This window comes from Actinia tenebrosa, unplaced genomic scaffold (genome assembly GCF_029948245.1).
Source record: "Actinia tenebrosa isolate PJP-AT-01 unplaced genomic scaffold, QUT_ActTen_1.0 PGA_scaffold3__52_contigs__length_22856419, whole genome shotgun sequence".
In the NCBI taxonomy this organism is placed as follows: Eukaryota; Metazoa; Cnidaria; class Anthozoa; order Actiniaria; family Actiniidae; genus Actinia; species Actinia tenebrosa.
The window spans coordinates 19,580,095-19,681,633 of record NW_028292580.1 but is presented as its reverse complement, the minus strand read 5'-3'; the positions used below and the strand labels follow the sequence as shown (position 1 = coordinate 19,681,633).

The 101,539-nt window shown below is 39.2% G+C and overlaps 3 protein-coding genes and 2 long non-coding RNA genes across 5 annotated transcripts; 3 read left to right on the top strand and 2 right to left on the bottom strand.

Moving 5' to 3' along the window:
• Positions 1-6,424: 6,424 nt before the first annotated feature.
• Positions 6,425-21,635, bottom strand: LOC148908832 (uncharacterized). The gene is made up of 3 exons (XR_016120657.1): positions 21,435-21,635; positions 6,995-7,960; positions 6,425-6,759 (listed from the first exon to the last, which is right to left on the bottom strand). It is a non-coding gene; the product is annotated as an uncharacterized LOC148908832 (long non-coding RNA).
• Positions 16,132-17,839, top strand: LOC148908833 (uncharacterized). The gene is made up of 2 exons (XR_016120789.1): positions 16,132-16,175; positions 16,267-17,839. It is a non-coding gene; the product is annotated as an uncharacterized LOC148908833 (long non-coding RNA).
• A 6,512-nt stretch (positions 21,636-28,147) lies between the features above and the next one.
• Positions 28,148-74,964, top strand: LOC116301439 (uncharacterized). The gene is made up of 58 exons (XM_031710498.2): positions 28,148-28,411; positions 28,641-28,708; positions 34,724-34,783; positions 35,336-35,457; positions 36,128-36,194; positions 36,578-36,678; positions 37,064-37,105; positions 37,611-37,664; positions 38,248-38,322; positions 39,051-39,147; positions 39,388-39,441; positions 40,107-40,144; positions 42,446-42,597; positions 42,763-42,848; positions 43,295-43,346; positions 44,217-44,386; positions 45,140-45,256; positions 45,387-45,499; positions 46,192-46,243; positions 46,543-46,715; positions 47,473-47,551; positions 48,753-48,872; positions 49,542-49,779; positions 50,392-50,441; positions 51,439-51,543; positions 52,218-52,324; positions 52,917-53,001; positions 53,286-53,411; positions 53,768-53,920; positions 54,178-54,327; positions 54,484-54,580; positions 54,940-56,503; positions 56,963-57,011; positions 57,121-57,200; positions 57,651-57,813; positions 58,242-58,380; positions 59,317-59,635; positions 59,833-60,052; positions 60,154-60,655; positions 61,174-62,172; positions 62,910-63,148; positions 63,525-63,871; positions 64,128-64,203; positions 64,438-64,554; positions 64,766-64,845; positions 65,270-65,457; positions 65,684-65,739; positions 66,062-66,240; positions 66,309-66,393; positions 67,000-67,095; positions 67,352-67,525; positions 67,695-68,081; positions 68,593-68,671; positions 69,289-69,425; positions 70,127-70,467; positions 71,060-71,123; positions 71,833-72,079; positions 72,664-74,964. Exons 1-58 carry the CDS (start codon positions 28,333-28,335, stop codon positions 73,437-73,439), a joined length of 10,785 nt encoding a protein of 3,594 aa, XP_031566358.2. The 5' UTR covers positions 28,148-28,332; the 3' UTR covers positions 73,440-74,964.
• Positions 31,148-33,392, bottom strand: LOC116306068 (uncharacterized). Its single transcript, XM_089035245.1, has 6 exons — positions 33,263-33,392; positions 33,095-33,172; positions 32,584-32,993; positions 32,110-32,505; positions 31,869-32,027; positions 31,148-31,799 (listed from the first exon to the last, which is right to left on the bottom strand). Exons 1-6 carry the CDS (start codon positions 33,390-33,392, stop codon positions 31,272-31,274), a joined length of 1,701 nt encoding a protein of 566 aa, XP_088891371.1. The 3' UTR covers positions 31,148-31,271.
• A 25,416-nt stretch (positions 74,965-100,380) lies between the features above and the next one.
• Positions 100,381-101,310, top strand: LOC148908831 (uncharacterized). The gene is made up of 2 exons (XM_089034748.1): positions 100,381-100,481; positions 100,675-101,310. The coding sequence occupies exon 2, from the start codon at positions 100,711-100,713 to the stop codon at positions 101,011-101,013; it is 303 nt and encodes a 100-aa protein (XP_088890874.1). The 5' UTR covers positions 100,381-100,481; positions 100,675-100,710; the 3' UTR covers positions 101,014-101,310.
• Positions 101,311-101,539: the final 229 nt, after the last annotated feature.

Below are 101,539 nucleotides of genomic sequence, written 5' to 3'. Positions count from 1 at the left end.
AGGGCTTGATGGTTGTGTCCCAATATGCATCGCAAGCTTTTATTAGGCATGTGGGTTGTTGGGAGAGGCGGAAGGATAGAGGAATAGATTGAAACCGGAATTGATTGGTTGGAAGGGGCCGGATCGACGGACGGGCGGATCGATGTTAAAGCCCCTCGCCGTACTCCATAAGAACATCGTTAGAAAACTATTGATCCAGCAGATTTTTTCGACATGGAATAAAAGACAGGCAAGACCTTTCCCACTCACTAAGCTGTTATATAAATTCTCATGGGTTGTGCTCTCGTTATCACATGAGGCCTATAATAGGCGAGATTGTGACACGGAGCAATTTTCTCTTGCAAGTCGTTGCAAGAGTGTACAACGGTGCAACGGAGATGCAATTGTTTCCAAAAGTAGACACGAATTCTACTTATGGAAACAATTGCTGCAACTTATCTTGCAACATTTTTTTCGAACTGCGCTGTAAGTTACATGCTGCCGCAATGCTCCATGCAACTTCTGCCGCAAAACAATTTGCAGAGAAAATTGCTCCGCGTAATCGCGCCTTATATGCGTCCTGCCTTGAACCTCTCGTTTTACTACTGACCTTTTCGATTCGTGTAGGTAATCTTTAGACTAATTTATAGCTTTTAAATCTCCGTTGTTCTCCTCACCGAATCGATGTCTAATCTCAACTGAACGTAAGAGAGAGGGCCATCACCGATGCTGAAGATAAGCAATATGAGGCCAAAAAAGGATTCCTATCGAAAATATGTTTTAAAACTGCCTTAAAACTGAAAAAGGGAAATATCAGTACGACAAGTATATTTGCAGTGGCGTGATTGGTGAATTTTAAATGAAGGCGCAGACACTTTGCAACTGAACACAGCGCGCAATTTTGCAAACAATGTTGCTGGATTTGGATGTTTTTCTATCTGTTCCACGAACGAACACTTCTCATTATGGTGGCCGCTCTTTTTCTGCGGCTGTTTTATGGAACTCTTTACCGGACAATGTTACAAATAATGACACTTTCTTAAAAATGAGTTAAAAGAGTTAAAACTAAAATGAGAAAAATTAAAATTAAAATTAAAATGATTTTTAAATCTGCTCTTAAAAACTTTTCTTTTTCCATCCGTTTATTTAAAGTAGTTTTTTTAATTATCATATAATATTTTATGTATTTTTATTTTATTTTATATATTTAATATATATATATTTTTTTTGAGTAGTAATAAATTATGCGTTTGGTGTGTTTAACGAAAAATAGAGAGAATAAGAGAAAAATATCAAATGCCCTTGGCGGGAAACAAACCCACGTCTTCGGTATTCCAGTCCGATTCCTCTTATTTTCTCTATCTATTTTTTGCATATACTCATATAAATATCGTTTTGTTTCTTGTAAAGCGCATTTATACTAATAAAACTTATTATTGATTATTACGCATGTACTGAATGACAAAATGTTTATCCGTTCGAATATTTTACTTATTTTTTAAATACGTACTGTAAGAAAAGGTTATGTCCTCACACTGTGCGATAGATTTCCAGACTTTTTAAGTAATTATAACTTAATAGTTGCAATTAAGTGTACTTTTTAGGAAGTACTAAGTACATACTTTATTTGAATTGGGTTGCCACATTGTTTAGAAACAATCGCTTAAATCCTTCCAAGTTTTGATCGTTTGCATTTATTTGCAAATACACACAATAGGGAGACAGATTTAATTATTCTTCTTTCGGCTTAAATAAATATTTATTTTTCTCCCTTTTAGAGGAGTCGTTTTGGAGTTTTGTCCTGTAGTCTACGTAGCGATAGTATTATTTTTTGTAAATAAATATTCATGCTTTTTTATCACTTTTTTTTTATCGCGTGACGGAAAAAACATTATGGAGTAATCGAGTCACTCGTCGACCACTAGGACCTGTCATTTCTTCATAACATTCAACTTGAATGCCAATTTTGAATTTCGATGATCAAAACATTGATCAAAAATGGCGACAAAGGACCTTCACTTAGCTCTTGTTTTTCCGTGCAGTGAGACTTGCCGTAACGACGAGTATCGAGTAACGTAGTCGCCACCTGGTATATTGTATACAATATGTCTCTTTTTACCGATCCACATTGAATAAAATCTCCAGCTTTTTCTTGCACAAAACGTCAAACCGACGACTCGGATCGATTTATCGAAGTAGGGATAGAATAAGTGGAGTGATATGAGGTCGAGGGTTTAAGTCTCCCATTTCTTCCCATTATTGCGTTACTATTTCCATTTACTCTTGGTAATGTCGAGGGTCCATCTTGCCAAGAATCATTCCCCCGCATTGTCTTGCTACCACCGGCTGAAGTTCTTGCTTTATAATCCCGTAATTCTAATTTCAATCTTTCGATAGTCAAGTCTTGATTGTTTTGGTAACTGTTTCTTCTTCGTGGACGTGGTAATGACGAATTCACTTGTTCTGAAAAGACGTGAGAATTATTAAATCTAGCGACGCCATTTTGTTTATTAGACGCTTGGTGTTGTCGAAGATCTGGCGACGACACTGTTCTTCTTGGCGTTTGTTTAGTTTTGTTGCCCATGATCGATACCCATTGTTGAGGCAAGCCAAGATATTTTCCAGTTTTAGAATCTATAATAACATGTGTTCTGTGCTGAAAATTTGAAGGTAATGAAATACTGCCATGTCTTCGCGAACTTCCTGTTTCTCTGTTGCTAATTCTCCGGCGAAAAAAACTCGAAAAACTCGAACTCATTTTTCCAGCTATCTATTAGTCACACGCTAAGCTGTTTTCCCACCAAGTCATTACCAAACCCACAGCTCTTCAGCGAATTAAATCTACGTTTTTTCAACAGCGGTAAGAATTTGAAGATCGATCAAAATGATATGCTTTAGCATCGATACTTTGGGGAGCATGTTGGAGGCAACCAATTAGATTTCTTGTCATACTGTAAGGCGAGATGGATCGAGCTCCGTCAAAAAACACAAGGTTTTATACTAACTCAATGCGATTTGCATAAAGTGTAGTCGATAAAAACAAAGCACTGAAATAGCATGGCAACCGCCATTCCTTATAAGGAGGCCGTTGCTACGTCCATGTTGCTACACTAGCTATGTTTTATTAAGGGTTTATTGCGTGCGGAACTTTCAAACGGAACCCAGACCAAATTTTTTCTAAGCTGAAAAGTAAATCAAGTTTAATCCAGTGCTTAATATAGTCGATTTTTATCGATCTTATGTTTGTTAGCACGAAAGTCGGAAATATTATGAATACGGTTTTACAAATACAAATTGAAATGAGATAAATCTGTAGGTTGTTATTCTATATCAGGCGCTATATTTTTGAAATATAAATGTAAAAAAACAATAGGAATTTTTTTTAAATCCGACGATCTGATAAAATGTTTGTTCGATGTTTTTAATTCTTTCCATTTATAATTCTAGTGATTTTTAGAATTTTCTTTTCGATTTTTAGATGAACAAGTACAAGAAAAATAATATGATTAAGATAAAGACAAGAAACGACTAAAATAAATAACGAACAAGAATAATGAAAAAATAATATGCCTTTGCTTGTTATTAAAATTATAAATAACAACAATAATTACTGATGATAACAAAATATATATGGTAATATTTATAATATGAAGAAAAATTTTTAAAAAATGAAAAATTGAATTAAAATTATAAATAACAACAATAATTACTGATGATAACAAAATATATATGATAATATTTATAATATGAAGAAAAAATATTAATAATATATTAATATAAAAATAATATAACTATTAAATATAACTATCAGTATACTAAACGTTTAATACTTATTGTTTTCGACTAATAGTTATATCAAACCTATAGTCAATGAAACCTTATATTAAATTTAAGTGAATTTATCAAAAAAAATCAACAAATAACAATTTATCCTACAATGAATGATTATTTTCTTTCGCTTGAACAACAATACGTACAACTTGACATACAATAGCGCAGCGCACTGATTCTAAAAATAGCTTAAAGATTCGGACAAACTTTGCATTCTGTTTAACGGCTACGAGGATTATACGAACCGATTTTATTATTTTTACTTAAAGTTACAATAATCACCCATGTAAACTAAGATCAACTGCGATCGGCTGTGAGAATTATCTGCTGAAAGTAAACTTGTAAGTTTGTTTGTCCGAATTTCGCCTTTGTCTTCGTTTTTATGACGTCACGACTGCGCTGCGCTATTTATTATTATTGTTACTAAATATAGGCAACGTAAATTTATTCCTTACTTAATTGTTTCCAGTTATTCTCTACGTACGTTTCTCGCCGTTTGCAATAGTTTCAATTGTTCATCTTTTTATTCAAAACTAATGTTTCGTTAGCAGATAACGTCATTTCCGCCATATTGGTCGAGTTTAGACAAAAGAATTATCAATGGCCACCGTGTATTTTGTTTTTATCACACGCTTGGGAATGATTGTCAACCAGCAATTTCACCTGATGTTGATCAAGGTCACGTGGTCATCTGTCCACAAGAGTCTTCCCAGGGTTAACAGAAGTTGACACAAAAATATGTGTACTGATCATTGACAATCATGCTGCTTCGCCATTTATTTGCTACCACTACCAGAATCCCTAAGACAATTTCTTTTATTCAGTTATTCAGTCCCCTACTTCTCTCCGTTCCCTACAGTTTCCTCCCTTTATCTCCAATCCTAATTTACCTCCTTTCCGCATCCCTAAGTCCCCTCCTCTCCGCACCCCTCATTCGCTAATCCTCATTTACCTCCTTTTTTCCGCACCCCTAAGTCCCCTCCTTTTTTCCGCACCCTTCAGTCCCCTCCTTTCCGCACTCCTAAGTCCCCTCCTTATCTTCGCACCCTTCGGTCCCCTCCTTTTCTTCGTCCCCTTCATTCCCAACTCCTCATTTACCTCCTTTTTCTGCATCCCTAAGTCCCCTCCTTTTCTCTACATTTCTTACTTCCCATTCTCGTCCTTCTCTCTTCACTTCTCATTCACTTCCTCTCCACACCTCTCAGTCCTCCCTTCTCTCTGCACCCCACACCCCTCATTTCCTTCCGTTTCTCCTCATCCGCGTCTTTACGCACCCCCAACCGCTCTTTCCTCTCAAAGAAAATTTATTCAACTAGGCCAGGGTCAAGTCGTTAATTTATATTAACAGTTCTTTTGCATTTTTGGCTCAATTCGTTTTGCTCGCTCTTTGATGTGTTTCGGCTTTCTATAATCCAATTTGATATCGTTACATCAGTTAATAAATAAGGTCTTGCGGTGGCAAATGCACCGACGGGGCGCTCAACCAACTAATCCATGCTACCCGCTAAGTCAAACGGAAAAGAATCAAAGATATCGGGAGCTCTCGTAAGTAAATGTATTTTTAGATGAGTTGTAGAGACCCAAAAACCATTTAAATGGTTAGTCACAATTTAGGGTGTTTGGCTAAGAAACTGAAGATATCTTTTACAAATGGACGGAGCGGCTCAAGGTGAAGGTTGGAAAGATTGCAGCCCTTTCCCATCAGAAGAACCGGCAAAAAATAAAATCTAGAAACAAAATACTAGAACGGCTTAGGCTTCCAATCTCATAACCACTTTATGCTTCGTCCAGCCTGCTTTGCATCCGCATCGTTTTGCTTTCGAGAGATTTGCCCCCATGCCATGCAACCTCTGTCAGCTATCCTTCAAGGGGAACTGCAAAATGTTGTATTTTCAAAATTTCGATCTATGAAGTCAATCCATAGTTTTTGGGTCGGTCATGATATTTATAAATCGATTACTATATAAGATCAACCGTTTATAACCTGCTTATAGAGTGAGTGGGTGGTCAACGCTTAAACAAATCGTCTGTCTCAAGAGGGTGTCAATATATCTTGGTAATCTTGGCCCTAAACCAAACAAGTGGTTGGTTTTCTATCTGCTTCACTCGATCGCTTTATATATTATTCCTCAAAGCTATATATATATATATATATATATATATATATACTAATCTCTAGGAAGTGTAGAAATAATCGATAATTGAGGTCAAGGCAAGAATTCATTTTGCAAAGCTAGCGCGCTCCCGTGCCTCCTGGGCTTCAGGAAGAGTTACTTTATGTTTTCATTTTGGTCCAATTTCTTAATAGGATCGCTTAAGTAGGTCCAATAGATTTAGTCATAATGTGATGAAATAATCATTTTACTGTCCTTTGTGGAGCTACCGCTCGGGTGGATTTTGTTCCTTTTCGAAATTCTGTGGGGAAATCACCTCCTACTGAGAAGAGTACCATGGCACTTCGTTAGACTCCATTTACTTTTCTCCCTTGATTTTTTTTCTTTTTAGTTATTTGTGTTATCACTTAAGCTTGTTATTTGATCGCTCAGTTGTGCTGAATTATCAATATGAGAAACGCTAGTGGTCCTTTTTCGAATAATAATTGCTTAAATCATGCTTTCTTGTTTTGTTTATATTTTTATTAATTGCTTGTAAAACAAATACGCTATTTACTCCACTTTATTGTCGAAGTAAAACCTCACACGGATTGCTATCTAAACGTTTTCCAAAAACTTCATTATCGGCCGAGAAAAATGTTCTACTTCCCCCAAAACAAATTACCCCAAAAAATGCTAACCACTAGCAAAGATCAAAAGCATTCAACAAAAATATTCGCTTCTCACACAGAAGTTTCTTTGAAGCTAGAGTTCACAAGCCTCCGGGTCTAGTAACATAAAACAAGAGGTGCCAATATACCCCCAGCTGCGAGTCCATTCCGAATGCCTCTCAAATCTGGAACAGAGGAAAAATTATTGAGCGACTTACATGAACCATGAAAGCTCGTTAGGTCACATTTGATATTATTTTAAATAATGTCTGTGTTAGTGATTTGCATGCACACCTTGTCTGGTTTCTCCATTCGAATGTGGCGCATTATTTTTGTGCCGTGCACCTGGTGACAATTTATATTAAGTTGGAAATTTGAAAACTATCCCCTGCCGCGATCCAGTAATAGAATAGTGATTACCTCCTGGAGTAAACAATTGCTTTCCTCAGGAATCTGTCTCTGCAGGAGGATTCCTTACGTCACAGGCGCATTTTGCATGCATATCGATTTCAACAGCAAATGCGAAAATTCAAGTTGCAAACTCATCATTGAGCTTCGTTGGACAAGATCCAGAACAAGCGATGTTTAAATGCTGTCTTTAGTTCACGTCTGAAAATAGAACAGATCAACCCAAATCCCTGTTTTGGAGATGACATATAAGCTTTTCTTTATTATTCCTCTTAGGTACCGGAACTATAAACATAACCTTTCCTCCCGCAGCGTTTTCCCGCTAAAAGTCGACCGCAGAAATTCCACGCGCGCGTGCGCGTTTTTCCCGCGCAAAACGTATCATGTGAGCTAAGTCCATTTACGCGCGTGGACTTCCGTTCAGAATATTATAATTAGACAAAATAATACCCCAAACGTCTTTAACTGTCAAAACAGATAAACTTTTTTTTGATTCAAAATTTAAAATTCAAGGTTCTTCCGCCAAATTTACCCAAATCAGATCTTGAAGGTTTATACTGCAATTATTTAAATGAGAGGTTAAAGTCTTCAACTGATCTCGAACGATGATTTCCAATCGTTTCGAACTTTATTCTCTTTTTTTGTTTGTTTGTTTTGTTTTTGTTACGCAAAATTGTTAGATTTGCTCAAAGTCCTCAAAGATCTCACTCTAAGTCCTCTTGTTAGTTATCCAAAATTGTGGACATCTTCGATGAGGCCGGCAATGCATGAAGAGTAGAGTCTCAATAGTTGATCCACTACATTTGTTCTAAGGTAGGAATTTAGTCTTTTACTTTATTTCTGATCCTTTCTTGCAAACCTTGGTGTTGAATAATGGTAAGGTTCAGAAGTACTTTATTACGAAATGTCTCTTCATCACTGAAGGCTTTCATGAGTTTTCTAGACCAGGTCCACCCACGCTCTTTCACGCTGCAGCTCCTGAAAAAACATTCATAAAAATATTCATTCAGCTTTAAAAATCATGTAAATAATTATAAAAGCACTATCTGTATATATAACATCATTCTAGGACAATTATCTTTGACAATCTAGGTGTTTTTTTCAACCTTTCGACACCGGCTCATTAATATCATGACATACGGTATTTTATTGGTCAAATTCGTATTTTCTTAATGAAAATTACCGTCAGAAGAGAGAGTTTCTATCGTTTCTGTTTATTCATTTTTGATATTCTCCTAATAAGGTTATCTAATCAGCAAGAGATAAATTGCATGTCACTAATGATTGCGGTACTCTAAAACTCAAGGAATTCGAAAAGATTATCTTGTGAAAGTAAAGAAAAAGGAAGGACAGAATCCTCACTGATTTATTCGAACGACGCATGGTAAGGGATTATTGTTACTAGAGGTTTGTTTTTTTTTTTTCAAGGTCGTAAATTAAATCGATACTATTTCTAAATAGAAAATCTTAAATCCCCCCAAAAAACTAATTGCAAACCCTTTTCCAATTGGCTATTGATCTCCTGGAATATTAATTCCTTAAGCATTCCCCATCCAGTCATTTCCCTTTCGTAAGGTCGTTTTTTACTTAAATCATTTCCATTTCGGAATGAAAAAATCTATTTAAAAATTTAAAAAATTCCTAATTGCTATTTTCCTATTGGCTATTTATCTCCTTAAACATGTATATAAGCTATCCCTCTTCAATCTTCATTAAGGTTTGCTCCAACGAAGCTCGATCAAACATCTGAAAGATCAGTTAAGTATACCTCTTTCTATTACACGGTGTTCAATTTACTTATTTTATTTCATTTAATCCGGAATGGAGTTTAATTGTCCTATGCCAAATACAATTTTTTCCTATTAATGTGCTGCAACTGAAATACATGAGTCAGCAGAAATGCATGAGTCATAGAAAAAATAATTGAATTGCATTTTTTTCCAAAAAAGGGAATTCTGGTGTATCCTAAGTCGTATGACTCATTTATTGTTTCCTTTGGGGGGAGGGGAGGGGTCAGTGCTATCGTGATGAGAAAAAATCTGTTTTGTTTAAGAAAAACTTAAGTTTTCTCACCCAAAAAGCACCAGAATTTTGCCTCAAGATATTTCTTCTTCATGGTGCGGACAGTAAAGAAGACGCATACAGAAGATTTATCTTGCCTCGCCTAATAATTGAAAACCTAACGAAATTCTATCAATTGGAGACAAAACATATTGATTAATCTTGCAGTTCTGCTTAGTTGCAGAACTTGATTAATGATTGAACGGGCGTTTGGGGATATGGACAAGGGAAAAAAATAAAGAAATAGGTCGCTTAACTTTCATGTTAATAGTCAAGCCTTGCCGATTACGTAATTAAATATAAGCCCCTGATGAAGGCTGGGCTTGAAATTTCTTTACACGGTAGGCTAGAAAACTGCCTTCATAAATAGCATATTCTGTGAGATATGAACTCACTAGTCTAGTCTTGTCTACATCTTGTTCTTTCGCTCATCATCTCCCAACCCTACCCCCCCCCCCCCCCCCCCCCCCGTCATGCTTTTGTCTTTTAACTTTTTTGCTTTTTTTGAAAATGCTTGCACCCCATCAATTCCTGGACAGGAAATTCCAGGAAAATTGTGGGTTAAAGTTCAGGTTAAAACCAAGAACCTAATCAACTAGTTTCCCAATATTCCATCTTAATTCCATAATTAAACAAAATCACATAACAAATTTCAATTAATCAATTTTGAAATTAATCAATTTTGAAATTAATCAATTTTGAAATTAATCAATTTTGAAATTTATCAATTTTGAAATTTATCAATGATAATTATTCTTGTTGTCACATCATGATAATCACAGGGGAAAAATATCAGTCTATTTTATCTCTTGATATAGTCTTCAAACATCAAAAACCTTATCCGGATATATAATGGTTTGTTTGTGCGGAACTCCCAAAGACAAGGAAACGTAATAAAAGAATGGGCACCGACTCGGACTGTTGCTAAAAATAGAATATTACTTCATTTCCGTTGCTCAGCCCGTTGCTTAGCAACGACGAGTCAAACAATCAAAAAAGCAGAAAGAAAAGTAGAAATAAATCATTTTTATTCCGGAAAAATATTGCTGACAGAGCGATCGTTAACGACGTGGGCTCAGAAATATCACACTTCAAAGCAATCTTTATCTATAAAGAAATATTTTTAAAATCTGGATAGTGTCCTGAATAGGTAAGAACTTAGGGCGCTACGTTATCATTGTTTCTATTTCTAGTGATGTATCGATCTTCACGAAGTAAATACATGATAGTTGAAATACACAATCATTGTATGAAATTATGATACCAAATGATTTATTCACAGGTTTTTTTATAGTGACTTGATGTCATGTTGAAAGACCATTGCTATCGTGGTTTTTAATTTAAAGAAAAGAACTGAAAACGATACTTTAGTCTTTTGGTCGCTATCAAATTCAATTTAAAAGCTTTTCACGAGTCTAATTGAGTACATATAAAATCCATTTTTACAAGTCGTACTGATCAACTAGACAAATACAGCATGGATAATGAATCATTGATGCAGTCATTCAATATCAAGAGTGGATCTAAGACCCTGGGGTGGAGATGGGGGAGGGGGGATTCAAACAGGACTAGATTTTTTCTTTTTTATAGACTTATCGCTAGATAACTTAAAGTTTTCACTTGAGTTATACAGTTCCACATATATATGCATTTAAAGAACGGGACAAAAATATATTGTTACAAAAAAAGTTACTACAATATTATTTCTTAGTAGTCAATATGAATTAGAAAATTTTACTTGCCAAAACAAAACAAAAATTGTCAAAAAGGCGAGAAGGCTACATCATCCCAGTGTTGCTTAAAACAAAAACAAAATCCAAATCGGTCAGTTGACCTTGACCTATTCTAGCAATTGCCATTTGAATCTTGCTATTAGGTACTAATTATCGGTTAGTTAAGTTACCTAGTCAGTTACTGAATAAAGCGTTTTTAAGGAAGGGGGTGGCTGGGTCTAAATATACCGAACCCTTATAGTCGTTCCCTCAAATATCCAGCCATGTTAGTATCCACATAACTGGACGGTCCTTTTTTGTTATTCTTGTCAATTTCTATTTCAATTATTTTTCAAAACTCTGACACAACCTCTGGGCTGGTCTAAGTTAGTGCGAGGGTGACTCACAGATCGAACCGGTCTGAAACACCCACTGAACTGACCAAAGTCAGGGCATGGCTAACTTAGAAACTTGGCTTCAGCTTTTGCGTAAAAAGGAAAACCAGGGAATCTGGAGAAAAACCCTCAAATCAAGGGAAAGACCTAAGAAACTCTAACTGAACCTAACAAAAGCTCTTGTAATTCCTTTCTAAGTCTCGTATTCTGTCATACTTTTGATTTTTTGGATCAAATTACCTTTTTTTTCGTGCAGTTCCTCTTGGACATAGTATTTAATCCTTTTTATGCAGCGTCAATAATCTACTCTTCCTGTGCTAATATTCTTAGCTTCGTGTAGTCGATTCAATTTATACATTCGATTCATTTACTGAAGTAAATGGTTTCTGCCTTAGCAACAGGGATTAAGAAAACCGGCGACGTTAGTAAATATGTTTTATTAAGTTGCGACAAAACCTGTTCAACTGATGAAAGAAGATGTGTTATTGTGCGCAAACAATCTTAAAACCTAGACTAAACATCGCTTTGAATGACTGCTTGAATGCCCGACCAGCTTCAAATAAATATATAAAAAAACATAAACTACCAATAAATAAAACGAGCGACGTTCGAAGATCAACCAAAACAATTCAAGTTTATGACCACTTACTATATCGAATACGAGAGTTAAAAAGAAATTGAATATGGTATAAATAGCACACTGAATCATAGTTCATATAAAAGTATTGAGGAATTTCGGTGAAACTGGTGCCAAAGACAACTTACAAAGTTGAAATAATCATACTTTGTAAACACGAGTAGCAAGCATGTGAAGATTCGTGCCCAGGTTAGAAAGATATTATCCAATCAGAAACATGGCGATAAATTAATGCGTGTGCAATGAATAATAAATGAAGAGGATTTGCTTGAACCGTGGATGATTCTAGAACCGGAGTCCATTAAACCTGATGTAAATAAAGTTCAAATAAATAACAGCTCTTGAAATTGAAGCCCGTCGCGATGAATTAGAAATAAAAGGTATTCGAAATATAAAGACGAAAACAAAAAATTAAAAAATATCTATAAAAGAAACCATTTGAGAGTAAGACCTCAAATTCACGTTTCGATGCGTGTCAATCAACGTTTTGCGTTGTCATGACGATAAGCTTGTCAAAAGCACGTGCATCTAGTGAGGTTATTTTTCCTAAGAGTTTTGTTGATAGATTTTTCATCTGTCTTTTCTTGAGTTTAATGAGTCGGCCAAGAATTAAAAAAAACATTTTAAATTTTAATAGATTGCTAGCGAGTACTTTAATTTTAACGAAGACTTTCAAGTGTTTACTTTTTTTCCTGTTAGTTACGTCATTTCATGACGTCATGCATGTTTAAGCATGTGACCCGTAAACGTTTTATTTTCGTGTTCCTAGATGTTGTCATAGTAACGGATCTGCTCTGTCATGAATTGGGATAACCAAAGCCGCAATATAGAATAACATGTCTAGGACGTGCACGATTGAGCAAATAATAATGATTGGTTATTAGATGTGTTCCAAGTATTCTATATTATTGCCTGAGGAGGGCAGATGACTTGCTACTAAATAGTAAGATGATAATAATAATAATAATAATAATAATAATAATGATAATAATCATAATAATAATAACAATAACAATAATAATAATAATAACAATAATAATAATAATAATGATAATAAAAAAATAATAATAATGATAATAATAATGATAACAGTCTTTATTACATAGATAAAATACATATCGTATTTACATGAGAAATTATAAAAGGGGAAAATATACGATAAAACTTACAAGAAATAATATAATTATACTGCTAAATTATAATCATAAATAAGTCTATTCATAAAACAGTTCTTAAATCTTTCAGTGTTTGGGAATATGCGTAGATCTAACATCACAATGTAATCTCACCAATGTCCTTTGTGCACGTGCACACAGACATATGTCGTGGTATATGTATGAACAGCAATGTTTGTAACATTGGCTTTGAGAATTCAAATCTTTTGATAGCTTAAGAAACGTGGGCGCTTTACAGAGGTGGTCGATCAATAGAGGTCGAGATTCTCATTCTAATTCTAGATCCAGAATAAATGTACTAAATATCAGGGAATTTTTTCGTTCCGGTTTTTATACATAATATTTAATTTAGCAAATGCTTGGAGTGTTAAACATGATCATTATAACTAGGCGAGTGAAATATATATATTGGCCACGCGCATCGCGTACGGCTTTCAAAATGGCTCTAGACACGCATGACTTACATTAGCTTCAAAAGTTCGAATAGATAGAAATTGGAAAATGCTTTTGAAGGAAACACGTCGGTTGTTGTCACTTGGACGACTCGTCCATGATCATTTTAGTTAATTATGTACTTTGAAGATCATGAAGATCATAGTCCGGCAAAGCAGGAAGCAAAGAAGATCAAAGAATCGACGACTGTTCGAAAAAAAACATCCTTGATAGCAGATATTAAAGTAACAGTTGATTCATGACACGGATTTGCCTTTATTTTAAGTTCAAAACACCAACGTCAATGCGTACGTGATTAGAAGCAATTTCTCTTCGTCCAAGCCGAATCCGTGTGTATGTACGCAATTCGTGTCACGTGATCTTAAGGATTTCGTGAGACCTGTGGGCTCCCTGTGGCGAGCGACTGGGGATTTCTGGGTAATGATATTGGCTATTTATCTCTCAAGGTCAATGTCAGCTCTATCCCAAGGACACGTCCAGAACCCGTCAAACGCAAGGTATACAATGTCAAGAAGGAAACAAAACCCATCCTATAATAATCTGGGAATTAGGAGTTACATGTAGGCCCAAAGGTAAACATTTTGGTGGAAGGTGTTTGTGTTTGCGTTGAAGTAACTGCGTTGATGGCGATAATATCAGGGTCGCTAGTGCTTGTTTAGTGCGATGTAGGGTTCCTATTAGAGTATCTTTTGTTATATCGGATAATGAAGCCCACGGCGAGGCTAGACCTGAGTCCATCACGAAACAGAACGTTGAATAATTGCTCCCCTTCGACTCGGCTACGCGAGGTTGTTCTTAAAAAACGTACTTAAACTACAAGCAATTACAATTGGTCGACACAAGTTAGAAGCTCAGACCACTAGACTTTACACGCGCTTTCAGTGCACTTTGATTCAAAGTAACAATTGACTTTGACGCGTACCAATGTACGGCCCACTTTACAGGACAATAGACACGCGTATTCCAATAAACACGATCCGATCAATATTAAAATGAGCTTCAAAATGTACGTGACCATCGACCTTGATATCAATACTTTGATTAAGGTCGATTTGCGCGGACCTCGTTTTCGCTTTTGACTTCATCACGTCTCGCAAATCTTGGAAAATTCCAAACGAGATCGCGCGAGCTTTTTTTTTTCATTTTAATTTACTCCAAATTAATGTCTTCTTTTTATAAGGTAGGCTTGATTCCGCTCAAACTTCGCCTCTAGACAAGAATGCGGATGCTGTTTGTAATGACGATGATCGAATATCAAAATGTTAAAACAAAGACATAGTTATAAATATTTTTTTCTGTACAGCATGGTGATGACGAAATGGGTTTCTGATTGCAAACCGCGCGCTTTGAACAAACTCGCCGAACCACGCCGAGGCAGCGCGGAATCTCAAACAGACTTAACATTTTTTTCTTTTGTCAAATAAAAGAAATATTGTATGTCTTCAAGGACTGCAGATCACGTACATTTAGACATTGATATTTGCTCAATTGTTTACCGCTGTTTTGGCGGCAAGGACCTCAAAAGGTTTGGGATATATAAAGAAAAATTTAGGCTTACACACCAAAGTGTCAGTAGGGAAATAGCTGAGAAAAACTAGACACTGTATTGGTCTTGCTTGAGCATAAAACATCGGCTCACGTACGAAACTTGAAGAGAATTTTATAATAAAAAAGCTACAGCCCAGAGTGAAAGCTGGTTTCTTTCTAGTGACGTCGAATCACCTGATTTTTGGGGGCCTGACTCTAGCAGATTACCGATCACGATCGATACGCGTTCTCGTGGTATTACACGTGGATATCGCGAAAGCACATGGAATATTCAATAAGTCATTTTTCAAGTCGTGTGTTTCCATCTTGTTTGAAAATCCTATGGCAAGCTTTTGTTGTCCTCAGTAAAGAAATGATTCTCTATGATTTCGTAGCAGGAAAAAAAAAAACGATCCTAAAGGTTCAAAAAGAAAATGTTTCCTCTACCCATGCGCTGAAGCCGAGCACGCATGAATCAAGTACACCTCCCCCTCGACCTCTTTGGGGTTCCTTTGGTGTTAACACCTTCGCGTTTCAAAAGCATCTCTCGAGAAAGTAAAGTTTGCGTTTCTACACCTTCGTTTTGTTGTGTCCACCTCGGTCACGAACCAATAACTAAGCTAGGTAAAAATTACTCTTATTACTATAAAGATTATATCTTCGACGAACTTAAAAAGCGTGATTCACCTAGTCCATCCTCGTCCAAGCAAGAAGTGTCACTTAAAAGTCTTACAAAAGCTTTAACAAAAGACATTTCAACTTGAGTTTTGCACGCTAATATACGTTCCGTGATGAGTCGTGAGGGTTCGTTTTTTTAAGGTGTTTCTACTTAGGTGTAATTTAGATGAAAGGATTCACGATATACATATCGTGGCTTTCCGCTTCTGATGAGGCTTAGTTATCACGTTAGGGGGAACCCCCTTACGTCAACTACTGGGGAAATTTCCTGGGCGTAGGGTTTTTGAGTCTAAAACTTTTGGTTCACAAAATAAATCTACAAAATTACTGCCTCGTAAAAATGTATTACACTTAAGGATTAAGTGTGTGTTTCGTGCGAGCTTCGTGTGTTTTGTTAGCTTTACACCACACAGGATCTCAGGCGCGTTCAACTCTCCAATCAGAACGGGTAGATTAATAATTACGTAAGCGCGCGCAATAAAATACCTAGCATCGTTGAAAACAAAAACAGAGTCGAGTATAGAGTCGAAGTATAAGTACTTTTACGCTTACTAGGTTAGTAAGACACAAAAAATATTAGATTTCGCTTTCTTGAGGTATTTTATGCTGGTTTTTCTTTTCTAAAGTATACGTTTTTCTTTTTTAGGTACAATACGCATCGATTCGTGCAAGAAAGACTTGCAGTGTAATCAGAGAGACATCGAAAGCACGTGGCAAAGGACTGAAAAACGCGTTGTCTTGCCGTGTTGTCCACGGGCCACAAATACAACAATTTTGAAATTTCTACTGAGCTCAGGCATCAGGAATATTTTCAAGTCTTCTAACGATCTTTACAGAGACTTAAAAACCGAAATGTGCAGACCAAAGTCGCCCGACGAGCGGGGAATTTCAGCTTCAAGCTCTCATACTAACGGGGACCACAACAACGACTCGTTCGTCGTTTCACATGTTGCTGCACAACTTGCTCAAATAGGAGATAAACTCGAGTTAGCATACCAAAAGAACAGACAGAAAGAAGAAGTAAGCTTCAATATCAAAGCAGTTTGTGTTATCGCGCTATTCGTAGCATTACGGTTGGCCATTTGAGAAAAGGTTGTCATTTTTACCAAAGAACATTCATCAACCGCTAACGAACATATATACGGCGACACAAGAGCTTAGTTTTATCATGGCCAGTGATGCTAGAAGTGCATATCTGTCGTTCTCCAGCGTACTAACAACCGACTTGCCTACTAATCTAGTGGTATAGTGCAACAAGGATGGCTTGCAGGCAAAATAACAATAATAAACCATCGTGGTTTGGTGGCAACACCATCCAAACCGGTCAACTCCCTTATATACATCACACGCACTTCGTGTACCCTTCTTTGCGTTTGCAACGCAAGAAAGGAGCATTGCTTAAATGCGAGGAATCAAAGGGCAATTTACTTTTGCTTTTATTACATTTTATTTATGACGAAAACATGGACAAAAGGTAAAAATATCATAAAAAAGCGATGAAAAAGAAGAAGAAGAAGAGTCGAAACAGAAAAACGAACATAAGTGATCACCTTACATCACCTTTTATATTTTTATTTCGTATTTTGAAATTTTATTGGTTATTTTAATTGTTTGCTATATTTTTTGCTGTACAAAAAGCTTAAAAAACTCATCGTTATGGGAAAAAAGAAGGATAAAGGAGCATATCTGTGCATTTTACAGGCCCCTGCTTAGCAAAACAAATCGAAAAATATATGACAGGAACAAAAATGACAATAATCGTTTGAGCTCTATTATTGAGCTGGAACCGATTCTTGCTTAGCTCTGATGAAGACATTTCTCCAAAAAAATCGCTTTTTCCTAAACCTTAAATCAAGAAAAATATTTCAAAAAGTCTCTCAACTTTGGGGTTAACCCAGTGAAGTTCCCACAGGCTGGTTGGAGACCCACGATTTAGGGCACAAACAATTCGGCCATCGTTTTTTGGAGTTGAACAACAGGAGCTTTCAAGCTCATGCTTCCTCTTAAGTTTTAGATTTCTACACCAGCCTGCCTTCCCCGGAAGCTCAGGACTAGTAAACGGACATTTCCACCAAAACTTGCTGCGTAGGAGTTTATTTTTAAGACAAACTGTAAATAGTTTCAGTAAAGATGTAATATATAGTAAGAAGTAAGAGAAGAAATATCTATATAGTACTAAGTTGAGAAGAAACGCTAAATAAAAGGTACTTACCATCCAAGCCAAACAAAATTTGTATATCTTGATAACAAAGATTTATCTTTACACACACTGATTTAAAATAACCTAAAATAGTCTATCGATTGAGTGGAAAATGTTTCGTGTATGTAAGGTTACATTCCGGAAAGCTGCCATCTTGATCGCAGGAAGATCCAAATTTTAAAATGCGTTTCATTTGAAATTTTCATCGCTTGTCATTCGTGAAACGCAAAAAATATCCTCTAAAATTCTGAGGAAATTGGGTTCTATATCATTTTAAATTTCGAAAAAATGTCGCTTTGTACGATTTATTGAAAAAGAAAAGACAAAATGAACTTGAAATGATAGCAAAACAAGATGTAGAAAGGAAGCTCGAGCCAACACAAGTGATCAGTGTTGTGTTCACGGATCATGCACGATCACCTCTGTCTTACATGGTTTTCTCTTGATTCGATTTGGATAAACAACAGAGAAGTCAAAATTAAACCATTTTTCCGCCAAAAGAAACACGAAAATATATACTATGAAAAAATCTGGCTACTTCTACAAACGTTTTCTTAAAGCAGTTAGGAATTTCGTAGGATGGTGTTAACTGTGTTAATTCCGACATGTTTCCCTTTGTTCCAGAAGTGAACATTTTTAAGATGATAAAGATGGAATGAAGTTGGGGTCATGAGGTCCAAATACTAAAAATTGTGATGCTAAGCACTATAAGAGACTCGTGTTTATGGATGCAATATGTTTTTTCTGCATTTCTAAACCCAAAGTACAAATATACGACCGAAGTACGTAGTCTTTCCACTCAATGACATCGAGGACCTCATTTGGTCATGAAAAAAGTATTTAGCTTCGACTTCGAGTCGTCGATGTAAGTCGCGCTAGCCGTCTCAGTTCCAAGATTTCACTTCCAGTTAAGTTCGACTGTCTCAAGAAGCAATCATTAACTTAGAGTATAAGATGGTTAAAATCGTATATGTACGGCTGCAACCGCAGAAATCTCCTCTCTGGCCGAGCACCTCAACGCACACAAGTAAACGGCACTTGCAAGTAACAACATGACATGGGTTTTTCACTCAGTTGCAATTGCATCGCTTTGCTGTTCACCCCTTATACTTGTAGAACAATCGTTTATTTGATTATAAAGTTTTACAAGTTCGAGATAACACGAAGGATATATAGTTCCCAACACATCACAGCAGTATAGCAATTTTAGTATACAACGTCTTCGTATAAACTTTTCATTTGAAAAATTCGTGCAGAAATACAAGTTGAAAATAGATGCGTCAATCCGAAGTGCTCGTTTTGATTTGCATCCACTATCGCCAACATCAATGTTTTTTCCTCCATAAAATATAAACGCTTCCGCGAAACCTTCGTCTATTATTCTCTTGAAAAACTGATATAGTTTGTGGAGTTTGTTTTGAGAAGCACACAAAAACATCATTTTTGTCCTATGATTGTCTTGCCGCAACCCGATTCCAAATCCATGTTCATGGCGGCCAAAATTGCAACTCCTTCAGCGAAAGTTACGAGCCAAAAACCTGGATAAAACCTTTCCAAAAGTCTATATTACGTTATTGATTGTTTAGCACTGTGCAGCACTGCAAAAGCACTTGGATCATTCTACCATTTAATATTAGTTTTCTGGTGAGCAAAGGCTTGCGAGACGCTGAGAACTTTTATCCATTATTTGCCTTCCTGAGAAAGACTCGGAAATGTCTTACACATTCGCAAGAAGGGCAAAAAAAAACAGAAATTTCCAGCTGCAATCCCGAAAAAGCTTCGATTTACAAGCACTCCTTATACACTTCGTAACCACAGTGTACAATCAAAAATACTTCACCACTGAGCTGTTCTCTATGAAAATTACTTTTTTGCTGAACAAGGCAGTTTTGCCATGGATCAGTCGACATGCGTACTAAAAATAAAGAAAAATGCTCAAAAAAATAAACAGAAATAAACCTCAAATGCACCCATATACGACCTGTAACGGTAACGGAGTTGTTAATCACCTTTTAATCTTCAATATTCACAATTCTTGTAAGAATACCTTGGCCTTATTATTTTATTATTGGTATAAATTTTCCAAGGTTATGTCGCTGAAGGCATCTTCACTTTAATCTTGATTTCATTCCTTTCCTCCGTGAGTCTTTCTTGCTCAAAAGAGCGTTACGGAAACTATAAATTGTACTCTTTATCCATATTCACCTTTTCAAATAACTTTACGATGTCGTATTTTGAGAAAAAGGGCTTCTAACTCAAGCCAATGAGTGGAAAATACTGAGATGTAAGTTCAAAATTTCAAACACTTTCATGTCATCTTACAATTCTCTATAACGTATCAAAACAGGCGCTTAATTTCTTTATCTTTTACTCTTTTCCGTTCTTTTTCTCTAAATCTTATAGTTTATGCTTCAAAATTTTTCTTGTTAAGTATACAGGTTCTAAGCTTAAGGTACGAGGCGAAATTTTAGGCGTTTGGACTATCTGTGGTCCCAGAAAAAATACCCAGCAGAAAGCAACCTTAAAATGTAAACACCACTTTTTTGCATAATTTTAAAGCTTACCCGAATAAAATGCATTTGTTATTATTGTATTTTCTTCGATATTCTCGAGAAATTTGGCTAAAAGACAGGTCTCTTTCGATGGAGATAGAAATAGCAGTATATGCCCTAAAATATGGAAAAGTCTGGGAAGAGAAAAGGTAGAGGTTGTGAGTATTTTTGTATTTCATTTTTGATCATTTACAGGTGTATTTTTCCTCGGTTGAAGTTACCTACAATACAATATTGTGATAAAAGATTGGATAAATAATTAGAATTGGTTGGCAAATCCTCGTTTTGTCATTGGCTGTTATTCTAAGCCCCGTCAATCGCATCGAATGGAACTGCTACGATATGTCCATGCCAACCTTTACAAAACCTTGGCCCTTAGTGAACAAAAAAACTGTGACAGGCCGTCATTTCTAGAGCCAATCAGCTCTCACAGATAAACCCATGAGATGAATATGTTTTTTCCAATTAATTTATAATGAAAACTATTCCTGGGGACAACATTAGACCCCAGTGAACTAGCCAAGAAAAGATTTTGTGTGCTTTTCCCTGCATTTTGATTTCAAAATTTTCGCGAAAATAACTTCGCTAAGTTTTTCTACGTCTTAACGTCTACAAATGGAGGATGTTCTTCTAAGACTAACAATAGGTGTTTTGCAATATTTACCGAAGCTAAAATTAAATATTAAAAAAAAAAAGAAATTGCCACTAACAATATTATAACACTTCGCCAGTCTCTTTATGGCGGATTCTATTCTCTTTCTGTTACTAGCTTTCGCTCAAGCAATAAAGAATAGCTCCGGATATTTTTCAATGCTACCCTACCATTCAGCTGTACTGTCGGAGTAAATCTGTTATCCAATGAAAGTGTATCAATGGTGCATCACTAGCTTTCTATTTTGGTCAACCGAAACGATATCAATTCCCCTATGATGGAATATTTCTTCCTAGCTAGACAGCTAAAGATAATAATCGGCTTTTTTTTACATACTGGCTATTCCTAACATTCGGGCTATTTGCAGTCACTCAACGAATAACTTTTTTTAGTAGAGTTCAAAGTCCTACCTCAATCAGGTGGTACCCATTTCTCGCCGGTCCAAGGTCCATGGAAAACCAACAACCTTTACAATAACCTCATCAAGATGAATAAAATGTTCGTTAGGGAATCAACTAGCTTACTTTACAGCCTTGAGAAAGAAAATCACCCTTAGACTGAAATAATACACAGACCAGTCGGAGGTGAGGATATACTTTGCGCATGCGTACCCTAAGACGTGACCGAAAATATGCAGATCAGTTTGCGTCACGAGGAAAGAATGAATGATGAAGAAGAAATAATTCTTTTCCTGTCATTTAACTGGTCAATTCCTAATGACATAATAAGGTAATCTTTTGTTGAACAGAGAAAGTGAATTTCAGTTATTTGTAAGTGGTTACGATAGTTATTAAAGCGCTAAACCTTACGACCTTACGACAATGAAAAACACGAAAAATATTCCCAAAAGCAAAAACATTTTAATCAATGAATCCTTTATCTTTCGACAGTGAAAAAAAATGCTTTCTAAAATGTAAGATTCGAAAATGAAAGAAAATGTAAGATTTTATTCCTGAAAGACTCCCTATATTTTGGCTTGAAATTTTATTAGAAACTTATGAAACAGCGGTATTATTTCGAGTCGCTTTAAAAATATCGCTAAGCTGGAAATCATGTCAACAAGATGGTAATTTGGCGAAGCTAGATTGTCACGCATTCATAGTTATTACGTCAGCGTGACAGCTTTCATCAAGACCTTGACATATAAGCGGTGCGTTGGCGGAATACGAAATAAGTCAAAAACCAACTTCGAATTAGGAAACTGAATAACAACACAACTAAGAAAAATGCATGGTTTTTTAAGCTAGTTCAATTTCTTTGTTGCTTAAATTTTTTTTGTTTACATTAAATTTACTAAAAACAACATTTTTGTAAAGGAAATTTTAATAATTTTGTTAAATTAAAAGTTTCGAATATTTCACCTTTTCGAAAATAACAAATTATTTGTATTCTTGTACTTAAATCTTCATTGAAGTTCCTTTCTGCGACAGACAATTAATTATCGAAGGCTTTTTCCGAGGAAAGTCAATTTTGTAAACTTTCGTCGAGTTTTGTTAAAAAACTTCACAACTTTGAGAAAGTTCGCAAACTTTAACAAAAACGAACACCGATTTTGTCTCTGCAAAGGAATGCACGCATGCGCATTGGAATGATATGTATTTGCGCATGCGCCATTGGGTGGACAAAGAAACATGTGGCGGTAAGTCTAAGAGAAAAGCTTCGAGGTACGACAAATCCTTCTCAATCAAACCCAGGCGCTGTTGTTCGTGATTTCTCCTCTTCATCAACGCCGTTAGGAAATTTGAAATCGAAATTGAATAAGTGTGGGCGTGCCGTTGCTTGGGATTTTCCATCGAAAAGCTTTGATTTGCTTTATGGTTTCGATCTGAGCGACTAAATGGATTGGACCCGCGATGCGGCGTCAAAGGACATGCAAAGCGGAGCGCATGGGTTGAATAGAAATCCCAACCCGGTGTCACAGACCGACAAATGAAAAGCTGATCTATTCGCTGGATTGTTGTTTCATGAGGAACGTTTCATTTCAAAACCGAGAGATCCAGGCATGAATGCATGATTTGTGATGCTCTGAGCTTTTGAGTGCTACCAATGTCTGCCTTTTAACATCTCCCTTCTTGTCGCTGCAAAGCTGTCTTTCGTGGCCTTGAAGACGCGGCGCTTTATTCGAAGTGAATGATTCAAGCGGTGTCAAAACGAAAGCACAAGCAAGAGAATTACATTCTACAACTAAAACCACACAAAATGAGCTGGTAAGCCATAAATATAGATACATTTTTTGGATTTACAAAACCAGTGAGTATGACAAAAAGCTGACCAGGGAATGATTTCAGTGGGATTTAGTAACAGTTCGCTTTGTTTGGAACACTGGAACTGCAATCAACGGGAGTTTATTTACTCTTGTTAGTGTACAAAGTGTACATCTATGGTATAACCGTAGAGCAACCAGTAGCAATGATGAGCAAGTTTGGATTACAGACAACACAACCGAGTTTCACTTTCATAATATATACTTCTGAACTTCTGTTTTTCCGGGCACGACGAAGGATAAAGGTTGCCAACAGACATGCGAATCCCACAGAGCTATCCTTTCCTCTACATCTATCTCTAACCATAGACCATCCGCATGGACAATGCGTCTACCACGTGCTGGGGTACTGCGATATGAACTCCTAGATATATCTTTTCTATTTGCCAAAGCTTTGATACACTCCACAGCGTCTCCCAATAAACGACACTCAAATCTGACAGCACAATAATACAGCGACCAGTAGTTCATTATCAACAACAACGAGATATGCAGGTTTTGAGTTGATTTAATGGACTGTTTCGCAGTGTGAACGCAACACTAATTTGCGTGTTCACAGCTTCACGAGTTATACTCTTCATACCCAGGGTCACTAACCAACGCTCTTATCTTATTTTAGTTTAAGAGGCCGCTTTATTTTCCTGTAGTCGTTCTTCGTTTCTGACTGGGTTTCCGTATCAAAGTGACCTCCAATACACACGCAATGCAAACAGAAACAAAAAAGAAAAATCGATAAAAAGAAAGAAATATTCTTCATTCATTTCGATATTTCTTTTCTACCCTCTTACTGTCAAAAAACGAGACCAAATACTATTCTGATGTCCAATTTGACTGTAAGATAACTGTCAACTGAATATTTCTTCAGTGGTAGGGAGTTTTTTTGCCAGTGTTGCAAGGATTTATGTAGTTTTTAAACTTTGCTTTGTTAGCGTTTACAAACCGACGAATATGTACACTTTTGAATATCTGTTTAATTCCATTGTTTTCTTATCTTTTGTTTTGTATTTTTTTTACAGTGTATAATCTAATATAAACACGCGATAAGCCTCACCTTAGATAGATTATTGCCTTCAACCAAAGAACGTCAATTGAAAGGTCTTTTCGTGCTGAAATCTTTTCTTTTCTATCCTTTTTTCCATCTTGTCATAGTCTTCATTCATTTGCTTTTTCTTTGTTTACGCAAGGTGCTTTTTACCCTTTCAATAGCTGCAGACCTTAAACAAATTTTATAGCCAATAATCGACTATTGAGTAGATAAAAATACACATTGTAACCGCCTGTTTCCATAGTCATTCACTGATACAATTATCACTTTATCAATCTCCGCCATCTTCACATCCGAATCAAATGTTCTACGGTTTTTGCCCTCTTACAAACAACTAACGATCTTTGCACATTGACCTCAATATCTACGTCAGTTACAAGTACTAATGCCGTGACGTCACAAGGTTAGGTAACCAGCAACACGTAAAATGCTTAGATTAATTTTCCTACAACTGTATTTACGAGTCCAAAGTGGCTTAATTTTGGAGCGTGTATAACTTTGTTAACTTTGAATAAGTTAAAAAATTTATTGCAAGACATAAAACTTGATCTAAACATGTGCTGATCTGGATCATTGACAATTAACGCCTATAAATCTGATTTCATGATCAAATCAAAATAAATAACCAAAAACTCAATTATGACTCTTAAGAACGATTAAAATCAAGATATATACAAATTTCCACAATCTGTACTTGAATAAAACACAGAGTTTTACAAAGTTTTAATGAGTTGAAAGCTCTAAGTATAATCATTTCTATTGAATCGAGGAAAGAAAATCACTGCGCCGAAAGTTCCCACAACATGGTGAATGATGCTCACACGTGGTATGTATTGTTTGAACAGCCGACAAACAAAGGCACTTTGATAACTTGTAATAGTTTTAATCCCTTCATGAAATAAAACCATAAAATAGACTCTAAGTTTAAGACAATGGATAACCAAGGTACTAATATAGGTTACGGCCCCTCTATAGCTGTGATATTTAACGCCAAAATACATGCAAGGTCTGTTTTGGATATGAGCTATTAAGGCGAACAAAAGAGATGTTTGGGTATTGTCAACTAATGCATGCCGCCCTTTCAGTGATCAGAGAGTTGCACCTTTCCATGACATCCAAATAAGATTTGAAGAACTCCCTACATTTAACTTAAACCTTTTGATGCTAGTATAATATTTAATATTAATAATGATATCTTACACACACGAATCATTCGCATCTTTTATGATTCATAGTCATGAGTCATGCATACCAGGTTTGTTTGTATTTTGATCAACTCGTTTTGAGTACCTCTCGGATTCAATGGTCCATTACTCAATTTTAGTACTGGGATTGACTAAGAAGGAAGTGACGCAATGATTTGTAATTATGCCAATTGCTTACTATCAATCACGTGAGCTTTTGGAGTTGACTGGGGGGCAAACAAGCGATTGACTGAGGGGCAACTAGTGGATGTTAAGTCAAAACATGTCAAAATAAGTATTCAAACTTTTGTATTTGACTATTTCTACGACATGAAACCAAAACAAGAGATCAAAATAACCTCCAAGACTCTACAAGCCATTAAAAACGCAGTTATTACCGGAAGTGACGTCTATTGGTAACAACCTATTGAAATGATGCTTGAAGCTTGATTTGTAAAGAAATTGCAAGATTCAGTTGGTTGTCCTGGAAATAAACCCCTTGCAGCAATTCACAATCGTCCAAAGATAACTGAGCTTTTCAGTCAAATGGAGTCCGCGCCGTATGGGAATCGCTGCGAAGGGTCTGTATAGCTTGAGAGTTATTTTATAGAGGGAAAAGTTTGGATATGCGAAGACTGAGAAAGAAAGAAAGAAAGAAAGAAATGAAAGAAAGAAAGAAAGAAAGAAAGAAAGAAAGAAAGAAAGAAAGAAAGAAAGAAGGAAAGAAAGAAAGAAAGAGAGAGGGAAAGAAAGAAAGAAATAAGTTCATGTGCAGTTCTCCACTTTAAAGAAATAATTCACCTAAGATCACCCACCCATTTACGTATGTGTTGCAGATAACAACATGGGATTAGTAGCCGATATGGTATGAGGGCCGACAATTCTCTCCCCTGATGTCTTCGGGCTCGAAGAAGCTTGCGTATTCTAGATCTAAGCGGAGATGTTAGGCCTTAATGCGGTCGGATCCGAAGTCCGTACGGCGCCTTAGCGTATGCAGGTATCCCAGGGGAAGGGGAGCGGTGAAGGGGAGCGGCCATGGAAGGATTGGTTAAAATCTTTAGCTTATTTTAACTCTCTTTATTCCCTTGTCGTTTGCATTGTACCTAAAAAATTGTTGTCAAGTATCCTTTTGGTCGGCATTGGTTTTTCCCTCTTTGTCATCGTCACTTATCTTTCACGGAACTAGTGCTATCGCGCACTTCACCCCTCCCTTCACTGATGCTCTGAAAGTAAAGGGTATTTAAACTTAGAGCTAGTTGAAAAAGCCAATGTGTGCAACTGATGATATTTAAGGTCACGTTGAAAGCGCCGCATTTACTAGTAGCCATTAGAAAATCTTTGTGATTCGTACATGACAGACTTCAGGCTGGAACTAAGAAGGGTCGTCGCCGGGCCCGTTTTTTACTCCATGATCACTTCATACAACTTTCAATCTTTAACAACACATACCTCTCGGTACATATGTCGATTCTTAGACAGTGATCATGAATAGTCTGCTTTTTGGAAGGAAAATGGCGGGATTATATATTAACAGTTAGCATAATTGTTGAATGAAATTTTATCTTGGGATAACGTGGGTGTTTGCATGATTATCTTTGATCGTTTGGATGAGAATGGGTTAATAAAGGCTGATTATTCAATTCAAAAGCTATCCTTTTAGCACTCGAGTTAATCTCCCGTTTCGTGATGTATCGAAGATTATCTGTCGCATCTTTTTTTCCAGTCTATCCTTCTTTATCCTTATCGATGCTTGTGTATCTGAATTGAACATGACGTCATTTATCGCCCACGCGTGGTAACATGGATGGAACTTGGATCGGGGGAGTGAGTATGGAGATCATGCTCAATAGAGTCCTTGCATTGATTTCTTAGAGGAATTGTTCTGGGGGACAAAATTATAGGCCGTCTTTTTTTATGCAATAAACATCCATTGTTTTGTCTCCGGCAACATTTCCTCTCGAAACTCAGTGAAAGAGGTCTATAGTATAGCTAAAGCTTTCGAGTTGTGACGTTTTTCCGGATCCAGTAGCTCACAAAAACCGCTAAAATAAAGCAAATTTGTTCTCAATGATTTATTCTTCCCTTTAAATTGGTGGACAATAAATCCTGTGACGAAGAAAAAGTAAAAAAAAAAACAAACAAAACAACATCTTTATAGATTTTTTCGCTTTGGACCCAGAAGTCTTTTTTCCTCACGATTACCGTCATCATCTATCATCGTCGTCATCATCCGTACTCATACTAATCAATATGTTTATCGTTTATCATGATCGAAGTCATAATGTTTTAAATAATCATTATAAGTTTATAAGTGTTCGTCGTCATCATAATCAATATCATCAATATTTTTGGTCATCTTCGGTATGATCTTCTATCTACCTTGCTCATCATCACCTCTGAACATCTTATCATTATTATGATCAAAATACAGATCTGGTCCGGTTGTACGAAGGGTGGATAAATTTATTGGATAACAGCATCGATTTATCCATCGGATAGTGTTACTTCACCCTTCGTACAACCTGCCCCTGGGTAGTTAATTTCTCCCCTCCCACCCCTCCCTAACTGTTACTCAGATTGAGTGGATCGAATCCCATGGAGACAGACGTCAAGCGGTCTGTAAGTAAAGATAAAATAAACAATGGCGGGAGGAACATGGCAGTTAATTCTCCTAAAATACTTAACGATATTTCACATTTAGAACCCCGCTCGAAGGCTAACTACCCATGGAGAACATCTTCAAGATATTGGCCTTAAATCAGAGGGTTGAATATCTCCACTTAAAGAAAAAAGAAGGCGATATTTAGCATATAATTATGGGAGTAGCGGTGAGTAGTCGACCGAAGAGTTTAGACAACACCAAGTTGAAAGTCGGCAAGAAACCTTCGAAAAAAGGTACTAAATAACTCGCATGTCTTCTTTGATATTACAGCTAGTGGGTATTTATTAGTTTGTATTAATATCTAGTTGTTAATGATTTGTTTTTATGTGTTTTTGTGTGTTTTTATGGAATGTTTTGGCGCGTGTGATTTGGTTGGATTGTTGTTAACGAGGACGATTAGGGATTAAAATTGCTGTTTTTTCTTTTCTTTTCTTTAACATTTTAAAGTATGTTTTGTTGTAGATCCTGTGAATATCCAAGTGCTTTCTACAGCGTTTATTCCCTCAGACATAACTGTATTTTCTGGACAGGTAGGATAATAAATTTAAAATATTTTCATGTGAGAAAAACTGTCATGACTAATAACTAATAACTTAATTTCTAAACTTAATTTTGAGAAAAACATTTTATAAAAATAGTAGTAATTAAAAAAACAATTCTACAAAAACGATCATGTCGTAAATTTTCCATCCAGTGCAATTATTTTAGGCTTTGCTGGAAGGATGTAGGGTTTTCATTAAAAGATAATTTAGGAAATGAAAAACTGGACTCAACGTATTTATTTATAGCTGTGAAATTTGAGTTCGAAAACAGAAAATCGGAAAATCTTCATCGATTCTATATTTGATGGTAAAACTCGATGAATATTTAGAATTGAAATGCTTTTAAATAGATACTGGAGGTAAAACCTTCTTCAAGAAGCTTATAAGCTTATAAGCTTCGCATATCATAAATGTAGTAAGATATAAAACGTTGAAAATTGGGACCGAATGAACGAAATTGTATTTATAAATTACAAATGTTTAATAATAATTGATGCTGAAAATATCTCATTTTTGATATAAATAAAAATTCACAAGGCTCAGCATTTCAGTAAAAAAATAAATAATAATCAAACAAAATTTTTTTAAAGATATATGATTTTTTTTTCTTTAAAAAATATTGGCAAGAAATATTTTTATAAATTTATTGACTGAACAATTGAAGTGCGCTACTTGGATGAAGTTCAATTTGGCCGAAACTTCACGATTATGATTATGATTTACGTCTTATGCTGCTATGCTCACCTACAGGTGAATATAGCGCTCTCACGCCTGCTGGTTTGTCGACTTGTACCACTTGCAGAGATAAAATAAAAATTTAAAAAACAAAACAAACTAATCATCATTTGCTTCATTGGAATCTTTTCCTCTCCCCTTGAAGACTCGCATCTTGGTAAATATTTCCTGATATTCACTTCGTCTTTGACATATAATTTTTTATAATTTTTTATGGTCAAGATTCTCAATTTTTTTGGATTTCAGCTCCCACTCTTAAAGTAAACTAAATCAAAAAGTTTATTGAAGAGTGGCTGGCACAGAATTGCTGTCTGGTCTTTGAAATCTTTGAACCATCTTCATCCAAAAAGCACTTATTATTACTCATTAAGATATTACTCATTACGTGAATTTTATGAAATGCTTTGGAGCATTTTTATAAATGTGTCAATAGCATGTGTTATTTTCACGCCATTAATCAACAATATGAAGAATGAAAAGCAACAGCTAAGTAGTTGTAGTAATTAATTGCTGCTTAATGTTCAGTGAATAACATCCTCAGACTATTTAACAATTATCACAGAATTGAAGACAAAGTGATTATTGGTGGAATATTTATTGAGCCGCTAGTCTTCAAGCGGCAAGGTAAATATTTATAATAATCACTGAGTCTGAGGGAATATATAGAGGATGAGAGCTAGAGATATAAAAGATATACAGTATATGGAGATGGATGGAACGAAGGAATGAACAAACAAAGGAGCAAACAAATGAAGGAAGCAAGGAAGTATGAATGAATGAATGAATGAATAAATAGCTTATATGAATAGATGAATGATTGAATGAATGAACGAATTGACAAATGGCTGGATGGATTAACGATGGATGAATAGGAAGGAAAGAGAAAGATAAACAAATGTATGGTCAAACCTGCTTTATTAGCACCCTACACCTCACAATAGCAGTTATTATGGATGCATGCAAATGAGATGCAAATGAGACAACAAGCATTGTATCGGCACTTCACGATTATTTCGCCTACGCATCATTTCGCCTACCGAAGTTCGCCTACGCTTTATTCGTTTCGCCTACCAAAGTTTACTTAGCTATAATTACACTGTTTCTTTTCGATTTCCGAATAAATGTTTGTTTGTTCACACTATCTTTAGGAGGGGTTTTAATGAAATATTATGAGAGAAACATAAGAGAACGTCGCGAATGACTACAAGACTTCGTGACAACAAACCCGTGACTAACAACAGTGTACTTCGATCGACAACTCGTGCTCGTCAAACCATTAGATTTTCGAATAAATCTTTGTTCCCTCACCAAAATCTTTATCAAAAACACGAATATCTTATCTTTAGGAAGGTTTTTAATGAAATATCTAGGAGAGAAACATAAGAGAACGTCGCGAATGACTACAAGACTTCGTGACAACAAACCCGTGACTAACAACAGTGTAGTTCAATCGACAACTCGTGCTCGTCAAACCATTAGATTTTCGAATAAATCTTTGTTCCCTCACCAAAATCTTTATCAAAAACACGAATATCTTATCTTTAGGAAGGTTTTTAACGAAATATCTAGGAGAGAAACATAAGAGAACGTCGCGAATGACTACAAGACTTCGTGACAACAAAATAGTTCGATCGACAACTCGTGCTTACATTCCATTCATTATTATACACAGGCAGTCGATAATCAACTCAATTTGTAATAACTAACCAATTTTATTATCGAAGATTCTTTACAAAATTTTGATTATTGACATTTATCAAATGTATTAAGTTTATTTCTAAAATATTCCTTATATAGATATAATATCTATATGGGTTTATTGACTTCTAGAGGGGCCATTCAGGGCAGAGCAGGCTTTCAACAGTTGGACCGCTGATTTTTCATTACTTTCAAATTTCTCCCATAAGTCAAATATTTTCCTTTGTAGATTTCGATACTTTCTCTTTTGAATTCGCTTGAGCTTGCCACTGCTGATCAACTTGACGCTGAGTTCACATACCCTAGCTTCGTTATGGAGTAGCTCAACTAACTCATAAAAGGGAAGGTGACTTCTCCCGGCCCGCCGGTTCAAAGCATGATGCCATCCTTCAAGGTCATTATTGGTCCTAATAGGCTGACCAAAAACACTCCACTCTTTGGGTTCGTGGATGGTCGAAGATATCCACTGATCGTCCACATACTGGCATAGTTCTTGTAGGGTTCTTCCGTTAGCTTGCGTCTGCAGTCTATAAAACTGGCGAGGAATCTCGTTATGGGGCAGGAAAGGAAGGGCCATGATCTTTTTCAAGTACTTGTAGATAAGTTCGTTTTGCTGGTATGCGGGCTGAAGACCAAGTTCTTGTATCTGTAAAAACAAAAGAATAATAAGTAAATCTATCTCAAAAATATCGCATTACTATGATTTCACTTTTACCTTTCTCCATATAGCCTGCGTCCAGTGGAACGCACATCCTTGAAGCCCTACTTCTGGTAAAACAATCTTCAGGGCTGCCCATACTGCTTTTTCAAAATCTAGTGTAACTTTTCGTACAGATGGCTCCTGTGGCAAAAGGCCGATAATTTCTTGTAAAACCTACAATAAAAAAAGAAATATGTTTAGTTCGAGTCAATCATTGACGATATTTGTCATGTTTGTGTTTCACAATCTGATATACCTTTTTGTAATCCTTCTTCTTCTTTCCCGACATAACAACAAAAACCAGGGGAAGCTGTTTTGCGTTGTCGCCGGATTTGACGAAGGCATTTATGGATAGGAGCTGAGTGAATGGCCGACGGACGACTTTAAATGTACCATCGATATACCACGTCCTTGCAGATGATAGGAATCGAAGTTGGGCATCTGAGGCGAACACCAAGTGCCGACGATTCCTTAGTTTGATGTCAGCTCGAAGGAATTCCTGAGGAAGTGCTTGGAGATCCAATTCAAAATCCATCAGGTCTTTGGGATCAGCTGGTCGCAGGCTCTTTCTTAGACGATTCGCTGCTTGAGCAATGTTTTCTGGTGCTGGGAGGGCTTCGCAGGGACTGTCTGTTAACTCATTTAGAAGAACCTAGAAAGAAAGAAAAAGCAAGGGAAATTAATATTGTTTACACTGTAAGAAGAGAATATATGCGTTTAGCAAAGTTACCTCTTCCACAATTACTTTGGCGGATTTAAACTTCTCTTCAACAGCCTTTTCCTTCACTTTTTTTACTATCTTGGTTGCCAGCAAGGTTCCTGATTGAGGCGGGTGATTATGTACACCAAGTCCCTGGGTAAACACACCTTCTCTTTCGATGACAGTGGCCTTGCACTGGTTGCCTTTTGGGCGTACCGTGCACTGCCAATACGTTGCATACGTCCGCTTAGATCGCACGTTGTATGTGAAACCAAGATTGTCTATTAGTCTCCGTCCACTTCTCTTACTACCGGCTTCAACTACTTCGTACGTAGTGCCTACCACTGATTCGTCATAAAGGCTTTCATCAAGTCGGCTGGCCTCTTCGAAAGTCGACTCCCCAATTTCATTCACGACGTGATCTCCTTGTGCAGGGGCATCTGAAAAGAATGAAAACGAAATGAGAAAACTGACAAGAGGCTGGAGTAATAAATTGTAATTATTTTGAATAGCACCTAAGCTTATAAGGAAAAATATTAACCTAAAATGCTGTCTGGGATGTCACTGGTTTCTGCGTCAGTCCAATCGGTTACTCGATCTTGGTCGGCACATTCAGAGTGTTAAGTAAATAAAACCACCGATCAATATATATATATACAAAACAAATTCGAAAAGAAAGAAATGAAGTAGCATCCAAAATAACACTTACCACTCAAGTCATCATTTGTGCAGGTTCCATGTTGCCAACAGCCAATACCACCATTTGACCGACCAATGAACCAAGCATCATCACTTTCAGAAACAGGTAACTCACAAATGATACACTTTTCACTTTCCATAATAAATTGTCACTCGAATTCGCTTAGCTGTAAACTCAGTTTTTCTTTAAGATTAAGTGATCATCCTTAATGTCTACTTGCTTTAATACTACGCGGTCGGATCGAAACTTTTTTAAAATAACAAATTTCATTGGCTGGTTTCGTTTCTATTCAATCGTTCAATTAACTTTATCACGAAGTAAGCGGTCAAGACATTTCTCACTTCCATAATTACAACAATAGGTTAACAACGCATTGAAATCTGCCTATTGAAATCAAGCAGAGGTTGAGTCACACCTTTAACGAGTCTTACAGGATTGTTCTCACAAACAATAAGACGTTCGCGTCTGTCTTGTAGTCAAAAAATCACTTTTAAATCACTTTTTTATTTAAGTGTCTAGTCGTTCTAGCGCTTTCGCACTAATTGGGGACACTTTTCACTCACACGACGTTCTCTTATGTTTCTCTCCTAGATATTTCATTAAAAACCTTCCTAAAGATAAGATATTCGTGTTTTTGATAAAGATTTTGGTGAGGGAACAAAGATTTATTCGAAAATCTAATGGTTTGACGAGCACGAGTTGTCGATTGAACTACACTGTTGTTAGTCACGGGTTTGTTGTCACGAAGTCTTGTAGTCATTCGCGACGTTCTCTTATGTTTCTCTCCTAGATATTTCATTAAAAACCTTCCTAAAGATAAGATATTCGTGTTTTTGATAAAGATTTTGGTGAGGGAACAAAGATTTATTCGAAAATCTAATGGTTTGACGAGCACGAGTTGTCGATCGAAGTACACTGTTGTTAGTCACGGGTTTGTTGTCACGAAGTCTTGTAGTCATTCTCGACGTTCTCTTATGTTTCTCTCATAATATTTCATTAAAACCCCTCCTAAAGATAGTGTGAACAAACAAACATTTATTCGGAAATCGAAAAGAAACAGTGTAATTATAGCTAAGTAAACTTTGGTAGGCGAAACGAATAAAGCGTAGGCGAACTTCGGTAGGCGAAATGATGCGTAGGCGAAATAATCGGATACCATCGGCACGATAGCCTCACTTGTATCATTCTTAATACAAAAGAATTTCTCATTGCAGGCTCAATTACTATAACAACAGCTATTGTTTATTTGAACAACATATGCTCAAGAGTAAAAACAATGTGTGATAGATATTTTTTAGCCTCTGCCAATGGTTTAACATTATTTTAGTAATACATACACTGTAATCAAAACATTTTAAAGTGTTTTTTTTATTCACAAGAAGTGTTACCCTACACAAATTGGTTTCCGAAGCCTGGAAATAAAAGAATCATTTTTCACTTTCAGTCTTATTTTGAATTATTTTTTTTCAGGTTATCCAGTGGAATTGGACCAGTTCTGAGAATTCAGAACTGCATCACAACATAAGACAGGTAATGTGCTGGAGGAAGCAGTGTTTCCCCCAATTCTTTCTTCACCTGTGTCTGTACGTGTACAGGTGTGTTTATAAATATAGACCTCTTTACCTTGGGTGTACTGTTTTCTCATTTTAGACCATGTGTCATGTAATTTCTTCAAAATAAGATTCTTTGTTTTACCTCATTCATGTGTATTTTAATACAATTAAAATTGTCATGTACAACCATCAAACAAAGAAACAACACTCTAGTTAATAACACATGGTCTGAAATGGGAAAATATGACACTCAAGTTAAATAGGTTTGTTATTTCCTGGAGTGTGGAATTGGCATCTGGCTCAACAACCTATCCAGAATGCATTTAACATTATAAGTATAACTATTGTGCTATGAGTTGTGCAGTTTTGCAACCATTCATCATTCAAGCCACTACACTCAGTTCAATAACCATCATTAAGATTATAAATTTGTGAAAAATACATCCATTCCTATTAATTTTCTTGTAGATTAATTTCTATCCTGAATTTTCATCACAAAATATCATTAATTTTATCCATATGTGTCTAGGTAACTTTTAGTGAGTCAGGTCAACCCGTCCCTGTCCCCCATGGGCTGTGCAGTGGCCAGTTATGTCCTGCTGGTAACTTTGAAGTTGAGATTGTAGCCCCTGGAGTTTACTACTTTATAAGGTTTGTTCATTATCTAAAAAAGATCATTTACCACTCCTGGGTGGACAGCTTTTAAAATACCTAACAGGTTTTGCAACCCAATAAATAAGGCAGCCGATAAAAAAGAGCCTGTAGCTTTCTGACTACAATTATTGATAAAACTAAGATATGAGATATCAGGCTTTTTTGTTCCTTAGAATTACAATAATTAGAAATAAAATGGAAGGAACAGAATTGAATGAAATATTTTATATCAGAATAGCAGTAATAAATTATGTGTTCGGTGTGTGTGATGAAATAGAGAGAAGACATAGGTTCAATTCCCGCCAAAGGCATTTGATATTTTTCTCTTATTCTCTCTATTTCATTACACACACCGAATGCATAATTTATTACTACTACACTATGTCTATTCTTTGAGTACATATTTACGGTGTTCAACTTACCTATAGATTAAAAATATCACTCTGGGATCCTCACGAGTACCCTACATTTCATATTCCGGTTGCGTTACCAGCGTGGTTGGTCCTTGTGGTGTAGTGGTTAGCACATCGGACTGGAATACCGAAGACGTGGTTTGGATTCCTGCCAAGGGCATATTGATATTTTTCTCTTATTCTCTTTATATCAGAATAAAATGTTTCTTAAATGCTAGTTAATAATCATAATTTTCTTGTTTCCATACACTTAGTGAAGGACATTCTAGTCTGAGAACCACAACTATCAAAGTCCTAGCAGCTCCACAAGAGACTATCAAAGTAAGCACCAAATACATGTAGGTCAGGCAAAGATATTATAAACATTTCTTGTTGTTGGAACTTGGAAATGTTGTTGATTTTGAAAGATGCTATTTAACTACTGTCAAACCTCTCTGGGTTTTTTGGTTTTCCTTCCTCCACAAAACCTAACAAGCTAAATTATGATTTGATCTGTTAGTAATCTTTGCCCTGACTTAGATCAGCCCAGAGATTGTTTAATCAGAGGTATATCCCTAAAATAAAAAAGGGTTATTTGTTTGTTATTAATAAAAGAACTTCAAGACAACTAGAGATATGAAAAAAAGCATCGAGAAGAGACCAAAATTACTTTATTTATTGAAGAATCCTTAACACATACATGTACTAAATAATGTGTTTTTCAGGTAACAGACCAGAGGTTTGAACCTAATTTTGTTGAGATCAATGAAGGAGAATCAATAACATGGAAGTGGGAATCTGGAAAGGGAACTTTGAAGAAAATAGAGTAAGTTATCAGGGTTGTAACCATACCTAATTGTTTACCCAGGCAAACGAGCAGCAAGGGCAGGAGGAAGGAGAGGGTTCAGTGGCATGCGACCTCGGATAATATTAAAATTAAGGCCCTCGGAAATGCTATTTTCATAATTTTGAGGGATATTTATGATATTTTACTGAGGCAACACTGTCTTTATTTTTTAATTATTCTATTTGTTTAAAGCTGTGCCCAAAGAGAGGTGTATACATTAGGACACTTGGTTTTAAATAAGAATGATTAACCCAAAACTTGCTTGCCTCAAAGTGGCTATGGTCCTGGTTATACTTGACAGATTGGATCTCTAATTTGGGTCTGGGAATCACTGAGTTTTTAATGGTGTCTTCTTAATTTTTAGGTACTGTTCAAAACATGGTGGAGTTGCATTTTCGAATTTGAAGTAAGTATTTGACAGTACAGTCATGTCCTATTGTCAATCTTACATTGCTTCTCATCGTATAACACAAGTGAAATTGTACCATTTGCCATAGCCACAAAAAAGGGTTTTGTTGGGTGTCAATCAAAGTGTTGAATCCAAGACATTTTTGGAAAATAAAATGTTTTCAAATGCACCTGCCTATGGAATGCCATGAACCTGAAGGCCAAAATAGACTACTGACTTGTAGAAAATGCCTTGATTGATGTCCCAAAAATCCACTTTTGTTAGAGCTGTGAAACACTGTAAAGATTGTTATGTTAATTGAGCTTAATTTTGTTAAGGTTTGTATTCTGTCAATCAAAACTTTTCATTCTGTCAATCAAAAATGGATGGAAGCAAAGGCAGCCACACACAAAAAGCACTGCATGCGAAATTGTCTTTGTTAACTGTGTTAATTTTAAAATTTTAGGTGAGTGTATAATATACATTTTATGTGACATTGTAATTCTTTTTTGTTTGTTTGTAGTATTACCTGTAATACTGACCAGGGAAATGTCTACACATATACAGAAAGCTTTGAGTAAGTTGCAGTCAAAGTACTGTAATACTAATGGTATTACATTGATGTCCAATGCCTTAACTGAAGCACTTGATTTGATAAACAGTGATCCTACAGACTGTGCTGGCATTGGTTAGAATTGATGTCATCAACTCTATGTCATAATAATGGTACCATGTGCCATGCAGTCATAGGATACCCCTGCCTTTGATATTAACGCATATCTTATATCCTACTACTGCGACTGGTTAAATGATGACATCAACTCTATGTCATAACAATGGTACCATGTGCCATGCAGTCATAGGATACCCCTGCCTTTGATATTAACGCATATCTTATATCCTACTACTGCGACTAGTTAAATGATGACATCAACTCTATGTCATAACAATGGTACCATGTGATATGCAGTCATACTGTAGGAAACCCCTGTCATTGATATTATGACATCTTCTAAGAGGTTGTTACAGGGCTTAATAAGGTTGATGGTAATTGACACTGAACATACGGGGTAGTTTGTACGAAAGTACTGACGACAATACAACTAGACTTAAGTCATGGATGTTTGTGTTCTTACCACATGTCTTTCTAAATGACACAGAAAACCAGGTTTATATTACTTTACTGGAGAAACTCAAGACCAGCTGTGTATCATCAAGGTTCTACAGACAGCCAGGTACATTGTGATATGATTTATTTGGATTGGATTGGGTTGGGTTGGTAAACACCCCCTTTGCAGGGGTGGATCTAGAGGAGGGGTGCAGGGGGAATAATGAGTAGAAGAAGAAAGAGAAAGAAGAATAAAGGTGAATTTTAAGTCTAAAGATGAAGCTATATTGCTTACTATCAATCACATGGCTTTTTGGAGTTGACTCGGGGGCAATTTAATTGCAACGAGCAACTGTTAAGTCAAAATAAATCTGACTATTTCTACTGCCTGACACCAGAAATCAAGATACACATACATCTTCCAAAATCCTCCAAGCTTCTGAATGTTAGTTGCCGCCCAGTCAAAATACATCTAATAATACCTTTAGCATCCGCCAACCTCTAACCGCTAGGGATCAGGCGCAAAAACACGACCGCAAACACAGAGAAACGCTCAGCGTCAATGAAATTCAATATAGCGGCTATTCTAGCAACAACTTTGTTATGTTGCCCTGCTAAATGTCGCGGAAAGTTTGACGGAAAACGCCTGACGTCGAACTGCAATTTGGTGTTGCGGTACCTAGCAATAACGTCGTGGTAAAGGTCTCTATTACTGGAAGTGACATCTATTGATAGTAAGCTATACTGACTTTCTAGCGGAGTAACAACCATCCCTTTGAAAATATCCTGGATCCACAACTGTCACACTATATATGCATGTTCCATGAATGGTTCCCATTTTTCTTTTTCTCTTAGGGAACATTCAATCAAGTTTCTTGAGCACAGAGCTGAGCCGTCTTTTATAAATGGATTTGTGGGAGACAGGATATGGGTGCAACAGGGACTGCCAAAGGTGCGTACAGACAAGTCAGTGGCCGATCCAGGGGTGGTTCTGTGGGTTCCATGGAACCCCCCTTTTTGTGAGATCTTAACAAGTCATTCATGTTCTTGTAGTGAATTCCTGGTTCCCCCACCCCTACAGTAAAATTGGGTCCCGTCAGATGAAAGTAGATCTCTTTAGTTTGAATGAAATGTCTTTGCCCTAAATCCAGATACCAAACCTCCCATATTTATTAAAAAATAATGTTTTTAGAAAAATAATGGAAGTTCGCACTTGATGGTGAAATCTGAAGATGGTGGCGTTTTGGTGAGTATATTTCTTATTTTGAAACCAAAATTTGATCAAACAAACGCAAAAAGCAAATAAATTACGTTACTGATAAAGAATAGAAAACGCGCGCGCGTGCTGTGTGCAGTCATAAAGCACGCGGGGGGTTGGGATAACACGAGAGAAGTGTTACGAGAAGCAACGGTAGCGCGCAGAGAAAATTTCACGCATAAAAATTCGCATATCGTATTGACTATGGCGAAGTTCAATTATTTCAATTCTATACCATTATACTTTTTTTAGCTTGGGCTCGATATTTTCCCATTTCAGACCACGTGTCATTCTCTAGAGTACCATTTTTTGTTTAACGGTCGTGCATGAGAAGACACACGAATATTGATACAACTTAAACAAAGAATCTTATTTTCTTCGGAATGATACGTGTCGTGAAATGGGTAAATGTTATGCCCAAGCTTAAAAGGTTTATTAGATCAGAGAAAGTTATAAACAACAACGCTTGGTAATATCGCTGAAACCTCGAGCCCCATGCTGTTAAATTCCAATTCCTAACAAACAGTGCTGCTAGAGCGCATTAGGCGACCAATATAGACGGCCAAATCCATGGACCATTTCCACCATTTAGGAGAATAGACGGCATTATGCCGGTTTCATTATCAATTCTCAACGTATTTTTTTAATACTAGGTTTCATCAAGACCCCGCGGGAAAACCAAGCCAGATAGGTACTATTATTAGCATCGTTTAAAAAAGCGCGGCATGTTTGATGTCTGTTGGTTTTGCGCTTCAAAGGTGAACTCATTGAATGCCACTTAGATGATGTCTGTTGGTATAGACTAATAGTCCTGTCGTATGATAACCTCTGCGTCCCTTACAGGTGTAGGTGTTGTCTAGTACCAAATCACATCTCTTTAATGTCTGTTGGTACAGACTAATAGTCCTGTCGTATGATAACCTCTGCGTCCCTTACAGGTGTAGGTGTTGTCTAGTACCATAACACATCTCTTTAATGTCTGTTGGTACAGACTAATAGTCCTGTCGTATGATAACCTCTGCGTCCCTTACAGGTGTACTTGTTGTCTAGTACTATAACACATCTCTTTGATGTCTGTTGGTACAGACTAATAGTCCTGTCGTATGATAACCTCTGCGTCCCTTACAGGTGTACTTGTTGTCTAGTACAATAACACATCTCTTTAATGTCTGTTGGTATAGGCTAATAGTCCTGTCGTATGATAACCTCTACGTCCCTTACAGGTGTACTTGTTGTCTAGTACTATAACCCATCTCTTTAATGTCTGTTGGTACAGACTAATAGTCCTGTCGTATGATAACCTCTGCGTTCCTTACAGGTGTACTTGTTGTCTAGTACCATAACACATCTTTTTGATGTCTGTTGGTATAGACTAATAGTAATGTCGTATGATAACCTCTGCGTTCCTTACAGGTGTAGGTGTTGTCTAGTACTATAACACATCTCTTTAATGTCTGTTGGTACAGACTAATAGTCCTGTCGTATGATAACCTCTGCGTCCCTTACAGGTGTACTTGTTGTCTAGTACTATAACACATCTCTTCAATGTCTGTTGGTACAGACTAATAGTCCTGTCGTATGATACCCCTACGTCCTTTACAGGGGTATTTTTTCATTCATCTATATCATTGCATGGGGTTATACCACATCTTTTCTTTCCAATACCACTGATATGCGTGCAGGTGTTTCTTAATCTGTATTGTTTAGCGTTGCCTTGTGTCAAGTGATGAGCTATTCATAGTTTCTTATTGTTTGGTTATTTGGGTGTCTCGTTTGATCATTTATTGATTGTGTTGATGTAATTAATATGGTTGTCGCTTAATGGGCTTCCCGCCATGCGAGGGGATTGTGGTTTGTCTCACGTTGACTCACTTATTTCTCGAAGTTTCTTTTTTCCTTGCTGGCTCGTTCTCTTCGATTTTTCATTCCCTAAAACATACTGCAAAAAAAAAAAAAAAACAACAAAAAACAAAAAAACAAAAAACGCGCATTTCCATGATGACACTGAAAAGGCTTGCCCATTCAAAGCAACGTAATTGGAGAGTATAGATTTTCCTACTTTTTGATTGGTGCCCAGTGAAATCCATTCTAGCATCAACAGTACTGTACATCTTTCATATCTACTGAACACACTCTAACGTGTGCGCACTGCCCCCACCATTACCCCCATCGATGCGTTAAATTTCCAGGATACCAGTTTTGGGGTAATTAAGTAATATAATAACTTTGCCTCAATCGTTTTTATCTTTCGATAATCTGTTGGTGGTTAAGTAAGTCTGATGCTCCTCGGTGTCTGCTATTTATCAAGTTAATTATTTTTAGAAATCCACCAGAAGAGGATATTCTAGATGTTTTAGTCTTGTGATACGATCAGCGACTCGGCAACATCACTTGGGTGCTCTCTACCGAAGGGGCACGCGATGCAAAATCACGCACATATTTTTAGAGCATTTTTTGTATGACTGTGAAAATTCGGTGCCATATGCGTGACTCACCGTGACCGTGATGTTTTCTAGAATTTTGATTGGCGAATTTTTCCCCCGCACGCAATGTATTTGGTCTAGCAGTGCCATGACCTTGGCGTGGCTTTGCCCGTGCCGTGTTCATGTCGGGTTTCGGGCATTTGATTGGATGGATAGTAAATTCTCTTGCAATGTAATTGGTCTGGCGTATGCCTTGCCGTGTCACGACCGTGTTCGTGCGGTGAGCTTTTTAAAAACTTTTCTAAATATCTAATGAGTGACGGTGCGAGATTATCTAAAATTTGCTCGCGAAGAAGAAACAGTGGCCAAACAAAGCCCTTTGCCGAATCACGGGGCGCGAGATTACCTCACGAAGTAGACGCCATCTTGGAAATATGTCCCCTAAAACAACCCCACAATGCACTGCAATGCCAACTCGACCCAGTTTTTTCGTCATCCTCGGAATGGCTAATTCGGTAAAACCACACACACTTACATTTTGATAAGCCTTGTTTGCTATCCTACCACAGGTGTCCCAGTCTGATATCATACTGTTTTGCCTTGCCTGGTATCTATCGAGTGGTGTGCGTCAATGGATTATCTACCTTACAGTGCATCATCCTGGTACAGACCAAACCACGTGACTACGTCATTAGAATTAGTCCTCAAGGATTCGAGCCAGGTATGTGACGTCATGCTGTTGAATATAACCCAAGGGTTCCCTGGGGTTCTACTCGTGGCGTACTTTATAAGTACCAGTATTTTACTTATATATTTAATCTTTAGATAAATAATAATAACGATAATATTCTATCATTAATGTATTTGTTACCATGCCTATTTACAGAGCTCGGTAGTGTAAAACAGGGTGACAGAATTTGGTGGATGTGGACTGAGGAAGAGAGCGATAAGTGTGGCTTTCTCATTAAAGAGGTATAAAACGTTTGCATTCTTTCCATACATGCATTTGACTGTCATCTAAAAGATACCTGTTTGGTCTGGGAGCCCCGTTAATAGTGATAATTTTTTTGACCCGCCGGGTTTGTCCTCCTCGCTTGCAATAGACCTCTTGCATGTGACGTCAAAGGAGCTCAAATTGGAGGATAAAAGCAAAAGCTGCGAGAGCTCTGTTGCTGGTTTGAAATCATTAGCAAGAGATCGAGATAACAAAAGGCATTGCGGCCATGTTGGATGATATAACAAAAAAGACTAATGATGAATTCATTCAACATGTCGACTATAAAAACTAGCTATTTATTGAACGAATGCATGGGTGGAAGTGTTTGTAATATTTAATAATCTTATATCATATTAATAATTATTTTTAATATAATATTCAAAAATCTATAATAATCTTTTTGTCTATTGCGGATTTCTAGGAAGAACGCATCGCAGCCGTCAGTCAAGACTTCTTGGGAACTAGAGAAACAGGTTTGTCTCTTAAAATCACCCGGTTCTGTGCGGGACGGTAATAATACTTTGTCATCCATCCAGAGAGCAGTTTTTTGAATAGACCCTTTGCAGATTAGCAATCATATGCTGATTAATTCACTGAGAGCAAATGAATGAACATTTTGATTCCCATGGATGAAATATACTGGTGAGCAAGCAAACTTTCTACAACCTGTTTTGAGTGATCGTAATAAAACTGTATTTCGTGACACACTGGTTACACATCGTTTCATTCAGTTCTTTACAAGTAGCTATACAGAATCACTAATTAAAATAAAAATAAAAAATTTTGCTCACCAGTACAGACATGTGACCGTTTACTGCAGATGGCCTATTAAGAGACACGTCTATTTGTGATTTTACTGGGTGGGATTCGTTGGGTCACCAATGTCCCTTGATCACACTGCGCCATGTTCATTCCCATTAGAATAAAAACCTTTGTTTAAATACGCGTAACCTCTTTCCTCACCCACATGGAGCCCAATACGTGAATAGACCATGTTCGAGTCCCATTTACTGCTGTGTTCCTTGATTGCATAATCATTAACTCTTGCTTAGCCTCGAATCAGTCTTTAAATATTCACAAATACCAACGGTAAAGTAAAGAATGCACAACTTCAACAATACAAACAATTTGAAATTCCACAGTCATTCACTGGAACACATGAAATATTCTACACAAAATCGAGGATAACCCTGAGTAACAGAGAACTCGAAACTGGAGTATTAAGCGGATCCTAAGCGAAGAAACCCTTTAGATTATTTTTTTCCCGTCGCGCATAGCATTTGTATATATAGTTTTAACGTGATTGCGCTTCTAATTCTAGTTATAATTTCATTAAACCTCAGACTGCAAATGCTTTAAATCAAATGATCATCTTTCGTCAATCGGTCAATATGGTCTCTTGTTCAAGACTGCTGATACACCAGGCCTGTTTACATACCGTGTGAAAGCTATAGAAGACTGGTCTCCACCTGAGCGTGATGTTTGTTCTATCATTGTACAAAGCGTTTGTAAGGTAACTCCTCATGATCTCAGGCCTAGGGCAAACGTCGAACTTTCCATGCACCGAACTTAATTACATCAAAGAATGCCGCCTCATTATCACCTGATATCCATTGTTTTTAATGAGTTCGGTGCATGGAAAGTTCGACGTTTGCACTATACCTTTGTTGCGGTAAAATGAAATATGATGTACGATTAGCAGTCCATGGAGGCTTTGCTCCATCACATGATGGCAGCCATGATAGGAGGCACAATAATACAGTATCTTTCCCCTGGGCAACTGAATTCTTTCTAATGTAAACCAGGTTAAACAAGATTCAATTGTTCCTACTTCCTGTCATAGCTGTCATCACATGATGGCGCAAAGCCTCCATAGAGGCCATTCCACCAAAAATATCATCTGAGCATACGCCATTACGCATTTCAAAAGAAGATTGTTATGGCCACCTGTCACGGTAACGTGGTGGAGTTGCTGCGCGCAACCATTAAATTTTACACTGTCTAACTTCGTAACTGTTGTGCGTAAAGTTTCCCAAACAGAATTGAGTTCTATTTCTGCAGTATTGCGCGCACCAGGCCTCCGATCAAGTTAGCATAACTTGCAATTTTTTTGCTGGCGTTGGCGCGAAATTTTTAGCCAATGAAATACGACTTGTCTATGTACCACTGATCAAAATGGTAAATAAAGAACACACAAGGATCGCAAACCATTCATTCTAGAACCCCTCTACGTGCCTAACGATTTTATTTTCCTCTTGTGTTTAAGAACCACGTTGTCCGTGTGAGTGACCACGGTTTTCAGCCTCAAATCGTGAATGTCCATCCTGGTGAAAGCGTGACATGGACTTGGCTTGACACCAACATATCACACACCATTCAGCAGGTGAACGTGAACGTCAAAATATTTTTGTGGAAGTTCCCTACTCTATAATAATTTTTTAGATATTTTTTTATTAATTTTCTTAGGGTAAATGTTATGTAGATTAGTATTTAGTATCTTGCTGTCATAACAGGTATCCCATGAAAGAACGCCAGTGGATGATGGTTTCCATAGCAACTTCTTAAGCCCCTCCCCAGATGCACTCAGTCACGTGTTCACAGATCTTGGTGTCTTCTATTTCACAAGGTAAATTTCTCCAGATCATTACCAGTTGATTTCAAGAATCTGTCATTGCTCATACCACTTGCTTGACTAACATATTAGCCATTCTGAGGTTGAGGAAAAAGACTGCGGCGACGAAAAAGACGCAATCTTCCATTGGAAGTATGTGCCATACAACAGTCCCACAATGCACTGCAGTGCCAACCCTGTCTTTTCTTCCTAAACGTGGGAATTACGAATACATTACAAGCACAGATGGTGCATGCTGCTAATGTGCTGGCCCACCCCACTTTGCACCAATCACAAATAGACCTCTTTACCTTGGATGTGAATGTTTTCCCATTACATACCACGCGTCATTACCTAGAGTACCATTTCTTTGTTTAACAGTAACACTTAAGAAGACACGTGTATAGGATACAAGAGAATGACACGTGGTCTAAAATGGGAAAACATTATGCTCAAGGTTAAAGAACGAACAAGGAACCGATGCTTTCCCTCCCTGGCTAACTTATCTAACAACAATAACAACAACAACAATAACAACAACAACTTTATTGGACAGGGTACACCGTTACCATACTGATAATTTGGTGGCCCTCAATATATTATAAATATACAACATACAATATAAAAATATGCATATATAATTTAAAAAATATTATATAGTAGGAATTAAGTTAATCTCATCTAATTCTTTTTCTTTCTACTTTAAGTGCCAACTTGTCATCAGTGTATGGTGCCGTTGTCGTTACGGCAGGGAATCAGGTATTTGAAAATCAATTTCAATTTTTATGCGTTTTCCGCCATGTGTCCTTCTCTTTAGTGTTATTTATTTGTAGTTTAATATGGACGTACATGAAAGAAAGAAACCAATTTCCAAGAGGATGACAAGTGGTATGACATAGATATAAGGACCACGTCCAGGCCGCAAAGGTTTAATATTACCTACTTGGTCACCTACTTGATCTTGTTACCCTATACGATATCGAGTGTGACCCCCTGGGGTATGGGTGCGGGGTAATACCAACTTTATCTTGGTGTTCATATTTCTCTTCTCTTTCTAGGTGCATAAAATAGAAGTTACCCTACACGGTATCGAGCCTGACCCCCTGGGGGTACGGGTAGGGGATATTGTTTGTTGGAGGTGGAGTAGTGACCAACTGTACAGCATTAATGCTATCGAGTCACCTGACGAAATCGAAAACATCGTCAAGACTCAGGATATTCCTATACAAAGGTAGGAGAGTGTAGCATATACATAGAATAGGTTTACGCATGTCTATGAAACGTTACGCGATGGTGTCCTTGAGAATCAAATGTGGCGTAGCGTTAGTACACTCACCTCTTGGGTCCCGGTTTCGATTCCTTAACTGAGCATCATGTAAGTAGAGTTTGTCAGGTCTCTCCCTTGTTAAAGGGTTTTTCTCCGGTTTTTCTTTTTCAAGAAACCTAACTAAATTCTAATTCGATCTGTAAGTTGACTGTGACCAGATTTTAAAGCACTTTTAAGTCACACGCGCCAAATCGTACAATTTTCTATCGCCATAAACTTCAAATTTTATCGAAAACAATTTCTGTGCTGATCAAAGTCAGGGCGTGGCTAACTTATAGATTGATCCCTGAAATAACCTCTAGGGTGATCTAAGTCAGACAAGGCCGGCTAACTCACAGATTGAACTCCGCCTGAAACAATCTCTGGACTGATCAAAGTCAGGGTATGGCTAACTCACACATTGATCCCTGAAATAATCTCTAGGCTGATCAAAGTCAGGGCACGACTTACTCGCAAAACAAAGTTTCAAAGAACCTCTGGGCGGATTGCAGCGCTTCCCAATCAAACGCGCGGAAGCGAACAATTTGCCTTCTTGACAAAGTAGGTTTTGTTGGACGTCGATCAAGGCTTTTCCATGACCTTCCACAGGCACACAAAGAAACACTTTGATTGACATCCACCAAAACCTTTTTTAAAATGGTATTTCTCCCTTAACTCGTAGACGCTGCGTTGCTGCTACCTTCAAGACAACTGGAATATATCACTTTTCCTGTACAGCTTACCTCGGGGACGAGGACCAGGTAAGTAGTTAAAGATAAAAGATAAAGATACAGGAAAACACCAAAGAAATAGTAAAATGTATGAAGAAAAAATTGCAATCTCTGTATGCTTCACATCCATGATAATTGTGAAAGGTATTTTTTTCTTTATCGAAACGCTTTACCGGGTTCTCGCGCGATAATTTCTTTGTCCAATTTGCAGGTCGTTTCTGAACAGATTAACCCTAATCCGAAAGCAGCTAAAGTAGCCACAGAGATTCTTAAGACTAACTCAGGTCAATTATCTGAGCAAAGTGATACTCTTACTTGTCTCTGATGATGAGGAGGAGGAGGAGGACGATGGTGGTGGTGATGATGATGATGATAACAACGATGACGACGAGGATAATGATAAAGAAGGAGGTGATGGTGGTAATGGTTGTAGCCTGCCGTAAAGAACGAGCCGACACTAAAAACGTCTGCACGGCAGGCTATAATGGTTGATGATGATGGTTGATGTTGAAGATGGTGTTGATGATGTCGAAATTGATGATGATAATGATGATGGATGGTGATGTTGGTGGTGATGGTGGTGGTGATGGTGATGGTGATGGTGGTGGTGGTGGTGGTGGTGATGGTGATGATGGTGGTGATGGTGGTGGTGATGGCGATGGTTGAAGATGGTGATGGTGGTTTTGATGGTGATGGTTGAAGATGGTGATGGTGATGGTGATGGTTGAAGATGGTGATGGTGATGGTGATGGTGATGGTGATGGTGATGGTGATGGTTGAAGATGGTGATGGTGATGGTGATGGTGATGGTGGTGGTGATGGTGGTGGTGATGGTGATGGTGATGGTGATGGTTGAAGATGGTGATGGTGACGGTGACGGTGACGGTGACGGTGATGGTGATGGTTGAAGATGGTGATGGTTGAAGATGGTGATGGTGATGGTGATGGTTGAAGATGGTGATGGTGATGGTGACGGTGATGGTGATGGTGATGGTTGAAGATGGTGATGGTGATGGTGATGGTGATGGTGATGGTGATGGTGATGGTGGTGGTGATGGTGGTGGTGATGGTGGTGGTGATGGTGATGGTGGTGGTGGTGGTGATGGTGGTGGTGATGGTGGTGGTGGTGGTGATGGTGATGGTTGAAGATGGTGATGGTGATGGGGATGATATGGCTGATATAAGATGACTACGGTGATGATGATGATGATATGTATCATTTCTCTTTCAGCCTGAGATCCATGCCTGTGATTCTTTCATCAATACCATATACGTCGATCCCGCTCCATATTCCTGTCGTGTAAACGTGTCACGTGATGGGTTCCAGCCCCACACGGTCACTCTTGCTAAAGTAAGAACCTGATGTACATGATAAAATAACCTCTAGCCTCATGGAGTAGAGTTCGTCTGAGCGTTAATGTTAACACCCGTCACGGTCACGGTACGGGAACATCCGCTTCGTGATCTAAGGTTTTCACATTTTTGCCAAAAATGATGTAATAAGACTCTTCGGCCAATTAGCCATTCCGAGGTTAAAAAAACTGTGTCGAGTTGGGATTGCATTGCATTGTGAGACTCTCATTACTTTTAGGGACGAAATAGACGCCATCTTGGAAATATGTCCGCTAAAACAGACCCACATTGCACTGCAATCGGCAAACTCGATCCAGTTTTTTCCTCAGCCTCAGAATAACTTATAGACCTAATCCACTGTTTTCCCATTTCAGACCCTAGAGTATCATTTCTTTGTAACGGTTGCGCATCAGAAAGCATATGAATATATGGATACCACTCAAACAAAAAATCCTATTCTTAAGGAAATGACGTGATCTGAAGTGACACGATCTGAAATGGGGAAATATTATATTTAGGTGAATGGGTCAATCAAAGGATCTGATGCCTCTTACAGCATCCGCTTCAAAAATTTGTCTTTAATACAATCATAGTCTATTACCTTCTTGTTTATTCATTTTCGATGTTGAGGCTAAAACTCTTACCCTGTTATCTATTCATTTGTTAGCACGAGAGTGTTCTATGGAGTTGGGAAAGCATACCAGACGAGCAGCATAACATTCTCTTAATACAGAACCCCAGTGATAAGGACAGTATTGTCCCTGCACGTGGTCCGGCCTTCTTCGAGAGTGGTCCAATAATTAATCGAAGCAGTTTTTTCCATACCTTCGATACTCCGGGTTCGTACTGGGTGACGTCACACGGGACGGATGGGAAATCTTGTCGTATTGATGTTCTTCATGAAGGTGGGTCTTTAAAAAGGAATGATGCGGTAGTGCTTTCGTGTTTCACCTCTAGGGTCTCGAATTTGATTGCTGGACTTGGATCATATATTTTTTAAGTTTGTTAGGTTTCTCCCTTGGTTCTAGGGTTTGTCTTCGGATTTAGCGTTTTTTATTCTATATATTAAATTTTATATATTTATTCTATATATTCTATATATTTCTCAATAGGATATGTAAAGTATTGAAACTTTGTGAAATATTCAATAAATTATTATTATTTATTTTCCTTCCTCATCAAAACCAATAGTCCCTTTCACAGTTCCCTGCGCCATCTTTAAAGGTAGCCGTGCCTTTGCATCGGAGCGAGACGAACGTTGAGCATGCAATGATAGAGACGTTTTTTTAACACGTACAATTATTCATATGTTTCTATCATTGCAAGCTCAACGTTCGTCTCGCTTCGATGCAAAGGCACGGCTACCTTTCAAGATGGTGCAGGGAACTGTGAAAGGGACTATTCTCAGTTTCAACATTTCATTAGATGCACCAGAGCACCATTCATTCTTTATGCATTGGAATATAATATACATTGATCTCTTCTGTATTTCTTGAACCATTTCTTATTATTTCCAGCCAAGCGCGTGATGCCTCCGACAATAGTTAATGGTAATGACGGTGGCAACGTAAGTATGACTGATATTTTCTACTCATAATATTTCATTAAAGATCTCCAAAACCTTATCGACACTATATCTAGCATATAAGAATCCGTTATGGTCTTTCTTGGATCGCGGGCATGCCAGTGGTGCGTTCGGGGAGACGTTGCAAAAGACGTGGGGGACTGGGGACTGGGCTATTACGTCAACCTATTTCAATAAAATTGGTAATCTGAAAAGCTACAAAGGTTAGACAGACAAGGATAATGGGTAGATATGTTTTACATGTTTCAACCGCTTGATAACTGTTGATGGACTTGCACATCTTATACCAGTTACAGTCTCACCTCTTCTTAGCATCCATAAGCTGCAGCTTGTATCAAAAGTTTTACTTGTTTGATATTAAGTATTTCCTATGATCCTCAGCGATCGCATTTCTGGGTTATTGGTGACTATGAAGTTTATTAAAATAAGTATATACACAGATTTAGCAAAGATGATGTGACTCGAGTACTCTATTTTCCATGGTCTATCAGCTTCAAGGCAGTCTGGCTTCTTCATCAGGATTGCTGTGGCATTTTTTCATTCCTGATAAGGATGCCAGACTTGATCTCGGTCGTCTCGATGCTCGTCGTCTTTGCTATATCTATCTTATATCTGCAGGTCGATATCATCCCAGAGTGGAAAATCGTATAACTAAAATCCTATTTGTATTGTATTTGTATTTGTATTGCAAGTGTCCCCGATTAGTGTACCACAAGTACTTGTGGTCAGACGCTAGAAGCTTGACACGTTAAGTTTATGCATGTATGTATTAGAGTGAAGACCTGTGAAATAAATATTAGACTAATACACATAAGTAGACGCTAATTCCATTGTTTTCTTTTGCGTTTATTTGACTATCACACGTTGACTAGTATTTTTTATTTACGGATTAAATGTCTTCACTCTAAAAGCAAAAATAGTGCCAATTATAAAGTTAACTTACGGTGAAAATGGAATTGAATCTCTTGCTGTTCTTTAGGTGGAGCTCTTTTACACTGTGTTCCTGTCATGTGTTGATCGCGATGTCGATATTCTCTATACTTTGGATGGTTCCATGCCCGTTGAAAATCTTCCTAATAGTAAGGTATGTACTCGTAGATCTTGCAGACCTGTAGATTGCTATATAGTTCATCGCATTGCGTTGAAAATCCCATATATATGTATGCATTTTTTCTTGGTCAAGGGTGGTGTAGTACAACTGCACTTGCCTCTCACCTCTGGGTTCTCAGATTTGATTCCTAGACTCGGCATCTCATGTGAGTAGAATTCGTTAGGCTTCTCCCTTGATTAGAGATTTTTCTCTTGTTTTTCTACCTCCACAAAATTCAACGTGTTTGGTTCAATAGCGCAGCGCACTGATTCTAAAAATAGCTTAAAGATTCGGACAAACATTGCATTCTGTTTAACCGCTAAGATGATTATACGAACCGATTTTATTATTTTTACTTAAAGTTACAATAATAACCCATGTAAACTAAGATCTACTGCGATCGGCTGTGAAAATTATCTGCTGAAAGTAAACTTGTAAGTTTGTTTGTCCGAATTTCGCCTTTGTCTTCGTTTTTATGACGTCACGACTGCGCTGCGCTATTGCAACCTGTGAGTTAACTGTGCTCCGACTTCGATTAGGCCAGATGCTATTTTTGGGTTTCATAAATTTAAGTTGTTATCAGTTGTCTTATTTTTGCCCACCTTTCTAAGGGGCTCGAAAATAGTGTGTTGCCTATCTTTGATTTCTTATTTTTGATTGGTTACTAGGTTTATGATTGGCAGGAGGGAATCAGGTTGAGTCGAGCTGGTTTGTATCTTGTGAGAGCTATAGCAATAAAAACGGGGTGGATACCCAGTGAAATATTTACCTCAAGGTAAGTTTATAATAGTAATGGTTAAACGTTATTACTCGTTAAGGGCAATCCAGGTAATGGACTAGTGCTAATAGACCCTTTCAGCTTGGGCGTAAAGTTTTCCCATTTCAGACCACGTTACATCCCATAGAATATTATTTCTTTGTTTAACGGTTGCGCATGAGAAGACACATAAATATGGATACAGCTCACTGTCTTTCCGTTTCAGACCACGTGTCATTTGTAGAGTATCATTTCTTTGATTAACGATTGCGCACGAGAAGACACATGAATATGGATACAACTCAATGTTTTTCCATTTCAGACCACGTGTCATTTCCTAAACTATCATTTCTTTGATTAACGATTGTGCATGAGAAGGGACATGAATATAGATACAATTCAAACAAAGAATCATATTCTCAATGACATGTGGTTTGTGATGTGAAAAAAAGAATTGCTGTTGTTACAGTTGAGCCTGAAATCAAATATTCTCTTTTTGTTGAAGTCATATGAGGTAACCGCTGACATCCCGGATAATTATCATTCATTCTTTTCTTACAAAAAAAAGTATTTATCTTACGTGATACCATGTTACTTGTTCCACTGACAGACGATTCTGGGTTCTTGCTGAAGAAGAGGTTGATGCTGCCTTTGAAGAACAAAGTATTGAAGACCACCTGGGGCTGAGACAAGAGGTATGCTTCAATAAGATTCTAGACAACGACTGCGCCAGACTGCGCTTTTAACCCTGGGCTGTACTTGGACACGCATTCATTTAATTTGAGAGAAGGGGAACCAGAATTTTAACAGAAAGGACATGGCAGTCCAACCGTACAAAAGGAAATGGGAATTGGAGAGAAAATAAATGGAAAAGAAAATATAAAGAAAAAAATGATGAGGAGTAACCAGGGCAACTATAATAAGTTTCCGCCAACACTTTGTTTGGAAAATGATGGTATTAATTTGGTTTGTTTTGCAGATAACCAACTGGCAATGGGCTTCTTGTGCTCCTGAGATTTCGAGTACTTTTGTCTTTGATAATGTGATCCGCGTTGATTTCACTCTTTCCCCAAACGCACAGCCATCTTTGATCGCTGGATTCCAGGTAAGTATAATACCTTATGCCATCTAAGTGGAAAGAATCACTATGAAAATCTGCCGACCAGGGCTAATACTCTCGGGACCCAAGTCCAGTACGATAGCCAGAGGCTAGTTCCTCTCTCCGTACACATGCTGTTGGGTCCTACTTTATTCTTAGAGGGGGCTGGGGGGAGTATATCATCTCATCCAGTGTTTTCGTGTATGTAAGTGTGTAAAGAGGGGGTAGTGGAGGATGGTATGTAATAAGTCCTCATTGACAATAAGTGTCCTCTCCCAATGTCTGGAGAGACTGCCTCACCTTTAATTTAATGTCTTTTAAAGGCATAGGAATGAACTTTATATAAATGTATTTTATCCTAGCTCTTCCTGAATGATCAGCCCTATGGAGGATGGTTGTGTGCCAGCTGTCCTGGGGTAGAGGTCAGCGGACTTACTGGCGGGAAAAGATATCACGTGGTTATCGTTGTGTTTCCAGCTCAGCAAGAGTTTAGTCCGCAGTTGTCCAATGAGTTGGTAAGGATACATTTTCTGTACCGTGACCGTGCCATGTGCCTTATATTTATACGCTAGGGAAAGACGACAGGGAATGAAAAGTAAAGGCGCGCGAAAACTGAGTTATTCCCGTTCGTTCGTATTATTTAGGACATCCTCAGTACCTCTGAATATAAAACCTTCAATTGACGGCTTCTTACTAGTTTTGTGTCATGTATCACTTTTTTTCTCGTGCCGGCAACCTCTTCACAGCAATGAATTTTCTTATTCAATCGTAGATCATAAAGTGTCCTGCAGTTTCATCATTTGGTGGCCCCATCATTTCCTTGGAGACCTGCGATCGTGTTGATGCTCTCGTCATCGTCTGGCCAGCCAATCAGGACATTGTATACAATCTATTGGTTAATGGTCAACCAATGAGAGAGCAGGTAATTTTACTCTTGAGATATGATATGCTAGTAACATGCTGTAAGGGAGTGTGTCCCTGAATGATGGGGATGACACTCATAGGCTATCAATAGCAGCACTGATGATGACCACGATAACTGCGATGCCTACGGTTATTATTTTTGGTTCTTTGCCAGGTTTCCGCCGAGCCAGATAATGATTACTGTCGAGTTTTGTTCGAAACTGAGAACGTCGACGAAGAAGAAAAAACATTCACCATAATGACTGTTATCGGTAAGTCAAACTTTACCATGGATCAAGGGTGCTGTAGCGGTAGTGCACACGCCTCTGGGGTTTCAGCTTTGATTCCACAGTTTTTCTCTATAGTTTGTCCAATTATTCTCCCTTGCAAAACCCAGCACGCCAAATCCCAATTCTTTAGTTTAAAAATTGTTCAGTTTGATAAAATTGATGTTTGTTTAGTCTAATTCAATTTCTCTGATCTGACCTTAGTCTTCCCTGCGGCCGTTCTTAGTGTCGTCACGTACATGATTATTCGTCAAAGTTGAAATGACGTCATAAGATGTCACACCCTACGTCATTATTCATATATCACATGTCATCTTACAAGGTTAATCTCTTTTTTTTTTTAGGAGAAAATCCACAGCTGGTATCGAATGAAATACAGTTTTCCCTTCCTTTGCCCATCGAGATTATCCAACCCACTGGACTTAAATCTATACAACAAGATCAAGAAGTGAATACATCAGAAGACAGCAACCCAAGTACGAGTCCATCCAGTGTATCAAAGGAACTACTGATAGTCTCTGAGTTGTCTGTTGCTGTGATGCCTTCCAGACCAGACGGTGAAGCATCGTTTTTTTCTCCTGAAACATCTCCGTTTCAGAGTACGCTGGACACCATCCACGAGGATAAACAACTCGATGTAGTCAGTCCCCCTCCCAGGCCATCTTCCACGGAATACACTGATGAAGTTATCAGAGAGGAGAGTCTGGAGCAGTTAGATGAGCAGAACAAGAGTGGTAATAGCAACGAAGGGATGGAGGATGTGGACGGCGGGGCAGAAATTCTAGAGGAAATTGATGATGATAAGAGCTTGAAGGGGTTACACTCTGAGGATGGCATCAGTAAGGAACAAGGCGAGCATACACAGGACAAAGATGATGCTAGCAATCAAGAGATGGAGGGTGCTGATAAGACTGTTGAAGGCGGGGCAGATTTTGTACAGGAAGATGGCGATGATAACGACTTAAAAAGAGTGCATCCTGAGGAACACGACTTACAAGAACAGAACAAAGATGACAATGGCAGCCAAGACAAAGGCGCATGTGATGGAACTATGGACTCTTTTGCAGGAAATATCTATGGACCTCTAGAAGAATATTCAAATGATACTAATCTCTTGGAATGGGAGTGTGTTTATTCTTCCAATTGTGATTATTATGTAGATGGCATCGATGATGACAATGAACATACGAATGGGCTTGCAAATATTTGTATTATTGAATGTATCCAAACAAGGACCAGAAATATTTCCAGTTATTTAGATTATGAAATATCTTCCAACGTTGCAAAGTCTTCCTCGCGCAAGACGAGCGGTGAAGAACTTGTATTTTATTCATGTGAGATTTGTGATGACTTAGCAATGGAAACCCCTTGGTGTGAATCCTATGGAATACTAAAAGAAATAGAAACCTTTGAAGAAAGGTTTAGCGTAGTAGAACATAGTGTTATGTTTTGGAATGCCATAGTAAAAAACGAGATGATGGAGTCTGCAGATGATGGCATAAGCCCTGTTGTCAGAGATGTACAGATTCTCCAAGGTACTCCATCCGTCGAGATGAAGAAAGTTCCTGCTCTTGACCAGAAGGCTCATAAGTCTGATAAAGATAAAGAAAAAGAAATATCATTGGAGAATGATAGCAATAATAAGGAGTATATGCTAACAGTACAGACGACTCCTGAATTAGAAGTCCCAGATGATAAAGAAGAAACTATTACTGAGCCCTATGGTGAGGATAAATCTTCATCTGTGATTAGGACTCAATTGTCTCCTGAGCTGACAGTAGCTGTCAAAGGGACATCACAGAATACAGTAATTCTGGAATGGGAGGATGAGTGTGGCATTGATTCACCTGTGTACTACCTAATGGTGTTTGGGGACAAGTTTAACAGTGAAGTCGACAGCAAATATAGGTAACTTTTAGTGGCTATAGATTTTACATTACTGTTGTTTAAGATATTCTTTGAACTCCGACATTTTAAGAGCTTGTTGTGAAATTGGTTTATCACTGCTGCCAGTCAAGAACATAAGAGGTACCGACTGATTATTTTTGATTGACGGCAGCGGGGAAAAAAACCCAGATTTCTGCATGCAGCTCGAAAATACCAAGTTTACAAAATTGATGAAAGCCGCAGTAAATAACTATTAATTAATAATAATGAGGAGATAAGTACGGACAGGAAACTCAGAAATTTTAGATCCTAGATTTTATATCATTTGGAAAACTGATCACGGTAGCCGAACCATCCCTTTTTATTCTTCTCGTGTTTCCTCTCATCTCTTTGCTTTCTTTCATCATTCTTGCCTACTTTAATCCTAATCTTTTCCTTTCTCATTCTAATCAAAACATATTTTTCCTTTCTCTATTTCAGATATGGTTTCAAAAGCAGCCCAACACCTGACATATGGCCAAATAATGAGGTAACCCGGCATTCCTGTGGTTTTAAGATAATAATGTTTCTTTCGGGAAAGATTGTCACATTTTTGGACCATCTAAAGAAATCGTAGTTGATTCTTATTTGTTTTGTAGGCAACAAATGAGCAACACTGCTGGCCGATCAAAAACGATGTTATAGAGATTCGTGGGCTCAAGCCAAGACATCGTTACAGGTAATAAGAAATGCCTTACTTAAAAATGGTAATCGGTTATCTAGTTGTAAGGTAACAAAGGAGCAGCTAACAAAGACTTACCCATGGTGAAAAGGAGTCTCAGTGATCCTGTCATGGGTGCTTATTCTTGGGGTGCATATTACATACGTCATAGCCGCCATGTTTTTTGACGATAAGAAAGCATTCCTAATTGGTTAGCACTCGTTCACATAGAACAAAAGGAGCTTTGAGTGTCAAACAATAAAACAAATCTATTGTGTTATTGCGTCGCTCTATTGTTTAATATTCCAATAGGTCCTTTTTGTGATGTGAACGAGTGCTGACCTTCCTCATTAGCTTCTCTTCCAAGATCAACCATATGGCGGCCGTTTCATTGCTAATTATATATCTCAATGGGTTTTGAGTAATGTGGTTGCACCCAAAAAATCTTTCTTGTCCTTTTGATTCCAGAATCGCGGTTGTGGCCATACCATGTGACAGAAATACCATCGACAGCAGTATTATATCACGTGACAGTAACACGGCGTCTCCTCGATCAGAGATTATAACTTTTACGATGCCTGGGCGACCCAAAGCACCTGTTATCTACGTCACAGCCCTCAGGGACAGAGAAGTAAGTTTAAATTTTTCGAATCGTGACGAAGAAATCCCCGTTTATACATTTTGACACCACCACCACCGCCACCACCAACTCCATCACCACCATTTATAGCGCCACCACCACCACTACCGAAGCCGCCACCACCACCGCCGCCACCACCTCCACCACCACTACCACGATTACCCTACTACTACGGGACCGGGATAGTTAGGACACAAGTGTGTAGGCGTAGGGCTAGTTAAGTACAGACCCCTTGCATGTGACATGGAAGGAGCTCAATTTGAATGACAACTGGAAACCTATTGTTATGTCCTCCAATTTGAGCTGCATTCCGAAGTGCTGCAAGGGTTCTATTAGCCTTATACACAGGGGGCACCTTTAGAAATTTGATCTTTACGAGACTAGCTTTTACTGACTGCCCGAGTTGCCTTTCTTTATAGTTTACTATAAGTTGGCGACCACCGTGTTCCTATGGAGACGCTAGAGTTGTAGGATATCGAATACTGGCGAACGGCAAACAACATGGAGAGCTGTTACCTCATGATGCTATCCATCATACTCTATCAGATCTACAGTACGGTATGTAATCCACTATATATGTCATAACAGTATGTAATCATTCGATAACCACAAATTATGCGGATAAAACATTTCCTCGCAGATACATTTAAGTTACTAGATGATAAATGAGAAAGCATGAAAAAAGGCAATTTCCTTTTCAATAAACAATTAATATTAATCATATAGGATTAATTAACAAATAATAACTCTTTTAGAAGGTTTTTATATGGAAAGAACTTCTATATTCCCTAATTTAGTGAACAAACGGAACAACTTTTCCTTCTGTGGGCACGGTCAACGTCATATAACAATGGATAAAGTCGAACAAACCCCTAGAGCAATAGGTTTCCCAACCATTTTGCTCCATTAAACTATGATGTAATATACTCTATATATGTTATAACAGTCATTCATAGAGCAGTTGATCTCCTCCATCTCATCCGGCATACCTTTGTCACATTTACAGCCAAAAAAGTCCATTGAATTTCACTCACTGACCTGATATGCTATGTTGTCGGTGGCCATGTCTACACATTTTGACATCCAACGGTAACCATAGTTCTGGAAACATGTTTCCTTGTTTAGCCAGGGCCTTACTTTACCGTTGGTATTTGTGAATATTCGTCCGCTGAAATAAGGCCAACCCTGAGTAAATGAATCTGCAATCAAGAAACACAGCGGTATTTTACTAATTCAAAAACGGTCTATTACTAGGCCATGAAAGGGAAATAGACCCCTCCATGTGACGTCAAAGCAGCACCATCTGGGAGACAAAACAAAAGAATTTCAATCTCCTGAGAATTGGAACCTATTGTTTTGTCCCCCAGATTGAGCTGCATTCCCACGTGCTGCAAGGGGTCTATACAAAAGGTTTCTGTTAGTAGTGGTGTCAAAGGGAATCAAGCGAACAGAGAATTGTGTCCAACGTTGTGTTTATGTCTATCATCTTGACAGGTACATTTATACACATTAGTCTTGTAGCCGTAACCCGACATCACGTGGGAGACAGCACTCCATCAAATGTCGTTACCATAGGCTGTCCCCACCCTCCCCCTCCACCAGAGATCCGTGAGACCACCACAACGAGTCCAGATTCTATCTGTATCACGTGGTCTGCGATTACTACAGCTATCGATCCTGATCAGCTTAAGCTTCTCTCCAGCTATGACGTGTTTGTTGATGACGTTTTCCATGGTAGCTGCCCTGCTGGTGACATCGCAGATATATTTATGGATTCGTTTACCTATACTATCCCAGAGTGCATTGCGGGCAGGTAAGAAAGCTATTGAGCTTGTGATCATATGGAAGTACTTCCGAGACCCATGGCGTCAAGGAGACCCAAACGTATCGAAACAGTAAGATAACTAGTTACGTTATTAATGAAAGTGCGCAAAGGGTGCTGTTAGTTGTAGTATATGATGTAAACGTTCTATTTGTTAACCAATATAATATGTAATAATCGAATTGTAGTGAATACTCGGTCAAGGTCAAAGGTCACGTGGATCCACAAGCGATTGAGTCCAGTCAACCAGTTCATATGTGTGGTTGCTATGGTGAACCGTCTAATACCTTGCTAGTTCGTTGTCTTGAGGCGTCTTGTGCTCCTGTTCTTCGTGTCGAAAGCATGGATGAATCTGCTATCAATCTATCGTGGGATAAACCAATGGTGTATGGCGCACGTCACATCACGGTAACAGTCATACCTCATGGGTTTTGATCTTTATTACTCTTCATTCTTGTGAATGGGTTTTCATAATAATAGTCCTAAAATTCTACCATCTTGTGTTCTAGGGTTACATTCTCCGTGTACACGGTCATAACCATGACAACGTCATCGACGCTGATTTACAGAGCGCGAAACTTCCAATCCTGTCACTTGGCAACGATATTGAAGTTACGCTACTAGCTCTGATAAATAACACAGAAGACGATGCTCGTCGCCAAGGACAAAGGCATTTAGAATTAGCTAATGACGTAGGAGCTCCGGCACAGGAACCCCAGGACAGTGGAGTTGAAAGCAGCTCGAGCGTATTAATAGACAAACGAAGTGCGAAAAAGCTCCTTTCTGCCCCTCTCACTCTCCACTTGTGGGGGTTTGTCAGGAGGGTTTGTGATGTGCAGATAAAACAGGTCTGTTGCTGTTCAGCTTTGGTTCAGTGGAATCTACAGGAGGGCGATGAAATGAACCAAGCTCGACGTCATGACGTTTTCATTGAACCGGAAATATTTAAGGTGAAGTGCTGGAAAAGCGAAGAGCTTACTGCGCAGGAACTGGAACCCATCGAGACTTCAAGTTAGTATAAACGATTTCTTTATTCTATAGAATTAGGCTGTTAATCGTCCCTCCCCCTCCCCCTCCCCCTCCCCGATCCCCCAATTCCCAGCCGAAAGAAGGCTGAAAATGCACTTGACTGAGACTGAAGAGATAAGAGAGTCTGTTAACAGTCTATAAAAAATCGAAAAACAACCTTTTTTCTGAATGTGCGAGCATCCAATTTTAGATTCTATAAAAGAAAAATACAGAGATTTTGGAAACAAATCCTTCACTCAGAGTAATATTATTCTCGAAGGAATAACGTGTTCTGAAAATGGGTCTATAGAGGCTTTGCACCATCCAAGATGGCAGCCATGACAGGAGGCAGGAAAAATTGATTCTGGTCAAATGTTATTTACATGAGAAAGGATTCAGTTTCCCAGGGGAAAAAGACTCTATTGTTATGTCCCCTGTCATGGCTGCCATTACGTGATGGTGCAAAGCCTCTATATCTCAAAGCAGTAACCCATTACCGATGTCTTTTCATTTTTCTGCAGGTTTGAATATTCATCTGAGTAATTTGACGCCATTATCAAGGTACGGTGTGGTAATCGAAGCTTTTGCCCACCATCCAAATTATACAGAAAAATATACTGGTTGGAACGTTTCAAGATCAGATAAGATTTGGTTTGACACTAAACCTCGACCAGACACTCTTCAGAATGTTCGAGTGGTGTTCAGTACTGTGAGCTCTATATGCTTGGCCTGGGACCTGCCTAGTGATAACGGTTCATTCAAAAATATTGAATTAAATGTTTATAAAAAGTATAATGGTGATTACGATGATGGTGGTGATGTGACGTCACTCGGCGATGCTCTATTTAACTTTGTCATCAACCCTCACATGACGTCATATACCATCCATAACCTCGATCCCAAGACGATGTATGTGTTCACTCTTAAAACATTATACATGCACATAGATGCTTTAAATGACAGGCAATGTTCTGGCGAAGCTGTTTCTGTTGAGGCTTGTACCAGTGGCGTTGATAGACCACGTGATCTCCACGTGATCAAACGGACACCTTTCTCGATACATGTTTCCTGGAAACCTGCTGTTGCTTACGGCGATCTCGAGATCTTATACTATTTAGTACACTGTACTGAAAAGAAAAGCAGGACTTCACAAGGGGTCGTCTCAGATAGCAATTGTATAAGAGTGCCGCAGGGCTCAGCTATGGGACCCCAGACGGAAATACCAGGCCTAGAGCCCGGTGTGGTGTATAGTATTGTGGTTGAAGCGGTTGTTGGATTGTTAGACAAAGATGTCGAAGAAGGCGAGGAAGAAGACAAACAAGTTAACGATGGCGATGAGGTTGAATCGAGTATCGGGAGTTCTGAAAGTGACTGGGTGTCTTCCGTTTGTTCGGACTTTCTCTCCAAGCCCCTGGCGGCCAGTACTGTTGCACCTCCTGGGGTACCTGTGTTATTTGTGACTGGAATATCAGCTACTCAAATTCATCTTGCCTGGAATAAGCCAGTAGCCCTTCTACTTGGTAAGTACTGTTTTAAGAGGGACATTGCAATAACCTTGAAATGGCTTTCCATGAGAATGGTTATCGTATGAGTGGGAAACATACGGCACTGACTTACAGCACTTACACGGTACGACATGCCATAACATTGAAATGGCTTCCCATAAGAATGGTTATCGTATGAGTGGGAAACATACGGTACTGACTTACAGCACTTACACGGTACGACATGCCATAACACTGAAATGGCTTCCCATAAGAATGGTTATCGTATGAGTGGGAAACATACGGCACTGACTTACAACACGTACACGGTGCGACATACCGTGACATTGAAATGGCTTTCCATAAGAATGGTTATCGTATGAGTGGGAAACATACGGCACTGACTTACAGCATGTACACGGTACGACATGCCGTAACATTGAAATGGCTTCCCATAAGAATGGTTATCGTATGAGTGGGAAACATACGGCACTGACTTACAGCATGTACACGGTACGACATGCACGGTACGACATGGTACGTAACTATTTTAACGATATAATACGGTACGTCTAAGAATTTGCCGTATCGTTTCCAGTACTCGTACGAAAACCGCTCTACTGTTCTTTAGTATCTACGGGTATTTTTCTTCAATTTGCATATTCCAACAAAAAGCTAGGAGTTCATGAAGAATCTTAACCTAATACTCATTTTAAATACACTCATGCGTTCCCTTCATACGTAGAAATTTATAAATATTATTTTATCATTAGATTCAGAAGCTCGAAATAGAGCTGTAGGTCAGGAATGCCGTGGTCGTGTGCGTCAAATAAGTGGATATTCCTTGGAGGTTAATGGTCGAGTGGTCACAAAACTAACGTCAGATAAACACAATTTTACTCTCAAACGATGCAAACCAGGGATGAAATACACGTGCTACCTTGTCGTCATGACGACAGCAGGAGATTCTGGCGGGAAAAGAAGCAAGAAAACTGAGGGGTTGAACAACAAGGTAGGTGTTAAGCTATACATAATCAACTACGGTGGTACCTTTTTTGAGCGACGGCCTTCGGGACCTTGCCCAGTGTCCGCTAAATATAGGGTATCTGCTGAATAGAGGTATCAATGTAATTTATTTACTTAAAGCATGTCTTTGAAATATGGATATGGCTTTGCGATAAGGATTAGCTTACCATAGCGACAGTTTTTTGCTATCTTAAATAGAAATGGCTACCATGTTGGCTGACACCGCAAGTCGGCCAACATGGCGCTCACGAAAACAGCAGTAGGAACTAGAGGGGGAGGTCAAATTGACAAGGAAATCCAATTAAAAAATTAAAGTAAAACTAAGAAAACCTGTTTGACCACATCTTTTACATGTTTTGCAGCAAGTAATCGCAGTCAATAAAACAGAACTCGAGTCAGATGATGAGACTGATACAAGTTTCCAAGAGTCAAGATCTGAACCACTAGAGGTCACAATCCCCCGACAGGAACACCCATTAGTAGTGAACATCCACTACAGTCCCACCAGTGGTAGCCATGTTTCGTCTGTTTCGTCTTCCAGTAGCGAGGAGTCTGATGAGGGATGTGTTGTGGTTGAATGGAAATCCAGTGCTGCGCTGGAGGGCGTGGGCTCGTACAAGGTGAATTGGAAGAGCATATTCGATGAAGGGTCAGAAGATTATCTGTTGCCATCCAGCAGTAGTTATAAAATCTATCCCGTTAAACAAAGGTACACTTGAACTTGGTGTCAATGGGTATTAGCCATTCTGAGGTTGTGAAAAAAACTACGTCGAGCACCTTGCATTGCAGTGCATTGTGGGATTGTTTGAGGGGACGAAATAGACGCCATCTTGGAAATTAGTCCCCTAAAACAGACTCACAATGCACTGCAATGCCAACTTGCTTCAAATTTTTCCCTCAACTTTTGAAGGGCTGACATCATATGTCGCTAAACCAATAGTTTCTTATTTACTGTTTTCCTTAAGGTCTGTCTATACGGTATGGCTTAAAATGTTACGTGGAGACGGTTCATCGATCTCCTGGGGTCCTTTGTTTTGTCAGGTTTGTTCCTTGTCTCTTTTGTTGTTTATGAATGTTTAAGCGAGCTGTGAACTGTAGATTTCGCATGACTGTGAGAAACTCACGGTACGGAAGACCTTACCCGGTCGTGCCGTGGTCGTGACGGTGTCGTGCCCGACCATTTTGATTGGACAGTCATATGAAATCTTCACTAAAAACATATACCATGGTTTCTCTTATCGCTTATTCTCTACCCTTCCCCGCTTGATATAACAGGTACCAGGTCGACCCGACCCTCCCTGGATATGGTGCCGTAGTGTGTCTTCTAATCGCATTCTTGTGGAGTGGAATGAACCTGAAATGTACGGAGTGGACACAATACGGGCTTATCAAGTAAGTAGATCACGTTCAGTCAACATACATATTACATATTTACATATTTGATAATGAACCCTTCACTTGAATCCACTCAGTCTGAGATGGAAGAAACAGCTTTGCGTTAAAATTTGGAGTGGAACGGGAAGGGGGGGGAGGGGGAGGTAATGCAAGCAGACAAAGTAGGCAACCTGTTTCTAAAAAAAACATTACTGTTAAATTTCACAAGGTCAATCTAAATGGCAGACAACTTGGAAAGCTCTTGAGCCCACAAAGTAGGAAGGTAGCGGTTCACTGTCAGCCGAGTAGGTACGTAAATTAAGACTTTTTTTAACTCCCCAGTAAAATCTTGTTTTCATAATCTCAGGATCATGTACGACCTTGACACTTACTGAAAGGCACTGGTTGGCGAGACTCGTATTGTTTGACAAAGCGCAAATTTCTATTGACTGTTAAAAACTAACATGAGAATGGATACTTTACGAAATACGGTAACGGTACGAAATTCACGACATTCCGTGAACCAATGACAGCGCGCAAGATCACCAGTAATCCAATAAGAATTCTCAGACACGTCATAGTCACGGAACGGCAATTCCGTAACGTGATGATTTTGCGTGCCGTTACCGTGACATTAGTCACTGGCTCAATGGACAACGTCGATACTATACCGTGACCGTGTGACCTGGTTTCCCCAACTCATTCAAAATAAATTTTTTTCTCTTTCTTATAGTGTCTACCGAATAGTTGTACTGGCGTTATCAACTGACCCTAATCTTGGCGGCTCAGATCCGTCCAATCTCCTCACGATCTGTACACCCGGAGTAAAAGACAAGAGCCTGGATCCTAAACAGAACATTCGAATCAAACCCGTATGGGCTGAGAATGATAGCATTACTGTTGAATGGAGCGAAGATAACAGTAAGATACCAATTGATGAACTATTATTATTATCATTATCATCATCATTATCTTCATCATTATCATCATCATTATCATCATCATTATTATTATTATTATTAGCATTCTTTCAAATTGCGCTTTAGGTTACACGTTTTAATGCTCCATGCAACTTGTCTTACGACGCAAGTTGCAGAGAAAATTGCTCCGTAATCGCGCCTTAACGGTCTTCTTTTTTCATCTCCAGATCTCTTGATTGTCGATCATTACGTGATCAAATGGAGCTCGGTTCTTCATCCTCAGGTAATGTTTTGGACTTTTATCATAAAGGGACGGACCATTAGATTTTTTTAGGGGGGGGGGGTTGGGCAATTTATTTTGTGCAGGATTTTTTTTACGTCTCATGGCTGTGCAGAAATTTTTTTGGGGACAAGATTCTTTGCGTGTGTCGAGGTGCTGATGAGGTTTTGAGCGCCTTATCAGGAGGTCGCGAGTTCAAACCCCGTCAGGCAATCAGACTTTTTACAAACAAGCGATCTTTGAAACACATGCATGTTCTTTCGATGGTAACTTTCTTGAGCATGACTTCAGGCGGAGGTCAAACACCTTCTTTTGATTTTCTTAGTCGACAGAAACAATTGTACCAGTAGATCATGTCTCTTACACTATTGAAGACTGCAAACCAGGTACCAGGCACTTCATAGCAGTTGCGGCTGTTGATGACCAAGGAAAACTGGTGTCGAAATCTCAGCAGTTGACTGTCCAGACGTCAGCACCGTTAACTGCACCCAAGCTTCGACTGAGGTAAGAAGTGATGAGTTAGCATTACCTTAAAGTTTAATGGTTATTTACAGTTTGAATGTTATCTTTAGTTCTTCATTACCGTCCAGTATCCAAGTCGAATGGGACAGATCAATACCAATGGGGGATGCTACTGTTCACGCCTATGAGATCAAGGTAAGGAATGACAGATATCAATAATAATTATTGGCAATAGGTTTTTCTGTCCAAGTGACCATACATCGTCACGTGACATCAATATCAGCCAACGAGGAGAAAGAGATTTTGAAAGGACAGTGTGTTGGGTTACCTGTGTACAAGTTCCCATACATTGCCACTTGATATATCAGTATCAGACAACGGAGAGAAAGAGATTTTGAAATCAGAAACGGTGTGTTGGGTTACCTGTGTACGATGATATCGTATAGACCCCTTGCATCAATTCCCTGACCAGCTGAATTAGGAGGACAATCAATAGACCCTTACATGTGACGTCAAAGCAGTTCAATTTGGAGGACCGACAAAACAAAAGCATTTTAATCTCAAGAGAATTGGAAACCAATTGTTATGTCCTCCAAGTTGAGCTGTATTCCGACGTGCTGCAAGGGGCTTATACAAAGATGTAAATTCTTATTATTATTAGAGTAAAATTATTTTATTTTGTCCTTCAATTTGAGCTGCACGGGTAATGTACTACAAGGCGGCTATTTGTAGAACAGAGTATATCACGTGACATTTGAACAAGAGGAATGGGATTTATTTACATTTGCCATTTCTTTTCAGGTCAACGATGTCGTACGATCAACCCTTGATAGCAGCGAGTTATGTTTTGAATGGAAAGACTGCACTCCTTGTGCTACTTATGATTTCCAAATCAAGGTACGATGATTAGACCTTTTTGAAATTCGTGAAATACCGCTGTATTCCTTGATCGCAGACTCATTTACTCAGGGTTTGCCTAATAACATCGTCAGAATATTCACAAATACCAACGGTTAAAAATATAATGAATAACTTCGACAACTTTTATTTGTCTTTGTAAAACCTTTTTCTCATTTATATAGATTAGGGCTCTTTGGGCAAAAAAATTACGAAATTTTCATCATTGAATCGTTTTTGCTAATGTATTTTTAAGGTAATAAGTACCAAAGAGGATTGCCATAGCAACTGGTCTGAAGTACTCTCAGTTACATGCCCTGGTGCGTTCGTTCCTGTGATAACTCGTGCACCGTCCAATCATATTAATGCTATCCACGTGACCTGGTATACTCTTGATCTTGTGGGCGGGGCAACTGTCAAATCATATAAGGTGAGTTATATGTACACCGTAATAGTTCTTGTTTATGTTCATGTTTCTCCATCTCATCCTCCCTTCCCCTCCCCTCCCCAAAAAATATGTTGTTGTTTAAGAGGCAACAAAGAAGCAGAAATGAGAAAAGGTGTTTGATACATTTGCCTTGGTTTCTATCGTATATCAGGTGCATTACTTGGCGAATGAAGAACCAAACTTAACAAATGACTCCATTGTTAACAATCCTGCTACTGTCACTCATGGCCCCTTAAACGATAGCACCAATGAAGACACCTTGGACAATGCGCTCCCTACCCTACCCTACTGGGTAGTACTTGAGGTTAACCTTCTCCCTGAGGGGTGCATAACGGTGTTCTCTCGGCCAATCAAAACAAAGGTTGCTGTTCCCCCAGATCCACCGCAGATCAGAGTGAACGTTATCGGGTTAAACGAAAGACGAGCATTGGAAAGGTTTGTTTGTGGACTTGCTCAAATAAAGGACAGAATCTGCCTGAAGCTACAGTCGCTACAGAACTCGGTGGTCGTGAAAGGATCCAAACGAAAAGAAATACAGGTGAGAATTCACCTTTCCAAAATTTAAGGAAGAAGCCGGTAATGACCTGGTGCTGCGAAAGATTGTGGGTGACAAAATGGCGGAGCTTTTTAGTTTCATTCCCAAATTAAGTCCCACAGTCCTATGCTATACGATGTCGTTACCAGTCTTTCCTCGAACTTTGGAAAGGCAAATGGCCAAGTTTTTATTCTCTAGAACTTGGTAAACAATCAAGGATTTGATCCCTGCAAGTCGTAAAAAATACAACCAATGAGAACGAGAGGAATGTTATATATTCCTCTTTCTCATTCGATGCACACCGTTGATCTTGATGACCACAGACTCATTCACACATTTTTGGCCTCGTTAGTAATGCGAGCTAGCTATTCACAGATAACATTAAAAACTCGTGGGATTTTAAAACTTTTGTGTTGTTCAATTTGCACATTCTTTACATTACAGTTGCACAATAAATTTCTTCTAATTCATTTTTTTGATGCCAGCTTTTGAGTTGTACGTTTTCCTTTTACAGATTTGTAAGAATTTTGCTACCATGAGTAACCTTGAAGTTGAACTCAAAAACTGCGTTCAAAATATCAAGGATCTTACAGGTAATGATGTAGTGATTGTTAGAGTACATTTTAAATAACTGTGCGTGAACTCTTACGGTACGGCACGGCATCCTCAAGCCAATCACAGTGCGCAAGGTTACTGTTTATCCAGTCATAGTGCTCGGACATAGTACCGTCATGGTCGGAAGACAAACTCGATATCGAGGGTAATGGACTACTTCGGCTATACGGCGGCCATTTTGAATCGCAATGCATTATGGGGTGTCCAGGGGGCAAACAAAGCTTTGTTACAGTACTGACGTCGATAGATAATAGGCAGATTAAGATTCAGGTTTTTCATTCCCGCAAACGGCAAACGTGACCACGTTTTCATCGTTTCCCTACATTTCACTTTACCTTTTGCAAACCTTCTCGACAAAGACAAGTATTCTTTTGTTAATCTACTACTTGGAGATTTTTCGATTCCTTTTCACTAATTTTAAAGAATTTTTTAATGGTCAACTGACGTTTCACGTTTGCCGTAAATGAGAAGCTTAGCCTCTCTAATAATTGTTTTTTCACTCGAGAATATTTTCACTTAAATCCGTAACTTCTCGTTTCTCGGAGCGGTATAAAACATTACGAGTTTTTAAAGAATACTATCATCTTTTCCACAGGATTAGTGAATGCCAACATAACGTGGTCCTTACCACATGACGATGGTGACGCAACTGTGACTGGGTACCAGGTGTTGATGGATGGAGAAGAACATGGAACACCGCTGGACAAAGATATTTTATGTACCTACTTAAAGGTAATTAAACCCACTTTTAAAGATAGCGGGAATTACGCATGCGCAGGTAGCATGGTTGTTGCTGAGAGCTCACATTCCTTATAGTCAGCACAAAAGAATTGGATGGGATGAGGAGATGGAATAAGACGCGCTGACTATAAGAAACATATACTTTGAGAATGAGATTTTGTATGTTGCTAAAAAGACAACTAGAAGTGGACAGCATCTGACATGTTACATTCTTATTAGCATTAAAAGCGCCACCCATTTGGCTCAGTTGCGCGGAATCTTGGGCTTAAGCTTTGGCGGCCGAACCAACGCTTAGGGCCTTAAAATAACTGTGGAGAAAGAGCTGCCTTTGTAATTAAATCTACAAATGTTTAGACTTTCAAGTGGCTAGTATGACCACTTCAAAATAGCGGTCCCGACTCTCCACACTTCATCATCACTAACCAATATTCGAGGGACATTAAAAGAACCACTGAGGACGTAAAGAAACCCTGGCAGTGACCACCCTCAGTGCCTACACCTCATACTAACCACTTCTCATTCATAACGAAAAGAGCCTTACATGTAAATCATAAATCATAAATCATAAAGTTTTCAATGACACAAATCCCTCAGTGCGATAAATGACTTCCAGTAATAAACTGTCCATCCGACGTCAAGGTTTATCTTTTTTTTTCTTGTTGCCGATTTTTAGAAGCTTCTTTCCTTTGCAGCTACCAGCTTCGTCTAAGGATCACGTGATATCCGTCAAAACTTTAACAAACCATCCCATCGGGCATAGCGGCCCCTCGAACGCCGTGACCATCTGCGCTAAAGATTTCTTACCATTCGTACAGTTTTGCTACTTTGACGTTCATTCCGAGTCAACAGGATGCAGCTACGAACAAAGTCTCACTCATGAAACTCAAAACAAATTGATTTCTACGCACAGGGGTTCCCTCGGGAAACCTCTCCCCTCCCCTGTGTGCAATGTGACAGACGTGGTCGAACTCTGTACTAAACCTTTATTGACCTCCAATGAGAAACCCCGAGCAGTTTTGTTCTGGACCATTTGGTAAGTGAAAATATTGTGAGACATTTGAAATCTGTTTGTTTGATAAAACATCCTTCTGAGAACTGGACGTACCTTGACCCCATTAATAAGAACGCTTAGTTACAGATTTACCAGATCAGTAGCCCAGAATTATGAGTCTCTATTTTCCATGCTTTTACATACTCTCAGGTAAGGTTATTAGAACCAATTTATCAATCACAATTTATCAAACATAGTTTTTATTAATATTTCTTTAGATTTGCGAGTTCTTAATAATGCGGTCAACAAAGGCCTTGACGTGCGTCGTACATTCGATATTAGAGAGTTTAAGATTCTCGTTTACGGTAAACATGAAACGTCAGTTGACCATTAAAATATTCTTTAAAATTAGTGAAAAGGAATCGCAAGAATCTCCAAGTAGTAGATTAACAAAAGAATACTTGTCTTTGTCGAGAAGGTTTGCAAAAGGTAAAGTGAAATGTAGGGGAACGATGAAAACGTGGTCACGTTTGCCGTTTGCGGGAAGGAAAAACGGGAATCTTAATCTGCCTATTATTAATACTATTGCTATAATATTATTGACTGTCTTTGTGCTACTACTGTTGATTGACAGGTGTCATTCATCAATCAAGGCAATGGAGGTGTTCATTCAGTTCGCTAGTGAATACTCTCGTGAGGTAATGGTTTATCCTTTTTCCATTCGTTTTCTCTTCCCATCTCAGCAATTGCAATCATTTTTTTCTGTAACAAGAACTGCATAGATTGGTTTTCATATGAATGGGGAACGATACAGCCGATTTATTGTACTCGTACTGCAGCCGTAACCTATCATACCTTAGGGACCAGTCTTTATTTAAGTCGGGGGGGGGGGGGGACATGGGGGGCCTTGAAAGTTAAAAAGGAAGATTGACAGGATTGGGAGGATTTTTTAAACGCTTGAAATGGGGTACCCGAAAAACATGAATTCTATTAGTTTCGGGTCTGGAACGCCCCCCCCCCCCCCCCCCCCCCCCCCCCCTCCGACTTAAATAATGACTGGTTGTGGATGATTACTGGGTTGTGGATGATGACTGATTACTGGAAGACAAAGGAAAACCATTTCAACGGTGTTGGTGCTGTAAGTCCGTACCTTATGTTTCCTACTCATACGATAACCAATCTAACGGGAAGCCATTTCAATGCTAAGGCATGTCGTACCGTGTAAGTGCTGTAAGTCAGTACCGTATGTTTCCTACTCATACGATAACCATTCTTTTGGGAAGCCATTTCAATGTTATGGCATGTCGTACGTTGTTGGTGCTGTAAGTCAATACCGTACGTTCCCCACTCGTACAATAACCGCCGTATCTTCGCTTTACTCATGTTTGGTAGAATTTATTCTTTCAGCTTGATTTCACAACCTGCTGTATAAATAGTAACCAACCAGCCAGCGGTCATCACCAATCTCTCCATGATCTACTTTCATCACGTGGCTGGAAAGGCCAGGCTACGAACGTACAACACACCTGTGGTTGTCATGCCGACAATCACCGGCCATCCTTTCAGCGATCTGCAGGGCGTGATCAGAAAACTGGTGTGAGTCACGTGTTTGGGCTTGTTGGCGTACCGACCCTCGTGCTTTGTAATAAAGAAGGTAAGAGATCAATACTGATCTGGGCAGGGTTTTCTATTTCAGATATCAGACTCTGCCTTTTATGTGAAGTGGTCAATCAGCTGGGGGAACCTTACACTAATGTTGATTCCGTTCGCATCTGACTGAAATTGAAAACGGAAAGCACACGCAAGAGAAGGAAAATTGTTTCATGCTTACATTTGGTAAGCGTTGCGCCCGAGCTTTATTAGCGCTTGCGTGCCCTTTCGAAAACCTGGTTTAAACCGGTTTAACCGGAATCAGATATTTTGTTTCCTATTGCAATGGACGAAATCCACTTGGGTGTATTGTTTTGCCCATTTCAGACCACTTATAATTCTCTTTAGACTAACATTCTTTGTATGTGTTGCATCCATATTCAATGTGTCTTCTCGTGCTCAACCATTAAACAAAGAAATGATACTCTAGGGAATGACACGCGGTTTGAAATTAGAAAACAGTGGATAAGATCTACTGGTTCTAGAGAGGATTTCTTTTAGTGTCAATCAGAAATGTAGGATAGGTAATCGGATATTCCATTTCTAATAGTTAACCTTTTTTGATGATTTTTTTAATTTGTTTGACAGGTTACATAATATGGCAAGGCCGCTGCTGTATCCAGGACTACTCGGAATATCAACAGTTTATGTGCCACGCCCTTAGCGAGGCCTCCAGTCAGTCATGCGCCGTGAAGAACTGTACGCAGTGTTTACTGGATCATGAACTAAACACTATGGATATCAACGGTCCTTCCTCTCAGATGGATAGCGACCCAAGTGATTGCTTCAGTTATGAGAGGACAAAACGCGACTCCAGCCTAGAGGTGACGGGTCGATTGTCACGGGTCAGACAGAAAAGACTCTCATTGGTTGACAATAATTCTGCTGACAAAACAGGTTTAACAGGTCTGGCGAAAGGAGATGGGATAGCACTGGCTGATAGAACGTCGTTTGAGAATCTTCACCCTACTCTGGTAGAAGAGACAGAGAATCTACACAGGCGATTACACGGCACACATCTAAATGACACAATTACTCATCCCAAAACCTCTCAATCCAAGTCTTCCCAACCCACCCGTCCCCAAACCACACAATCATCCACGCGCAATCATACAAAAACGCCACAGAACACTTCCTCATCAAAAACTCGAAAATCCGTTCGCTTTTTGGGTCCCGAGAGATCGAAAAGTGCGGCATATCGAACAAGAACTTCTGTCTTCCAGGACCGCTTTTCTCCCTTGATGGTTTCTACGTTACCTAGCCTCGCAGTGAAAAGTGAGCCAACTCTACCCAAGAATAGAAATCGTTCGGCTACTTCGAAGCAAAAACAAAAAATATCTGTCGATAAATTTTCGCCCATTTAAGAGATTCATATAGTTTACGTATTTATATTCATATTTATTTTTAGAAGTTCCTGGATCTCATAAGCTGGTATTATGTTAGATTCAGATTTATAAGCCACATGAGGACAAAATGATCTGGCGTGGATCGCCAGCGTAACGCTGTTGTCTTTATTTGTATGCATGAAAATACATTAAGAGAGAATTCTTTTCGTATTCAAGCAGTGAGCGCCAAAAACTATTTTCTTGGAGAAAGGCTGTTGTACGAGGCTAAAATCTTGTTATTCAGAAAGTTTAACTCGTTTGGAAGTGGAGATAACCGATGAAAGTGGAATCAAAGTGTTAAAACCCGGGCAAAAAAATTATTCGAAAATGATGTTTAGGCCTTCATTTGCTTATTTCCCATATATTTTCTATAAAAAAGCCTGACAAAGCAACATTCTAACACAAATGCAACAAAACATCTTTGTACAATTGAAAATACGGCTTCAAACAGGCATTTTATCATAGTACATCAGTTTCTGACTGTTAAAAAAGGTTTTGAGTGTTAATTCAAAAACGAAAATTGGGATCAAAACTCATGCGAAAGTCTAGTTTTTGGCGCTTTTTGCCATTATTGCTCATTATTGAAAAGAATTTCCTCTCAATAAACACATGATTTAATATGTACAGGGACGCTGTCCTGAGCATAATTTTATTTGGCGGAGGGCGGAGTCTAAAATGAAAATTAGGCTCAGCAAATTTGATTTGATTGTCATACAGCTACTTCTACTAAACTTCCATTATTTTTGAATATAATAATTTTTATAATTGTCAGTATTTTAGCATTATTACAAACGGTAAATTTGACAAATCATTCATTTCTCAAGTAAGACGAGCAAGTAAGACGAGTTGTTGAATGTTAGACGAGTTACTGCAAATAACAAACTTGTTTCTGCATATTAGACGAATTGCTGAAAATAACAAACGAGTACTGCATGTCAGACGATTTGCTGCAAATAAGAAACGAGTTGCTGCATGTTTGACGATTTGCTGGGGGTTTTTTTTAATGAAAAGATTAAAAAGAAATTGCCTCGTAACCCTTGAAGTAATCTTAAAAATAGATACTTTGTCATTGTCTTTGGGACAAGAGTTGAATTCCACTAGAAAAACGGATGTAACACTGATAGGTTCGCTATTTTCTGAGTCGAAACCATGAATTGTTTCAAAAGTCTTTTTCTGAGATGTTTAATCGAAAGGATGTAATATTTTGCTTATTGTTCTGCGCTGCATGAGATTGTCAATAATGATGACACAAATAGAGGCCTGCTTTCCATATGTCTTATTGTTTCAACGAACTTTTTTTTATTATTGCATCCTAAATAAACAGACGCCTCCATGAATACGCTGTTTAATAGTCACTAGCTTATGCAGGGCCAAGTAAATACTAGTAAGCTAGTGAATATTTATTATCCTTTCTATCATTGCTACCCAGCTGCTTATATTCTAATTGTTATTATCAAAACACGTTCTTGTAAAAAAAAATTAAAAACCGAATAAAAGGAAGAAAGCCGTTAGTTTGAGCTATAACCTAATACAAGAAGTTTAAATACGCTTTTTTAAATAGCAGGGATCCGAAACTTGCTCGATTTAAAAACAAATAGAGAATCTTTACGGAACTATATTAATATGCGATTTAAAAAATTGCGATGAACTTTCAAATATTTTTCTGGCAGCAAATGCTTTTGAAACTAAACAAAACAAACCACAAAAAAATGTATATTGAGAATATCACATGTTGAGATCTTGATATCATATTGAAACTCTTAACTATTGTAACTTGTAAATATGGAAACTCGTAAATATAGAAACTATAATTTACAGTTTCCATTTTCTGTGAAGTGCCGGATATCGTACCACTTCACCGATATGGTTTTTTTCAGGGCTTTATCACACTGATATCCATCGAATATAAATGTGTAACAGAATAATTTAGTCTTCAAGAACACTCTTAATGGCAAACGCATTGCCATTCTGTCTTGTCATTTCTATTAAAAATCAAAGAATCGAAAAAACTTACTCGCTTTTTAACGGTTATTTTGAGAGGTACATCGAAGACAACGAAGGGAGCTCGGCTGTAGTTAAACGTTGAAAACCACACCCTGTCTTTGCAGGAAATTGTCGAGAGAAAAATCTTCGCATTTAGCCTCTCGTTATGAATCCAAATATCATGTTAACTTCGTCAATCTTCTATACTCTAGAACGATAAAATTATGTTCTGAAATCCTGAGATATCTATTGTAAATATATCGTACCAGAATAAGTGCCCCACTATCTAGCGTATCTTGAAGAAAAACACAATCGAAGAATCCTTCAGAAAATCTTTTGTGGTCCACATGACCAGTAATTATTAATACTTGAAAATCAATTCTTGTTGAAGGTGTTAAGTAGCACGATGAATACGAAAAGAGATCATATCGAAGCAGCAGTTAGGCGGACTCGCGAAGCGCCGGCATTGCCAAAAATCACAAGTCGAAAAACACCAGGGGGGGGTGGGTTTTTGGAGGTCGGTAACCCGCGGAACAGGGGGTCTTGCGCGATCCGCCGGCAGCGCGAAAGGTGCCTAACTGCTGCTCTGTTGGGGTCGCAAACGGAGGGAAAGATATTCTTTAGATATACATGGCATCCGTCAACGACATTCAAAACGAAACTGTGCGCAGGCTGGGAAATCAGGTGATGGATAACTCAGATGCGGATTTTGTCTTCGCTACATTCATGGAGGGCAAGACAGACAAGACTATGAATCACGAGATGGCTGAAAGGATAATCAACAGAATGCCGGACGGTGACTACCGTTTGGAGTTGACGTTCGTGAAGTATTTGGACGGCGAGTGGGTGATAGAAAAGGGCCGTAATCCCATCAGGGCGTCTGGCAAGCAGAGTTTGTTCGTCTTGAATAAGCATACGAGACCAGGGGCATTGGAGGGAATTGACATGCTCTTCTATGAGGTCGCTTACCCGGTTACCGTGGTCATTTACGGCGCGTACGAGATTAAGGAGCCGGATGTTCAGAAGTTGCGACCAATGCGACATCCGGGTAATTGTGTCGGGAAGTTGGTAAGAGAGTTCTTCGAAGATTCCTCTCGTGGCGGTAAGCTTACGCCCAAGAGGAGAGAAGCCATCAGGAAATGGGAAAATGACACTTATAAGACTGGAGGCTCTATTGAGAACATCAAGAAGTTAGAGACGGCCTTAGAACGCCGCATACACGTGAAGGACATCACGGACGGTCTCATTTACGAAGGGACGAAAAAATATGGAGGTAGAGGTGCCCCCATAATCATCTACCAACACAATGGACACGCTTGGCGAGAACTTAGGTTCCCCAAAAAGAAGGAAACTAAGGTTTATAAAGCATCGCCGTTGGCAGAATTGGTCCACGAGAATTCCGTTTGGTTGATGGACGCGGAAGGAAGTCAGTTTATGATGCAGGATGGTACTCTTTACAGGCCTCTAGTAGAACACCAACGCATTCAAAGTGCCTGTGAAACCTTAGGGGAAGACTTCTCAGACGAGGTCCTTAGCTCTCGTAGTTTGGACTTTCTAGCCGCGAAGAAAAGAAACGGCTGGAAGTCCACGCCTAAGGAATTCGCCGACATAGCCAAAGCCTGCGTAGAGCATGGTCATGGAGGTCTGTGGAACATGGAGTATGACGAGAACGAATACGTCTCCTTAGACATGAAACATTGTTACCCTGCCAGTTTTAAAGGCCTCGGGGATTGTAAGGAGTATTACGACCGCTACGGGCATCCAGACTCACAATTCTTTCGTGTGTCTTTGCCAGGTAAATACGACGCCCCAGCTACGGGGTTCGTGCGGTTGACCACGTGGAAGTTAGCAAAGGGCTTACATCCAATAATTTACGCGTGGTATGGGAAACATCTGCAGGAGAAAGAATGGATTCCCATACCCCTGCTGAAGTTTCTCGAAGAGCGCGAGCTTCTCACGTACGCAGCGCATGAAGCCATACTTTGTCACTCTGCATTTACGCAATGGCTTCCGGAGCATAACCCCACCGCCAGAATCGTCATAGGAAAGTTCACCCAAGGCGCAAAAGAAGGAGAAAAGCACATGCAGCGGCGTTTGATAACCGATGACGGAGAGTTGAGCTTCCTCGTAAAACGTGCACATGAGCAAGGAACTATGGTGTCCGTAGAGAAGTGGAATTATTTCATAGAAGGCCAAGGGGAACGGCAATGGAATGCGTTGTGTTATTACCAAGATCATCGCCCGCAATATTACCATTTACGCGCCAGCATGCTCGCATATGCGCATATTAATCTATTGTCAATGCTGTTGCGGTTTGACAAAGAGGACGTTCCACGCGTGGCCACGGATTCTTTGTATGTGAAGCCCGAAGTGTTAGAAAAAATGCAAGAGTTTTACACGGAGGACGAACTCGCGGAAAGTGGTCAATGGCGTATAAAAGATGAAGAGATAAAAGCCTGGAGAGAACGTGTGGAATACCACGGGGAAGACGTAAAAGGTGCCACCGTCCCCACCGTGGAGCCATTGCCATCCGTCGACGACCCCATTTCTTACCAACGCTTTTCGTACCTGTACGGGCCGGGAGGCAGCGGTAAGACCACCAGGGTTTTGGAATTATTTCCTTGCGTGAAGGTGTTAACGCCGACACACCGCCTTGAAAGAGAATTGACGGAGATGGGTTACGATGCGCAAACGTACCACAGCTTCTTTCGCTGGAACGGTCAAAAGTGGGTGCCGGAAGCAATACGCGACATACCCCCGGTGATATTATGGGATGAGATTTGCACCGTGCCATTAGAAATCCTGCAGGAATTTGTAGACTTCCTCCGTGGGAAGTGTCAAGTGATATTTGCTGGAGATCCATGCCAACCTCCTCCCATTTGCGGAGAAATGCCCCATAAATGGTTAAAAGGAATGGTAGACCATGCAGAGGAAATCAACGCCGACTACCGCAGCAAGGATCAAGTGAGAAACTTAAAGGCGGCATTAAGGGGCCTCAGTGACGCCGAGCAAAACAAGACGCTGCGTAAGCATGTACGAGCGAAGTCTTACGAGGACTTCCTTACCGCGTGGCATCCAGCGGACTTGGTGTTGAGCAGTAAGCGCGCAGCACAATCGCGAATACAGAAAGATCTATTAAAAGTGCACCGCGAAAGATTTCCGGGCCATTTGGTGCCCGTTTGCTATAAGCCTCGCGATACCCGCATGCAGAAGCGTGATGTGTGGGTGCCGGGTACCGACGTGCAACTGCAGAACGCGGTAACGCACGATAAAGCCTGGGTGCCTATGGGAAAGGTTGAAAAAATAACCTCCCATCCAGATTGGCGCTTGGGCTATTGCATGACAGTCCACAGCGCGCAAGGGCTTACCATAAAAGAAACCTTATGGATCATAGACCAGCGGCTGTGTTGGAGCAACCTTATCTACACTGCCGTAAGCCGTGTGGAGTATGCCAAACAGTTAAAGAGAGCCTGGGGTCCGCAATTGCGTTACGATAAAACGCCAGAAGATATAGCAAAGGAGAACATTGCTAAGAAACTCCTTCGCTACAAGCGGCACGACGAAGAAAAAAATATGACGTTCGACCTATGCGCGGACGACGTCTATAAGAAAGGGGCAAGGTGTGCCAAATGTAACATACCTCTACTATGGAGGTTTGACCCAAATGACGATCAGCAGTTCTCCGTGGATCGCATAAATAATAAGCGCGGGCATTGCAGAGGTAACGTAAGGCTAACATGCCTAGAGTGCAATCGGGCGCGTGGAGCTGCGCTACTCTGAGTCTTTGGGGACCATGAGCAGCTCTTCCTTGACAAATCCACGACTTGGGCCATTTAGGTAATACAACACGGGTTGCCCTTCCTTGGTGACGGACTTCGAAATCTCATACGTTTTCAGAGACCAGTTAGGATCCGTGGCTCTCTTACTGCCACCTTCAAGTTCCCCCGGCTGATAGAGGTATCTGACCACTATGTCGCGGGGGAGCTTTTTTTCCTTCAGTCCGACCGCCCTCGAACTTCTGACGTAGGACTTGTGCTCCACGTGTTTCTTTTTTATGGCATCCTTGGGTTTCATTCCCGTAGCCCTGGCCGCCTCGTTGTTCAAAGCCGCGACGACCTGGGGGAGCCTCTGAGTCCATTCCCTGTTGCGCTTGGAGGGATCTTCCAGCTCTTTCCAATATTGGTACCCAAAGAGACGCTCGGCCAAGGTCTTATTAAATCTTTCGACGATGCTCTGACCCCTGTGGTACTCAGCTTCGGCTCTCCTAATCTTAGTGCTGTGGTCTTTCAGGGTCTTAGTAACGACGCCCATGAACTCCGTCCCCGCATCCACTTGCAGCAGCTTAGGCCATTTCAAGACGCGCTTATAAATCCTACCTAGGGCTTCTGCGACTTCCCCAGAATCCTTGCTGGTTATGGGTTCGGCGTCCTTATATCTGCTTGCGATATCGACTACGGTCAAAGCGTATCTATAGGTCTTTCTTCTCACCTTGTCGTGCGGTAAGAAAAGCAAATCCGCCTGATGAACTTCATTGGGGGTATTTACGGTAAAGCTGGGCCTGGGGATGTACTTGGGCACGGGAAGATAAACCTGCCAGAGGGTTTGTTTTCTTAGCCAGTTCTTAGCCGTTTCTTCTGATACCCTGGCCGCGGTCGCGAGTTTCTTGATAGCCGACGCTCCTCTCCAATAGCCTTCGGGCCCATAGTAAATCCTTTTGAGTTTGTCCTCTACGCGACCCATTATATGAATTCCAAAACGAGATTGATCTTGCGTCCGTTAAAATCCACCGTCTTTCCGTCCACTTTAATGGTGATGTTTATGTTTTCTACCAAATTAGACAAGTCATAGCTCAAAGAAATGGGAGTGTATTCTACTGGGTCAAATGGATTACCCTTAGGTAGGAATTTGGACATAAGAGAAGACTTTTCTCCATTGTTGTAACTATGGACTAAATCGCAATAGACTTCGTAAGAGGATGCGACTTTCCATTTCACAGGTATGGCTGTGTTGGTAATCGTCTTGCCTGAGGCACATAATAAAGATCCCAATGGGTCAGACTTTCCAAAAGTCATTGAATAATTTGACATATTATGTTTGAGGGTCATTTCGTGCGGCAATCCTGTGGTGAGAGTATAACCGTGTTTTGCTAATTCTTTGGCCAGTGTGATTGGTGTATAATGTCCATCGGGCAGCAATACGGCTTGATAGTTAGATCCTCCTGTATGCTCAGTGACTATGCCCCTAATCAGGTTATACCAAGAATTGTACAAAGAGCAACTTATGAGCCGAACCTTATGGGCTTTAATGGGGGGATTCAAGTAAGTGGTAAAGTCATTCTTGTCGCTTTCCAAAAAGACGATCATTATATTAGATACGCCAAAGCTACGCCTCCCGCCAGCCCTGCGACTCCTACAAAGACCAATTCATTGTCTTTTTGTTTCTTAGAAGGCTGGTAGTAATTCTTAAACTGAGGCTTTCTTAACCTAAAGTCGGGGTGCGCCTGTGCATAAAGTCTAAAGGCGTAGTCTGTATTTTCGAAGTTCTTATCCGCCTGCATCTTGTCTTGGTAGTTTTTGTCCAACCAATCCCTGTAAGCTTGTCTTTTTTCATTCCAAGCCGCCACGTCTCGCTGATATTTCTCCAGCGCTAAGTCGTGCCTCTTCCTCTCAGCGGCTAAATCTCCGCTGCGATCACCTCTAACTAATCTATCCAAATACTGACCACCATAATTAGCTCCAGTGAATGCTAAGGCTGCAATAACTCCACCTGCAAGCAAACTGGCCATTTATATATTACGCCGTAGGGAGGTACTTTTCCTTCCGTAGGTAATCCTTTAGCATGATAGCCCCGCCTACGGCAGCGGTCATTTTAGCAAAATTAGCGAAGCTCTTGCTTGGGTCTTCAGTAAAGTCTTCTTTGAGCACTTTCTTACCCACCCAACCAATACCCGCAACGATGGAAGTAATGATAGCTGCTTCTTCAACAGTTTTCAACAACGCGGTCGACATTATATTACAAAGCGAGAAGGTTATTACTCCATTTCAGGGATTTTGCTTTTTCTAACCTCCACAGGTGCGTGCACGGGCGCGTGATATGTTGGTGGTTCTACCTTTTTCGTAGCCCGCCATTGTAAGTAGAGGCTGCCTGCTGCTATAGCGACTCCTAACGCGCCAATGACGTATCCCGGATTCCAAAAGGATCCCTCTTCTTTTTCCTCCACCTTTTCTTCTTTTTTGGCTTTGTTCTTCTTGTTCATCTCCGCGAGCTTCTTCCCCGCGGCAACTCTGCCTGGAGATTTAGCCTTGGTAATCTTTTGCTCGGGCTGCTCTGCCTTCGACTCTGGTTCACTCATTTATATCTAAGGACTTGAAGGACTTGATAAGTACTTGACGACGACTTAAGGATGACTTGACAATGACTTGACTAAGTACTTGACAATGACTTAAGGACGACTTGACTAAGTACTTGACAATGACTTAAGGACGACTTGACTAAGTACTTGACAATGACTTAAGGACGACTTGACTAAGTACTTGACAATGACTTGACTAAGTACTTGAGGTGACTTGACTAAGTACTTACGAATGACTTGACTAAGTACTTGAGGCGACTTGATCAGGTACCTCAGTAAGTGCTGCCTGGAAGACCTTTTCGACTTCTCTGTCCTTCTTGAAGTCCTTCCAAGAGGCACCAAAGGTGCCCGCAAGTTCCTTCAAGTCGACGTGCTGAGCTACGTGCAAAGCCACAGAGGCGACTGCCATTAACTTACCACACTTTAAAGACAACCACCCGCAGGTTATCTTAAGTTCTTGGGCGATAACATAGTCATCTCTTATGTCCTTCTGTAGTTGCTCCACGTCGTCTATAGGCAGCGCAAGTCCAAGCAATTTAGTCGCAAGTCGGATAGCGGAGTCTGCTACGGCGTCCGTGGTCTTACTTGCAAGGGCAGCCTCGTACCTCTTATGGAACTTTTTAACTTCCTCTTCTGACAACTTATTAACCTGCTCATGGGTAAGTTCCTTGCCTATCATTTCTTTGCACTTCCCAGAAGACACAAGGATGTTAAGTTGTTCCTTGAGGTTACTTTCATCTAGCTGCGTGGGGACTTCATCTATCAACTGCTCAATGTCCATATACATTAGGAATCATAGATTCCAACCGTGTAGGGAAACCTCAAAGAGAAGATCATCTTGGAATGTTGGTGCGTCTTTAAATGCCGCATGTATTCGTGTAACTGTTCCTTGCTTATCTCACCGCCGTAGTCGCTTAAGATGGTTTCCAGGTCACTCCGGCTCGGAGTATAAAATACGACAAGTGAACCTATGTTTTCCCTAAAAGGCTTAGAGACGCTGGTAAGCTGCTGGGAAAGCAACCAAACGCTGATATTGTCATGTCTACCGCTGAAGGCGAGTTTAACGAGCTCGGAGGTGCGTCTTTTTACGTCGTCCCCGCAGGCAATGTCATCCAGTATGAGTAGTGTCTGCGTATCTTTAGGGAATTGTTTGTGCCAAAACTTCAAATGGCTGGATAACTCATTAGGGTCTAAGATATCTACGAAGAAGTCGTCATCTTTCACTCCTATGCCTTCCCAGGTGCGGTTATTCACGTAGGTGGGGCATAATAGCACGACGTAGTCAAAGCGGTATCTAAAGGGTCCTAATAGCTGCTCCACTACGAACTGGGTCTTTCCGCAGCCGGTGGGTCCTACTATCAGAGCATTGCAGGGAATATGGTTCGGATCCATTATATATACGATGGACCCAGTGGAAGCAGTAAGAAGGATTGCCGCCGACGCAAAAGATAAAAGAGACACCATAGAAATGCAAAGGGAGGAGATCGATCGGCTGCGGGAGCGCGTGCAGGAATTGTATGATGAAATGTGCATCCTGAAGCGCGCGGAGAGGTTTGGTGCGCTTTTGACGATGGCCGGTTGGGCAAAAGAAAGCATTAAGGACTTTATGCGATATCCGCTGTAGAGCTGTTTAAAAGACGCCTTAGAATGTTAAAGATAAGGTTGTTATATTGTTAAGGATGTGTGCGTGAGCTGTTTAAAAGACGCCTTAGAATGTTAAAGATAAGGTTGTTATATTGTTAAGGATGTGTGCGTGAGCTGTTTAAAAGACGCCTTAGAACGTTAAAGATAAGGTTGTTAAATTGTTAAAGATGTATGCGTGTGCTGTTTAAAAGACGCCTTAGAATGTTAAAGATAAGGTTGTTAAGGATGTCTTGCACGTTACTTCTAAAAGACACCTAAGAATGTTAAGCGTATGGTTGCCAAATTGTTAAGGATGTCTGCATGTGTCGTTTAAAAGACACCTTAGAATGTTAAAGATAAGGTTGTTAAATTGTTAAAGATGTATGCATGCTACTTTTAAAAGACACCTCAGAATGTCAAAGATAAGGTTGTTATATTGTTAAAGATGTGCTGTTTTCATTAAGAATGGGATTTACACAAACCTTATTCTGAGACATCTTTTTTTCTTTTAAACAGCATCCTTAACAATTTGACGACCTTATACTTAACATTCTAAGACATCTTTTAAATGACTCATACATCTTTAACAATTTAACAACCTTATACTTAACATTCTAAGACATCTTTTAAATGACTCATACATCTTTAACAATTTAACGACCTTATACTTAACATTCTTAGGTGTCTTTTAAAAGACACACGCAGACATACTTAACAATATAACAACCTTATACTTAACATTCTGAGGTGTCTTTTAAACGCAGCTGTATGCTCCCGTAGACCTGTTTTAAAAGACACTGCAGAATGTTAACAATAAAGTTAAAAATACGTTATATTGTGGTTAAGATACACTTAAGTATAAATGAACTGTTCAATGTGTAAAAAGGTGTTCAGCACCAAGCAAAGACTACAATACCACGTTCGTCGTGGCGTTTGCACAAAGAAACCAATTAGTAAAGTTTGTAAGGATTGTGGTAAAGAATTCAGCACCGTTCAAAAGATGCGACAACATCAAGACAAACGCATTTGTGGGCTTTGCAAGGGCTGTAATAAGGAATTTCCTAACACCTCCGAGCACCTGAAAAGGGGCGTCTGTGAACAAAGCAGACAGTGTAGTTTCTGTAATAAGATACTAAGCAGTCGTCAACGTTTACAGACGCATCGGAAAACACATGAAGTCAACTATCGATTTCTCTTTGGGAGCTACGACTTAGAAGGCGTGGATTGCTATCAATGTGCGGATATGATGTGTCGCTGCCCGCATAAAGAGGATTATTTAAGGAATCGCATAGATTACCATAAGAAGATAGTCCGTACTTTCCCCTCTTTCGAACGCGCCGAAGGCGTTCCGTGGACTAAAAGGGAGTATTGGAGGCAAGAGTGCGATCGTTGTGGTTGCGTCAGAGAAGAGGAACATATCTTCAACTGCCTCGACAAATAAACGTCCTTAACAATATAACAACCTTATACTCAACATTCTGAGACCCTTTTAGAATGGGGTTTGTGCAAATCCCATTCTTATTTTTCTTGTTGTTTGTTAAGTATCATCAAAACCCCCTTTAAAGGTATATGCTAGCCTACGCAGCCGCATTCTTAGGAGGATTCCTAATCGCCCTTTCAATATATGGACTGTATTACGTGCGAACTACCAGCTGATTGCATTACGCCCACTCCTGCACCGCGTAAAAAATACACCTGCCTTCATTGCGGCAAGGTATTTCTTGAAGGATCCCATTGGTGCTCCGCGGCAGACATTACGAATGCAGAGGACTCTCAGGCTCATACTTGACTACGTCAAATACCCACCTGCCATCCTTTTTACCATGACTCATAACATGGGTAACATCCTGCCCTTCGATGGCGTACCTTATCCTATCGGGCGCCCAAAGGGTGTATGTTCTTTTTTTATTCTTTAAGACCAAGCGCAGGCGGTACAAGTCTTCAAAGACCACATAATTCTTTATCTCGTAAATCTCCCCCACCACCAAATCGCGCCAGTGCGTTTGTATGAACTTTAACTCGTTAAATTTATCCTTGTCCATATATTCTATGAAATATCTTTAAGTGTGTTGCCAAAGTCTCCGAGGTTTTAAAGAGCTTACAGCACCACCTGCAGGGAATTCGTAGGTGTTCAGCATACGCAGTGATCTCCCTGCAAATGACATCGTAGTCGCTGCTTATGAGCACCTTATAGCCGTTTTCTTCATACCTCTGTAAGAGTAGTTGCTGATCCTCAGATAACCTGCCGTTGCCTTTCGGGGTCTTTAGCTCTATACAGAAACCGCGGTAATGGGTGTGCGCGTTTAAAATCATTAAGTCGGGTTGACCGCGTTGATATCCTTTCTGCCAGCACTTTATGCGCTTGCCGTCCGAATCCTGCAGTTCACCTAAACCCGGTGTTATGAGCATTTTGGGGTAAAACCTGCGGATGTAGTCCACTACCTTTTTATGCAGGTCAAACTCATTTTCTATTTTGAATACCAACTTGTTTGGACCGTCAAAGCGCTTGTCTATCTCATACTTACCGGTTTTCCTTAGCGTGGGAAGGACGTCACCTAACACCCATTTCCTGAACTTCTTAGCCTCAGCCTTTTCAGATCCGAATATCAATTCGTAAAGACCTTCCTCCGTCAAATACACGGCATTGGGCTGTGCGTTAAGGGTGTCACGCTGAGTTACGCCCTTTAAAGACCTGAGAAGTACCTTATTTTCCTCTGATACGTGATCAGACGCCGCTTTTCTGGAATTTACGTAACCCAACGCCAACGCCACGGACTTCGCTTTAAAGTACAGTTTGTCGCCTTGCACTATGCATTGCAGTTTCGTACCGTTGTTTTCAAATATTTGCAGCATCGTATATCTAAGAAATATTTTAACCTTAATATGCAACACTTTTAAGTTGGTTCATTTCCACGCTCAGTTGCGCGTCAGACACGACGAAGACGTAGCAGTTTATATTATCGCCGTCGCCGGCACTGGTGTTCTTGGTGCGCTTGATCTCCAATGTTATGCCATCCTGGGTGTTTACTAGACGTAAACCCTGACCATGTAGGTATTCGTCGTTAATGGTGCGCATGTCAATCCATAACGCGTACTTATCATTAAAGAATTCCTCGGGGCTAATTTGGTCGCCAAACTTACGCTTTGCCTCCCTGTAGACGTCTTCAGGTTTTATTCCCTGGGAGTAAACCTTGTTTGGAACGCCGTTGATATTCACGCCGACGTTAGTAATGTTAGGATTAAAGAACGCTTCGGAGTCGCGCTTGCCGGCTTCGTAGGGTTTGGCAAACACCAACATCAACTCCGTGAGACTTCTTCGGGGGAGGTTAATGCTTTGATTGATAACCTCATCCGTCTTATCCAAGAAGCTGAACGTCTTATACATCACTACGTGGTCGTAAAGGAATGCCTTTCCGGAGCTGTATTCCATGCCAGCGCTGCGTGCCAGCTCTTCGCTGTATACGGTCTCGTACTGCAGCTCTAAGTTGGTAATAGAGTATGGAGTCGTTTTGGTAAGTGCAGTGCTTAGCCCACCAATGATGTTATTAGCATCTGCTAAAGTTACTTCAAACTGTAACTCGGATAACTGCCTCGGGTAATACGCACCGTGATTCGTAATCACTTCAAAGTCCAGTGGTATGACATACTTGCTACCATAGGCGGTCTTTATTCGCTTTGCGTCTGCCACTGCGGTTTCTCCGCTGCCGTCAGTAGGTTGCGTTTTCGTAGGTGTGCGGACCTTACGTAGAATGACACTACCAATTCCTTGTTCTATCCTTTGCGCGCGGTTGAAGGCTGTTAACCATAGGTCCTTATAGGTGGTATACAGATCGTACCTATTTAAGTCCAAAAGGGATTCCCCGGCGAACTTTACGCGCATTTTAGAAACAATGTTGCGACCCACGTTGTTAACGATAATCCTTTCGTCTGTGGGGTCAGACTGCACCGCTAGGTCGAACCTTAAAGCCAAGGTGCCGGGTACTAAGACTAGGTTATCCGTTAGACGGGGTACGCCTACGTACAGGGTTTCCCCCGGCTTTGCGCTAGAAGGAGTAAAGGTGACCCGGTGAAAGGTGCGTTCTGCTTTCAGTCCGCCAACCTGCTTAGGTAATACGTTGGGATTTAACTTTGAGCTTATCATATATAATGGAAGTAGAAGGAACGGATTTTGATCCCCTTACCGAAGAAGGTCAAGTCGACATTAATGACGAAGAATACGAGTCTTTACTTCCTAATGACAACGTAGACGGACGAAGTCTCTTTGAGAAATTAAGTAGTAAGTATGGCAGCAGGGCCCGCGATGCTATGCGTTCTTTGAGAGATAAATTCAAGTCTAAGAACCCCCACACGCCCATTCCAGAATACTTACAAATGGAATCCCTTGGCGTGCGGTCGGACTTAATAGCAAACATCATCGAGGACCTAAGGGAGCAATACCCAAGCCTAAACCTGGCTCTTTTGGACTTCCAAATAGGAGATAAAGGGCAAGTTCAAGTTAGAGAATCGGGTAGGGAAAAATGGCACAACCTGTATCAAAGGAAGAATTCCCACCTGCTTAACAACCAGCTTCCAAAAGGAGTCACAAATGCGCTGGGAGCGCCCAACTTGACGATGCTAAGCACTTCCACTCAAAGGGATACAGAAGTTGCCAGGGAGGCCTTTGTTAGTCGCCTTTCACTGCCGGGTAGCGAAGATGCCCTCAGATCCGCAATAAGACTGCAAGAGGAGCGTCAAGAAAGACTTAGCCAATTGGGGAGCGACGAGACTGCTGAAAAGGAAGCACTTAAGAAGGAAATACAGGAAAATAACATAACCATTGATGACCTTACGCGACAACTCGACTACGTAACCAAGGAAGAAGGCGGTATCGTCAGTCGCTTCGAAGCCGTCCAAGAGGAAAACCAAGCATTACATGAACGTATAAGAGAATTGGAAGACGAATTCATTAAACAAAATGAACTAACTACTAAAAGCCATGCCGACGAAATCGTAGACTTTAGGAATAGACTTTCTAAGGCGTTGGACGAAAAAAGCGACGCAAGGAATCAGCTAAGGGCTGCTTTGAATGAAGCGGCGGGAAAAAACACGGAACTACAGCGCTTAGGACAAGAATTAATGGAGTCTGTTGACAGAGAAAGGCAATTGATGGTGGACAAGGCAGTGGCGGAGGAACAAATACGGCAACTTCGACAGGCCGTCGAAGACTTGGAGTACGAAATAGATCGACAGCGAGTAATAATCGAAGATCAAACTCGCCCTGAAGAAGAAAGGGCGGCAGCCCAAAAGGAAGCAGAAACCCTTCAGGAAAGACTGGCGGAATTACGAACGCAAATAGAAGGTAAGAAAAGGGAGCTGGGGCTTACCACCAAGGAAAAGATAAAAAGAGCCCTTTTGAAATATGGCGTTCCGCTGGCATTTGCGGTTGCTATTTCGAGCGTAGTAGGAGTTATCCTATCCGCGCTTAAGGCTACGGGCGCGGGCGTAAAGAAATTAGGCAATGGGCTGACGGACTTGGGAAAAAAGATGGCAGCCGGCCTTCCTGGGCTGCTGGGTTCGGTTGTTTCCTTGGCACTTAGGGCCGGCGGAGAACTGCTAAAGTTCGTGGGGAATAACATTTGGATCCTCGTAGTAGCTATTGGAGTGGTACTCCTGAAGAAGATGAAGGGTTAATCTTATCCTTGTGTATTACTGGTGGCTTATCGTCGTCGGTCGCCCGAGGCGTTCTCGACTGGGGATAAGTAAAGATAGTATTCGCACCGCCTTGATAATGCGGAACTAGCGGTATGGCAGTCATGGTGCTAATGGGCTTGTGATTCCAAGTAGCATCCGTCGAAGGGTTAACAGTCGGGGCGGCATTTATTCGTATGCGGCCGTTACCATCGCTGGGGCGAACTTGAAGCTTCGCATATTGACAATTGGCTATCATATGAAAAGTTACCGGCGTTATGTCTTCCGTTTGCGGAGGAACGGGCTCCGACGAAAAATGAGTTGGATGCCTGGTATTACTTTTTACCCTGTATGGCGGTAATGGGTGGTTATTCTCATCAACGATCCTAAAACCGGCATTGCATGAGTACCCCGCCGAAATACAAATGGTGCACATGATTAATCCTAGGCCTCCAACCTCCACCCACAATCCGGCGTCTTGCCACTTGTCGCCCACGTACTCCTTTTCCTCCAGGTAATGGAGAAACCAATCTTCCTTCGCGTGCGGGTTCATATATTTCAGGGAATAAATTTGCTTCTAAAGGCTAAGCACCGTAAGAGTGCTAATGGTAGCGTGATTATAAGGTCGATCTCTTTGGTCATGTATGCTATTTATCGTTACTACGCCCGTGTCGTCTACTCTCATTTGCAGCTTTACCTTCCCATGGCAATCAGCAACCATGTGGAAAGTCCAAACCGATAGATTTTCGGCGCTGCCGGGGTTGGGCTCTACGGAGAAATGCGTAGGCTCCCTGTTGTTTGTCTTATTTCTCATAGGCTGCAGTACGCCATTCTCATCCAGGAACCTAAAGCCCACGTTGGCGTGGCTACTCGTGCCAATGCAAATGCTACAAAGGATTAACTTCTTTCCCGAGTAGTTCAAATTCACGGACATGCCCGTGACATCAACCCAAGAGCTCTGGGTGTATTTTTTCTCGCCTGTGTAAGTCGTATAAGCACAATCTACTCCAGCTACGTAAGGGTTGTTCATCGCCATATATAATAGCTCAGACCAATGCTTGCAGCTGCTAAGCCGGCTTTTAGTAAGTTATGGTCATATTCTTCCTCAGGCGCCCTTCTTTTCCTTCGTACGTATCTTTTTGTCATTACCTTTCTTACAGGTAGTGACTTCGTTTCATGCGTATTTTTAGGCTTCTCAACGAAATGGGGTATATTTCGGAGGGTGTCTGAGTTAACATCGTTCACTCCAAACTTCATGTCTTTCGTAGCACGTTGAAGCTTGTTGTTGTATCCAACTACGGAATCAACGTTTATTACCAAATTGCTCGGCATTAACCAACAACCCGGCGACAATGCGTAGTCCAACCGCACCTTCGATTCTTGCACCGCTAGTTGATATCTCTGCACTGACTTTGAAATCTCATTCTCAATAATAGCGCTTTCGAAGAGAACAAGGAATACTTGCTGCGTTTCTTTTGACGCCCCGGAAGCGCTCACGATGGGGCTGCGGGTGCTAACTTGCGCGCCTAGAGCGCAATAGACGAAGGCTTCAATACTCCTGTTAATCCTTGCTAAATTCTTCAAACCAATACCCTTCGCGGCAACAAATGGCGCCCACGGATGGGTTTCTTTGCTTTCAATGAAGTAAATTAAAGTACCCTTTGATGCTTTACCGCCAAGGTCTGAGAATTCCCATTTGCTCGGATACCCCATACCAGCCCTTTCTATGCTAGCTCCTACATATGCTGCATAAGTGTAAGTTTCTCCGAGGCCGTGTGCGGCACCTTCTTTATTACGAAAGTCAGGGTTTGAAAGCCCAAACTCGTTTTTTAAACGCTCCCATGCGACTTTATCGTATTTATTATCCTTCGCGTTAAAGATATTATCACTTGGTAGAGGCGCTCCTAGTTCAAACAATATTCTGCGGATGGTAAAGGCAACGTGGAATCTCAAAAATGGAATATGCAACATATCCATGGCCACACCGCATCCTTTCGTCGCAGCCCAAACAGCAAAGTTCAACTGCTGCGGCCAATACCGCATGTTAGGCCCTGCCAGCCATTCTCTGGCTTCCTTGCCTGATGTATGCTTCATGCGGGTTTCTCTGAAGATGTCTCTAATCTTTATCTTAAATGCCGCTTTACCTACGGGTATTTCTAAAGTGGTAACCAACCCAGTAAAGTCCTTCGTGTCTTTATTATCGTAAAATGGATAATCCTCCGTTGCCGGCAGCAAACATTTCGGAAAGTTAGGCTTTGACGCTGGTTTTGGCTTTGGAGGTTGTTTGGGTGGTGGTGGTGTATAATGTGGCCGATCCTCCATATCGTTTCCAAAAGCGTCGTACATTAGTATATAATGGATGTTATACCTTCAGCACCCCCACTTTATCCTGAACTTCCTAAGGATGCCGAAAACTTTCGTCTGAATAAAGCGAACTTAATACTGGCTTACTTGGAAGGGCAAGCGAAACACTACGAAGAGGTTAGGAAAAAGTACGCCAGAGCCCGAAGCATACTACATAAAATCGCGATAACTTCCGGCTCCATGTCCGTGGCGTTAACAGGCACTGGCGTTGCTACTTCGCTTACAGGGCCTGGAATAGTCGTTGGCGTTCCTTTGGCAAGCGTTGGAGCTGTCTGCGGCATTGTTTCCGCTGTTACGACAGGCATTATAAAGCAATTGTCCGGTAAGATATCCAAGCACGACACTCATATAGCCCTGGCAAGAGCAAAGGCTAACACCATTGCCGACTTAGTCTCCAAGGCTCTGCAGGACCGCCGCATAGACGACGCGGAGTTTTCTTTGATCCTCGCGGAGGAAAAGAAATACGGAGAATTAAAGTCAGGCAATAAAAAAACCATAGTGAAAGATCTTTCCGAGGAATCTCGCAAAAAGATCTACCAGGAGGCAAAAGAGGAGCTCCAAAGAAAACTCGCTCAGTAGACATCTGCTTTGAAAAGAACGTAGGGGGATTTCGACTGCACATTTCATCTTCTCGGAATCCATTCTAATAGGGGGTGGTTGGGGTCTATTTCACGGAATATATCGTAAATCACGTTAGGATAATACGTAATCTTCTTATTTAGCCGACAGAATAACCACTCAGCCCTTTCCATTTCTGGCACATCCGGAATTTGCTTACCGGTAATTTCTGACAAAAGATAGGGAATAGCTTTGTAATATTTCCCTAGTTTTAATTTTTTCAATGTCTTTCGTAGACTTTGTGGGGTTGGCTCTTCTAAGTGGTCTATGATTTTCTGCGTGTCTAAATATACCGGATGTAAACCTTGGATATGACTCATCCAGTCTCGGAAGTATTTTAATCTCTTATATGGCGTTTTCTTACGACCTCCATTGGCGTAATACTGCTCTTTGGTAGCATTTGGTACGGCATTACGAATATTTTTACCACACTCGTAACACTGTGCTGACGTGTCGTCTTCTATCTGCATTTTTTTACCACAACACCAAAAGGGTTCTGGCTTAGGTACGATAACTTTAGGTCTTAGACAAATTATGCAAAAGTCATTGGTGAACTTCTTACATTCATGCATCGTATATCCGACAAATATTTTAACCTCCGTTTGCAGTACCCAACAGAGCAGCAGTTAGGCACCTTTCGCGCTGCCGGCGGATCGCGCAAGACCCCCTGTTCCGCGGGTTACCGACCTCCAAAAACCCACCCCCCCCCCCTGGTGTTTTTCGACTTGTGATTTTTGGCAATGCCGGCGCTTCGCGAGTCGGCCTAACTGCTGCTTATCGAAGAAGTAGAAAGGAAGGCTTGCTACTCGCTTCGCCATTGGCTAACTTTCCTTCGAAGGTGAGATTTTCGCAGGTCCTAAAAGGTTAGGAGAAGTACTCGTATTCCTTCGAGTGCACGCAAGGGCTAGTACAATAGATATAAGATTCCTGTTCTAACAGTATTAGAGCCAAAGAAACAAGACGTTTAAAGATTTTAAAGCTGTTTTATTCTGCAATAAGAAAGAGACTTTTACACCAGAGCTTTCCAAGATGGCGGCACGCACGAACTACTTACGGCCGGCAAGAGGGTAGAGACTTGTTATTGTTTCTGATACTGGAAGAGAAGTCTTCATCTGAAAATAACAAAAATTTGTTTAGAAAACGCATATTTATTTTTTTCGTGATAATGTTTTCTATAAAATAAAAGAGAAAGAGCATCAAGAATTGAAAGGAATAGAATAGAGTTTTAGCTCACAACTTCACTTTTTTATCAGTGAAACCTGACAGTAAAAACCATGTTTTTAGATTATTTAATTATTTACAATTATTTTCGTTAGAACAATTTTTTTGTCAGTTTTAAAGTTTAGATTTATTTTGTTGCAAAGCTATACTTCAAAACCATCTTTTTACTCGTATCTCTTATCTTTTATTTTGTCTTGGTTAAATGTCTAAATATCCCAATAGTCAGCTGAGGAACATATGATTTTCAATTCAGGTGTATATCTCGCCGCTTGACGCGAAGCCAGTTGTGTAATTTTAGAATACCTTCTTATGCATTATGTTGTTAATTCAGTAACTTAACTCTTCGTTTAAAGCACCGCAGGTGTTAGGAGGGCTTGGTGAGCAAAGATATGAAATAAGAAGAGATAACTAGCTAAAAACTAGTGTGAGCTGCGTCGGTATTTCTAATGAAACAGTAATGATAAAAAGGTAAATTTTACGCCGTGAAAATATGAAAAAACGTACTGACGTTTCGGACGCTAGTCCTTCGTCGGAGTAAGAAACCTTTCCTTTCTCGTCCGAAACGTCAGTTTTTTCATCTTTTTACGGTGTAAAATTTACCCTTTTACGATCAATGATATGAAATAAAATTGTCTTAAAAACTGCTTTCGCGTAGTTCAGTTTTTGACCGTAACATATTCCAACTTCGAACGAATAATGATAATGGTAAAAACGTCTATAACTGATTTCTATAAAAACTGACTTCAGCAAAAAGGATACCAAAATGCGATTATAAGCTAAGTTCTCCAGATTAAAGGTATGTTTGAAACTCGAATTCGTGAGGTTTTGTGGCTTTGACAATGAATTAAAAGAACGTCTGGTTACCGGACTGCAGTACGAAAGGCGCCAAAGGATATCAAACACTTTGGCGACCAATAAACAACATCACTAAACTGCAGGTATCAAACATCACAAACTTTATGTTTCAATTTTTTCTGACTTGGATTTTTTGGAAATCCTGCACAATTGGAACTTTATTGTAAAATGTTAATGTTGTTGTCTTCTTAGTTTGCTTTTTTATTTGTATTGCGTATTTTTCATGCGACGTATTATGCCGGTAGTTTCTGTTATCAAATCCCACCTTCAACTTACTAAACCATGTGGCTCTAAACTGTTCAAGTCACTATTTGTAAAGAAAAACCGCGTAAAACCAAGTAAAGCCGCGGATCTACTCGAAACAAGAAACAATTTAGATTTTATGGAATGAAAGTGTGTCAACAACATTATGATCATTGCAATTCGCTATTTTAATTTCTCACGTGTTCTTAATAAATCCCTCAGAGCTCCACCAATGGGACGAGACTCGTGTTTTCGATAGCGTGACTGAGACGGATTCATTCTAATGAACGAACATTGTTTTGATCGTTTATTACGAGCCGTTTATTACTTATGTCGATCATCTCGGCTGAACGTTATATTATCGAAAACAGTCCCTGGAAAGGATGGACATTTAACCTATTATCACAGCGGGAAATCCCAAGATACCAAAAGTATTATAATTGTTTTGACTACTGCACCTTATGAGTCGTCTGAATCAGATGTCCAAGAAAGGAGATTTGCTAACTTAGCAATCGAAGTGCGTTGGTAAAAAGATAAAGAGAAAACAGAAAAGAAAAGGAAAGAAAACGCTAGGGAAGAAAGTGCAAAGTGGAAAAAAGAATCAGTGAAGAAAACATCACTGAGAAGAAATAGATTAAAAGCACGTGACTGCCCATTAACTGCGTCATAGAGGTAAAGGTTTCCTTTGAGATAGGTTTAGAAAATTACGTAAAACGAGGTGTATAATCTCTAAGTACTTATTGCTAGCTGTATCATAATTATATTTTTACGTATAAGGAGTTACCGTGAAAGCAAAAAAAAAAAAAAAAATTCAGCTGAATTTAAAAAAATTACATGATGATAATCAGAAACCCGTGAATTTTATTTTTTCTTAGTAAAATACATAATGAAAATGTGGTTTCATAAACGCTTTAAAAACTATCGCATAAAATGTTCTTTTTTTGTTATTCTGCAAACTTTAAATGTTTAGGCAAGGTGACTCGATATTGACGCCACACTAGTAACCTAGAGTACAAAGGAAAATTCCCATTTTAACTTGACATTCATATTATCGATATAATACATGTGTGCAAGGCAAAGGTCAAGTGTTTGCTGAAGACACCTTGTTAAAGACACCTTGATAAAAAACAATCATAACCTAATGAAATAGTTTTTAAGCGTATTCATTATTTGGTATTATTCATTAATATTCCTCTTAACATCAGTGATCTCTAGGTGTGGATTTTGTTCAATTTTTAAGGGTTGCGGTTGTTCCTATTTTTGTTGTTGCTGTTGTTGTAACTATTGTTATTGTGGTTGTTGCTGTTAGAGTGATTTTACTTCGCACTTGAAAGAATAGTCAATAGTCACACTAGTTTTTAGCTGGTTATCTCTTCTAGTCAATATAATACATAGTATAGTAGACCAAAATTCCATTGTTTTCTTTCGTTTTACTTCGTTTCATGGGCCAAGTAAAATCACTCTATTGCTGTTTTTATTTTTGGTTGTTACTAATGTTAATTCGCAGTGGCGGACTGATCCAGGAATTGAAAAACGGGGGGTTCCAAAATAGCCGCCACGCAGGAAAAGCTGGTAAGATTGGCTTCACAAAAGGGGGTTCCAATTTCATTCTACTGAGCGTAAAGAACATGGTTGACTTCGCAATATCTTGCAAAAGGGGAGTTCCATGGGACCCACGGAACGACCTCTGGATCCGCCACTGTTGTGGTTATTGCTGTTCTTATCGTTGTTGTTGTTGTTGCTGTTATTGTTGTCTTATTCTAATGTTGACACTTTTGTTCTTGTGGTTGTTGACGTCTGACCATGCACCAACAACACCAGTACCATCATCTCCTCATCATCCTATTATCTTATCATCACCACTACTACTATCATCATCACATCATCTCCTCATCATCCTACTACTCTTATCATCACTACTACCACTATCATCATAAGATCATCTCCACGTCTGACCATGCACAAACAACACCGGTAACATCATCTCCTCATCATCCTATTATCTTATCATCACCACTACTACTATCATCATCACATCATCTCCTAGTCTGACCATGGATAAACAACACCGGTATCATCATCTCCTCATCATCCTATTATCTTATCATCACCACTACCACCATCATCATCACATCATCTCCTAGTCTGACCATACACAAACAACACCGGTATCATCATCTCCTCATCATCCTATTATCTTATCATCACCACTACCACTATCATCATCATCACTTTCAAAATTTACATTATGCAGCACCATTTGTAGGCCAGTTCTTTTCTTACAAACCAGAAAAGACTGGATCAGCCTAAGACTGATTACTCTAAGATATCTACATCATCATAATCACTTTAGGAAAAAGGAAAATTAAAGTATATATTTTTGTACTTTTTTATCAATATTTTAGTGACCGTTATGTTTTTGTTGTTGTTTCGTTTGATTTATTTTTTGTATAGCTCGGTGTTTGCTATTATTTACATATATATTATTTATATATTATATTTTTCAAATGTCATCCGTTTTAAAAATTTATTTCGAAACTTGTTTATTGATAAGCTAGTGATTCATGAAATAATTCATATAGTTTCATTTTTTCCCAGCCAGATTTTACAAAGTTTGAAGAACATAGCACCATGAAACAAAGCTATAGATGGTCCCAGCGAATTGAATTCTATGTGTTATGTAGCAACGTCTCAAATACACAGGCCAGGCAATCAGTCCTCATAAATCCAGACCAAGTACCGGTTCTTCCAGACATAGATATCGCTAATCTATCATATCGTCTTGCGCTCATCGGAGACGAGCTGTGGAACAAATATGGCCGACATTCCCAGAATAAACCATGGCGGCCATTATGGCAAATTCTTGCGAGAATAGGTTTCCAGACTCTACTCGTCCTTTTGAATCCGTCGTCATGACATAATATGATATAATCTCTTTGCGGTTTCGTTTTTGAGGAAAAAGAAAGAAAATGGAATACAATTCATTTTCCCGCTTCATTTTAAAAACGAGGAGTTGCGCATCTTCGTCCGTTATCAAAACATTTCGAGTAGAAATTTTAGCTTGTTTCTCTTGAGGAATGGAGATATTGCTTCTAATTTAAGCAAAAGAAAGTATAATTTGTCCACTTACAACGTGGTCCAAGAAATTATCTTTGCCTTAAGGTTTTTCGTGAGATTATAGAATGGAAATTTAAAATATCGCGTGAACTGTAACATGGCTGGAGGCAAAACATCATTATGCGGCCCCTTTGTTCTTATTAGAATTAGCACTTGAAAAATTTCATATTGAATATACAAAACAATCAAGTAACAACGACTATTACACAGATACTCAAATTAAAAAGTCGTTGACAAGGCATTAGTTTGCATTTTCAAAAGCAAAACACAGACGTCAAAAAATGTTCTATTGGTTATCTTTTTCCACGGTTTCAGTGCGTTTCAATTCCAATGCTGTTTGTGCGTTTTGCTTTGGTTGTTGCTAGGATACGAACAACTAGGATACGATAGCTCGTGTATTCCACCGAAATTACGTTGCTCTAATTATCTCCCTTATTCTTTGTTTAAAAAGATATAACTAGCTAAAAACTAGTGTGAGCTGCGTCGGTGTTTCTAATGAAACAGTAATGATGAAAAGGTAAATTATACACCGTGAAAAGATGAAAAAACTTACTGACGTTTCGGACGCTAGTCCTTCGTTGGAGTTATTCTTTGTTTAAATGAGTTTGCAACACATCGAAAGAGGCGCACGCAAATTAATTGGTCCACTGTTTGATCTTAACCGCCGTAACCGATAAAAATTTTGTACTTGATTGCCATAGTTCATAGTTACCGTTGTACACTATCCATAGCCGTCATGGCGAGAGACGACTGGGAACAATCACTGAAACTTAAAAATAATCAAACATCTCTTTTTCTTGGTTTCTTTTTGAAAAGCATTCAGTCGTTGATTGTTTCCAAGGTCGTCATCTTAATGATGCAACAAAATGCATCTTTGTTGACCGCCATGTTGGTTAATGCAATAGTAAACACCAACATGGCAGCCATCATTCTTTATAAATTATTGCAAACCAACATAAAATGCAAAAAGGCTTTCTCTATATTTTACTATTTAAAAGCGTTGGAACATTACAGACTCGAGGTTTAGTGTTATTTTTGAGTTCACAAATACCAACGGTTAAGATCCAACCTTAACGATACATGCACATGCCTCTTAAATTCCACGGACTTTTACTAGAATACTAAGATTTTTTAAAAACAAGAGTACCACAATATATATCCTACAAAACAATTGAAGCTAAAACGCTGAGTAGCTGGGATTTTTAAAAACTAGAATACCACAATATATATGTTTATGTTTACCACATCCATTTGGCTAAGAAAAAATACCGATCCTTCTAAAAAATACCCCAAATAGTCCAATTTATTATTATTATTATTTTTTTTTTTACAAATTTTAATTCAAAAATTGACCAGAATCATGAAATTGAAAATGTGTCATAATAAGTGGGATTATAAATAGCGATGGCAATTGCTGTGTTTTGAATACCAATAATTAACAGGTGCTTTGTCATCTTGAACTCTGATTGGCTAACTGAAATATACTCGGAAACCACTTCGATGTTAGACCTCGTCGATTACACGTGCTTTGAGTTCTGATACAATCAACAAATTATTTATGTCAATAATTTCCGATGTTTTTATCAGTTTCCATAAATAACAAAATAAACAGATTTGAAAAACGTGTCTTGATTATTGAAAACCCGCAAACATTTCCAATCAAATTCTTTGTTCACTTGTTTATTTTGGCAGTTATTTTTTTGTCGCTTCAAAGTAGAACAACATTCTGTTAAATAAAAATCGGATGATAAATTTGAGTTTATTATTTGACTTTTGTGTATAATTTTAAAGTAACTATTTCAATACATATAGTTCTACATCGATTTAAATTCAACGTTTCAATCTATAATTCTAACATGCACTGAAAAACATTTATTTTTACGTGAATACAAAGAAAAATAAAATTTCGATTTTACAACTTAAAAATTGTACAATAAATTTCAAGGCCAACTTTCTAGGAAAAAACCTTTGAGTCTTCTATTTCTCTGTTAGAGCTTAAGCATGTTTTCCAGGATAACACATGGTATTAACTATTAATGATATCATTATTTTATGATAAAAAAAGTAACGACTTGGTGACTGGGGAGTCTAGACGGTCATATCATATGATTTTTTGTTTGGAAAGTACGAGAGGTTGGGCGTGCAGTACGCGTTTCGTAGGCATGATAAAAAAAACAATATACGCATATATATTCAAGAGGGATTTCCTATATGTGAGCCATCAATGTTCGCAGAAAAAAATATAACATGAATAAGGTACTCAGTGAGTGAATAAATAAGTGAGCAAAACCACTTTTATAAAATTGTTTATTTAAGTCTCCCGGAAAACAAGATAACTTTTTATGTAAAAAATACCATTTTGTATTTTTTTGCCATTATTTCATATTTACTTATTTGGCTATTTCAACTAAAATTTCAGATCCTAAAAAAACCGGCCTTTTTGGTTGATGCTTTTCAAGTGATATATTCAACTGGGGTTATTACTGATGAAAACTCATGATTAAGACTAAATGTAGGCGTAAATAAACATTTAACAGGAATTTGAAGAACGACACTAATAGAAATTAAGAATATTAGGAATATTTTTTTCTTGGTTCAATAATAATCTAGTTTTTTCCAGTCGTATAAAGTAGTGGAAATCTTTTTTTGGAATAAATTAAAGAGGCCCCACAAACACGTTGAAACAAGCCCTGTGTCGCATGCAAAGCAACGAAAACGCCGATTGTCGGTTTTCGCGTGATGTGATTCAAGTTATGAATGCGTAAAACGTGGTCATGTGACCTCATATTCCATTGGGACCGACGTTATTTACCTGTCATGACTATAAGTATAAATAGACATGGGTTGACAGTTGATTTTACTAGTCAGTAAAGCGACAGCAACGAAACGAAAGCCTGAAAGACTCACCCAAAAGTAGAACGGATAAGAATCGTTCACAAGTTTTAAGACAAGACAGAAACTATCCTACTTCGATAGAGGTTAGTACTTTGGAATCCTTATACACTAAAATAAGTGTTTTTGTCAATATTTGATACCTTGTTGTGAAGTTAAAGTGAGAGTATGGCCATTTCAGCATTTTACATTGGTCAAAAGTTTGTTCTCGAGTTGATCTTTTCATTTTTAGTTTGCGAAGTTATTTTTACTTATAGTTATCTTCTCTTTTTCCTCAAGGAGCTTTTTATTCTACATTCAAGCTTGAAAACAAACATGATTGGAGAAAGATCCCGTTACAATCCCGCAACCTATAGGGTCGCCATTCTTACCCTGTATAGCAACTCTCTAACTCATACAAGAGCGAATTTCGCCGTTCACCCAAGTCAAAATGACGATGATTTACAATCAGTTGCAATTCAAGAGGTAGCTAACAGATTAGCAGATATTGGCGACGAAGTAGCACTAAAATATGGCTACCCCAATCACGTGAACACACCATCGTCTGGATTTGTTGTCAAAGCTGGTTTCCAGGCTTTTCTCTTTCTGCTATATTGTCCTGACTGGATCGATTTGTAACTATGGCGGGATTTTTAACGCGAAGACGGTCGGAGAACTAAGCTTTGTGCTTCAAAATGAAGGAGAAACAACGGAAAAAGGAAGTTCAAGTGGACGAAAATTCCAGGTAAAGCCGAGATGAAGTTTAAACGCCTACTATACACTATACAGGAACTTAGACGAATAAATGATGTTGTCTCATGGACAGAAAAGACAAAACCCATGGAAGTAAAACGAGAAAGAATGCAACAAGGCAATAAATATATTTTTCTACCGCGTAGGAGTTTTTTCAATTCATCCAATTCAACAATTGTAAAAAATGACATTATTTACAAAATTCATTTGAAAGAAAATAAAAGTATCTATTTTAGAGAAAAAACGTCAAATATGTTGCAGTTGATAATTTAGAAGTTTTAATGTTAAGCTTGCCACATACATAACTCTATTACATCACGTCAATATACCATTTTAAAGACATGTCGTAGCTTGGATCAGATTCGTATATGGTTTATCAATTAATGTGTACCTTACTTTTCGTATGAGCTTC

Excerpts from the sequence above, each read along its gene's own strand:
- LOC116301439 (XM_031710498.2), top strand. The coding sequence starts at position 28,333 with ATGGGAGTAGCGGTGAGTAGTCGACCGAAGAGTTTAGACAACACCAAG. Across the intron at positions 53,412-53,767 it reads CTTTGATCGCTGGATTCCAG|CTCTTCCTGAATGATCAGCC; the intron begins GTAAGTATAATA and ends ATTTTATCCTAG. Across the intron at positions 69,426-70,126 it reads TTTTATGTACCTACTTAAAG|CTACCAGCTTCGTCTAAGGA; the intron begins GTAATTAAACCC and ends TTTCCTTTGCAG.
- LOC116306068 (XM_089035245.1), bottom strand. The coding sequence starts at position 33,392 with ATGGAAAGTGAAAAGTGTATCATTTGTGAGTTACCTGTTTCTGAAAGT. Across the intron at positions 32,028-32,109 it reads AGAAGAAGGATTACAAAAAG|GTTTTACAAGAAATTATCGG; the intron begins GTATATCAGATT and ends TTTTTATTGTAG. Across the intron at positions 31,800-31,868 it reads CGCAGGCTATATGGAGAAAG|ATACAAGAACTTGGTCTTCA; the intron begins GTAAAAGTGAAA and ends TTGTTTTTACAG.
- LOC148908831 (XM_089034748.1), top strand. The coding sequence starts at position 100,711 with ATGATTGGAGAAAGATCCCGTTACAATCCCGCAACCTATAGGGTCGCC.